This window comes from Eleginops maclovinus, chromosome 18, assembly GCF_036324505.1.
Source record: "Eleginops maclovinus isolate JMC-PN-2008 ecotype Puerto Natales chromosome 18, JC_Emac_rtc_rv5, whole genome shotgun sequence".
NCBI classification, from domain to species: domain Eukaryota; kingdom Metazoa; phylum Chordata; class Actinopteri; order Perciformes; family Eleginopidae; genus Eleginops; species Eleginops maclovinus.
Window position 1 is genome coordinate 13,378,107 of NC_086366.1, and position 144,179 is coordinate 13,522,285.

At 41.9% G+C, this 144,179-nt stretch overlaps 4 protein-coding genes across 7 annotated transcripts; 1 reads left to right on the plus strand and 3 right to left on the minus strand.

The window, feature by feature from the left end:
* Positions 1 to 2,443: 2,443 nt before the first annotated feature.
* Positions 2,444 to 59,735, minus strand: npas1 (neuronal PAS domain protein 1). 4 transcript variants are annotated; one of them, XM_063907952.1, is made up of 14 exons: positions 58,940 to 59,735; positions 57,159 to 58,575; positions 56,931 to 57,071; positions 27,704 to 27,871; positions 25,908 to 26,146; positions 17,934 to 18,001; positions 15,944 to 16,033; positions 8,941 to 9,115; positions 8,725 to 8,837; positions 8,149 to 8,345; positions 7,950 to 8,056; positions 7,567 to 7,714; positions 5,885 to 5,997; positions 2,444 to 5,780 (listed from the first exon to the last, which is right to left on the minus strand). In XM_063907952.1, the coding sequence occupies exons 4-14, from the start codon at positions 27,796 to 27,798 to the stop codon at positions 4,714 to 4,716; spliced, it is 2,412 nt and encodes an 803-aa protein (XP_063764022.1). In that variant the 5' UTR covers positions 27,799 to 27,871; positions 56,931 to 57,071; positions 57,159 to 58,575; positions 58,940 to 59,735; the 3' UTR covers positions 2,444 to 4,713. The 4 variants fall into 4 exon arrangements, with proteins under 4 accessions (XP_063764022.1, XP_063764021.1, XP_063764020.1 ...); XM_063907951.1 differs by having other exon boundaries at positions 57,159 to 57,426; positions 58,498 to 59,735; XM_063907950.1 differs by having other exon boundaries at positions 57,159 to 59,735.
* A 1,892-nt stretch (positions 59,736 to 61,627) lies between these two features.
* On the minus strand, positions 61,628 to 118,117 carry arhgap35a (Rho GTPase activating protein 35a). The gene is made up of 7 exons (XM_063906875.1): positions 117,482 to 118,117; positions 80,064 to 83,912; positions 75,450 to 75,588; positions 69,578 to 69,655; positions 67,722 to 67,853; positions 65,952 to 66,057; positions 61,628 to 65,708 (listed from the first exon to the last, which is right to left on the minus strand). Exons 2-7 carry the CDS (start codon positions 83,796 to 83,798, stop codon positions 65,216 to 65,218), a joined length of 4,683 nt encoding a protein of 1,560 aa, XP_063762945.1. The 5' UTR covers positions 83,799 to 83,912; positions 117,482 to 118,117; the 3' UTR covers positions 61,628 to 65,215.
* A 4,141-nt stretch (positions 118,118 to 122,258) lies between these two features.
* ap2s1 (adaptor related protein complex 2 subunit sigma 1) lies at positions 122,259 to 128,804 on the plus strand. The gene is made up of 5 exons (XM_063907250.1): positions 122,259 to 122,433; positions 123,483 to 123,632; positions 124,085 to 124,198; positions 126,058 to 126,117; positions 127,314 to 128,804. The coding sequence occupies exons 1-5, from the start codon at positions 122,431 to 122,433 to the stop codon at positions 127,413 to 127,415; spliced, it is 429 nt and encodes a 142-aa protein (XP_063763320.1). The 5' UTR covers positions 122,259 to 122,430; the 3' UTR covers positions 127,416 to 128,804.
* Positions 128,805 to 130,371: 1,567 nt separating this feature from the next.
* On the minus strand, positions 130,372 to 140,984 carry rab4b (RAB4B, member RAS oncogene family). The gene is made up of 8 exons (XM_063907213.1): positions 140,773 to 140,984; positions 137,621 to 137,701; positions 136,189 to 136,303; positions 135,826 to 135,888; positions 133,700 to 133,854; positions 133,128 to 133,223; positions 132,826 to 133,001; positions 130,372 to 132,733 (listed from the first exon to the last, which is right to left on the minus strand). The coding sequence occupies exons 1-7, from the start codon at positions 140,786 to 140,788 to the stop codon at positions 132,886 to 132,888; spliced, it is 642 nt and encodes a 213-aa protein (XP_063763283.1). The 5' UTR covers positions 140,789 to 140,984; the 3' UTR covers positions 130,372 to 132,733; positions 132,826 to 132,885.
* Positions 140,985 to 144,179: the final 3,195 nt, after the last annotated feature.

Genomic DNA, 144,179 nt, shown 5'->3' on the forward strand with positions numbered 1-144,179 from the left:
AAAGTTAAAATAAACAAATCTTTAAATGCGTCACCTTACATATGAAGACCTCTATCTGTGACCCAATATTTCGGAAGGAGCTATTTAAATATTTGTTTTATTATAAAACAAGGCTTACTTAAATGTGTAAGTGCTGTCAGTAGATGCTCTCCTTACAGGGGAAGTCAACATATGTGCAAACTGTACACACACACATGCTGTACATGCATAATTTCTGTAATGAGCTGCTGATGTTCGAGCATGTACGGACTGAACTGAGCTGAGCAGCATGTGGTTGGTGTCTGTGTATGTGTGTGTGTGAGAGTGTTGGTGATGGGGGGGCTTTATCTGTGATAACAATCACTGACTGGGTTAGGGCGAAGGTCTGTGATATCTGGCGGCCATCGACACAAAGTGTTGCTGTTGAGACTCACCTCAGAGTCACCCTCTCTTCCTCTCCATGGCTGATTCCCTTGGCGTTTCAGTGCAGTTGTGTTTCACATGCAAGGTGTGTCTGGATGGCTGCTGCAGTGTTACCAGCACCCCTACCTCCTTCCCTCGAGCCCCTCTCCTCCCTCTTTTACTCTCTCCTTTAGATCGTCTTCTACCCTTTCGCCCTCAAGTCCTTTTCTTTCTGGACTCCTCCTCACGTTCGCATCTCCTCCCCTCCCTCCTCTCCTCATCTCTCCTCCGTGGCTGCATCTGACTGCACAGGTCTGTTTGGCATGCAGGAGGCTCCTGAGGCCTGGCGCGTCTAAAGGGCAGGGCGCCCAGAGGCAGGAGACGCGCCCTCACTGACAAACACCATCCACCCCGTACCCCGAGCAGCTATAGAAACCACAACACCACAGCCACATCTCCAAGTCCAGGTCTAACCTCATACACCTCTTAACCTGTGCTGCACATATACACTCCCAGCGCTGAAAGTAGGAGCCACAACCTCTGCTTATTTTGCTCATCTGCTCTGAGGTGTTAAATGCCACGCGTATGGATCAGAGCATCTGCCTTAACAACTGCATTACTTATGGATTGGCCTTCTCCTGGCTGAGAGGAGAAAGAGATTGTTGGGAAACATTCACAAAAACAGCAGGGGACGGATGGGGGAAAAGAAGGATTGGTGGAGGTGTAGTAAGTCCAAAGTCAGGTGGAAGCTGTCTGGGTGTCTCCCTCCATTCCTCACTCTATTATTCCTACCCATATTTTTACTCTTTCAAATGCATTTACATGTGCTAAGGTATTTCCCCCGGGAGCACGACTCCAATTCAGGGGGTAAGATAAGCCATCAAAGTCAGTGACAGAAAGGGCATGTGGGTGACTCAATGACAGGCTGAGCAGGAGACAGTCAGGAGAGCTGCCATGAGCTGTGTGCGCCAAACACACACACGCACGCACGCACGCACGCACGCACACACACACACACACACACACACACAAATGCACATTGACACAAGAAGTGCTCTGTGATCCATGCAAATAAAGACTGTAGTCCGCAGAAAAGAAGATATAAAGAAGAAACCAGAGGTTGTTGTGTAGCTCCGTTAGCAGCACTTCAGCACACACGATCACTTATACAGTACATACGGTTTTGCACGTACAATGGCATTTTCTCCCCAACAACTGCTCTTGTTTAGTATGCGCTTCCTTTGGTCTTGAGGAGGAATGATCCTCACTCTAATGAACTAGGGCCTGCCACTTGAATGTAAAACAGGATTTAACCCGTCTTCAATGTCAGAGCCCCTCCCTGGGGCTGCTTCAGACAACACACACACACACACACACTTGCAAATTCTGGTGATGCACACAGACACACAAGCAAACCACAAATGTACACACACGCACACACACACACACACACACACACACACACACATGCACGCTCGCATATCGCTTCTCCTAAGTAAGATGCTACTCATGTACTTGCTGTGCTTTTGTTCATTTCAGAAGAATTTAAGTTTTTGTAGATTCAAACACAATCAAACCATGTCATGCTCCATGAAAGGGTTGCTCTCACCTGGTCCACACTTTAGTTTTCTTATTAAGGATACTATTGAATATTACTGATTTTTATTCTGTGTTGTACTGCCCTTTGCCGACTCCAGAGATATGCAATATTGCCCTCATGCTATTTTGAAGACCTATAAATGCCTGCAATGACACAAAACATCTTTAATATTTATTCTATCACTGTTTTGATCTTTGTGTTTGTTATTCTTGGCTATGTGTTGTTCGAATTTATTCTACATAAACAATAAAACGCTGTCTATTTATAATAGGCCTAAATATTGAGGTTTTGTAAAGTAGATGCATCAAGCAGCTAAAGTTAAAACAACGTCGTTTACATTAAAATGTGTCCAACGTGATTTATTTTAAACAAATAGGAAGCCTTATTTAACTATGTAAAAAATGTCAAGTCATTTCATAATTGTTATGTGCTGAAAAGAAGCAAGAAAGAAACAACCAAGCCTTGAGTTGTGCTCCTCTACTGGAATATTTTATTGTTATCGTCATCTGTATCACTGTTTTTCTTTTTACATTTGTTCATTTTATTTGATGAGTGAGTGGAGTATTCACAAAGATGGGGAATAATGTTAGATTCACAGTGATGGGCAAGGGGTTAGCTATTTATCTCAGCAAAAAAAAGAGACAGAAAAAAAACCCAACACACTTGTACAAGCAAACGCACACACACGCAGTCATACATACACATTATATCATTGAACACCCGAGAATGTGTGCGCTCACACATATTTACATGAGACAGCTACAGTATGGGTGTGTAGTGCATGTCGGATCTGAACGACTAGAAATATTTTTTCTTCTCTTTTTTGACCGACATCAGATCACAAGATATTTCCATATAAACTGAGCGCTCAGATCAGACAGTCGACCGTAATCTCAATTTTGGAAAAAAAACAAATGACATACAGTGTCTTTATGGCATCATTTTTGAAGACTCGGTTTTCAACAATGATAGAAGTTTAGGTGCATTTTCATCACTTGGTAGATCCGTAAAAATGACTTCATTCCAAAGTGCTAGAGAGCAATCTGATATTTACTTCCAGTATTTTTTTTTTAGCTCTGCTTGTTTTATTGTCACTATTCTTCAATAATGCAGCTGGCTGTATTATAACCAACATTTTTTTTAAAGACTAACATTTTCAGATGTGAAATATTACGTTTGGAATAAAGGTTTTATACTTTTTTTTAAAGTATTCTTTAGACAGCTCTAAATTGTGTGTGACTGAAAAAAGGACCTTTTTCATATAAAAGCTGTTTACGATTTGTTTGGGTTTTTCAGTCCTGAGAATTCCAGTCAATAAGTGTCAAAGTGAAATTTAAAGTGTTTTATATTTCCACTTTTTAATTTAAAACTTTACCTCAAGTTGACTGAATTAAAATAAAACCAACATCAGTATAATTCAGGTGATTTTTATTGACCTCTAACGGTCGTCTTTTAATGACCACAGGTCTGTTTATCTTTGCGCCTCTTTTAAATGACCATTATCTTCACTATCTCTACCAGAGTGCAGTCAGGCTATGACATGAGTGACCACTCTTGCATTGTTGTCTGTTTTAACAGGATCACACAGTGAGTGTTAAGTGATGAAGTGCTTTGAGTTCACACCAGAACAAATTTCAGTAAGTGCTTATAAAAAAACAGAGGTTTAAATGATAATAAACACTTGTGTCCAGCACCATTTTCCCTCCCAAAAACATTTTCAGAAATATATTTTTTAGAGAATAATACAAAAGGTATTTGGATGACATTGTACATCCAATTAAACTATGTTATTTTGTCTGTCTAGACACAATTTCCACACCATCCTTCCAAAAAAAACAAAAATCAATATAAACTTTAAAAAAAAATGAAAACAAGAATATGGCTTCATACACAAACACAACCGCATCATCATACATAATATACTATAATTAATACTCAGTTAAACAAATAGCCTATAAACAAACAACAGAAATAACGTCCTGTCTGCATTGCATTTTCTTCCCTTATATATAATGGAATGTCTGGGACTACTTTATTCATATTTTACCCCAACAGTGTGCTTTAAGTATGGCTGAATGATGAATACTTGAGATTTTATTATCATTATCATTTTAAATCTCAATACAAAAACACCAGAGGGCTTTCTTTGCCTATTTTAAAAGAAACCCAATAATCAAACCTCACCTGTATCTCAGCATAACAGATGATTAGTATAATACTGCAATAATAAAAATGTATATTCCAAAGTTGCTTTCATTCGTACAGACCCGTGTCTATCTCTTTCTACTGGCTTTAGGGTTAATTGTGTTAATTGTAGTGACAGTGATGATTATGTGAGCTGAGGGTCTTTATGGTTTTGTCTCTATGTACAATATGGCTTCTCTGAGAGGAAGAGACACAGAAATTAACAGAGTCATCTAGAGAAAGACACAGAGCAGAGTTCATTATTGTTGTAGAGACGGAAGGTCTTCAGGGACAACTAGTCAAAAGTTTCCATGTCGTGTTTTCTCCGAGACTCACTGTCACTTGTCCAATAATTCCCTATGGAAGCGACTTGTCACATATTTTATATCGCAGTTATTCAACTCATTGTCCAATTAGTAACGTCCTTAGAGGCTTAATGTCCTGCCACTTCTGTCTCTCCTGCCCTTTTCAACATCTCTCTTTCTGGTCTGTCACTCTGCTCCATCCTTCATTTTTATCTTCCCCTTTCACCTCCTCCCTTCTAAGTCTCAGTCCTCCTCGGAGCCTGCGGCCCCCCTCAGTCCGTTCATACAGAAGGGCAGGCCGGAGGAGAAAGGGCTGTCAGACGGGGAGAAACCACTGAAGGGTGGCAAGCCGGCCAACCGCTGTAGGTGGGGGAAGAAGGCTGTCGGGGGTCCCTTGTGGTGGTCCGAGCGTAGCTGCAGGCCATCGCTGTGTCCTCCGCCGTGGTGGTGGGAGGGGGGCAGCTCAGGTGGAGCGTAGCGGATAGTGCTGGGGGCATAGAGGCTCTGAGGACCCTGTGGGCTGAGGGCGAGGGGGTGGAAGAGGACCCTCCCTGCTGCACCTCCTGCAGCCAGTCTCTGGAGCAGCTCAAAGTCAGGAGCGCCTCCTGCACCTACACTGCTGCGACTGACCACCCCAGACAAAATCCTGTCCTCGCGAGGCAGTGGGGAGGACACGGACATGGCAGGGGAAAGTGCCGGGGATGGGGGTGTGAACAATCCTTTTGGGGGGGCCTCGCTGCTGGATGAAGAGTCGGGGATCGGGGTGGTGGGGCTGTCACCGTTGAGGCTGCTGGATGGTGTGTGTGCATGTGATGGTTGCGGCTGGGTAGTGTGTGTGTGTGACCCCCAGCGCCCCCCGGTGGTCAGGGCTTCGTGTTCAGTCTTGATGCCGGGGTTGCCGGGCAGGGAAGACGGGGTCACTACACTCTTCAGTTGCTGGATCACAGCCCGGCCGTTGTGCACCCTGCTCCCCCTCTCCCCTCTAGAGGGGGCGTCTCCTCCCCTACTCTGTTTAACTCCTCCGCCGTCTTCCTGTTTCAATCTATCATTGTCTCCCCCATGGTCCCACTCTGTCTCTTCCTCCTCCTCCCCCTCACTTTCGCTGGCCATGTCAGAGGAGGCCGATACGCTCTCCTCTGCATGACGGAGCTCCTCCATTCTGCGGCGGGTTTCGGGAGGAGGGCCCTCGGGCTCGGACCTCAGCAGGCGCTTCCTCCTGTCCTCTGATTGGATGGCAGCTGCGGTGAATTTCTCTCTGCCTTTAGTGTCGGGGTCACTCTTCCCCACTGAGGTCTTCGCTGGCTGCGAGCCTGAAGAAGAAGGGAGATTTGTATGATGAAATAATGCACAGGCAGGTGTTTGTGTGTGTCAGAGAGCATCATGGGAAGGTGCTAATGCGTGTGCAGTGTCCTACCTCGGGCCTGTGGGGAGCTGTCGGTGGGGGACGAGCTAACACGAAGCCGCTCTGCTCTTACGTTCTCTGGTAGCTGCAGAATATCCATGGGAGTGTCGGTAAACTCTGTTCGGCTGGATGGATGATAGAGAGATGGAAAAAGAGAGAGGAGGGAGAAAAAACGTAGACCACTTAAATGCCACTTATTGCTTAAAAAAAACCTGTTAGTGTCGTGCTGATTTGAGTGAATACTTAGAGATGGAAACAACATATAATCAGCCTAATAACAATCTCCAATAGCCAAACTGCCTCAAACCCTTCTAACCTCCACCTAACACATCCATCCATCTCTCCAAACAACAGCTCTTAATCACACATACACAAGCACTGTCACGCAAACAGATAGATATGCAGACCCCACCCAATAAGACACACACAGAAACACACACTATGCCCCACTCAGCAGCCCACCTATACATAGTTAAGCTCAGACAAGGAGGAGGCTGTTGGAGAAGTTAATGAGCTCTTGTAATTACAGCACTAATTAACTAAAACACCATTCAGCCCCAAAATTCTGACATCCATTTGTTGTAATTATATAGCTTCAGTCCAATTAGCATTGAAATTCAGCCTACTCTCTTGTTTTTGTCTGACTGCTCGGCTGTTGTTATGTACTGTGTTCGTGCGTGTGTGTACAAAGTGTGCATGTGTCTACGGAGTATATTTGCATCAGCGTCTGGGTGAATTTGTGTGTGTATACAAGAGGGAAATAAAGAGAAAGCATATTTTGTCGAGGTGACTGCAGTGTCTGTGGAATAAATAAAAAACAATACTACATATACAAGGCAATTTGAACTAAATAGAAAGAAAGGCACAGAGCCTTAAATGTTTCCTTTAAATCAAAGACTAATAAGATCATGTCTGCCGATTCAGAGTAATGACATTGAATACTGAGTAAGTAATGCTAGATTGCTGTTTACAGACTCCAATCCAAATGTATTTATAAAGCACATTTTAAAACAACAACAGTTAAGCAAAGTGCTGTATAATAAAACACAACAAAAAAACATAAACAACACAAAGACCATATGCAAATACAAAAAGACAATAAAATAATAAAAGCAATGAACCAACGAGGTGTGTTCATAGAGAGGATTTAAAAGTTGGCAGTATCGGGACAAGCCTAACAGGTAGCGGCAACACGTTCCAGCAAGAGTAATGACTTTCACTTACGTTGATTTAATGATTTAAGACCCTACAAAATAAATCAATAGTTTCTATTATATTTCTTTAATGGCATTTATTAAAAACATACTTTCCATAATAACAGTTTGAAGTGTGAAAACTTGTAAAACTTAAATACCTCATATGATTAGTATCTGCCATAATAATCCTTTCATTAGGACATAGTCACCAATTAAATAAAGATATCTACATTTTTTGACATCTTATCATTTAAAATATAAAGTTGTTATCTTAGGTAAAAATGTCAAATAGCCGTTAATGTGCTTTACTTTGATGTCACTATTTGGATTAAGTATCCTTAGTTTTCTCATGTGTTGGAGTGAGTGAAACCCTTCCAATAATACCTCTGCATTTCATCAGCCATCCCTTCAAAAGATCTCTGTACACAGTATGGTGCCTGCATACATAAACTTAGCTCATATCAGAAAGACTGAAGTCCAGGCTGCGGTTGTACTGACCTTATGACGTAGTTGACCCAGATGACGTTGCGTTCATGCGGGGCTTTGTGGTTGATGGAGACGGTGGCACTGGACTGGATCCACAGGTAACCTCCTCTCCTCTGGAGCCAACGGTAATAACCGGTCACCACCTGGCCTTTCCTCAGCACTGAGAAGAGATGGGCGGGAGATGGAAAGAAATAAAGTAAAACAGGAGACGGGAGAGGAGAAGGGGAGAAGAAGTCCGTTTTTGGTTTGACAGTTCATGATGTTGGCAGCAGAGGGCGCCTATCACAACAGGACAGGATGAAATTTCAACAGGCTCTTCTCCCCAAGTTCAAACAATATAGAGCAGCAGGGATGGGGTTGGGTTTTATCTACTGCACATGCATAATTTCACTTACAGTCTTCATGGCTCTGACGGAGGTTTTCCAAGTCTTCTACATGGATGAAGTGATAACAGGTGTGTCCCACCACCTCTGCTGGGGTCAGATCCATATACTCTGAGATCCTGTAATTAAATGAAACAAAAATACCTTCACTGATTTGAATGTATTCAATGTCATCCCAGCTTAATGTCAAAACACAGGAAGAGCCCTGTACCTGTTCTCACAATATGTGACCTGAAGGTCCATGTTCACTCGGAAGACAAACATTTGACTCTCCATGCGGACTTCATTAAGCGTGGAGGGGGGGAGTGTGTGTGCCAGTGCAACCAAACCAATCGGTCGACGCACTGAGCGTCCAGAGCCAGGCACAAGTGCAGGGCGGTAACGGATTCGTCCCGTCACATGGATTACCTGACAAACAGAAGGCATCGTTCATTTCACACATTGATATTTTTGCATCAAAATCCAAGCCATAGAAAAATACATTAACAACAACAGGAAATAAACACAAACACAATAAAAAGTCAGATCTGAGCTAAAGAATGCAGCAGCACTAGTATAAAAGCAGTGCACTGGCTGTTATGTGCAGCGGTCCAGTGTGAAATAAGGTCACAGCCATAAAACACACTGAAACGACCAAGTTGACAGGGCTATGAAACACTGGCCGAGCAAAACACAATGACAACGGCCCCCTTGTTATTTCACCGTCCCAATAACAAGCAGGTTAATAGGAAAGAGAGCATAATACAAGGTATGTTTTTAGAGGATGAGCAATTATTTCCTTAGGCACCTTGTATCCAGAAGACTTGACGTGCAGCCCTCTTTTAGTGAGCGTAGACTTCATGCGGATGAAGTAGCCACGGTCAGGAGGTTCGTCAGCAGGGGAATGAGGACTAGACGGAGCTGTTGAGGATAACAGAAGAAGAAATAAATATATAGAATATATCATTTTCTTCTTTTATTTCTTTCAGTATTCCTCCCGATAAATTGACATTAAAACCAGTACCGGGTTCAGGGGTACCAGCTAAGGAGGATGTGGATGCGGAGCTGGAAGCACTCTCGGGGCCTGTGTGGCAGCCGGCCTCGGCCCTCAGATGCGGCCTGATTCCCAGACGCTCAGCCATCTCGACGTGGTCCGCCGGATGTATGTAGTCAAACACACTGCTGCCGGTCAGCTCCACCTGAGGAGAAACACGCTGATCAGAAACTACAGCTTGAGGCACAAATGCCTGCACACTCACACACGGAGGAAAAATCAATATACGTTATGACAGGAAAATGAAAGCACTGCTCTGGGTTACAACTCTACAAGGATTGTAGGGGTTGTAAGACATCCCTACCCACACACACACACACACACACACACACACACACACACACACACACACACACACACACACACACACACACACACACACACACACACACACACACACACATACTAAAGTCTAGTCTCAGAGGACCAGGTGACTACAGTATTACACAAATAAAACCAGGGGAGATAAAAATCAATTGTATTTGCTGATTAAAAACAGTTGAACTCCAAGTATCTCCAAAGGTCACATTACTATTCTTCTTATTCCCCCCATCCCTCCCTGCTCCTTCATTCAGTTACTGTGTATCCCGGCAGGCATAAAGAGCAGCGCAACAGCACATACAGCTCTATATGATCCTATCATCATAATGCATCATAGTTGCATCTCTAATCATTTAAAGGTAATAATGGCGCTGCTCTTGCATGGCATCCATAAAAGCAGCACAATTGGAGCAGGTGTGATTCCATCTGAAGTCGTATAAATGAGTGTGTGTGTGTGTGTGTGTGTGTGTGTGTGTGTGTGTGTGTGTGTGTGTGTGTGTGTGTGTGTGTGTGTGTGTGTATGTGTGTGTGTGAGTGAGAGAGAGAGGGAAACAGAAAGGGGGGAGAAAGAGGATGCATGCTTACACACATGCATGCAGCTTCTATTACATCTGTGTGTGTGTGTGTGTGTCTGTGCATGTGTGTGCCAATACCATTCGATCTGATAAAGCTGTGGCTGCAGCAGCCTCACACCCTTGTCTGTAGGACACAGCCATTTATTACCGGATTAGAGCCATTTACTGCAGGGTTTATGGGAGCTTCTGCAGGCCCCTCAAGGACATCACAGCCGGGGGAGATGAAGGAGCGGGAACAGGGAAGGTGGGAGCCAAGGAATGAGGCGTGCGATGAACAGAGAGGGTTAAAGATGGAAGAAACCCCAGCGAGTAAGGGATAATAAGGCAAGATATAAAGGTTCTTAGCCCCAGACATAACGGGCCTTGGGGTTGTCCTGGTTTTGAAAAATACAACTAAGATAATTAAATACTTAATTTGATGGCACCATATTGAGTAATATCCCAGCAAACTGAAAAACTGCAAGTACCAGATTTTGAAAATATGGGAAAATGGCTCTTAATCTAGACAGAAATATAAATAATACATATTACTTTCTCCTTTATTTCAAAAAGACAGTAGAGATGAAAAAAACGAAACACAGGGAAAGAGAGGGGTACAACAAATTACACTACGCCACTAGACACCCTGAAGTTTTAAAGCCTCATCAAGTTAAATACTGAACCCCAAGATCTGTTTACTTGTTCAAAGGCACAGTAAAGCACACATTTCTCTGTTTTCATTGTTCTGTTAGCTCTTGTTATATGATAAATAAGCCCGTAGGAAGTGGTAGCCAGTCACTGAGAAGAATATGGTAATAGCTAGCAGTGACAGTGATCCATTTACACAAATCAGCAAGATTTGATTTAAATTGCTTTACTGATGTTCTTTGCCCTCCTTTCAATTAAGAAATGATTTCAATTTTTTGACATAACTGATGATATTGCAGCATCTACGCTAACCTCTTAATAACCAACCAGTTTTGGTCTGGCCAACTGGTGAATTTTACTCTATAATACAATACTCCCTCTCCTATAAGCTGTTTTTGGTCCCTCAATCTGATGGAAATATGTGTCTCCTTAGCTCCAATGTGTTCACCAGGTAGTTGCTAAGTGTGACACTATACTGCTTGGTGCGGAGCAGGTGGTATGCAGTGGGTTTTTTGTAGCTTTGACATTGAAAACTGCTATAGATGCTGCTGCAAAAACGATAAGAGCCTTGAGACTGATTGAAAATAGTAAAGTTGCAGACCTGACTGCAAAACCTAGAGCTGTAACTCCAAACTCTGTAAAGCTGCAGATTCAAGTGGGGATTTCCATGACCACTTTAAAATTAGCAGTTGGTACATTGTAAGAAAAAAAAAATTCAATATTGCTACATTAAATTGCTTTGTCATTACAGTGATTAGCATAGATAGCTCTCTAAATGGAAATCAATGGTTGTGAGAAAAAGGACTAAATCAAAGCTGTGACTCTTTTTGACAAAAAGGATATCTGCAAATTATTTATCATGTTATACAACATTTAAACGTAATGGTCCATAATGAAATACATATATATCTTATTAAATAAGTTCCAAAGACAGCTTTTGAAACACCTCTACAGGAGTGTTTTTTAATCTTTCTGATCCTTCTTCTCTTAATTATGCAGATATAACATCAGCAGTGTAATTATAAGGTGCTGGAATTTTTCTGCGACATTCCCTTCGATTCTAACATCAAAACTGACTCGTTCTCTAATGTTTAAAATGTGCGACTATAAAACGATGCGTAGATGTCAATTAAATTTGACATGTGAATGGACTGCGTCTGTTTTGTGAAACTCTAGATGAACCTTACATTAAACATATTTTTATTACAACGTATACACAGACAGGCTGTCTGCCTGTCTGTCTGACTGTGTGTTTATCTGTAGGCCAGCTGTCTGTATTTATGAATAGCGATTCCTCTGCGAAGGGAATTCTTGTTGTATTTTAAACAAGGGCTACATTTACCTCTCCTCAGAACACTGGACCAGCCATCTAAAAGAGACACAATCCCAGGGCCCTGTGGTATTGGAAAACAAGGTGGAGAGACAAACAGGCCCTTATGGGCTTTATGGGCTTAAGACCTATCCGTATAAAATCACTCCATCACAGGCAGGAGGGAGGGATTGAAGAAAAGATCAGGCAGAAATGAGAAGATGAGAAAGAGAGGGAGCGATTGAGAGTATGAGTCAGGCTCAGACATAAAAACAGGTATAGAATGTGGCGCAAAGGGAAGACGTGAGGAGAGACCGAGATCATTCAAATCTCTATGAGTGTGTGTGTGTGTGTGTGTTTGTGAGTATGCAAGCAAACGGCGCGCCTCTGTTTCCCTGCGTATGTGACTAGACTGTCTGTTTTTGTGTCTCCACGCGTCATTGTGTGTCATTGTTTGTGTGAATAGTTGTCTGTCAGTGCACCTGTGTGAACCTGTGTGTGTGTGTGTATGTGTGTGTGTTTGCGCAGACATGCACGTGCACGTATGTATGGCAGTGTGGTGGGGCTGAAGGGGAGGAGGAGGGCAGCAAGCAGGGGAAGGAGAGACATGATATAAATAATAGCAGGGGGCTTTAATATGTATGAGGCATCCGGGCAGTGGTCCACAACACACTCTCAGCCCTCAGCCCTCACTGACTGATGGGAGAGGAGAGAGGCAGGGAGGGGGAGAGGGGGGAGGGGGAGCGGGGGCTGCATACTAACCATTCCCAGATCAATTCTCTCCTCCCTTAATCCACCATCCTTCCTCCCTTCTCTTTACCCCATTTATCCCTTTTCTTTCTCCTTCCAGCCCCTGCCCTTCTTTCTCTCCCATTTCCATCTCTCCTCCCCCCAATTCTTCATCTCCTCCAGTCTTTGTCTCTTCTTCTTCAACTCCATCTATCCATCTCTTTCCTCCTCTACTTCCTTACCACCCCCCCACCCCCAATGTGAGTTGTGGCATTCCCAGGTTTGTCCCTGTGCTTCCTGTCTGGAGACCTGGTGAGAAGAAAAATGATACATGCAGGCACCAGGGGAATGGGCGGCAGGCTGTGCCCTTGGTCAAGGTGCCTGACCTGGGCTAAGCCGGCTAAGCAACCCCCCTGTCAGGGGAGAAGCCCCGTGTGTAAGCCAGGGCAGAGGGGTCAGACAGGGGGGGACAGGAGACGGCAGGGCAGGGGCGGTCCTCAGGGGCGACATGCCCTCTAAAACAAACCACCAGTTACACTTTCTGACTCAGAACATCATTTGTTTGTCTGTCCTTCCTCTCTCCCCTGTGTCTGCCTCCACTCACCGACAAAGTATCTCGGAGTGTTTTTGTCCTCTCCCTCCAGCCTTTCCATTTTGGTATTTTTTGTATATTTTCCTTGCTTGTTGTATGTGTCCATAAACACACTATATACCTCCTCTCATGATTCCCACTAAATCATCTTCTCAACTCCTTGCTGCCCTTTCTGGCGGTCTCTCTTTCTCATCATAAACCCCCTCCATCCCTGTCTGCTCTCATCTTTTCAGGAAGGTAAACTTGGCTTTGTATGTTCAAGGTTTTGAACGTAATCTTCGATCATAAATAATTTCATTAGAATGCTGATGGCTCAGGCCCTGTTTGAGTAGATGTGATGGGTTAGGCCATCTGCTCAGCTGATAAGAACAGCTCTGTTTTATTAGCATCTCCACCAAAGCCTCGGCTGTCTTGTTTACCTAGGCAATCCCAAGGCGAATTTCATTCCTACCGCACATTTAAACTCTATTTACACAGCCAGACTCTCTCTCTTTACCACTGTCTCTCATTCTCACACCTATTCCACTCTTTTGTTTTCTTTCTCGCGCCAAATTGTCTCCCTATCACTCTGCATTGTCCCTTTGGTTCCGGCTTCAGGCTTACATCAATCAATCTCAGTTCTAGCCTTTATATGTTTTAATCTGTGTGTGTGTGTGAGTATACGTGTGCATTATTTATGTATTTGTCTTTGGCAAGGTGAAGGCCTAAGAAGTTATATGGCATGTGCAAACAAACAACTGTTGTTCTGGTCTCCAACAGAAGAGAAAGCCTGCTGTGCATAGTGTAATGTATTATACAAATGCCATATGTACCTTAAAGAGTTATTCTCCTCTCCATAATTACTTTGGGGAGATCATTTTCTGATGTGTTCTGATATTGTTCTAATAAAAAGCATTTACATTTAACTGCTTTACCCCCTCGTCAGAAAGTGTATGACCGAGATATGAGCTACGAAATGCGACAGGAAAATTGCAAAAACGGTAATTAGTCAGCTTCCTTTTCCCCCACAACATTCCTATACTGTTTTAGATTTTTGATGACCTCCTGTGGTTTAACTTCTCACCATCATTTAAATGTGTACTGCATGTTGTGTCAGTACACTGTGACATCACGGTTGGGTGTGGTTAAAGGTGTAGCAGAGCAGATCTGACCACACCCAACATCATTGTACATTTATTTTGAACAAACCTCCAACTTTCTGGAAAAGGAAATGAAGGCAAATTATCAGTGATCCTGGGTGTGTTCAGAGATCTCAACAAAAAAAATCTCTACTGCAAACTCGATCCCAACAAATCCTGCTGTTTATCAAATGTTATTTTATCAAAAATAAATGAAAGTAAAGAAAGAAATAAAGTAAGTGATTGCACTCAGAAGTAAGGCTCAACAATAACCAGATTGCAATATGGATAGCTGACATTTTCAAATGATGAAAGGCAAGTTTGTTTTGTATTGGAAAAGTGTGTTCAAATACCATTTAAAATGAGTTATTGTACCGCTGTGGAGGTACCCTATCTTACACATCATATTCTACAGATTTAAGATAACTGCTTTGTTTGGTAACAATCCCCACAAAAATTATAGAGATGTTTTTTAATGACAATCAGAATAATGATATCGTTCAGCCCTACAATAAGACAAAGCAAACCCTACAATTTCTGCTCTATGTCACGGCATGCAAACACAGTCACAGTAGGGAATATCATTAGATAACCCATATGGTATGTACAATATATCTATCTGTTGTCGTAAGGGTGCCATCAATGGGTGAAAGTTGTCAGTTTTCAGCAGTCTGAGTTTGTGTAATCAAGTATTCACATAATGTCTGTGTGTTGTCCGGAAACAAAACTACATGCAGCCAGAAGAAAGAATCCGTTCGGCATTTCATTAGCAAGGAAGCACGGCCCATATCATATTCAAACAGAGCGAGGTCTGTGGATTCTGTCACACAAGTCATGTTTGGAGGTGGCCACTTCATAACCAGTAAATGATGACAATTGACCAATAACTCCTCCTGAGCATGTAGCATGTGAGTATTCTACTAAGATGACAAAAACGTATCCTTTACAGCTACCAAGGGCAGAACTTCAATCACTTAAAAAAGCACTCAGTTACTACTGTTATTGTAGCACAAACTTCCCTCTTTCTCTCCGTCTCTCATGCTGTACCGATTCTTCTTACTTCGAAACAACTCTCTCTTATCACACCTCTCCTCCTTTCCTCCCCCTCTCATTCTCTCTCCGGCTGTCTCTATCTATCTTCCCATCCCCCTTGGTGTTTTTCCCCCTCCCTACAATCAATGTGGCTTTTAAGATGCCTATCGATTTGTTCCCCGAGACAGGCCCAGCGCGCTGGGGCGACACTTTGATTGCTGGGCCAGTAATTACTGTTATTATTTATGCATCTGGGCAAAATGGCAGGACTTAACATTCACAGTACAAGAGGCCACAGGCAATCAGCAGAGGTGAGCACCTGGAGAGGGAGACAGGGCGGTAGAGAGAAGAAGAGAGAGTAGCATTGCCCCCGTGAGAGTTGAACTCCAGAGATGAGAGCGAAGAGTGCAGTCAAAGATATTCACACTCACACACGTGCACACAAACACACACACTCCTGGGAGGGGATATGAAAGCGTAAGCAGAAGATAGGCACACGTGTGCAAACGCGCTTGTTGTGAAGGATTATTCCACTGGGTTTGTGGCTCTGTGTGTGTGTGTGTGTGTGTGTGTGTGTGTGTGTGTGTGTGTGTGTGTGTGTGTGTGTATGTGTGTGTGTGTGTGTGTGTGTGTGTGTGTATGTGTGTGTGTGTGCATGATGTCGTCTTACCTGTGAGAGTCCCAGGTAGATAGAAACGGTCTCTGAGATGTAGAGGAAACGTCCCTCCTGACTGACCACGAACACAAAGCCATCCAGAGACTGTGCACATAGAAAAAAACGCATCACATCACACCCACCGACACGGACACAGAAACACACACATAAAGGCAAACAGAAACAAGACAGACAAATTAGAGCAATTAGTGTGTATCGAACAAATTACAATGAGCTAGAGAACAAACAACCTGTCACCCCTCGGCCTCTTTTCTCAATTCACACACACACACGCACGCACGCACGCAAACACACACACACACACACACACACACACACACACACACACACACACACACACACACACACACACACACACACACACACACGACAACTCCCACTGCAATCGGCAGCTACACACAACAGCTGTCAAAAAGGCCTGCATAACTAAACATAGAGAAAGCAGCAGATACAAAAGTTCCACATATGTGCACTCTCTCAAACACACGTGCACGCATGCACGCACACACACACACACACACACGGCAAAGAGACATGAGAAACTGAGCTTATAGACTAGAGCTGTTTCAATCAACTGTAATAAACTCAGAATCAGAGCATCATCCTGGATCTCCGGCAACACCGACACACACACACACACACACATGAACCCACACCCAGACACCGGTACGGACACAGACAGAGATAGAACCAACGTCATTACAGTCTGCAGTGATTCTAATGAGAAGTGAAAGGTATACAGCGAGACCATTAGAGAGGACTGCTTCAGAGAATAATATTAATCGTCATAACAAGCATCCAGAAGTCAGCTTCTCTCTCTTCCTTACACACACAAACACATAGATAGACAAACGCACGCACACACACACCAGGGCCACTTTGCTCTAGAAGAATGATTGCTATTTTGGCGGCCCAGTGCTTAAAGTGGCAGTGGTAATTTATGCAACTGACACATCCAGTATGCAAATGTGTGGCCGGGGTGTGGGGCGTCGTGTGTCGCGGTGAGGAGAAACCAGCCGCCTGAATGTCGGAGAACTAAAGTGCAATTATCAGGCTATTACTGCGGGAGGGCGGCTGGGAGGAAAGAATCATACAGTTTTTCTGGAGCGTTAATTTGATTTCTATCAGCGCCGTTCCCTAAGCCTCCCTTCCTCTTTAAAATGCCAGAGGAGAGCAGACATATGTAATGTTTCTTTGTTTTACCCCAACCTCATCACTTCTAAATGCTCAGCCTCTGTTTTTCTTTCTCTCCCTCTCTACCTGTTCCCACTCTGTCCTGATTCCCACTCTGCAAATGTATTTGTATAGCACCTCTCAGCAACAAGGCAATTCAAAGAGCTTTACATAGGACATAATATATTAAATTCCTTCAAGCTTTTCCTTCTCCCTCCCAGCTTAGAGCTACAGTCTCTCCTCCCTCACCCCCCTTTTCGTTCTGACTACAACCTGAAGTGTTACCTTCTTCACACTTCCTCTTTGTTTCTACATCCTGCATTTCGTCATCCCTGTAGCCCTCCTGCTCCATAAACCCCCTCAGGCTCCATTCATCTGTCAGTGCAAGGGGAGGCATTCTTCGGCAACCAATGCTATCGTCCGAGCATCTGAGGTTTATGAGATGTGTGGGTGTCCATGCGTGTGGATGTGAGAGCATGTGATAGGAGTTTGTTTGGAAATGTAAGTCTGAGAGCCTGAGGTAGGAAGACTGGAGCCAGGTTCAAACTGTGACCTCACGCAGCACTGACAAACAGTGGTCCCATGCAGTCACTTATGAGATTAATGTGCTTGTCTGTCAAGGTAAATATTCAATCAAACTAACCTTGTGGTCCAATTATCCCATTTCAAAAGCTAAATCAACTATTTTAAAAACCAATTGGTCTATCACTATGCTGAAAACAGGGCAGTTTGGCCTTTTTGGAGACAGTTTTATGATATGAAATAATATTCTTAACAGAAGAAGAAGGCGTGTGCGCTCTATGGTCCTTACCTGCAGGAGGTGCGCCCCTAGGTGCTGCTCAAACATGTCCGTAGCCAGAGAATGAGATGATCGTCTTACTGCAGAGGGAAAGTAGACAAACACACACGTGAGAAACAGACTGACATCAATGTTTCCTTGATACCACATGTTCAAAAAAGTGCCATTATGAACAGACTGTTGTAAGACACCCTAGCGGCTCTGATCTCTCAGATACACATTTGATTTTAATATGTTCAGTATAGATTGAAGACAATATATCTCCATCTAGCATGTGTTGCACATTTCTATGAAATCACTTTGCTATGCTTTAAAGCTAAATGGTGTAGTGTTTCAGCAGTGCCCTCGAGGTTTCAAGATCACAGTGGAGTTTTGTTGTTCCACATCTCCGTCACTTACAAATTATTTGTCTAGTCCATTGACTTATATAACATGAAATACCTAAACTAAATTGAAACTTGTTTTAAGTGTTTGTATCCTCATAAGGTGGGGTGAAAACTCAAAAAAGCAAAGTACATATTGGATATTTTCAGAGACGAGGTATCGGGTGATTTTAATTAACTAAGTCCACTCACATTTGCCTACTAAAGCTCGGATTAGTAGTAATTTTACAAAATAAATCTGTAAATACGTCTCGTTCACCTTTTGGGTTTTTGTAATAATATTGCATCACTGTGTCATCTGTAAATCTGAAGTGAAATGAAAAGCAAAACTGGAGAAACAGAAACGACTGTAACGTTTGTGTCAAAAAGAAGCATAAAGAGGGGGTGTTATGTGACGCACACCGGTCAATTACCGCCAGACACATATACACACAAGCATACACACACACACAAACAGGCATAGTGTCTGCATCGCCACTCTTAATGCATCCCAAACACAAGCTCTGAGCTGCTTCAGTGCCAAAGTGGTGCTGTTTACCAAGGCAATTACAATACAAATAGAGTTGAGGTGGATAGGGGAGGGGGGGTGAAGATAGGTACGGGAGGAGCAGAGAGGGTAAGGCAGGGAAAATGAGAAAACACTAAGGAAGCGAGAGTGATCACTTTCTCCCAAGCAAACCTGGGGACGGGGGGCTGCAGTGACGTGGAAGATTAATTTAGCAATCAGCCGTATTTAGTGTTTTATGTCAAAAAGAGTATGTGAAGGTGTGTGTGTGCACCTGAAGGCTTGTGATTGCGAAAGTGGGGACCATACGTGATAATTAATCTTAGTCTAACAGGACTGCTTTTGAACACAGTGTTCCTTATTCAGCAGGGAAAAACTATGGGTGTGTATAGACAAAATGTGTGTGTACAAGAGCATATGATAGCAAACCTGTGTATGTGCAACTCTAAGGATCACTGGATACCTGTGTGTGTGAGTGTGTGTGTGTCGCAGCAAGGCTAAGGGAAATCAATACACGTTATGACAGGAAAATGAAAGCGCTGCTCTGGGTTACAACTGAACACAGAGGGAGGGTCGGAACCCACACACACTCACACACACATATATATCGCCCAGCTGCCTGCTTGTGATGTGGGTTCGGTGAACAGAGGAGGGAGGCATTCCATTAGTGCTATAGACACACAAACACACACACACTTCAGGAATACACTCTGCAATGATTTCTCATGCACAGACTACACAGCGGCAACATGCCCTCCGATTAAACAACACAAATACCCGAGTACACACACACACACACACACACACACACACACACACACACACCAATACAGAGTTGCCGGACAAAGCCACAGTCGCATTGTGAGATTGGGGTCCCCCTGTGTGACAGAGTGTGAATATAAATAAGGCAAGTCCATTCAGGGCTATGAAAGGGGGTCTGGTGCTGGGACCCTTCAGCCCAGCCAGTCGCTGCCTGGAGGGGGATGGGGCGCCCATCTCACTCTCTGCCTGCCTATCAGGGTCCCTTGTGGGGCTGAGATGGAGCTGCATCGCTGGGGAGTCTGGAGGAAGCAACCCCCATCTTGACCATATGAGGATGAATCAAAAGGGATATGCACAAACACTGTGATGTTAGTTTGTGCATGCCTTGAAGAAATGTGCGTGTGGCTTTGAGTTTGATGCCACAGATCCCTAGAGGAGTGAAGGTGACGGCGGGCGATCAGTATTGCTGAGTAGTGTCAGCGGGGCGAAGGAAACGCTGGATGTGACATGAGGCCAGGAGGGCTGACGGATGAGTCTACACACTCACACAAATACACAGAGGACCATTTATTAGAGACTGCAGGGTACAATAGGGCAGCCAGGAAACCAAAACACTGGACCTGGTGTGTGTGTGTGTGTGTGTGTGTGTGTGTGTGTGTGTGTGTGTGTGTGTGTGTGTGTGTGTGTGTGTGTGTGTGTGTGTGTGTGTGTGTGTGTGTGTGGGCATGCACAAATGTGTGCACATGTGAAGAGAAAGTCTCACAGCGGTGATCGTACCTCACTCTGAGAACAAAGATCCTTCTGTAGTGGTGCTGTGAACCCCTACTTCCATATGTGTGTGTGTGTGTGTGTGTGTGTGTGTGTGTGTGTGTGTGTGTGTGTGTGTGTGTGTGTGTGTGTGTTTGCGTGTGTTTGTTTGTGTGACTGAGGATCTTGCATGATTCTGTTTGTACCGTTAAATAACTAAATTGAATCACCTTTATAATATTGAATGCCTAATTATAAACAATAATTAATAATTGCAAAACATTTAAAAAGGAACATTTTCCGATTTTCCAACCTGGTTTCATTCTCATACTTTTACCCCCTCTCTGGAATAATATCATTGCCCTCACCAAAATCGATTGAAAAATGTCAGAACAAATAATAAGAGGGATGTTGACAAACCAACAGTGTTACCAGACTATCTAAATTTAAAAAGGTAGTGACCCCAAAATGTTGTTAACAATCCCTTATTTGAAAAAAACAAACTGTGTATGTAATTTTATAATTTTAGTCCCCAAGTTCAATGCTGTGTCAATGAACACTGTGTTTTCAATTCAACTAAGATGAGACAAGATACATAAGATAGTTCCAAAACTTTTCATTAGCAGTGCATGAACTGAATATATGGGGGCATCGATCTTACCAAAAATGTGTTTTTGTGTATCTGAATATATTTTATACCTTCTTACAGGCATGTAACATGAACGTGCTTGTGTATAAACCTGGATGCAGACCTGTGTGCACATGAGGTCTTTGATTGCTCCTTTCTATAACACTCCCATTTTCATTAAGCTTCCCAGGACTCTGCTGCGCGGTTTAATTTCATTGTGGGAATAGGAGACAGAATGGGACGGGGCGCGATCGGACACGTTAATTATAGTCTGACTCGCAGGTCAATTCTCGGGGTCTCCCCAGCGCTGCACGAGAAGAAAAGATAGAAATTTCATTTGAATGATTTTCATTATACCTCTGTCTAATACATAATTTAGTCCCAGTTAAGTCCAAGAGTAATGGCCTCACACACACACACACACACACACACACACACACACACACACACACGAACACACACCTAAGCATCTCCATACACACACACACACATAATAACCATACACAGACACACACACACACACACACACACACACACACACACACACACACACACACACACACATTCTTCCTTTCCACCCCCACAGTGTCAACCTTTCAACCAGGTGAGGACGTTACCATGGAAACCAAACAGATAACAGACGCAATGAACCCCTCATTTTTCCGTCTATTCTCCTCCCTCTGTCTTCTTCTCCGTCTTCATCGCTCAAGTTTGGCTCCTGGCCGTAGTTTCACCCTTTCAAAAGAAGAGCCTGATCACCTGCCAAGTTGTTTACTACCATTCAAATGTGACGTTTCGGCTGTTCGACAGACAGAGAGCGAAAGAGTGACCCTAATCGCAGCGTGCCTCTCTGGCGCAATTATCTCCTCACTCAGACATCCATCCCTCCCTTCTTCCCTCTATCTCTCCTCTATCTCTCTGTCCCTCCTGCATTGCTCCCTCACTCCTTTTGCGGTCGAACATAATTTGAGTGCAATTAACTTCCCTTAAAAGCCCCGGCTGCTTTAAACGCCGTGAATTAGAGGGGAGGCAGATGCAGGGAGAACGTGAGGAGGTTGGGGGAGACAGAAAGGAGGAGAGGGAGACGGAGGCAGAGAAAGAAAGGAGATGAGGGAGAGAGGGAGCAAGTGGAGGCAGAATGAAAGTCAATGTCACCAATGCTGGGGAGGAGAGATGTGTGTTTGACCTCACTAACAGGGACAGTAAAACACTTGAGCTGGCCCTGTTGCTGGCAGTGAGTTGTCATTGTACTGTACCTTGTAAAATACTTAGGGCTTCTCCAGCTGCCGTATTGCACCTGTTAAAGGGTGAGTTGCTATAGATTTTGGGAGATATATACGCAACCAAAAATGGAAATGACGTGATGTGGGAGTGTACTCCCGGGTGTGACATCACTGTTGGGCGTGGTTACAGTTGTAATAAAGCAAATTTCCAAGACAAACCTTTGACGTATTTGGAAAAGCAAAGAAAGGACAAACATCACACCTATAGACAGAACTGATTCCCATTTTACCGACTGCTTAGCGTCTCTGTGTGAACACCGTTTCGATGTGTAATGAGGGGTTATTAGTGTTACCTAATAAACCCCTCTGATCCTCCGCTCACTTGTGTTTTTCCCCCCCGTCGGACCACTTTTTATCAGTGTTGCTGCCTAAAGTAGATCTCAGCAATTAGTTTAGTGAGTGCAATCTTATCACAACTAATTGAAAATAAGGATCCGGTTAAAAATAAACCGGAATAATCATTTAATGGGACATTTAAAAAGGTGGGGAAATAGAAAAAAAATAAACTATCCCCCAAAGCAAAATATACTCAATATAGAGAGGTTTGAAATATAAATGATTTCAAATAAAAGGGTTTAGTCTTTCATGAGCTGTGCAAACAGGTACACACACACACACACACACACACACACACACACACACACACACACACACACACACACACACATACACACTGGATAGGAATGAATATCATGGGTCATTTTACTTTTCCTCCCTTCAGCCTTTCCTTTCCTTTCCGTCCGCTCCCTCCTTCCATAATCTGCCTCTCTCTCCTCCTTCTTCCCCCTCTCCTGCTCTCTCAATCTCTCTCTCTTTCTCTCTGTGAAGGTCACACAATTGATTTTCCTCTGTCTATTCATTTTTCAAGACTGGCTTTGAAACGTGGGAAGCAGACAAAAGCCACACCGGCCCCTCCCCTGCCCTCCATCCCTCTCCTCTCCTCCATGTTCCTGGCCCTCGCCCGTCCAAAAACCCTCGGACAAGAGGGATAGCGGAGGAATGCAACTCACCCCACCCCCTCTCTCCCCACACCCCTTTCCTTCCTCTCCTGTTTCTATCCTTATTCCTTCTACATTTGTCCCTTCCCCTCCTTTCCGTCCTCCTCTCCCTTTCAGCTGGATCTCTGACCAAATTCCACTAACGGAATTAAAGTCATGCATCACACTTAAAACCCTGCCAATGCATTCTGGGTAGACTTGTTCGAACTGATGTCCAAATTAGCATGGCGATTTCCGCATTGCCCCACTGAGACTGTGTGACCTGCTTGTAAACAAAGGCAAACATTTAATAAAATACTCAAAATATATCAGATCTCGCTCAAGTGGAAGAAATGCTGAAGATAATTCCGACGGTAATAGCTGTTGTAGCTGACATGCGATTCATTTGTTTTTTCAAGCACCTCACTATTCAATATTTTCCTTGAACTTCACGTGGCTGCTGCATGATTCTATATATTTACAGTTAAGGTTCACATTTGTACCAGAAGTGCTTCTCATACGTAAGCAGCGTAACTCACATTTGTCTTTCCACACTTTCAGTTCATGCACAGGACAGCACGGCTACCTGTACACCACCAAGGCAAAACAATTCACTACTTGCAGAGCTCAGTCAAGGATGTCCGTAAAGTGTGATAGTGCATAGATATCACTCCCACGTCCAGAGTGTGCAGTGCTGCATGGATAATTAAATATTGATGGATCTCAATGAATTCTCCCATAATGACGTATATTTTCAAATACTGTGGCTAAAGATCAGGGCTCACCATGTATGTGTTATAGATATGAGAACTCTATTAGTTTACAGTGAGGTATTGCTTATAATGGTCTGATATTTATAGGTGATATTAAAACTCACTAATGTCCAAGTACAGACTGAAAAGAGAAAGCACTGTATATTAAAAATGTTAATAAAATGGCAAATATTAAAAATGATATATAACAACCAAAAGATGAAGGAGATTTGTTTTACTTTGTCAAGTCCTTTCTAACGACTAATTGTCTACTTTGTACTTAAAGTGTACTTAGACTACACATTCAGTCTTGTAATATTTGCATTAAGCAAAAATATATTTGATCATTGTACAGCAATCAATACAGTACCTGTAACAATGGACGCTAATACCATCTTTTCAATTCAGACATTTTAAAATTTGTAAATAATAAAACTTATGTTGGTTGAATTCCTTATAGCTGCATCCGTTTCGGGGTCATGCTCACGGTGGCTGTGGTCATACTGGCATGGCTTGCTTAAAAGATTGAAAAATGTTTGTCAAAATCCAAGCACCATATATTCAGACTTTTAATTTATGGTATGCTCCAGAAGCCCTTTCGGATAAATTAAGTTTTAAGCCAAGGTAGGTGCTCTGTTGAATTAAAAAAAGGACAACTGTTTTGATTTGGTTATACCATCCCAACTCATATATATCAAGCCATTATTCTAAACATGATTGTGTGGTTCAAAACACACACACACACACACACACACACACACACACACACACACACACACACACACACACACACACACACACACACACACACACACACACACACACACACACACACACACACACACACACACACACACACACACACACCTCTAATTGTACTGTAGCTGCATCGTTTCCCCCCAGTAATAGTAGCAATTAGACAGGCTGTATAATTACACTGTCCTCGTTATATAGTTAATTTCCGTAATTACAAATCACACCAATAGTTTCCTCCCTCTTTGTTTATCCTCTATCTATACACACACAAACTCACAAGCAACACATGACTCTAAACTCACACTGGCCTACGGAAGGCCTTTGTGTGATTATATGCGCATGTATGTTTACAGGCTTGTGATGGACACATGTTTGCGTCACATACACAGAACAAGTAATTATCGTCGCCATTAGAGGACTGGATAATCGTACTGGTCCGAACAGGATGTCTGTGGCATTGGGTGTCTCTAGGGTGGGAGTTAGTGGGTAGATCAGACTGCTGATGACTGCTTTTGGTTGAAGATGTTAGATGGATGAATAGATTTCAGCGGTTTGTGTCCATTGGCAAAAACACACATCAGCGTATTTATCTCTGCTTTATAATTTTCTTATAGGCTGAACTGTTTAATACCTGATCTGAAATGATCCATCAGAGCCGTGTTTGATTTAATTCTGCATATTTGCATGTTGCCATTGGCAAAGTCAATTAGAGGTGGAAATATACAACAAATAATTTACTGAAGCACATTTTTTTTAAAATACTGTGGTGATAAGTCCATGTCTCCCTCACCCAGAGAAAAGGCTGACCAGGCAATAAAAGCCCTAATTATCTTTTATTATTTGGATTTTTATGCAAGTCAATAAAATGTAGAATCCTTACTTCCTAAGTTGCTAAAACCTCAAATTCTCAGGGAATGTAACAAGGACGTGACCTCAGTGACCTCAGCAGTAGCAACAACCCCGTCACCTATGATAGGGTTGTTCATACAGAGCTCAAATAAAATGTAGGGGCCGCAGTCAACCCAAAAAAGTAGAACGAGAAACAAAAAAAAGGGGTTCTGTCCAGGCACCTTATCTAAACACAAATCTTAAAAAATATATATATATTTCAATGCAATTAAAATGTATCTTCACTAATGCAGTTTCCTTTGCAGTATGGTTTTACAGTGATCTTACTTTTCCCATTTGCTCACCTTTACTGCAGTTTATGTCTCCCTCCATCAGAGGGCTCCAGGGCGGGTCTCCCTGGCTGGCAAAGGTGCGCATGTGCAGGTAGCTGATGGTCAGCCGGATGACTGAGGCCTTGTCCAGCTGGCTGGTGATGGCCCCGGGCAGAGGCAGCATCTTGGCCAGCTCGAAGAACTCAAAATTCTCTTTCCCCCGCCGCGAACGAGCCGCATTGCGGGACTTCTCTTTACGCAAGTTCTGGAGACTGAGAGGTGAACAAGGGGAAGGTGTATAAATTGAAGAAATAGATGAACACAGGGAGGAGAGAAAAGAAGAGAAGCACACAGAAAATAGCGTGGATCAGCACTGTTGAAGGAGAAACTAGTAAGTGGTTTCACATAACCGTCATTTACTGACCACCTGTTGATTGATTCATGCTTTGTTTAAATGACCTGAGCATCAATCCAGAAAACTCATTTCATAAATACAGTACGTATAAAGTAATGGCTCTTGCAATTCAAGTGAAACAATCTCTCTTGCAGATTGACCTGGTAATTACAGACAGATCGCCTTTTCTATATATGGCAGAGAAAAGTCCTTATAATTCCATTTGCTACACAATCCATATGTGAACACACACACGATCTCTCGCTGTCTATCTCTCCCTCTTCACCCCTTTCTCCCTCAAACCCCTGGCTCTCACCCTCTCTCTCATCTGGTCCCGGGCTAGTGAGCTGAAGCTGTGATTGAGGGATCAATAGGGGAGGGAGGGGCAGAGTGACAGAGGGGGGCTGGGGCTCAGGTAGCCTGTCTCTCTGATTGGGTATTGACTCTCTTCAATGGGGCCTGAGTGGTGGAATTATGTTGTCACAGCCACTTCACAATTTGTGCCGGTGCTGTGCTGGAATAAAGTGTGTGTGTGTGTGTGTGTGTGTGTGTGTGTGTGTGTGTGTGTGTGTGTGTGTGTGTGTGTGTGTGTGTGTGTGTGTGTGTGTGTGTGTGTGTATGTGTGTGTGTGTGTGTCTCTGTGTGTGTGAGAGAGTAAGAATGAGAGCTAGAAAAGAGAGAAGAACCACCCTTTCTCCCTCATGTCTGTGTTGTTGATTCTCATCCTAAGAAAGACCACCAGTGGTGTGTGTGTGTGTGTGTGTGTGTGTGTGTGTGTGTGTGTGTGTGTGTGTGTGTGTGTGTGTGTGTGTGTGTGTGTGTGTGTGTGTGTGTGTGTGTGTGTGAAAGAAAAAATACAACAAAGAAAAGGGATGTACATAGTGTGTGTACATATGTTTATATCTTAATCAGCTGACACAGCTGTTGTGTTTCTCCCTGCTATTTCCTAATACGTGAAAACAGTGCGTGTGTGTATGTGTGTGTGTTGTGGACTCATGCTGCCAGCCCTCTGTAACATCTCATTATTATACTGCCTCGACCCCAGCCACCGAGAACAATCAATACACACACATTGATTCTGCTTAGTTTTTATATCCGCCTGTAAATGACTGCCCATTAATAATTCTAGCCAAATTTACTTAATCTCCCACTAAGGGGAGGGGATTCACAGCTCTGACAGGATTGGCAGGTGGGCAACAATACAGGTTGCGTGTAGCACTGAGGAGATCAGACTTATGTCTTCTGGATTGTGTTTCATTGATAGGAAATTCTTCTTCAGGCTGTCAGTGTGAGCAAGAGTGTTAATGCATGGATTTCACCTTGCGGAGATTAATTCATCGGCATGCACGCAAGCTTATACACTATCAGCCAGTGTGTGTGGGTGAGTGTGTGTGTGTGTGTGTGTGTGTGTGTAAGTATGTGGGTCCTGTCTCACCAGGGAAGGGTGGGAGGCTTGGCCAGTAGTCCTTGTAGGAAATCCCACTCCACACTCACACACTTCCCCTCACTGACAAACGGCATGGTTGCCATCCTTCTCCCAATCACGCGCCAACGCCGCTGTTAACGAAGGCTCTGATTGGTTGAGGATGTGATGGACTCAGACCTGGATAGCAGAGGAGAAAAAGCAACAAAAATTTGGGAAAAAGCGTTAGTGAATAAGCTTGGTTCAATCATCAATAATGGCCCTAAAGTAGTTTTAGGGGCAGCACATGTAAAATGTACACGTTTAAAGGGGCAAGTTAATAATCAAACATGTTTGCATCAAACTTGAATGTTCAAATAAATACTTTTTAAGTTTGGAGTGAACATAGGCCTTTTTTCCAATAAAGATTTCCCTGTTCATCAATCAGACAGAGAAAAAGAAAGAAATAAGAAGGTAGTGAGGTTGAGAGAGAGCAATTAGGTACTGTACTTCCCCACAGAAAGGTCAGAGACTGTTCCAACGGTAATAGACATTAGACAAAACATGATCCTCCTATTAGGTCACAATTAAAATGAAAGTTCTCCTCTTATCCCTGACAGGTTATTTAAACCTGTCTGAAATTGAAGTTTGGAGCAAACATCTCCAGACAAAGCACTGAATACTCCTCCACATATACGGCCGCCCCCTTCCAGCCTCCAGCACTAGCCTCCTGTAGTGAAAGTTGCCAATATTCCTCACTGTCCTCAAACAGAGCGCTGCTCCTCAACCGTTCCTCTCCCTCCCTCTCCTCTGTGCTGTGTTGACATTTAAAGGGCTAGCGTGGCCCCGAGCACCGCAGTGTCATGCCCTTGGGCCTGAGATGCCCTCTCTCTCTCTCTTGCTGCCTCTCACTCTTTAACTCATTCTTTCTTTGGCCCGTCTGGGTCAGCACAATCAAGTCAGCAGAGCTTTGCTGGGGCAGTAGAAAATGGATTATGTCTAGAGTTTGAGCATGGCTATGCTGACCTTGGCTAAGAGGGGTCAGCAGAAGCTATGGAGGTTTGGCAGATATCATTTCAAAAATCTGGGCTAAAACAGCAAACATTAAATGTATGCATGAAAACTTCTTGGACCAATTTCAAAGGAAGCAGAGTCAATGAGGGATTTGACACAGAGAGAATATTTGTTGAAAGGAGAGAGTGGGTCATTCAATTACCTTCAGAAGTTAAGGCGGAGAAAGTTTGGTATCAATGGAAACCTGACAAAGTGTTTATGAATAACTTCCTGATAATATCTCTTTCCACCAATAAATGTTTGATCAGAAAACATGCATCAATGGATCTTTAAAGTGTAATCAATGGTCAATAAACTAGACTACGGGTCTACAGCCGTGTGGTGGCTCTGTGAGGCTGTGCCTAAACATAGTAAAGCTTAGACCTCACACATTATTTCAAAATGCAAACATGCTCACAATAACAACATGCTGATGCTTAGCAGGTGCAATATAAAGCATTTTCAGCATCTTAGTAGCACTTTAACAATAGCTTTTTAACAGAAAACACAATTGCAGGTGGAAATCAGTTTCAATTTGGGGTAGGGCAATGTTTAAAGTAGTATCTGAAACAATAGTCCGTCATAGATAAATACTACTTCTTGTGCAACAAAACAGCTGTATGATTACTTACATTAAGCTTAATTAAACTCTCTAGACTTTTGAAACGGTTGGTCCGTTGTTGATGAATTTATGGTTGGACATCAGTGGTTGTTGTAGCTCTTTAAAGTTGCATTATATGGGATTGGGATTTACTTAAAAATTGATCATGCACTTAAGTCAGTAAGATACATGATCAATCTGGTTAATAGTCCAGCCTTACATTTAACCTCTTCCCATGGTCTTCTCATTGACAGAATATTTTGTCCATGGTTTATGTTTAACACTTAGGCTTTACTCAACTATAGGAAACCCATATCTTTTCCTCTCAAGCTTGCAGCCTGCAACATTGACAGTCCTCTTTTCCGAGAGTCTGCTGAAGAGAAGACAGGGTCGAGGAGAGGACAGCTCACCTCTGTCTAACAACTTCACCTTTGTCACCTTCTCTATCTCACCTGGATAAATGCCCTACATGCAAAATGAGGCTGCGTACAGTCCGACGGAGAGATCAAAGGGGGAAAAAAGGCAGGAAACAATTTACTCTTCATTTGTCACTGCCTTACAAACCCACACACATGCACAGCCCTTTTCTCGTTCCATAGCTTAATGTTTATCTCTTAATTGACCCTATCTGTGCTTATCTAATCTCTCCCGCCATCGTTCTGTCTCAAACTATCTCTGCATCTCTCTCTGCGTCTCCCTCTATCTGGGCAGGCACAGGGGCGTAATGGACAGGGGCCTCCACAGTAATTATTCAATCAACCTCATAACCTTGTCACAGGTTGGGCGGCCCATTAATGCACTCACCCAAATGGACCCCGCCACTTTGACTGCTAATGCTCCGGCTAGCTAGCAGCACAACAGGCTGAATGTCAGAAGTGTCATCTAGACAGAATGTGAAACAATTCGCTCAATAGAGCTGAGTCGACTTATTCTGTAATGGCACAGTGGGAAATATATAGAGAAAGGAAAGTGTGACTTTTGAAAGCACTGGGGTAAAAATATACAGCGCCCACAGCTGGAGGGATCAACCTGTATCAAGTGTGACCGCAGGTGTTTGCAATGTGTTGCTGCAGTGCTACATATTCATAAGTGTGGTGTATGTTGTGTGTATAAGAGTGTGTGCTTGAGACCCCTACCCTATAGAGCCATGCTCTCTTGGCACGGTCTCAGCAGCAACAGAGCGGAGGGCACTGCGGCGAGCGCTCGCAGTCGCTGTTTGCCGTGCGTTTTGCTCTGGCTGCATGCTTGGCTCTCACTCTGTTTATTTTCAACAGGGACGTTTAATTAGGGCCTCCAGCTGTCAGAGGTTCGTTAGCGTGCCCCTCCTCTCCCTGTGCCGCCCCTCCCCGTAGGGAGTCAGGGGCATCGGGCAAATGAACACATTTAAGTCAAACAGCACGCAGACAGACAATAGCCCCACTGCCATGCCACCAGCTCCCCTAGGTAGAGACATGGTTGTTTTATGCCTCATCTCCCCAACCCCTGGGGCCCAATACAGAGGCTGGCCAAGACTGTGAATGTGGAGGCAGAGGAGCTCTCATGGCCCACTGGAGACCATATGCACACTGCCATCATACAGAGGTGAGGAGCAGGACGGGGCCCATGCAATGTTCAGTTTAAAACAGAGGGAAGGTGAGAGACTGGTTTCAGTAAGGAGGATATTCACTGAATGTGACACATTTTAAGGGATTATTTGGCTGAGAAAATAATGTAATTTTAGGAAAATCAAACATATATCACTTTCTCTTTCAGTAAACAGTGAAAAGAAATACAATTCAATGTTCTTATTGATTAAGTAATGTCCTTGGGTCCCAATTTGCAACATGCAAGCTGCAATGTATGTATAATTTCCCTCCTGATAATTATGAGGTGTCACTCATCAAAACCAACTTCTTCCTCGAAACCCATTCATGACGATGCTCTCAAGCAAGCTGGATACACAGATTATAGAATGATATCAGAAAAGAATACTTTGTATTTACTCTCTTTTATCTATGCTAATAATAATCGGCCACACCTCCAATTAATGAGCAAGTAGCATTTATCATAAATAATTGCTAGGTTAGAGCAGATGTGGATGGTTAGGAACGTTTGGTGCAGCTGGAAAATCTGGAATCAGCTTCCACCTTTAAACAAAACCGGTATAGAGCAGTCACTCTCGTCATTTTCCACTGTTCAATCAAATAAAAGCATTTCTGATAACAGTATTAGACAGCTCTTTCTCTTCTTCCAACCCCCATCAGTCTTTACTCTGTCTAAAGGTAAAAGTGGAGTACACATCCAACAGCGTTGTAAGTTATTCCTGTGAATAATATTTTATCAAACTGAGAACGCTCGATATCATGGAAAATGTAGAAAACACGGTTTGAAATAACACGGACAGAATATTTGATGTAGCTAGTTTTCTATCTTTGCCTTTCATGTTGTTGAGTAGTTGTAAATGAGTGTCTGATGCATCCAGGGAGATGAAGTTTGGTATTCTGGTTGGAGGGCTGAATACTACTTATCATGCATTACGGCCCTGGTTGGACCTCAGGATTTGGAAGTCAAAAGACTTTTTAATGTACAATTTTTCAGCCGCTGATCAATCGACAGCTGCTGGACATGAATACCCCCCCCCCTCTCTCTTTCTATCAGTATTCCATATTCTGACTCGCTCGGCATTCTGCTTCCGTATCGGAGCACCGGCTGCGGTTGACCTTGACTACTCTGGATCATTCCCAACCCAAGGTTCTCTCTAACTCTCAAGGGCCTTGGTGTCCCTCCCTTCTCTCCCTCCACCACCCCCTCCGCCTCTCCCATCATCCTCACTCCCCATCTCTCCTAACCCCCTCTTTACTCCTCCCTGGCCCTTGCCTGGGTCATTAATTATCTAATGGAATCAATACAGCGTTAGATTGGACCAGAGTGACCCCGCCCGCCCCCAGGTATCTCCGTGGTGATGAGGAGGAAGAGGAGGGTTCGGCAAAGGGTGTAAAGGAATGATGATAACAGCCTGTGCGAGCGGAGGAGCATCAGACAGTCACAGTGTGGACCGTCCTTAAACTGTAAGAATGGATAATAAAGAGATCAGCGATAAATAAATGATTAGAGAGGGGGAGAGGGGTGGATGGAGGGCGGATGGGGGAGGGAGAAAGCACAAGTTGGGGCAGAGGAGGCAAATCTGATGGTGAGAAAGAGTGAGAAATGATGGACAGATAAAGACATAGACAGAAAAAGGAGAGAGAAAGAGATTTGCTAATGTTCACCCTTGGTAATCAATATCCTTCTCCTCCTCTTTTATTACAGAGAGCTTTGGTGAGCGTTGCTTTGATGTCCACTCAAAGGATGTGGAGCTATGCAGAATTCAATCCATGCCTGTCATAATAACCATCTACCTCAGTGTCTACACCAAAGAAATTATCCACTTCAACTGGGCTCTAAAAAACAGGAAGGTAATAGTATCTGTGTACAGATTCCCAAATATTTATCAGGAAAAGTCCCTATGCTGTTAAGATTGCCCTCAAGTGATTTGTTTCCACTTCTGGCATTTAATATAGTGACAAAAATGTAAACAGCACACAAAGTATAATAACTTAAAGAAGGATGCATGCTTCATCCCATGAACGTACATTTTGTTCATCATAAATGCCGTTCTTTCAAACTTGCGCTTTTGGGGGGACCAGATCTATAAAAAAACTAAAAATAAACAGTCAAGTAATTTAAATAATATGCCATTTAAGTGATTTGTCAAGCTAAAACGTTAACCGGATCAACTAAAATGTCCAAATGCATAAGAAAATGTATAACATCTTACAGTAGATTACTTTGAGAATCTAAATCAAATGTAATGCACTGCAATCTATCCTGGGGTTAAATACCCAACCTCCATGTAAGGCATGGGCTGAAGGTGACCAAGGCTGGACTTAGAGGAAAGTCACTTATAAAAGCTACCATTTTTGAGTGCTTTCACCCAAAGAATTGTGATGTGGTGGTATGTATGGAGAATACTGATAATATACTCATATACAGTGTTCCCAAAATTGTAAAAAAAAATATTGGTGAACAAAGAGTAAAGAGTAAAAAGAAGGCCCTCGGACTGCAGAAGAGTCAGCTAAGTGGATGCAGGTCTCTATAAGGCAGAGGATGGTAAATCCACTCCCGCAGGCAGAGACCACATCAGCACTGACCTCCAAATAACCACAGGCCAAAGCACAGCACACAGGGTCACACACTCTCTATAACACACACACACACACACACACACACACACACACTCACACACACACACACACACACACACACACACACACACACACACACACAAACACACACACACACACACACACACACACACACACACACACACACAAACCAATGTGTGTGCTGAATAGTAGGACTTGAAAGAACACTATCTCTGCACACCAGCACAGAGATTTCCACATGCTAATACAGACACATCAATTAGCATGGTGCAAAATGTCAGAGTTCAGAGCAGTGTCAAACTCTTCATAAAAGTTGTACAACTTGTGTAGGTGTCTTGAAGCACACTGGGGAAAACAAGGATACATGCTGGCCGCATACTTTATTCTCACAAAATGCTCAAAGCTTGACTTTGTTTGAGTATTTCCACAAATATTGTTCATTTTGTAACTTCTGCTTTATGTCATGGCATACACTAAAGCAGAGAAAGAAGAATAAAGAGTCATTGTGAGGAAGTCTTGCACCTGATTTTCCATTTAGAGGGAAAGTGACTAAGTGTGGATGCCTATACATCGCGTGCACGCCACAGAGTGACTGCATTTGTATGAGCGTGTGCATGCACTATGGTGGATCCCTTCAGGCCGGCGTGTGAATGACAGCAGGGGTTATGTAAGGAGCCACAGCGGGGCCGGAGTGGACAGTCCGACCGGAGATCAGGTCAGCAGAGTGTGACACTAAACACATCTCCCTGACACTGCGCTGACACCCTCTGTCACAGACCCACACACTGTCTGTCAACACTCCTCTCACACACACACGCGCACGCACGGCGAGAGCAAGACGTGTGTGAGCGGCTGTCTGTCAATACGGCAGACACTGACCACCTTAGTGTGTGTGCAAGAGAGCAATAGAGAGAGACAAAAATATCAAGAGAAGAAGAGAAGAAGAAAGGGGGGAGAGGTGAAGAGTTTGTCTATCTAAGAACTTGTCAATGACTGCTTCTGTCTACCAACCATTTATACATTACTGGTATTAATTTACTATCATGGGAGCATTATTAATTCAGAAATTCATAAAAAAAAAAAAACGTACTAGTAAAGAAAACCAGATGTCACAATAACATCATAATCAGAAACACACATCTGTAATGGGCAGCAATATACAAGTATTTTATACTACCTTTTATTACTGTAAATTCATTTCAACTTGGTTTTGTCTTCCGCCTTCAAACGGGGAAACTTTTTTGCCAACATTCTCAATTTCAAAAAGTAATCCATGTCAGGCTCTGTCACACAGCCGCCTGCTGGCACAGACCACAGCTCCTTAAACCCCAAAAGCTTTAGAAGAAACCCACGTCTGGCTCTAATAAAAAGGCCTAAACGTGGGTCACGACCAAAGCGTCCTGCACATGCAGGAACTGGAACGGATGGAGAAGCTCAGTGGGCCGGGTATCAACTGTACCACGGACATTTGATGACACGCTCAGAGCCTGTTTTTGTTTCAGTCTTGCTATGCAAGTTGCTTCTGAATGCAATCTTTATTGAAACAATGCTGACAGTTTAGCTAAAATAAAATAAGATTTAAAAATAAAATGTTTGCTTGATTTTTGTAAATTAGTCAAAACTGTTGAGTTAGACAAAAGTATGGACAATAACCCTTTTTAGTAATAGTATCACATTGGCAAGTAAAAAAGAGTGAGTCTGTCCTGCAGATAGTTATTTGGTCTGGATTTATCTGAAGCACCTGGTATCTCAGCAGGTGTATGTGCAAATGATGCTGCTGAAAGTGCACAAAACACAGCAATAATTATAGCAAAGATTTTGGAGAAACATATGGAACAAAAATACATATTTACATATTTGCAAATTACTTCTTAATTTTCACCCACATTTTCTCCTTTCCTAAATGACTGCTCAACAAGTGACAAGCCAGACCACATTAATTACACATAACAAAAAAGAAAAACAGAAAACCTATGTGATGGTTAGATGTTATATACTTTAAAGCAGCATGAACACTATGTGTTTGTCACAGTCATTCTGTCAATTTGGACCACCTGCTGCAAACACCCTGAAGGCACCGAATGTTACCAAGCCAGTAAACTGTGACCAATTCTGCCTCTGCAGGTGGAGACGGACACGCAGGCGCTCACTCTGTGCTTCTATATCTCAAACTACACCACACATGCAGAAACACAATTACAAATCACAAATACACACAATTTATCAGAAAGTGGTGCGTCACTAATATTGCTGTCATTTAGCAGAGAGCAAAAACGTACATATGTATTTGTCAAAGAAGGGAATATTTGCAGCTAAAATGTTTGGATGTATTACTTTGTGTAAAAGCAAGAATACCTGTTATAACAGATAAAACATTTAGTCTAATTAGGTAAACAAGTTAAACATTAATATACATTGTTACTATAAAAGAATCTAAGCTTTTATGCTTGATCATTTTCTATTATTAAATGTTAAGTCAAAAAAAGGTAGGAATGATTGATTTAAAAAACAAACTCATTATCTTATTTTCATTTTAAGAGAAAAATGACTTTTTACCAATGTGCCAATTTTGTTGAATAAATGCAATAATTGTGCAATATTTCTATTCTGTCCCTTATAAGACTCAGCAAAAAGTTATCAGTGCTGCATACAAGTTGATATTTTATCAGAGAGAAAGAGGAGGAAACTACTGAAGGTTTAAATTCAAACAAAGTCACAACAAAACGGTCTTCCACACGACTCCATCTACACAGATTTGTTTTAAATATCACACTAGATATGCTGAGCTGACAGCAAAAATCAGATAAAGGATGACAACTTTATAACTATGCGTACATATGCGCGTGTCTAGCGTGTGTGAGATTATCAAGCAAGAGAGTGAGAAAGTGTGTGTACACACATGCATGTGTGTGTGTATGATGACCGTAAGTTGTTAGATCCATTATCTACTCACCTGACGGGCATTTCCAGCGTTCAGTGTGCTGCTGTTGATCTGATCCACTTTGTCTCCCTCCTCCTTCTCCTCCTCCTCTTCTTTTTCTTCTTTTTCTTCTTCTTCTTCTTCTTCTTCTTCTTCTTCTCCTTCTCCCCTCCGGAGCCCCTGCTCTGCCCTGGCGGTGCCCCCCCCACCACACCACCACCTCCACCAGCACCTCGAGCTTAAACACAGCAAACAAACACTGTGTGTGTGAGCCAAGGGGGCTGGGACGGGGGCAGCGTCAATCCCCTCACTTTCACAAAAGAGGTGGCCGTGCAGCCGGACACATCGTGGACTCCCGTTGCAAGAGAGAGTGTGTGTGTGTGTGTGTGTGTGTGTGTGTGTGTGTGTGTGTGTGTGTGTGTATGTGTGTGTGTGTGTGTGTGTGTGTGTGTGTGTGTGTGTGTATCAGTGTGTGTGAGTGGAGCTAGCTGATGTAGCTCTCCCTGGCTCTCAGACTCACTTCACCAACACTCTGCTCCGCTGCTTCTTGGAGATGGACTCGGATTAGGACACAGCCAGTGTGAGAATCTCTTTCTCGCTCTCTCTCCCTCACTACGGCTCTCTCTCTCCAGCCGGCATGCTCCCTCCCTCCCACCCCTCCTCTCTCCCGCTCACTCATTCACTCTCCTTGCTGAGCTTCTTTCTTTTCATTTCCTCTTGGGAAAGCCGTGCACACCAGTTGTCTCTGCCTTCAGCTGCTCTCTCTCTCTCTCTCTCTCTCTCTCTCTCTCTCTCTCTCTCTCTCTCTCTCTCTCTCTCTCTGTCACTAGTAAATATAAAAGGCATGCTTGTACAGCCCCTCGCCTCAGTCTCTCTCTGGCTCGCACTCCCTAACTCACTGTGTCTCATGCTTTCGTTTACCCCCACCTCCTTGTGCCCCCCCTCACTTTCTTTCTCACTGTCAAAGCTGCCTTTCAAATGCTGATTAGCAGCCGGAGTAAAAGACTGAGAGAGAGAGAGAGAGAGAGAGAGAGAGAGAGAGAGAGAGAGAGAGAGAGAGACGAGGGATGACTGAAACAAGTGGGAGATTCCATCACATCCACACGCATTGTAAACTGTGACTCCTGTCTCGTGCAGACACACACACAGAAACAAACACACACTGAACATAGACACGCACACACACACACACACACACACACACACACACACACACACACACACACACACACACACACACACACACACACACACACACACACACACACACACACACACACACACACACACACACACACACACAGAAACTTGTCGGTTAGGAGGACACCAAGGACACTCCTGGAGAGTTACCCTATCCTACCCTTAAACAAAAAAACGTGTTTTAACTATAAAAGTTAATGTTGCCTTTTGGTAACTTTTCAATTTCCACAAAAACGTCCACTCAGCTCTACTGAAAAAAAACAAAGACTAATGTTATTCAGTAACTAGTACTGAACTGTAACAGTCATCACTCTTATAAACAGTTTTTCAGCGTTCAAATTATCATCCATGAAAACTGCGTGAATTACAGTGATTTTATATCTACCTACTCAACCTAAGATTAAGGAGAAAAAATAAATGTTGGCTGCCAGTGGGAATGTGATGTCACTAGCGAGCTCTTGGGTCATAGTTATAAAATGTGTTGTTCCACCCATGCATTGTCTTAATCACATTACTTCTGCCTTTGTTTCCAAGGCAAAAAAACAAACAAACAAGTTATAACCTCTGCTAACAACTGCATTGTCACTACCTAAGACAGATGAGACAGTAGGGGCTTTTGTCTGAGGTCCCTCAGAACATTAATGTTTCTGGACTGTCTGGATAACCCACACCTCGAGTGGTTCATCACTGCCATTAGACTCATATAAAGGACCTCAAACAACTTAATGAATGTACTGTATAACTCAAATACACCAAGATAAAGAAAACATGGACTCTTTCCCCAAAGCACCCTGTGGAGATTCTCACCCTTAATAACGCTTTGGAGCTTTCCTTATACTACTGGTTTGTTGTGTTTGTAACACTTTCTAAATATGCAGTAATGCTCCAACAAAGGCAAGGAAGACGACTGTGAAATAGTAAAAGTAAACAATTCTGAATTTAAAATACTTTAAAGAAGTAAATGCATTTTCCACACAATTTTCAGGACTAAGTCAGGGATACACAATGTGTTCTCACTTTTGATTGTTTGTAAGAAAACTCCTTTAAGGTTAAGATGATCTTATTCACGTTGTAAAAGGATGAGATTTTAGTCTAAACATGCTGTTGGGAATTGGGGCCTAGCAATTTGATAGTCAAAGGTTTCTCCACATCTAAAGAAACCATAAAACCTCCACTGCTTGTTGCAAACATATCTAAAACATTTAGTAATCTTATGATATCAATAGAGGAGCTGCCGTCTTTCGATTTTTAGGGAAAAACATTGGATAATGAGATGAGTCGGTCGGAGGCAAAATCTTCTGGGTGCTGCCCTTACTTAAGAATTTAAAAAATGTTGGTCTCTCTTAGTGATGGGGGTAGGAGTATCAAATTAATGTTCTAAATTTAACATGAGTTCTGTTAATAAATGTTTGAATTCTGCAGCGTACCATCTCCAAAGAAGTCTATAAAGTATGTATGTACTGTATATGTACAACCTGTAGTCAACATGTGCTCACACCCACAGACACCTACACACACACACACACACACGAGAGCATATACGTGAACAAATAATCACACTCAGAGACTCACTCAAGTACTCTCTCTCCCACCAATCTCCCTCCCTCCTTCCCCCTCTCCTCTGTTCGTTCCCCTTGCCCTCAAACACTACTCAGAATATTGATACATCACCCCCTCCTCCTTTTTCTCTCTCTCCCTCTCCGTCTCTCTCCCTCCATCACTCACTTTCTCTACTGAATACTGATAGGCTGTCTACTCCGTGGTCTGAGTTTCAAATCTCTCCCTCCCTCTTCCTCCCTCCAATCGCTGCGCCTACTACAAAAAAACAGCAACATAAAAGAGGAAATAGCAGAAGTTAATGCACTGAGGTAGACATAAATTCACTTAAGTACCATTTCAGATTATGTCAAGCTAAAAATGGGCTTAACATTGTGGAAAGGAGGGGAGAGGGGGAGAGAGGTGGGGGGGGGAAGTGCTGCTTTGGTTGGCTGTCTTGCCAGCGGAAACTGGCGGAGCGGCTCGTTGCACTGTAGTGAAGGGGCGGCCGGTAACAAAAGGAAAAAGACGTGTGAAAAGTTCAGGCAAATGAAGACGCATTCAGTGTTTTTGTCCGACTCCCACCCTCCAGCCTCATTGTTGGGCATGTCGGCCATGGTGCGGCCGAGGGGGAGAAGAAGGGAGTGAATGAGGTCGTCAAAGAGTCCCAGTGAGCCCCCTACACTTCTCTTCTCTCACACACACACACACACACACACACACACACACACACACACACACACACACACACACACACACACACACACACACACACACACACACACACACACACACACACACACACACAGAAACAGCTGAGAGCAGGAGAGAGCAAACACAAGAGAAAAAACACACCAAAATTGTCGTGCTTTTTTCACATGGATGGGAAGGTGGAAGGGTTTTTCAGTGTATTTGTGTTTTAAAGCGTGTGTAAGGATAAGAGTGTGTCTGTGAGGGAGAGAGTTTGTGTGTGCCTATAGTCTCTTTGGAGGAGGCTTTCTGTCTGCATTAGAAGTACAGCACGTCTGAGACACTGGGAGAGGGAGTGTGTGATTTTGTCCTCCAAGTCTTCCCCAGGCGTCCTTGAAGGAGACTTGCAGGGAATATCTGACTCTGTGTGTGTGTGTGTGTGTGTGTGTGTGTGTGTGTGTGTGTGTGTGTGTGTGTGTGTGTGTGTGTGTGTGTGTGTGTGTGTGTGTGTGTGTGTCATAAAGTGAGTGTTTGAGCCCTCACAGACTTAGTTTACCGGAGGCTTGCCTCCCGGAGTAGTATTACAGGTGTTCCCTTCACAATTCAGGGTGCTCTTGGAAGAAACAAAAAAACTACTACCTCAGGCTGGAGAAGTTACCTGGCCTGATAGATGAGAAATGTAATTGAATTGATGGATAAATGAGAGTAAATATCGTTAGTCAGTGTGTTTTTGTGTATACATGCCGGTAGAGTAGCGTGTGACGGCTGTTTCAGTCAGCGAGACAGTCACACCCATGTCTGGCCTTGTTTCTCCGCCTGTCTACACATGATATCAGCTGTGGTCAGTTTGATAGTGACAGGAAACTGCCTTTTAAAAAACACAGTTCAAAGAGAACGGCGATAGAGAAAAATCTCTTTTTCTCAATAGCAATACCACAGGGAAAATGTGCACCTTTTAAAATCGTATTCAGGTAAAGCATACCAGTTGTCCAAGCTAAATACACTTAAAAAGTGGAGTGAGCCCTTTTTGAATTATTAATAATTAATTAATTAATTAATTATAGTTGGATGAGCTATAGCTTATTACCACTACTGTAAATATTGTTAGGTAATTCCATATATAAAAATCATACCATATTTTCAAAGATTATAACTTGTTTTGCAAGTACAATTTGAACTGCAAAGCGCACTGTAATTGTCACTTACATGAAATATGTATACATCAAGGATGTGTAGGAGACTACTATATATCCTTACAACATGTAGTGGAAAATTATTTAAAACTATGAAAGAGATATATGGAAGTTATACGTTAGTTTATCTCTGACTGAAGGCTCAAAATAAAAATAAGCTTTAAAAGAATAAATAAAAACTAAGCATAAATGTTCATTGTTTGTATTGAAAGCTGTAGTAAAACCCCAAAAAGTGTCCACTGGTACAACAATGACACCCAAGCTTGCAAACCATAATACCATAAGATGTAAGTAGGACCGAGAAGCTTTTTTCAGTGTTCGTAGGTGACTAGCACTTTCTGAAACAAATACTGAGAGCTGTAATAAAATGCAAAAGTTTGATGTTTAAAATTGATCAGATTAACTGTGTCTTCTGAACTACTACTGCTTTCTGTGTCAGAGGGATGCAAACACAGTGAAAACTGGCACTCTCTTTAACACTAACACACAATGTGTTTGTGCAGGGAATGAAAATGAAGTTGCTCAGCTGGAATACATCCAAAAAGAGACAAAACAAAATCACACACAAACATATATTGGTATTTGATTTTAAACATACAGTAAACTAAAAATGCATTAGACCCAAAGAGAAAGAAAAGTCAACCAAAAATTCATACATAGCCAGGAAAATGATTTATCACCTGGGTACTCATGTCCTGTTTTATCATCAAGTTTAAATGGGCCAATTTCCCACAATATTGTTCAAACTGTAGAATAATTAAGAGATTATTTGTTCTTGAAAGTCACAGAGTTATTGCTTAGTTTTCACAGAGGCCACATGGAGATGCAGTCAGCCAATTTTACCTCAAACCCAGTTTAGCAGCAGTCTTAAGAGGAAGTTGCTAGACAAGACACCAAGTTGTATCATACAAAGATGTAGGATTCAGTTTTGCAATAGCTTGACCTGCACCAAGAAGTAAAAGCAAGGATAACTTGCTAAAATACCCTTAAATCAGAGTGAAGCATAACCAAGATAAATAGCTGTTATTTATCATGTTTGTCATATTGATGGCATTGAAATGATGCTATTAAAATGACATGCTTTTACCTGACATCTGTTCGACTAAAATTAAATACTTGCCATAATACCGTAGCTGTCAGTGTAGTATTTAAGACTATACAAATTTAGCATGGCAGAAGACAATGTTTTTTTCCCATTCCCCTCCGCAGCTCACGCAAATTATGAGTATAAAAGGGTGTTTAAAGATAACTGCTATAGAGTAGATAATATTCCAAATCTATCAGACAATAATTCTTTGAGGGCATGTGGCCATTAAGAAGCCATTTCGCCTTTTGTTGAGTATGCTCCTCCATATTTCATTGAGATGCATATCTGCCTTTCACACTGTCTGACTGCTCCGCTATTCTCTATTCAACAGTGACCCATTGCTCCCTGCTATACAATCCTTCACCTTTCTGGGCTTAAAAGTAATTACCACTTTAATTTGCTGTCAGCTTTTGTGCATGCCTGAGTGTATCTGTGGCCGTAGAGCTTGCTGTGTGTGTGTCTGTATGTGTGTGTGTGTGTGTGTGTGTGTGTGTGTGTGTGTGTGTGTGTGTGTGTGTGTGTGTGTGTGTGTGTGTGTACATGTATGCAAACAAGAAGCAATGAATTGTGTGTTCATATTAATGTGAGGGGAGGTGAAACAATGAGTTCCTAATTTATTAGATAGACAGAAAATGACAAAGTGATCGTCTGCAGTCACTGGTTACAGCCTCTCAAAAGGAGGATTGTTATCACTTATATATAACCTTAAATATAATTAAAAATAATTGGCTTTCGGAATTTTTTAAAAAATGTTGTTTTAAATTGTCCAGAGAAAATGGTTCGCTTAATTGAAAATATGAACTAGTTTCAGGCTAAAATATGAGTAGATTAATGTGTTGTATGTGGCAATAAGTATTTTTGAATGTTATAATGTGCAAAGTGTGTACATCACTTACACACAAATATATATATTTGTGTAACTGTGTGCATATAAATCTGAACATGTGTGTTCTTAAAAGTGCATATGAACATGTGTGTTTTTGTGTTATTTAATGTGTGTGTTTATGGTTAGCCTCCCATTGGCCCAATTACTCTAGAACCAAAACCCCTCTGCTTCCCTGCTTCCCCTAAAATCCCTCACCCCTCACCTCGCAGTCCCAGCGGTGGACCCCCCAAACACCCCAACCTTCCAGCCCCCCTCCCCGCACCCCTGCGCCGCCAGATTGTCCATCACAATACACCCGACCCCTCACAGGACCTCCACCACCTCTACTGTACCTTCTGCTCCCCTCATCTCCACAAGTCCAACTAAATTACTCTATCTTTTGCCCCCCCTCCCTCCCTTTTACTCACAAATATCCCCCCACATCCCTCCTCCATTCTTTCCCCCTCTGCCCTCCCCAGTCCCAGGTGAGCTGACGACACAAGGAGAGCAGAAACACTCTGCGAATATTAATGGTTTCATCTGAATATTAATAAACCATGCATCTTAATGATCTTTAAAAAAACAAAGAGCCCCAGTTGAGCGCTATACTGCTGGCGCACGCATGCACACACACACACACACACACACACACACACACACACACACACACACACACACACACACACACACACACACACACACACACACACACACACACACACCTATCTGTCCTGCTCTGTGTAGATTAGTTAAAACAGGGCCTTATCCTCCAACCTGCTGTTTAAATGCTAAGCATCACGTTCAAGACAAATGTGTTGTCTTTTTTTTCCTCTCCGTAAATGAAGACACCTCTCCTTTCCCACATCCTTCTCCTCTATCTCGTCCTGTTGCTTTCTTCATTTTCTTTTTATCTCCTTCTACTCTTTTAGTTCAGGCAGCCCCCCTTCCTTCCCTCTACCTCTCACGGTAGCCCCATTTCACCCCCCTCTATTCCTCTTTACCTACTCCCTCCCTCTTCTTTACCCCCACTATCTCACCCTCTCTCACTCTATCACTTTCTCAGTAGATTACTCCATCTCTCCCTCCCTCTCTCCCTCTCTCTCTCACCTACTCGATATTCCAGCCTTGTTCTCCTGCAGTCTCCAGCACAACTTTCTGACCCACTTCCTCTCTCCTCCCTGGCCCCCTGATCAAAGCCTGCAGGACGGCATCGCCTTGGGCAGAGGAGAGGGAGAGCGCGAGATGGGGGGATGAAGGGATCGGCGCTGAGCGAAGAGAGGAAGAGACAGATAGAGAAGGGGATAGAGCGGCACGAGAGAGAGAGAACAGAGAGATCACAAGGACGGGAAGAGGAGCCAGGTGCCCTCTCAGCCCAAGGACAAAAGCTCTTCCTGGCTGATCACACACACACACACACACACACACACACACACACACACACACACACACACACACACACACACACACACACACACACACACACACACACACACACACACACACACACACACACACACACACACACACACACACACACACACACACACACACACACACACACACACACACACACACACACACACACACACACACACCCAAGTCCTGTCAGCGCCGTCATTCCTGGTCATGTACGTTATGTGTAAAGACAGTGCTGACATTAATGTGGTGTGAAAGAAAAACAAATTTTTTCTGTAGCTCAAACCCCCAAAACAACTCAACTTTACAAGTGATGGCCATTAAAATTCAACAGGATGTTTAATAAATTACACTTTCAGATTACATGTTGTCCCATCTTGTTATTCTGTTTTGCATTCAAGCGTTGCACAGGTGAGCGCACTGACAATGTGTATCTGTATCTCAGGAGGTGTCAGTCAGAGTGTACACTCTTGTTTATTAAGTTATTTTTGCCTTAAAACCTTATTTTTTCTAAACAGGTGAAATCGATGCAGGAGCAGATGATGGAGGAAGATTTTTTGACAGCTTTTTTCATTTGGTTCCTTTATTTTCCAAAATCAAACTGCATTGATCTTTAGTATAGTGCAGACACCTGTCTACCCCTTTTGTGATACAGCTCCTCACTTCTCAAAACTATATTACACTATATTGATAACAAAGGGATTTGTGGTAACATTCCGAAAAAAAGTGTTTTTACTGCTCATTTACAGACTTGATAAGATCGAGATTTCTTGAAGTGCCTTGTTCTCTGTGGAGTCGTTATAATTTTAAGAGTCTGGGTTTGCGATGTAAGTTCTGTCCATCCCAGTGGCCGTGTCGGTTGGGCAGTTGGGGCGGGCGGAGAGGATGGAGGAACACCAGCCCATTTGTACCCAGAGCGAGGTGGCGTGTACTTTAACATTCCCCACGCATCCCGACAAAGAGCACTAATTATAAATAAATTAGGGACACGACACGGTGTGCCACAGGGGGACCAGCCAGAGCAGTCACAGAATAGAGAGACTGATAGAGAGAGAAGAGGGTGTGTAAAAGAAACAGAGAGGTAGGAGGAAGGGATAGAAGAAGACAGAGAAAAGCAGACAGGAAAGATTTGGCAATGACATAGAGGAGCAAGTAGGAGAAGAAAGTAGATAAGAAAATAGAGGAATGGAGCACGGGGAGGCCTGGGGATATAGAGGCAGTGGAGGAAGGGAGAGTAAGCGAGCGGATATACAAGGCCTGAATCCTCAAAATATAGCTTGAACATACATCTGCTGCCAAAAAAGGGACAAGATTCTCTCTAGATGACGGAGGCAGTGCAATATGTTTGAACAGAGATAGAAAAGAGTGGCAGGAAAATTAACAACCAAAATGAAACAGAGGCAGGCAGCGTCTTCAGATACAGGATTAACACAACAGAAAGAGAAAAATATTAATCTGCCCTGCATCTGCTGGAAATTGATTTCTGTTGTTTTTGAAGTAAATAACAGAAATCTGATTAAGTAAATACTGTATAATTCAATAAGCATAAGGTGGTGATATCTCCAAGAGTGTTCTACACACACTAGTAGTCAACACTCCCTACCTGTCACTCACGCTTATCTGAGACGACTTGTCAACCAAGCAAGTGTATGTCAAGAGACTGGGGTGTGTGTGTACGTGTGTGTGTGTGTGTGTGTGTGTGTGTGTGTGTGTGTGTGTGTGTGTGTGTGTGTGTGTAAAAAAGAGATCTGTTTCTTTGAGTCCGCGTGCACACAGGTTGGTGTGTAAGCGAGTGCACCCGTGTCTGTTTGTTGCGTGGTGTGTGTTTACCGTAAGTGTGCACCATGTGTGTGTGCACAGGGAGAGAACCTTGCCACTATCTAAATGGATCACACTTCAGAGTGTGCCGCCATTTCTCAGAAGCTGCCATGTCCATGCAGACAGAGAGACAGACAGACAGACAGACAGGGGGGGGGGGGGGTTCAGCAAGCTTGCTCCATTCAAGGTTATGTCCTGCCTGAAGTTGAGAACTGATGACTGTTGCCACAGCAAGGAAATCAGAAGGAAAAACAACTGTTGTATTTACTCGTGGGCGTTTCTCCGTGTGATGTGGTGTGAGTGTCTTAAATGATGGAAGTTAGCAAACCTGTCTAGACGACAGCCAGGAGACATTTTCGTCCCCGAGCAACTGCTATGTGTCTCTCTTTTGGGCTGTGGGTCAAAGGTCAGCTGACTGTGACACGGACAGAGAGAGGTCGCCCGACTGACCTGCTATTGGCCCATGACATGGCGACCCCCCACTGACACCCCGGTAGCCATGGCTACTGAGCTGCAGACAAACATGATGTCTGTATAAGACGGGGAGAAGGTGCGGGAGAAAGGTCAAATAATAACTCACCTCTGACTCCCTTCAACACACACCCATTAAATTATCATTATTTTCCCTCGGAAAGATGCTCCGCGTGTATAATTTGTAGAACAAGCATGTGCATGACAGAACGAAAAAGTTCAAATTATATAAAATAGAAAAGCACCAGGGTCTCCATTATCAAAGTCTGTGCTTGTGTCTATAGTCTCTAAACTTTCTGCACAGAGGAGAGTTAAAGAAGAAGAAAGGTAAGAAGGGAGGGAAGACAAGAGAGCAGCAGCTTGTTGCATTAGCATTCCACCAGCAGAGAGGCTGTCTGTTTGCCTCTGGCAGCAGCCGAGAGAGGGGGACACACTCTGCATCCTCACACAGCTCGTCTATCTCTCCCTCTGTCACTGTCTATCTCTCCCTCTGTCTGTCTCTGCCTGTCTCCCTCTCTCCCGCTCTCCCCGACTCTGTCTGTTACATTTCTCCCTCCACTCTGCCACTGTCTGTCACTGTTTTTCTACACTCTGGACAATTTTCTCTGCAGTCTTCCTGCATCTCCCCATCACTCTATCTCAGACTGTCATCTTTCTGTTTATCTTTCTCCCCACTAATTTTTATTACGCCCCCTCTCCCTTCACGTTATTTTCACTCAAAACCTTATGTGTCACTCACAGTTATACCGTTCACTCCTTAGAAAACCATCATGAGCCACGATTTCCAGAAGTGAGTCATGAAGCAAGGTAGGGTATAATGATTTTGGCAGGAACGTGTGTGCACTGAGTAACGGAACAGACTTACCTTTCAATAATGGCAGACATACAGTAAACAAATACATAGTCACACATGCACAAACAAGCATGTTGTGCACAGTTGCTTTGCTGCTATCAAACACTAAAACACGTTTGCACAGACGCTGTTTCACATTTAATTTCTGCTGTAATCACGTCATTAGATTATTACATTCAAATGGTAAATGTCATATAGACAAATTGTGAGAATTCATCTGAAATAAAAATGTAATTCTCCGACAGTTGAGTCGCACACGTGTAAATACAGGTCAGTGTTGCAGGACGTTACTTAAGTACCAGCTCTTTGTTGCCATGGTGATTTTAATACACACACACACACACACACACACACACACACACACAGACACAAACCTTGACCGTTGTAGGCATGCAGATACATCAAAAGCAATCCATTAAATAGTATCATGTTCTTTTTTCAATTATTCATTGAATGTATTAAAGGTTGCTTTTTTTGCATTAATAATTTAATGTAATTCCTTCTGTAAATTAATACAAGGAGGAAAATGGAAGAGTGCAGCCGAACCAATACGTTTTCTCTCAAAGACTTTGGGATTTACTACCTTATCTTTTATTTGAAGATGCCAACCATGTGGACTATTATTGTCTGACTAGGTATTCACCTGCAGAAACTCCCAAACAGACGCAAAGTCGAGCTGGTTTTTAGCATGGTCTCCTAAAAAGGAAGGTCCTATACAATAAATAAACATTGTATCTCTAATCTCTAATATTGTTTTTCAAATCCCAGTCTCCAAAAGTCTGCACAGGGAGGTAGTTGGAGTGGATTGGTTGGTCATGCAAACTCAGGACCGTCACTAACCTGTCATGAAACAGCATAGTTTCTGTCTAAGCATGACGAAAGCCCAAACCATGGCAGCTGTTTGAGGCATGAGCTAGATTTAAAACGAAAGAATTCCACTGTGGCACAATCTGAGACCAAAGCAGCACAGCCCAAAAACTGTCTCGTGTCATTGCCATATATATTAAATTGAGATTATATAAAAATATTTCTCATTAAGGAGAGGCGGGATCTGGGACCCGATCCAATCCCAAATATCGATATGATTTTATTTATACATACTGAAGCTGAAGGCCGCTTTGATCGGATAGTAATGGTTTCATTTAAACTCTAATTTGTTGGATTAAATAAATTGATCTGATACAGCACCTGTAGTGAGCATACGCCATAAGATGCTTTACATTAATATTTAAAGTGCAAGACGTATAACAGTCATAAAAGGCGCAAACATGAAACAATAAGGAAATAAAAAGCACAACCAGTTCAGAGCAAAGACAACAAAAACGTGTCACTGTGCAATGACTTACAGACTGCACAGTTTGCACAGGTGTGTGCATCCATTTCAATTTGAAAGGTTTTTTTTTTCAATATCCAGTCTGTTTTCTCTGGCATGAAAGAAGTCAAAACACTTTGGAGGATTCGACTTTTGTCAGCATTTTCTACCTGTATGCGTGCAAGGTAGCGCCTTGTGAATATCCAGCATAGTTTACCGTCATTCTCTTGTTGAAAACAATGATCATTTGCTCCACTATGAACCGCAACGCGCAACAAAGTGAATGAGGCTTAAAACACATTCAAACATGAATGCAGAAAAAAAAAAACTTTAATGAAAACATTCAATCAGGATAGAACTAAATTACCATATCAGTATGATGAGTACTCGCCATAATACTCTGATGATTACTCTGCTTTATCAAATTTAATTAGATTATGAAAGCTTAGCCTCCAAATAGCTGTGGGTAAGTAAATCATGTGCCATTCAGGAGCTGAGCTAAAGCCAAGCCAACTCTGTAGTGTAGCCACCGAGACAAAATGCATTCAAACAAATTAATAGTCCATTAAATAAAAGCGAAACTCTGCCAGCTTATAGTGCCTTAAAAGCATATTAGCATTAGAACGGGATAGACACTCATTTGTCTCTTAAGAGAGTGTTTTAGCAGTGGGAAACTCAGGGATGAATTAGCAAGCCTTGTGATTATTTCTTTACATACATGTGACATCTGCTGCAGGTCTTTGTCCCCGCGCTGCTGTGAGGGATGGTTGGACCTGACCCGGACATGATCAATTCTTTCTTTTTCCCCCCCGTTCTTTCCTTTTCTTACACTGTCACTGAAACTCATTCCTCTCATTTAAAAAGGTACTGTATTTTCTCTTGTCTCAATTAATCTCACTCTCTCCCTCTGTTTGCCCTTCCGCTTTTCTACTCCCCGCATCCCTGCATCCATCTTGTTCCTGCCCTCCCCCTTTCCCGAGGCCCAGCCACCACTCTGGTATTCCCAAAGTCATCTGCAATCAGACATCTTCAATGGATTAATTACACTGTCCTCACACAGCTTGATTGAGCATCTAACATCTACACCCCACCTCCTCAGACCCCAGTGCTCCCTCCTCACCTCCACCCACGTACGGACCTCGAATGCTTTCTTCTCACTTTTCCTCGCCCTCATATGCTAACTCTCTTTCTTTCTTTTTTTTATATCTCTTCCCCTCTAAAACCTCTCCCTTCAACTCCAGGCCCCAACCCAACCTCCTGTCCTCTGAACATGACCACGGCGGTCGTCCCCCTTTTTTTCTGGGCAAGGGAGGCTTTGCTAATTGGACATCGATTTGTAGGGCTCCCTCCTGAATATCGGGATCACGCTAATTGAAGAATTAACTTAGGTGAGACTTGAACCTGGAAAAAAGGAAAAGCTGGAAAGGCAACGACAGACAAAATGCTTCAGCTTAAAGCAATACAATAAGGCACACACAGGGGTGCATCCAGGCGTACGCACGGACAATCATGGAAAGAATGGGGGAGAAGTCGTGCAATGAATCAGATAAATGGATATAGACATTTTGCCACATGGTAGGATTCACAAAATGCTACATTGATCGTTATTATCTAGTTAAGAGTAACTCTAATCAGTGTCAATTAACTTCCTTAACAAAACATAAAAAAGAGCAGAGGGAAATACAAACACTCCTTCAGAGGAACAGTTTAACTACCAGCAGCTTTGCTTATTTTTAGCTCACAAATATACACAGTCACTTATTCACTCCTCCCTCCAACACATACATCCACTTCCCATCAATCATGGATCCAAGACCATAACCCCAAAAGCAGAGTGCTGCTTTGAGTCGTTCTAAAATCATGATGGATGACAACTTCCCAAAGCAATCCCTCTGCGTGCCAGCATCATTTAACTAAAGGCATCAACCTGCCCCAGCCAATACCACTCCTCTGTTTCCCCGGCCTGAGCGCGCTGGACCCGCCGTTCAAAACCACTGACATGATTCGGAAAAAAATCCTCCAGAGAAGACATATGAAGTCTGCCACTGAAGAATGAGCTTCACCCAAGTTTGTGATTATAAATCTGTATTGTTTCCCCTTTCCTTTCACAAGCACTAAAGTTGACGAGAGTTGAGATTTTGAGGAGGTTAAGCTGACCTCAGGCTCACACGCTTTGGAGCAGGCTTACCCTGGAGTGTGAGATGACAAAACATTTAGTCCGATCTCACTTGCAGCTCGCTGACAGGCTGAAACAAAAGAACAGCCTCGGAGGAATTTAAAATCATTGAATGAATGTCAATTAATTTCACAGAGCGGACTTGAATTGATTAGAATATAAAACAATCTTTCTTGAAAGCAAAAGGGAATTCATGTCCAAGGCCTTCAAACAGCGAGAGTCAGAAGACAGAAAAACGACAAAATTAAAGAAAGGCGGCTGATCTCGTGTGTATGTGCGTGAGTTTAACAGTGTTGGAGCCAAGGTGCATGTGTGTGTGTGTGTGTATGTGTGTATGTGTGTGTGTGTGTGTGTGTGTGTGTGAGCTCAGCAGTTGTGTTGCACGCTTGGCTGGCGGGGTGTGTGTAAAGTAATTAACATGATAGCCTCCCTCTAAGCCTGATAGCCTGTTCCCTGCAGCGAGGTCGTTCAACAGACACCAACAGACACCTGAGCTGTGTCTCAGACATAACCCTGCAACGCATCTCTAATGCAAACGCGCACACACCAACACACACATGCACTGACATGTTCAACCCACATATGCCCTGTACCAACACATACTGGGAACATTCAGCTATCAGCAGAAATGACATGGTACATGTACTTCTGTCAGAAGCATGCGGCACGATGGCTGACAAAATGTTTGTTCAAAATAAACGTACATTTATTAATTAACTTGACTTTGACAATCATGCCAACAAAATGCTAATATATATATTCAAGAGACGTGGAGGCAAGAAATAGAGCTAACTACACGCACAGGGAGCTCATACCTATGCCAAGGCTGCACAAAATATATAATCATTAAGTGTTTAGGTGTTTTTAATGCACATCTGGATCTGAAAACATGTTTATATTCAAATGAGCTATTATTAAATGACAATAGTAGTAGTTCTATTGATAGTGTAGCGATGACCTACAGAGAATCTGCAGCTCTCCTGGCCTTCACAGAGCTTTATAAATGTCAGCACTTTTTTGGCTGGCATGCCTGCAACTTTACTGTTTTGGACTATTCTCACCACTCTCATATTGTCATTTTTGGTCAGAGCTGACAGCTCTGTTGGCAACTATGGTGAACATTTTTGATGACTAACGGAAAAGCCACATGTACATGAAGTTTGTAGATTCCTAAAACAGAGCTAAGTGAGAGCTAATATTTGAAGGTTTGATACAAAGATGCATGATGGCAAGTCAGACTCATGTCGGGCCAATTAAAAGTATAATTTCCTGTTGCGCCGCCTATAGATAGAATAAACCACCACATTTTGCAGAATGGCTTACAGTTGAGATTAAATGTGGTTGCAAATGCATAAAGCATTCAAGGTTTATATAACATATCCAAAATACTTTGGTCACAGTTACTGTAGGCACTACTGACATAAATAATATCAAAAATGAATAACTTTATTAGCATCTTGCACATAGGTTTTGTATTTTGTATTAAAGATTGGATAAAAGTGTTATGTTTAAGCCAAAATTGGCTAGGCCATTCAGAGAAAAGTTCAAGCACTTCCAAATGGCTACATACTAGTGCTATCCACAGAAAAAACAACTATTTTTGAGTTTTAATGATGCTAACTAAACAACGAACAAACATGATGGGACAAAAACATAATATAATGACCATATCCCCCCTTCTCTTTCAGTAACATCTATTGTTATCCTCTTCTTCATCCCTCATAACCCCAGGACCTTCACTCTCTGGTCCTCGAATACTAAAACAATGGCTTCGCTCAGGCCCCCAAACACCCCCTTTAGCCCCACACAGCCCTCATTTTGCTAGAGGATTAGAGTAAGGGCATCGGGGTCAAAGTGAGGCCAACACTGGAGACCCTAAAAAGAAAAAACGCATACAAGGGATCGCAGGGCAACAAATACACACACAAACACATTCACACAAGAGCACACAATAAATTAACATTGTACACACTACACACGACACAGATTTAAAGCACACACAGTCCAAGGAGCATAACAACATTATGTATTCAATACTGTAGGTGCGTAGCCAGGACCCTCATCCCCAGACACGTAACAAAACAGAGACACACATTTGCATGAGCATGTGCAGAACTAAATAAATTGACCTTAACTCTCCAACTCAAAAACACTAATACATATTTGGGCGACTTTAAAAACCCAGGGTCAAATAACAACTTCAGAGAGAAAGAGGGAGAGTTAGGCTGTTGATAAATTGTAGCAGCTTTAAGGCGGCATGAATCACACCTTCGGAAAAAGTCTGTGAGAGAGAGACAGGAGGGAGAGTCAGCGAGAGAAGAAAAGTGATTGTCAGGGAGAGAAGAAACATCACTCTGAAAACTTCTAAAGAAGGCCCTGCTCTGGGTTTTAAATGCTCTCCTCCCTCTATCACTCCCTCTCTCTTCCCACTTTGCTCTCATCCCTTTCATGAATTAAAAGCACGGCCGGTCTGTGGGGAGAAGCATAGTTAATTCTGATCAGATCTCCTCCTCCCCCCTCTTCGCCTTCCCTCACCCTCCTCCCCTCCTCCCAGGGCGATGGTTGCCGTGCAGTCTGACAGACGGAGATGGGATCTGACAGTAAACAGGCGTGTGGATGCCCGGCGCGTGATTGACACGTAGGCAGGTCGGCGGGGGCCCGCCCCCCTCCTAATCCTGCCCTGTCAGCTCTAATTGGGGAGGTGGGGCTCTATGTCACCAAGGTGACTGATTGACAGGACCCCAGCTTTGCATAGATATGAGGGAAAGGTGGGGAGGTTCACGCATGGCATAACACTGTTAACACTACTATGCCGCTAATAGAGATATGTGTGAGTGTGTGTGTGTGTGTGTGTGTGTGTGTGTGTGTGTGTGTGTGTGTGTGTGTGTGTGTGTGTGTGTGTGTGTGTGTGTGTGTGTGTGTGTGTGTGTGTGTGTGTGAGTTTGCTGTGCACTCATGCACATTTTCAGACGTCACGCCCAGATACAGGTGAACACACTCAAGAACATGGCTGAGCACACAAATAGACCCATAACAATAACCATTAACAAAATCGACTTGCATACAGAATGTCTGAATGCAGAATGCATCTACAAATACGCACACACAATCTCTTGACATGCTGTGATGAAGAGCAGAGGTTGTTAATGGTACAAGTACTGGGATATGGACATAGGCAGGAGTAATTCAGAGGTCTCCACCATGTCAAGGCCAATGAACAACAGGGCAGGAGGCGAGACACTTTGCTATAACCATTCAACCTGTGGGCATGCAAATGTTAAATGAAAGACTGTCTGAGAGTGTATTTGTGTGTGTGTGTTAAGGTGATGCCTTTTGGACATGTTTGATGTTCTATAGGGCAGCTGTTCCAATCATTGGGGTCGGGACCCCTTAAAGGGTAGCAATATGATTAACAAGACATGAAGAAAAAATCTGCAGTGCCTCAGTACTTAACAGCACAGAGATGCTTAAAGCTAAATGCTAACGTCAGCATGCTAACAATGTAAAGTTTAGCCGGTGTAATGTTAACCATGTTCCTACTCTTACTTTAGCATGTAAGCATTATTAGATTGGCTAATTAGCAGTCTAATAAACACAGCAATGTTACCTTATAAGGGTTGAAATGTTTTAGAGATTTGTTGATTGTGTCAACTTTATGATCATTTTGGAGTCTTAAGTTTGGGGGGTTGTTGTAGGATTGTATAACTTTAGTACTTATTGTTTATCCCATGCATTTTCTAGCCTGCTGTCTCTGTCCATCCTATTTATTTCAGAGGGTGAATAGGTTTACATAATACACCACTCTAAATTCACTTCATGATTTCAAAAACTTTACTTTTTAATCCCTTTTCTGTTGTTAAAATCTGGACCTTTTTTCCTTCTCCGGCATCTAAAATTGTTGAAAATTAAAACATACAAGAGCGTACAATTTGCTGGTTAAGCTGCTCACAATTTAACAGACCTGTACAAATTATGACAAAGGGTTGCATGTTACTACCTGCTTAATATTAGGGGTTTATAAAACAAACACATCTGCTATAAGAGTCGTGCTATACGAGTGTGCTCCAAAGCATCTGAAATTGTACGGCTAATTAAGAACTGTTAATTGCAATAGATAATATCTTCATATATTAATACATTTTAGTGATAGTGTGTGTGGATGCAAGAGTGCATGTGTGTGTGAATGTGCATGTGTGTGTGTTTTGATTGACAGCTGCCACTGACCTGTGCCAGTCAGAGTGCCATACTGCGGGGCGGTGAGGTCGATCGCTACGGAGACGACCTTCGCCCTCATCTGCATCCTGCCTTCATTAGCAGAGCCAGGCAAGGAGAATAACAACCCAATAAATTAATAAAGAGTAAGAGGGGAGAGAGCAGAGAAGGAGGGAGGGAGCGGACAAGAGCAGAGCAAGCAAGGGTAAAACGGGAAGAAAGAGTGAGGGAAGGAAGGAAGCAGGCGTGAGGAAAGGGCAGGGAAGGAGAGGTATGAGAGGAAAGAGGGACGCACTGAAGGATAGGGCTGTGAGAGAGGATATGGAGGGAAAAACAGCAAAAATAGAGTGTTTGTGTGAGGCTAAGAGTGTGCGGTTAGCTCAGGTAGAAAAAACGCAAATGAATGATAGGTAGAGAGAGGCCGAGGAACATGTTCAGAAGGGAAAAAGGTATAAGTATTGAATAGAACTCTAGGAATAAAATCCAAGTGTCAATAAAATATGCATCTGCAGTGTTTTGTGACACCAATGAAGCACAAGTCAACCACATTTGTAAATCTACCCATGAAGGACTGAAAACAGCTTTGCCAAAACTATCTCTGGGGCTGATTTAGAAATGTGGCTCGGAGCCCTGTTTAAACAGAGTATTGATACATTACCATCTGTACTGGCTCTTAACTGCCAGTATTGACAGAAATGCTCTAAATGTTCCACAGAGCGGTATGTGGACGGGGCCAAATGTTCCAGAGCCCCCCCCCCCCCTTTCTGTTTATGATTGGGTTGACCACATAGCAATTGTATTGATAAAGTATGAGGTTTAATCATTTATATTGTATCAGTTCGTAAGCATTGCTGTTCTTGTTCACAAGCAGACAGAGGGAGGGAAAAATACCTCTCGAATACCTCCACACTTGCAGTAAAACACACACAGCAAAGTCCAGGGGAAGCTTGCCGTGTAAATAAATTATGAACGAGTATGTTACGCCGGATAGACAGTTGGTTGGGAGTTTTCCCAGGAGGACTCTAGTAATGATGCATTCTCATCTTCCAGCAGAGTTGTGTAGCACACAGCAACTTCCATTACTCCATCTTAATCAGCATGATGAATGAAAATGTGGCCTATCCTTTAAGATGTGTGGTTTCAGATTTCTCAGAGTTTTCAACATACTGTATCTCTCAAACTCATCTACACAGAACAAAGGAATACAATGGTAAAGGGATTTAGACCATTCTTCTGAATTTAACTTGGGTTAAACATCGTATAGATGCATCAGTTTGAGAGATGTTCATGGAGCTGATCACAGACAAGGCTAAATTAATTTAGAGTGGCAACAACACTGGTGCTTTCAGGAGCGACGTGCAGCCTTCTATAAGCACCCAATAACGCACCTCACATCAAAATGTGCCTGACCCTATTTTCCCTGCCTCTCTAACTGAGAAGTGCTGGCTGTTCAGGGTCGAGGCGAGGAGTGCGAGCGCCGAGGAGCAGGGCCTGCTGTGCTAGGGAGGAAATTCTCAGGGCGATCGATGCGGAGGATTAGGGCCGGCTTTTGGGCTCAGAGGCCTGGATCTGAGCAGTATTCTCAGTGGGGCCCCTGGGAGAGCTGGAGAGGAAAGCCAGAGGAGAGAGGAGAGGAGAGGAGAGCCAAGGGGAGAGAGGAGAGAGAGGCTAACCTGGAACTGTCAGGAGGCTGAGAGAGGGTTGGCCAGGCTGGGAATAGAGGAGCGGTCATGGTCCCAGTCGACATTTTGAATGGTGATGAGACTCTGCCACCCACTCAGATAAACACACACTGGCCAGTCTGATTGGATAAGCTGCAGAGCAAGGAAGAGATTTAATGTAACAAGGGAGAGAAAACACACTGATAAACACAGATGAAGTTGCTTATTTTGCCTCCTTACTCTCCATCTTTTAATTGTCTACAGGCCAAATGGGTAGTTGTGTTCTAACTTGATGAGTGCAGCGCACAACAAAAGGCTCCCTCCGTCAGTGTGTCTGCCTCTGATGCTCATGATTGGTCAGCCCGTTCGCCAGCTCGCCACTCTCCCCCGGGTACAGACGGTTGGATCCATGATTCATTTTGCAATGAGGAAAAAGGGAGAGAGCGCATGAGAGAGAAGAAACAGCCAAGACCACTGGGAAATTATACGGTGGAGCGGCGTGGTGGATCTGGAATTAAACGGCATAATTAATCAAGCAAAAAAACAAGCACGTTGCTCATACATTTATTATTTGCATTTTTTCCACTTCAGGAGATGTAATCACCAGATATACATTGTAAGCCCCCGGTCCATGTCATGGAGACCTGGAGGCCGAACACCCGTTTTGACCACTGACCCTAAAAGCGTAAAATGGGATCAGTTCTGCTCAAGGCTATATTTTTTCAAACTGACTATCTTCTCCACACAATGCCCTCTGCCTCCAAAGTAATCTCCACAACAAGCAGAACAAGTCCCACAGAATCATGTTGTTGTCTGCCTGTCCTTTAAATTAAGGTGTCTGCAAAATTGGGTTCACAACTCTGGGCTCTCTGTGGAGTTGTTCTGCATTATGCAGTGTTTGCACTTGACCCTATGAAGAAAAACTAGCCACTTTTAAAATATAGCCTTGAAATAATACAGCAATATGAACACACAGCAGTAAGGGGCCTGACAAAACCATGTAATCACCACACAAAACAACTTTAAAATAGTTGGAAAATATCCATTGCATACACAGCTAAAAAGGTGACATTAGGTTGAATGCAAATTAGCAGCACTTATTAAGCCCTTGTACACGACAGTATGTCCATCATACTGAATCATTATTTCGGCAGATAGTTGAGATAATGTGTCCCCGCTAAATAATTTAGAAGAAAAATGCACCTGCAAGCTCGGCACAGATAATTTGACTTTTGTTTTTTTTTAAACATGGTAACGGTCTCATGTTGCTTTGAAAACTAATATACCAAAGTAGTGATTAACAGGTAATTTTTTCTGCACATGCAACCTAATAAGATGTCATAAGTTTAGAAGTTTTTCCATAAGGATTTGGTTACTAAAAATATATTTAATAAATAATATAAAGTTGTTCCCCAAATTTAGCAGCATAAAGCAACTCTAAATCTCTTTTAGTACCGCAGCATCTCGTCAGATGTTACAGATGTCTTTCAAGTTGAAACGTTTGTCTCCCAGCTCAGATAAATGTTCTTAGAAATAAATAAACGTATAGTATTTAGCAAAAAATAATTATGATTCCTACCTTGATGATCGTCTAACTAAACCTCAAATTGATCTGGTGACACATCAGGGCTCTTGGCTCCCAGGTTCAGAACTGTCCCTAAGGACAAGGAGTTTACATTAATCAACATGAATTACAAACATTGCACATAGAAAATACATCATTTATTTACTCTACTTATAGACTATAGCTTTCTAACTTCGATTTGCCATTACTTATTTGTGCCTCACTGATTTGTTTATTTGCTGTTTCTTAGTTTCCCTCCTGATGATCAATAAAGTTGAATCTTATAGTTTAATAAGGGTAAAAATAGCCTACTATAAAGTACAAAGTCACACTATAATTTACCCAAGTATTCACAGTAACAATATCTAAATTAGTAGTGGTTTAAGTGCAAGTATAACAGGTTGTCGTTTTTGTGGGAATAGTGATATGTTTTTCTCAGGATATAGCCTTTAAGTACATTTGCCAGTAGAACACAGGCTTCCAGTATTTAGAGGTGCCTCCGCCACATTAGGCTATGTATCCCTCATTATGCATAAATACATCCGCCGAACAGTTTGAAGCGTATCACTTTCTGGCAGGTCAATACGGTTTGTTCCTGGAGCGCCGTCATCAATCGAGCCATCAATATGGAAATACCACTGTGACCCAGACATTAATCAATGGGCTCCTCGGGGAGGGCAGGGGCACCTAAAATCATCAATGAGACGGATCGGCTCGCAGTCAGGCTCGGACAGTTCGTATTGATAAGAGCATTTCCACCTGTAGCGGCCAGGGCGGGGAGACATGCAGGCCGCATCTGAATTCAATACCCGCCGCCGCAGCTGCGAGCCCGAAGCCCAGAAAGACACGGCTGAGCGGAGATACGTGCCTCGACTCATCATAAGAGCAGTCTCTTTTTCTCCATATAGGCAACGTCCCCTTCCTCCACCTCTCCATCTACCTCATAACTTCTTTTTTTTTGGTCATGCTTTGCACTAAACAAGCACATCACGCCTCTAATATAGAGCAAGAATGACTTCAAATTAAGTTCTTTGTCTTTATTCCGCGGCTTACTTTGCCGAGCTCTCTCCCCCTCCTCCTCCTCCTCCTCCTCCTCCTCTCCCCTCTCTGGAGTTTAGTCAAACCCATTTCCTTCTCCAACTTCAAACTGTGAGAGGGGAAGTGGAGCTCGACATCAATGAGGAAAGTCTTCAGATGCTCGTCTCACGCATTCATCGCACTGTGAGCGCGGGATTAAAGTGTCGTCTCACTGTTGACATCCAAACCTTGACCCGATCAATTAGGTCCATGCTCTGCGTGTGTCTCCTTTACCCGGATACAACAGCGCGATGGTCGATGGGTAATGTGGGGCAAGTCAGCCTCCTAGTGGCGTATTTGTGTATGTACAATGAAAAGCATTGAATCAAAGAAATAGAAAGCGAATAATAAGTCATTATAATTTAGTTAAATTGCTTAATCAGCAGCACCATGGAGTTTTTACTTGTCGCATTTAGAAAATTCCCTTTAAAATGAGTGATAAATCCTGCAATCCTGATTCACCACCACTTTGGCAAGTTAAGCAATGTTGACGATTCCCATATTTGACTTCCAATCAAATCCCACAGCAATCTTTCCCTCATGACACTTCTTAAAGGTTAGAGTTCAAGGGTCTTGTGTCCTGTGTGCACACGGGCCTGCCCTTTTCATTCCCAATCAGCTGCTTCTCTGTTTTTTTTCTTCCTGTGCCAAAATGGAAAGATGCACCACAAAGGTCATGGACATGGATTTCCTATGGTTTGACTCAATGAAAAGGTCAGATGAGGGCACCATGAAATGGCAGTGAGGCCTTCACATTGCCCTCACAGGGACCCAAATCCTTACATCACCCTGGAAATGGCACAGGCGGAGCCCCTCTTGGAGCTGCTTTCGCAAAACCGAGAGTCCCGTGGGCCGCTGTGACCTCGTCTGGACCCCCATGTGGCTTCAGTGGCCCTTCAACAGTGAGCAAAGATAACCGAGGAACAAACTGCAGTACAAAGAGTATCAAATGCTGTATGAAACTAAACTTTTTGAACAAGATAATTTAATCTTCACATGTCTTTGTGTGGTTTTTAGTTTCAATTAAACATACCTTTCTGGATACTGGATACTTATTAGAATTTTTAATTTTTAATTAAAATTTGTGTTTCATATCCCTGTGTGAACCGGTTCTGTTTTTCCTCCCACAGGGATTAATAAAGGTACATCTTACTGTTACAAAAACAACAGTCAACATGGTATTTGATTACTTTTCTGATTTAGTGTGTTTGACAGGGCCTGTTTCTGTTATAATAGAGCAGAGTTGCTGTGATTGGCTCTTCAACCCTAAAACTATATCTAGGGCAACTGTATTTCTTCTTGTAAAACAGTATTCATTTTAATGTTTGTAAGGAACCAAATTTCCTTCCCTCCACATGTCCTTGAGAAAAAACACAGCCCAGGAATGCTCACACTTTATATCAACTAAACAAACTTTTTTTAAAAGGTGACTCAGCAAGGAGTTTAGTTAGTTTGAATATGATAAACCTGCCTGTGGCTGCTACGTGATTGCTGTGTTTGTGAGTTAGTTTGCCAAATTAATTGGTTTGCAAAATCAAAACCATGCAGGCAATGTTTCAACTCTTTTATTACACCAACATTTATTGTGTTTAAAATATTGGGTTCTGATTATTGTATCCAATCTGTTTTTATTTACGTTTTAAGTGATCCTGCTGCAATACATTAGGGGTTGCAAAATGATTCATGGGGAAGAAATAAGAATGTGCACATTAATGCTACACATTTATTTTAACATAATTCCCTTTAATATATATATATAAAAACCTCAGACTGCACACTTCTGATTTAATGATTTCGGAAATGTGTTGCCTCACAGGAAAAGTGATCGGAGCCAAGTTCTTCCTTGAGATTGCGAACAGTAATTTGGCAGCAAGGAAAAATGTAACATAAGGTTCAGTATCTTTACCGGAGCTTTGTTGAGGTGAATTTGAGGTCAGCAGTCGATTTAAAATGTGTTTACACCAATTTACAGACTGTGTCCTGGGACATACACACTTCATCAGGATTTTCTTGTCTCTTCCATGTGTCAGTAATCACTCGTGTGTAACAAAGAGACAAGAAGCAAAGGTTTAACAAGATTTGATTTATTAACTATGATACAGATCACATAAGGCCTTGCTGTATACACCATTCCCATCGAGACAAATTACCATACTCAGCAAATAATGACAGTTTTTTTGTTTGATGTTATCTTTTCACTTTACAGTACTTCATTTATTTATTTTTTATTATTTTATTTCCCCCCCATTATTTCTTAATATTTTTTATCATCTCTTAAATAGTGAGAGTGGTGGAGCCCTCTTCCTTTGTTGGGAAGAAATCATGCACTATACTGGGCTGGTCTCTCAATCGTTCACAAAGAAATTGTTAAAAAAAAACGCTTTGTATTTTTTAATTATTAAAATAAAACATAAAAAGAAACTTTTTTTTCTATCACCACTGACTAAAGGGCAACATGTTAGACCCCCTAACATACCAATAAACAACCATTTGAATATAGTTTTGCTTGTTTCTCATTTTAACTTAACAGACATCTGTCACCATTGTTGCAAAAAACAAGAAAAACAAAAAGAAGAAAGCAATGCAGCCACATATATCGCTGAACCAAAGTCACATTTTTAATTCAATTGTTCTTCTAAATTGTCACTTTGCTTCCCATCTCTCCCTCTACCCTTTTTCCACAGTCTTTGGCTGCCTCACAGTCAGTTCAGTATTAACACATTGATATACACAGGGAACGCCACTGGCCGGCGTTCACACACAAGTACCAGTGGTCACCCCTCCTTCCTCCCTCGGTCTCCCAAATAATGATCCCATTCACACGTTCCCTGTCTATCTTCCCTCCCTCTCACTCACTCTCCCCAACCTTTCCCCCCACCCCATCTCTCTCACACTTTTTCTGAGGATCAGTGTGTGTAATCTGGACGAGCTAACAGGGTTACACAGCGGGGTAATGACCGCAAGGAGAACTGCATTCCTCTCCTTCACGTTTATTTGGATCACGATGGTGTCTGGCCATCAGCCAGGCACAGCTTGATAACATGTTAGCTCAAACCCACCCACCCAAACACACACTTTTAATTCCTCTAATCACACACACAATCACACACCCACACACTAGGTAAATAGGTAGTGTAGACTTATAAAAGCTCCTTTAAGAGTTCAGTGTTTGGTAAAAGTTTTTTTTTTTCCTGTCGGGCAGAGATGACAGTGTGGGGACATGCAGAGATGCAATTCACTGTCAAACTGAATAAGTGACCTTGGTGAGCATCTGCTTAACATTAACACGCACAAGTTCCCATGCGCTCACACTTTCTCAAGCTCACGGAAACACTCATGCGTGCACAAACACACACACCATTGAAATCAGCTTCGATCAGGGCTCAGTAATTGTACTCGAGACCCATCTCGCTGGTTTCTAAGGTAACAGCAGGCTGGGCCCAGGAATTCTGTGATGCTCCGCTCCAGTCGTGCAGACGGATGAATGGACTGTCTGTTCGGTCTCTCCCAGACCCAACTGTCTCCCTTGGACTGGGAATGACTAGGGGGTGTAGTGGCATGACAGTGAGAGACGGGAGAGTCTAGTAGTGGTTACACTCAACAAAAAAAAATGTGGGTCTGCAAAGAGCAGGTGTGAGTCTCCTTTCCAGAGGTGCTATGCTGGCTGTGCCCTAAGAGGACAGCGTGCTGGGGCCAGGAGTAGTGGTTACCATTTATTTTCAACAATAAAAAGCCTCCCCTCCCACCTGTCAAACCTTTAGCCTCACTTCCAGCTCTTACTTTCTGGCCCATAATGCTACATTGTCTCTTCCTTTCCTTTCACGTTTGGGAATTGGCATGCACTTCTTTACAAAAGGCGCAGAGTGCTTTGGTGAACTAAAACAAAGACAGTGAGGGAATTTTATTCACTGCATGTGTAATTGGCTGCAATCTGGCTAGAGAGCGTAACTTGATATCATCAAAACTGCTGTTATTTATTTAAACCATTACAACAAATGAGCTCTTAATTCAGACATGCAGTGATCAACGACCTTAACGATTGCCCATATAAGAGAATCTGATGCTACAAAAACCACAGTAGGAAAATGGTGCTACGCCCATGCAGTGGTGGTGGTAGTGAGGCAATGGCTACAATCCCCATTTCTTCCTCTAGATGTCAGTGGTGTGCTTCCAGAGAGAGAAGGAGAGTAGGTTGCACTGACAATAAAGTGAATGCTTGCTGTCATGTCATGGCAGCTCCAATTTAAAATGTGCCTTCAAAGTGCTCAGAAAAGTGCTTTTTGAACAAGGTCCTTATTGTGGAAACTGCATCGCTGACTCACTCTTGAAACCACCACAGCGTGAAAGAAGCAACATGACAGGTGAAGGTCCAGCACTGGAATTATTCCCACTATCTGCCTAATACAGGGACATTCAGGTAAAACAAAAAGGCATGGATACATGCGCACACAGACAGAGAGACAGTCACACAGACACTTACACGCAAGGCCACTCATTGAGCAATCGGCCCCGGGTTTCTCTGCAATTCCCAAGATTTTGTCACAGAATAAAAGCGTTGGGATAGGGGGAATATGAATGTAGGAATTTTTTTTGTTGATGTGTTTACAAATACAGGGCATGAGGTTTACGTTCAACCCGAGAGAACGCAATCAGAAGGATGGGAGGAGCCTTCCCAGAATGCAAAGGGTGTGAGAGTTCCCATAATCCTTTGCTCCTATTTACTTTTGTAGTAGATCTGGTCGGTTGGAATTTTTTTTTTGTATTTGGCATACTGCCTCAACTGAAACTGATTTTGTCTGTGCGTGTGGCTGTGTGAGGGGTTGATAGATAGGAATGTGTGTGTTGCAAAGGACAGAAGATCCTGTTGGGTGACTAGCAACACGTGTTCCTCTGTACAGTGGCGAAAATAAACAAACATGTATTCAGGACTCGTTCTCTGCTTCACTTTGTCCCGTACACAGACTTCCAGGTGGGTCAGTAGGTGTGTCGGATTGCAAAAATGTGCACCGGGCACCAAAATTACCGTCACAGTTAGAGGCTAAGGGGTTGAGGGAATGGTTTTCAGAGGCACACTGGCCACTGGGTGTTTGTGTCAAGTTTATGTCTGTTTGTGTGTGTGTGTGTGTGTGTGTGTGTGTGTGTGTGTGTGGTGAAGCAATCCCAACATAACAAAGTTCACGTTCCCCTTTTCACTTTACTTCCGAGTCCCTCCCTGAGTCCCTTTAACAGTTATTGGCAACATCTCACTCACTAGTGTGTTTGTGTGTAGGTTCTCTATAAGGCAAGGAGGGCAGGTCTGGATGAAGTGAGACTGAGGGACAAAGGGATAAAGTGGCAAGTAGGGAGAAAGAACATACTGCCAGTTCAGAGGCTCTTCAGCGTTCCCCTTTTTCTGCCTTGTGTGTGTGTCCATTTTTCTAACAGCATCAGAGGCTCAAATGCCCCCTTATTCTCCCAAACATGTAGGTTTCTCCCTGTACATACTGCATCTCAATCAAAATCTCCCAACTTGTCTTCCTTTCCTCCTGTTCTCATTTCAATTTATCTTCTTAAATCCTTCCCAAACTTCAAAATCTCAAATTCTAAACCCTTAAATCTCTCTGAATCTAGTTATCCGTCTTCTTCGTTTTTTTCCCTCTTTCCCTTGATCCCTGGTTCACAGCGTGTGTTGTTCCGTAGGGGGGTGATGGGGGTGCAGGGATGGCGGCAGCAGGGCAGGGATCGGGGACTGAGGAGTAGCAGGCGGGGAGTGGGGTGGGGACTGATGTTGGTGGTGGTGGTGAAGGTGATGGTGGTGGTGGTGGTGGATAGGAGGGCCGTAGTGGGGAATGACAGGAGGGGTGGCTGGGAGGACGTAGGGAGTCGGGGGCGGAGTCGGCGTAGATGAGTAGCCCCCTGCCATGCAGGAGTAGGCCGATGTTCCTCCGGAGGACAGCGTAGAAGTGGGGGAGCCCGGGAGGCCGTCGGCCAGTGGCTGATTGTAGAAGAAGTATGCACACTGCTGGATGAAGCTCTCGATGATTGTCTGGTAGGTTCGGGTGGCAGTCAGGGCGTCCATGGTGGTGAAGTCTGGTCTCATCAGCGTGGGCCAGAAACAGATGGACAGGTTCTCACTGGTCATTAGGTTTGACTTGTTGTTCTGGCTCACCCTGCACAACACAAACAAAGCAAAACGTTTATTAAATTGTCCACAAATTACCTGCTCGTTTTTTTTTTTCCAGCTTTGAAGGAGGGCATTAATGGCAAATTGCATGAAATGGGCAACACAGCAAGTTGTCTGGAAGAAACACCCTCCCTAATGTTCTGTGATGTCACCACTAGGTCACTTGACTGGGTGACCAGCGGTGTTGTCAGCAGGGCTGTCAAAGGTCGACTCTGACCCCGTCACTCACTTGTTCAAATGGCTGGCGACATATTTGAAGACCTCGTAATTCTCCTTGGGGAAGCGGCGCAGAATGTCCTTCATCGTCTGGAAGCGCAGCTCCCTATCGTTGATCTCTGAATTGTTGAAGAGAGAGACGAGAGAAAGGTTAGAGGAGGGAGAAAAGTGGCTGAAAAAAATGGTGTTGGGGAATCTGCAGGAAGGATGTCAGGGGAGTAAGAGTTAAGTTGAGAATGGATGAGTTGGGGGGAGTACAATGGAAAAGAAAGGTTTGAAGAGCATAGTGGAACCAATTAGATTCAGCTCTCAAAAAATCTGTGCAGGACACAGCGATTTAATCCTACAACAGTACGAGTTTCACACATTCCAGTTTCAGCACACACAACACACACACACAACACACACACACACACACACACACACACACACACACACACACACACACACACACACACACACACACACACACACACACACACACACACACACACACACACACACACACACACACACACACACACACACACACACACACACACACACACACACACACACACACACACACACACACACACACACACACACACACACACACACACACACACAAAACATCAAACTATACATCTCAGAAAAATAAACAGACAAAGACCACACACATTCCAGAGGAGAAAAATACACCCATCACAATGTCCTACAAATCACACCAACTCACACACAAACACATGCATACACTGGGTGTGTTAAGCCTGATGGCAGTGAGCAGTGAGTCAGAAAAGCTGACGTCACCAGCTAACACAGTCCATCCTGTGTGTATGTGAGCGAGGCAGAGAGAAGCAGTGGGAACAGCAGATGTTCTATCGTCCAAATCACAAACATGAGTTACAATCAGAGAATTTGAATTTGAATTCCCACAATGAGGTCAGTGTGGATCAAAAACAGATTTAACTTATAATGACTTAACACAGCCCCAGTTCCCCCAGCTGTACATCCATCATTGGTAATGAAAACATAACTTCCTACGGCTTATTTAAAGTAACGTCACCATGACAATATGCATTAAAATCCACCCGCCCAGCTTTTTCTGTATGCCTCTCTTTCTCCACCACAGTCTGACAGTAGAAAGCGCAAATTCTGAGAATGCAGAGCACAATTTGCTATTTTCTACCGAATGAAGGCTTTCTTGTCTCTTAACCCCACCTCACTTTTCTGTTTTCACTCTGTCTTCCTTTCCGTTATTGTGGTGCAGACTGCAAGAGCTTTATCAAGTCTCTGTCACGGCTGAAGAGTCTCACCGGGGCCGTTAAAAACACACACACACATACACGCGCAGAGCTTGGTGAGTGACAGCAGCCTTGCAGCCCGGGGGTAAATCTCTCTGGCACGATGCAAGACTAAGCTATGCCTTAAATCTCCATTCCGACAGATTACAAGACACAAAGAAAAAAGAGAGGCCGTGGAGAGCGCAAGGAGCACCCTCGTTTATCTAACATATGACTTCGTCCATAGTGCCCCTGCATCCCTCCCTCATGGGCAATCATCCCCACCTCCGCCTTCACTAGGATTTAAATATTCTCTCCACCATCCCTTTTTTCCTCCTTTCCCCATTTCCTCACAGAGGGCAAATCCAATTCTCCCCATGGGTGGATTTGTGTTGCACAAGCTTTACTTGTTAGGTTAAAGAAAAGTTACAAAGAAAAGGAAAGGATTTAAAGCAAAATCCAATACACCTCAGGTTTTCTGTGCAGAACCCTGCCCCACACCCCGGAGCCCCAGGACTTACTGTAGGCATCCACCAGCTCCCCCTGCATGCTGTAGGGCACCAGAGGCTCGGGTAGCTCAGAGAAGAAGGCCTTCATGGCTCCGGCTACTGTGTTTATGGTAAAGTCTTTCTCCACCAGGTCCAGGTTGTGGTCTGTAAAAAAAAACCACACATTTTAAACATAAAACACATTTATCACATATATTTTTTCTATAAGCAGACAGTATATAAGATAAGTGACTTCTTTGCTGAGTCATTGTTGACCCAACCACGGAAGGGGCTATACAATGATACTGTGAAACATTATAAACAAAGGTTAACAACAAAAAATGTCTCAAAACTCATCCCTTCTTTCTGCCTTAGACTTTATACTTTGCGTTTGTTGCGCTTTTTTTTGGAAAGCATCTTTGAGTTGAATGAAAAGTTCATTGAAGTTATTGATTATTGTTCCTTATAACTGAACCAAAACATATTTAACAAGACAGTAGGTTGCTAGACAAATCCTTAAACAGTGTTTTATGGAAGTAATGGACTCTTAAGAGATTTGTATCAATGTGATTCAGTTATTAAAGTCTGGTATTAGATTTTCTGGAATTGAAAATCATCTATGGTTATTGACTTTCTAGGAAATGTAATGAATCATCATGGTATATAACAATGAAAAACAACTGTTGTGTTAGAGAGGTTACTTCCATACTTTGTTGTTGTTTTGAATTGTGTTCAGGTCTGTTCAATTCATCATTTAATCAATAAGAATAAATCACAAAAAGCATCTTAGGGGAGAGCTTAGGATTCTTTTCTTCAATAAAAATATAATTTGTGCTGAGCTCAGTTCCCCTCATTTCAGTGTGAGGTTAGGGTGGAGAAAAAGAGAGGGAGAATAAGAGAGAAGTTTATGTGTGTGTATGCTGAGACTTAATTAAAAAATTCCATTTTCTGATAACTTTTTACTTTAGAAGGTAGTATGTGTAGAAAGAATAAGAGGCATTGCAGAATAGGGTAGTGAGTTCTTGAACAGTCTGAGGAGGAGTTCCATTTTGAAAGTTTTTGAAAGTGCGGTGCTTGTGATCCTGTTTTGTCCTTTAACGCGTTATCTGAATCTGCAGCGTGCTGGTGAAGTGCCATCTTCAGAATGGCTGTGAGACACCTTCCCTGTAGTTTCACCTTTAATTGTCTTGTTCCATTGGCCGGCTGCTCAAAATGATTCAAAGTCAGGCTTCAACTCTGATTACCTGTTGTGTTGGATTTAACCTCAAATAGGTGCACACACACACACACACACACACACACACACACACACACACACACACACACACACACACACACACACACACACACACACACACACACACACACACACACACACACACACACACACACACACACACACACACACACACACACACACACACACACACACACACACACACACACACACACACACACACACACACCAACTCGGCTTTGTATCTTGGCAGGGACATGCTTCATTAACCAAACCAATCTGCTGGTAATTAACTGCCCACCACAGATACACACGCATGGAGACACATTTTGAGAGCTCTTGTACGTGCACGTGTGTGAACATGCAGGTGCACGTGTGTGAACATGCAGGTGCACGCGTATGAACCTGCACGCACACAGGAGCAGGTAGAAGATTAAGGAGGCAGGTCTACTGTCTAAAAGGAAGCCAAGGCCAATTCCCTCTGTAGAAATAATGCTCCCTGGTTAATTAAGGGGATCCAGGCTTGTTATAGATAGAAGCTGACATACACGTCTTTGTATCTTCTCTTTGAACGCAGCTTGTAAGTGTATAGCTGAAGAAAGAATGGACATGTGTTCACTTGTACTTGTGAGTGTTGTAAGTATTAACGTACCTTGCTCAAATTGCCGCTGCATGCCCTCCATCTCTGCCTTGTTTCCGCTGACCCTGTAGATGCCCTCTGTTGTCAGACCTAATGAAGAGAGAGAGAGAAAGAGAGAGAGAGGAAAAGGAATGTTATTATCACCATGTTATGGATTTAATTTGCAACTATGATCCAGTATTTATAGAAGCTGGTCAGTCAGCACCAAGACCCTTAGCATATCACTATGCTGCATTTGCATACACTCTTAAGGGCTGAAAAAGAAGAGCTAAAGCCGTATGCTCTCTATATGTCCCCTTCCTTCTAAACACACAATTAGCACTATTTATTAAACCCATAAAGCACTCCTGCAGCCCTGCAAAGAACCCACCAGTGCACTGTGACAGGCTGAGGCTACCTTAATAGCCACACACTTTAAAATGACTTGAGGGACTGCAGATGCCAAGAGCTTTTACTCTCCTCATCTAACTTTATTCTGTGCTGGATAATTACTCAGGATGTGAGACCTTTAGACACTCAACAGTCAAATTGCAGTTATACACATTAAAGGGCCACACTGAGATTTTCTGGAGGAATAGTAATTATACTAAAATGCGCAAGTTTGAACTCTTTTTTTTTTCTATTAAGTTCAAAATATGTAAATTACTGGCCAAAAAGCTGGAATTCAACATTTGCTAATTGTGTTTATCCATCCTGTTTCCAGCTTCTCTTTAAAGGTGGCTGTTGGAATTTACTATCTGCTTACAGTAATAATTTATCCAGTTATTATCTAATAATCTTATATTGTCTGCAGTTTCAAAGATTTAACAACCAACAAAAAGGTCCAACATCAATTTTTTACACGTCTTGATGGGCATTTTAGTCAACCACTGACAAACTAAACTCATTTTTACTCACATGCTGTATAATTTCCATTTTACAAGGGGAAGAAAACACATTAACAGCTTCAAACTGTCCGCCCTTCTACGTATTTCAAATTCATCAGCAGAAAACCCTTGAGAAAACTCAAAACACGTCTTTGAACGCCCAACTTTAGTTCTTATTAAGTCTTACTAAATACTCCCTGAATTAAATAGTTATCTCATTTGCAGTAGGCCAAGTAAATATAACCTTTAGTCCTGTATTTAAACACTACATCCATGTACTCAGTCATGGAACAAGCAACCGAGTCAAAGCAGGACAACGACTTTTGAGGTGAACCAGTTTCACTGCTCTTTAATGCAAATATTTGGTTAGCCAACCACATGGCAGCAACACATTTAGGCTTGTAGACATGGGCAAGGTGGTCTACTGAATGAAAATAAATAGCAGAATACGTTGGAAAAGGGATTTTCTTTTTAACATGTCATGGTTGTAAATGCAACAACTAGTTTCTTGAAAATGTTGGGGCATCTACAGTCCCCATCTCAATCCAATAGAGCACTTTAAATGTGGTGGAATGGGAGATTTGCATAATGGATGTGCAGCTGTCAACTCTGAAGCAACCATGGGATAATATCATGTCAACATAGACCAAAATCTCTGAGAAATATTTCCAGTACATATTTGAATTCATGGCACTTCTGGAGGAATGAGCCGGTCCATCAAGGTACTAGCAATATGAATGTAATTAAGTGTCCATTGATAAGATAAGGTTCCACCTCCCACACTTGAAATTCTGTTTTCATCTTCACTTTGGTTAGAGACAAAGAGCAATCCAGAGGGAGTGAAGGAGAAAGGGAGGGCAAGATAGGGACAGAGGCAGGGAGGAAATGGGAGAGCTCTCAGTCAAGGCATACAGCATCGATCTCCTCCTTCTACCAATCAATTATCCACAAAGCTTTTCTAGCCAGACACCAGGAAAACAGGGATGGGAGGAAAGATAGTGAGAGGGGAGAAGTGGTGGGGAGAGGGAGTGAGAGATGGGGGCAAAACAGGACTAGCAGCACCCAAGTATGAGAGAGATAGTGGGGGAGAGTGAGGGCGCATAGGAGTGAGGGTCAGGACTGATGAAGGAGAGAATGAGAAAAAATAAAGGGCTTAAGATAAAGAGGAACATATAGAGAGACGTGTTTAAAACAGCACATCACTTCAAATATGACGACTGCAGGAGAGTGAACATAACAGCAGAGTAGCCTCAAAGAAATGGCAGGGTGGGGGGTGATGAGAGGGAAAAAACAGACGAATAGAAGAATTTTACATTGATAGAGATAATGAAATGTAAGCTCTTAAAAAACAGAACACAGCATCCTCTTCTTCCAGGGTCAAACTAAGCACTTTGCACCTCCTTGGGTCAAAATAAATATGAGCGCTTCCTGTGGCCAACAAATTTACCTAACAATGTCTTTTTTTAGTCATGTTAGAAAATGTAACTTTAACTAAAGACCTTCCGGTGTAATTATCAATACATTTTACAGTGCATAAGTAATAAAAGACCTCTCTAAAGCTTGTATAGTAGAAGAAAATACAACAACTTTACAGCTTCCAACACCCTCAAGTGGGCAAAAACAGAGTGATAAATGTCCTTGGAGTAAGCGGCTGTACTCCTGCAGCATGTTACTGCCTGACAACACTCCAGCTGAGCCCACATCAGGTCAGAGCAGTCCAGCTGATTTCACAGTTCATCACGAAAACTGCTGGTCGCTGGGTGCTGCCCTTTACGTCACTATGGAGGCTGCCACAGCCAGCAGATATGCCCCCACAAGCTAACACACACTCATCACTTCTGTACCCGTGAGCAGAACACATAGAGAAAAAGCCGGAGCTGAATAGAGATAACAGCAGTCACAATGGATTGATTTTATAAATGCTGCTTTTCCACAAACTCACAATGCATGAAAATAACACAAAATACCATATCTACTCCTTTTGTTCTCAGGGACAAAGGGAGTGAGCTAGGAAGCACAATTAAGAGAAGCAACAAAGAAATAAGATGTTGGAATAGAAACAGAAAACAATTTTTTCTCCAACAAATGCCTTCAGAAATGTGTTTGTTTTAAATATAAACTCAAAGTTTTCTGACAATAACTATACAATTTGGCAAATTTGTTTTTGTATCAAATATACCAGGTTCATCATAGACTGTAAGAGGTTACAAATTAATTTTAAACAGACTAGTGCAGTCCCTCTTTGACCGATTGCTTGGCCTCAGGTTTTGCAGTTTGCCGTTTTCCCGAGAACCACTAATCCAAACAACTTCAAGCTCGACACAGCACTTCCTTGGGTCCTCAGCAACACACACGGCAATTATAAAGTCGATCAGATGAAGGTTGTTGAGGTACTCCTAGATATATAGAGATATCTTCCATTTTAGATATGAGAGTATGTATATTTGAGAGGGAGGAAAGGGGGAAAGGATGTAAGATAAGCTGCAGGTCCAGAGTCAGCCTTACAACATGACTCAATATCAGCCCATATTATAGAGACAAACAAATTGTTAACGCTGTATGGTAATTTCCCTTCAGTGCTATTATACCCACAGATCTTAGACAAAGATTCGGGATAAGTAAAGTCTAACTTACAGCAGCCACAATCGAAGCTGAATAGCACATTGTAACTAATTTCCCTTTGCAGTCGTAGTTATTCTCTGTGTGGGTGTGCCAGTCTATACAGCAAGTGTTCAAATGTAAACTTAGCATTCCTGTGCACGTTAGTTCTGAATGTAAGAGGTGTCAGGGCACACTTCGCATATGCATACTCACATAAATAACACAGAAGCAAGCGAAACACACACAGAAAAGTGCTGAGCCCAAACATTCTGCCAATTTTCTACCTGATACCCTACTTGATATTGATCGGACAGAGAGAGCTATGGGGCAGAACATTACCTGGCAACCCCATAGTGAAAAACACGCTGACACAATCGCGCACACACAATCACAAACACAGAGCATGCTGACATAGGAAGGAGTGAGAGCATGAAGGAGGGGAGGGATGGAGGCTACTGCAGGTGGAATTGAGAGAGGTGGCGATAAGACGTGGAGAATTACAAATATGAGTTAGGGAGGAGATGAAAAATCAAATGTGACATTTGAAGGTACTCGTGGAGACAGAGGGAGAAGGATGACTGGATCTGGAGAAAACAGTAGAGGAACAAGGGCACAGGAGGAGAGCAGGAAACGGAGGATTAGGCAAAATACCAAAGGAGGGAGTAAGAGTAAGAGGCGGAAAACATCCTTGTGTATCCACATACACTGTTGTGTATATGAACGCATATTAAACCAGTTTGTCCTTCATCCAGAACTAAGTGCTGTGACTGCTCCAGTTAACACCTGAACAGGGCGAGGTGAAATCTAAACTGATGCCCTGTTATCTAAAGCTATGCCCCAATACTCCCTCACAGAGGAACACGCTGGATGTTTTGTAAGGCCAGCGTCTTTAATCAGGACAGAGATAACAGTGGAATGCATTTGCATGCAACACATGCAATTCACTTTAGGAAGGTCATGAAAAGAGAATTTTACGTAAGGAATGTGTATATTTTTATTTCTTGCACGTATAAACAAAGTATTTATTTTTCAATTGGTCAGTTAGTTCCATCAGTGTCCTGTTTTTTGTTCAAGAAACTTGGGGGTTTAAGCAACCATGGTGGACTTTATATTTTATATATATATATATATATATATAAATAAACAAATAAATATAATGTATTTGTATGCACAGTCTTTCTTAATTAAAGACATACTAATAGTAAATAATAATAATCTAGAAATAGTCTACTTGTTTTATGAATCCACAATACCTTGATTTTGGTTTCTGATACAAAATACAGTACGTAATCTAATATAGGGATGCATTACTAAGTAAGGGTCAAATAGAAGGTACTGTCACACAAGTGTTCCAAATAGTATGAGTTAATGCTCCAGAAAATCCAATTAAAGAGCTAACTAAACTATATTTTTGGAGGTGTTTGGCAGTAGTATCTAAATGATGATTACAGCATGGCCAAGATTAAACAGACGCACACAAATATTCATAAATACTCTGCGACCCTGAACTAAGTTGCCCCTGGTCTAGCGTAACAGCTGGTGGCAGTTGGGGCATTGGGGCACCAGCAGTGCCTGGCAGGGGGTTTAGCATCTGGGTAACAGGGTAGCAAGGTTAGAAGCAGCTATCCAACCACATCTGTGCTTCCTGTACTCCCAGAGAGGAGAAAGCAGAAGAGAGAAGGGACTGGGTTTTAAGGAAAAAACATCCACACCAAAAGCAAAAAATTTAAGCAGTTGAGAGTATTTTAGAAGAGCAATTCTAACATTATACTCCACAACTAACTGTAGCTTAAAATCCCCCAAGGCTTTTCTCACCATCACATTGATCTAAAGAAAGCTTTGAAGACTCATTTTAAAGTTAGCTGGAAGTGCTGTAACCACTGGAAACAGAAGCTAACAGAATCTATATGATGCTTTTACTTGAACCAGTTTGGGAGTTGCCACAGAAACAATATTTGTGTGATATACATTTACAAACAAGAAACCGGCTTAAGCTGAGGATTTAGTCATACCTTGTTTTGCTTTACTTATCTGAAAGAACTATTTAGCTTATAAAAAAGCATGTTTACAGCCCAAAATGGTTCACCTCCAAGATGCTTACCTATAAAGCCTACATCTCAGCTAAGCACTATCATCTATCAAAAATGCACATGGACACAATGGCTGCCTGTGATTTAAAGAGTACCACAGAATCACACTCTTAGCAGTGAAGTCCACAGTTTGTAACAATCTCATAAGGGAGGAAGATTAAGATAAGGACACAGAAATAAGAATATGAAAAGAAATCTCAAAGGACATGTATAGCATAGAGGCAACATTGATAATCATTTCAACAGGTTACACTTAAAGGAATGAAAACGAAGGCTTGTTCAGCCATTCAGCATGTCTTTATAATGTAAAGTAAAACAGATTCTTACCAGTTGTTTCAATAAAACGGATGCACTTCTCAATGAAGACTGGGATTGGCCTCTCAGGAGAAAGGACGTTGACCAGAGGCAAACCAAAGTAGTTGCTCTCGGGTTTTGAGATGGAATGCCTGGGTTTAGCTCGTGGTTTCTAGAGGAAAAAGAACAAGAGAAAAGACAAAAATTGGTTGGTGCACTCAAGTTGTAGATTTAACATTATTTGAGTCCATTTGACATTGACACTGCTGAGATAGCCATTCATGTCTAAGATTAAGCTGAGAGTAGAGGCCTTGTACTGGAAATGTGACTGTATTTCTGTTAGTATCTACTTGAGCATACAAGATGAAAACACACATGCACCCACACCCATCCCGCACATTCTTTTAAACCTTAAACTGATAAAAAATCAAACATTCCTGACTTAAATCCTGCTTTGTGCATACATGAGATATGTATCGGTTGCTTCATCCCTCTGGTCTCCTCATATTGCCCTCATCTTTAGGCATTCAGTGTTTCTCTCTCTACTGCACTGCAGCTCTAAGATAATCAAACTCTGTTATTCATTGTTTAATTAATTTCTCCTGTTAAGAGACCTGTAATGCACTCCTGCAACATTCTCTGTCTGCCTTGGTATGGCTAAAGCATCAGCAATAATTGTACAGCGCTTTAATGATGTTCAGGGGGAATGTTTTGAAGGCCCCTTAGGCCTGGATCTCTAGTAAGTCTGTCAGCCCCCTGAGGCTCTGCACTGGCAGGCTGGGTGGTGAGGCAGGGATGCATGGTTGGCTAGACACACAGACTGTGGGAGCAGTGCAGGCCTGATAGACAGACACAGGAAAGAAGCAGATGAGGGCTCATTAGAGAGAAGAAGCCCGGCGTGCCCTCTGCTCCAGATACTGGCCTCACTGCACTCCACCAAACATTTTTGATAGCACATAAATATACACTCACTCACAACAGTGCTCAAGAAACCAAGTGGGGAAACACTAATTAAGACTGAGAAGATCAAGGTCCACCTGGATTATTTTTACTCCACCTTTTGTTTTAACATGTAGTACATTTTTTCTGTTACATCCTCTTTCAGCTTGCTTTAAGTAGACTTCCACCTTAAAGCAGACCAATATTATCGGCCAATCTGTGGTTATTCCAGATACATAATTATCAGTGAGTATGTCAGGAAATAACTACAAGATATGGAACCGTAAATTAAACAGACCATTAATTGTCGTCATTCCTATGAAAGTATAATTTCAAGATAATATTATTGAGTATATTGTTATTAACATTAAAGATCTTGTGTCAACCAGGCACTTTTTTCCAAGGTTTTCACTATGATAAACTGTAGGAAAAGGGAACTGTCGATACTTTCCCGTCATTTGGGTGCTTAAGTTTCAGGGAACCAAAATGTCATAGATAACTCAAATGACAAAGATTTGCGTACTGGAAAAGTTACATCGAAAAAATCTAGGTTAAAATACTGGAGACATTCACAGTAAATGAGCAGTTGTTGCCAGTTATCCAGATATTATGAACTTATTCCTAACAGGAATTTCTTTACTTATCACTGTAATATACTTCTTTAACGCTCCTTTCCCAACCTAAAGACATCCTTGTTTTTGTGGCAATTATCTGAACATCTGCACATTTACAGGTGAAGTATTTATTCACATATGCAAAGCCCACCCATGTGGGGTTTTTAATGCATTAAAGGGGTAGTAATAATAGCTGTGAAGCTACAAGACAACAGTCTCTGTGGTGGTAGGGTTGTACTGTCATAACTCACTACCAGCTTGTTTTTAACTTCAACGTAACAGCTCATCATTTATTTGTGTCCCATCACACTGACTGTGTTGTATCTGTGCTATCCCCCCCCCCCCCCCCCCTCTCTCTCAATGTCTTATCCCCCTGTAGTTTTGCCTTCTGGCCACTCCTTTTAGTTGCTGACTGAGACAGGATATGTTGCCAGCGCTGAGAAGACAAAACAGATCTCTACCACAAAAGACAAACAAAACACATCCTTAATAATAACATACAGACATCGTGGTGAGCGTCTATATACACAGTGCCCAGTAGGATGTTGAAACACAAAGCCACAATACAAAAAGAATACCAGCTCTACCATAACTCTCATTTCTCTTCGGCTAAATTTCATTTTTGTTCCAATGTTGTGTTTTCTCCTTTGATTGTCTCCTTCCCTCTAGTTTCTTGTATGAGGACACTAGACTGGAACTAGGTGACTGAGGAATTTGAAGCATTTCTCTTGCTGGCTGAGGAGGTTTGAAAAAAGCTGCAGGAGAAAAGAGGAAATGTTTCCGGCCTCTCGCGGAGGGAGGGCAGGCAGGAAAGAAACACAGTTGGTTATTGCCTGAGGTAAAGGGGGTTTTGAAACAGGCTCAGAGTGTAGTTTAAATTATTTGTTCCTGCCTGTCATGACTCAGAGTGGTACACGGCACCCTAAGGCTCTGACCAAGAAAGTGTTTACACTGCATAAACCTAAACTTTCACCCTAAAAGCAACTGAACATCTGACTTATTGTTAACCCTGACAAGCCTCTAACAGGAACTGGTTCCATACCAGCGCAGAGTCATTGTTACAACACGTCCCCCTGCACGTCCCTCTGAAATAGCCAAATAACTCAATACCATGCCAGTTAACCTGAGGGATTTCAGGCAGCAGCGGATTGAAAATGGACTCTTATCTTTGAGACAGCTGCTTAGAAAACAGGTGATGGAACTTGATCACATTGTTACAACTATAGTCAAGCCATAATGGCCTTCAATGCAGCTATCCAGATCCCAGAACTGCTGTAGGACACAAATCAGAAGCACAAATTAAGGTAATGGTAAACTAAATTCAATTGGCTTCAACTTTCTTGGGGATTTGTTTCGAAACCAGGCTAATGATGTGTCACATGATATTTTATTGATCCCACTTGCCCCCCTTAAAGGACAGGGTCAGAGAACAGGGTCTGGTAAAAGTAAGGGCGAGGGGGGCTAGTTTACTAACATGGTGCTTGAACTGGTTCGTCCAATTTATTGGTAGTTTGTTTTAGACAGTTGGTAGTTATGTGAGTAGACAGGCTTCATGCAGGTACTTGGACATCACAGTGTGTGAACACATTACTCATCTGGCTCCTGTTCCCCTACACTGACAGCCATGGAAATTATCACAGACACACAACATATACAGCTGTAACTCCTATTCATCTGACACTTCTGTGCCACGCCATGTGTGTGAATGATCAACATACCAGGCTGATAAGCCTAACAGAGTAAGGTTAAAACTATGGTCACAACACATGTGAGAGCACAGAAACGACCAGCAGAGAGGTAGACTGAGGCTGAGGCTAGAGAGATATGGGGTAAACATAATGTGGCGAGAGACTAAGAGTGTGACCAGAATGCAGAAGCAAAAAGTATGAATCAGCAAGAACAGACAATCACTGTGAATATGAGTGAAAGAAAGGAAAGAATCAAAGAAAGCCAAGCTGACAGGGAACAATTTTGAGAGACCAGCCTTGACATGTTCTTTCATGCAGTCCCACAACAGTGAACCACACTGCCTTAACTAGATGACGCTGATGCCAAACAACAGATCACAAATGGCAAATGCACTGCACCTTTGGCAAATCATTTCTAAACAATGCAAAGTTGTACTACTTTCAGGGCTTGTTATTATTAATTGGATTTGCATGTTAGCATTGTTTTCTAAACAGCAGGGTTGTTTATGACTGATTTCCTGAGCTTTATTGTGAGTTTTTCTTCATGAACTGCTACAGGGACAATTGTATGCATGTTGTTCTTTTTTTGGTGTTCTTTTTATTAAGTCAAACATAATCATGCTAGCTCTGTAATGGGAAACTTGATTAATTAGCACAAACTGATAAAATAGCACAGTTCATACTGTGGCTCTGTCCCTATTCATTAAGATTTCCCTTATTGCATCGTGACTGGAGTTTGTCTCTTTTTCCTCTGATTATGTGGCTAGTTTAGAGAATTTCACAGAGCAGTCAGGATAAAATATGTCTTGCAATATAACATGCCTTCAGAGGAACTCCTAGAGTATGGCATGTTTTCACTGAGCTAAGTTGCAGAGAGTAAAGAGATTATACTGAACTCATTAGTTATTCCTCAACTTTAGCGATAAACAGTTCCCCGCCAAAGAAAACATGTATTGAATCTCAGCCAACTAATTGTACTGAGGATTATGGGCATTTTATGTATTCTTTCTATGAAAAAATATTTGTATGTGTATGTGCGTGGCATTAATTACAATTCAAATTGTTCTGCTCAACAACAACAACAATGTTCGCTAGTATAACGAGTGACACTTGTCCTGCCAAAATATTTATAAGGGCTCAAGGATTTCCATTAGAAGTTTTTTATAAGCCTTGTTTCTGAAAACAAATATTAAAAAATGACTAAGTGATTTGCTTTGGCAATGTTCCCAAATGAATATGCAGCATTTTGGAAAACCACAGAATAACAGTTTTGAAATGGTAAGGTCAACTAATTGCAATTAAATGTTCTAAATGTAAGATTCAAAACTTGATTAAGTCAAGTAACACAGGTGAGACTCACAATGTATATCATTCATATATTACAAAACAGATGGACACACACTAACCTTTGTATTTCTGCGCAGGCTCTTCAGAATGTTTCTCCTTTTGGGGTCCTCAATCTCCTCAATCGAGTTTTCCTTTTGGGCTCCTACTTCATCTTGGCTTGCCTTGGGTGGACCCCCCATCTCATCATCACTGCCTATAGAGAAGCTTGTCCTAAAGCTGCTAAACTTGCCAAGCCGTTTGGATCGGTCTCTGTAAAGCTTTGGCTTTACCCCGATGGCGGACAACTTTCTCCTGCGCTCCAGGGAGCTGCTATCAGCCTCGCTGTCGGACCCATTCCCCCCAGCACTGCCGTTGGAGTGGCCTTTGTTGGAGTTGCGGATGGTGATAATCTTGCCCTGTGTGCTGTCATGAGGGACAGAGTAAATTGTCTCCTCTTCTGAAGGCCGTGGTTTGCTCACAGCATCCATGGGCTCTGCGTAGTCTGAGGGGTCATAGCCACCATCGCTACCTGGAGCCCAGGTGACAGCTTGTGGCAAGGAGCGGCGGTTGGTGCCACCCTGCTGGTCCATGTAGGGGCCAAGGTTAACCTTTCGGACAGGCTTGGGCTTCACTTGTGGAGGAACCTTGTTGTTCAGGTTGCTCTCAAATGTGCTTAGCTCAGAAATGACAGAGAAGGTATCACTTGAGTCCAGATCAGGTAGCTTGAAACTTCCCAGGTGGGAACTGAGACTGCCATCCTCCCTCAGGGTAGGGTAAGGTGGTGATGGGTCGATATCGTCCTCTGAGTCCATAAGAATGTTAACTGGACTGGGAGAGCCACAACGCGGACTGATGCTCTCATTGGTACATGCTTCAGCCACATTATCATACATGTGTGTGGCTTCAACAATAGTGCGCTTCTCTACAGCCTCTTTAAGAAAGCTTTGGAAAAGGTCTATCTTATGAAGCCCCCCTACTACCCCACCATGTCCACATATTACTGTGTTAAACCTGGCCTCTAATTCATGGGCCAGATCCTCTCCCTGACTGACCTGCTCCTTAGCTGACTCCGAGTCCGACAGCTCCATTTGGCTCTCCCCTACTGCTAGCAACTGGACTGGAATGATGTCTTGGACCTCACACAGGAAAGCACATAATGTCTCCATAGAGGCCTTGCGGCGAGCTGAGTAAACTGCAATGTAGCCGTGGACTAGCTTGGTTTTGCGGAGTGAGAAGGAGGAATGAAAAGAGAGCAGTGACAGCTCAATGTTCAGCCTCTGACCTCCTATACTGAGTTCCAGCAAAACAGATGTGCCACTGCTTAGGCTGGCAGCAGGACGACAATGCTGGGGCAAAAGGAATGGAGCAAGGAGTTGGTCTATGTCGTAAGTGTCTCCACACATCAAGCACATGACTATCCTCAGGTCTGCCTCTAGCATTGGCTGAGACTGGGAGTCTCTGAATGCAGAGGATGAAGGGGGTAAGGGAGGGGAGCTGCTCCTTATGCTTCTCCTTGATTCCAAGAGGCCCTTCAGCATCTGGTTGATCTGCCTCTCATTGACATTACGACCGTAGCTCATGCCTGGAGAGGCAGGGTCGAGGTAGGAACAGTGCAGCTTTCCAGCCACCTGCTGCCCTTGTTGGATAAGAGTCTGAGCTGTCTCCCCCCCAATATCCCCAATTGACCCAACCCCCCGCTTGGTGACCAGAAGGAGGGACAGTGGCAGTTGGGCTAAGCTTTTTTCCCTTTCCCTTCTGCTTATAGTTGACTCCCTAAGCCTCTCTAAACTCTCAACAACATAAGAGAGGGATTCTTTTGAGTTGTACAAACACAGGCAGCCATGTGGTGTAAAGGTTGCCGTGTGGAATGAATTGACAGGCAGACGTACATTGCCCTCTATGGGACGGAGAGCTAACTCATAAATCTTGCCATCCAACACGTAACGGTCTTCACTGGTGCACATGGCCCTTATCTCATTTGCCATCTCTCTGGCTAGCCCATCTTTCCCTAGGATGACAAGATTTATCCGTTCAGCCCTCCCCAAATCCAGTCTTGTACTTTCTGATGATGGGTAGCGGGTAGGGAATCTGGAGGCCAGTATCTGCTCTATCTTACTGTCCACACAGTGGGGGCTGTTGGGACAGGTGTCCTTTGTGGGGTGGTAGACAAAGTGGATATGTTTCAATACCAGAGCATCCCTTTCTGCCTGTAGCTTCTGCAGGGCTTTAAACCTTTGCTCCTCACCCAACACCTCCTGAATGGCTCCCATTTTCTCTTTACTTGGCTTTGCATCCACTTCCAGCTCATAAAAGAGCTCAGAGTATTCAAGGAGCAGTTCCTGAAAGTCCTCTTTTGCTCTGTCAATGATTTCCTTCTGGTGTTTGTTGTAAATATCCAGATATTCAGCCTCATCAAGCCACTGATAAAAGTCTTCATTCATGATGAAGCTTCGGGCCTCCTCCCAGGGTTTCCCAGGTGTGATAAAAGGAGAGACACTTAGCTTCTCCTTGAACTCCCATCTCATCTCTGCCCGTTTGCGTTCATTCCTTAGATGTTCCAGGTGGGTTTCATAGCTGGCTTCAGCTATGGGGGTCTCCAGGAGGTCCTGCGGGATCCGATCATCGTCCATGTTGTCAATGTGTGGTGTGGTCTCCCAAGGGGTGTCGTCTAGCACTACAAACCATTGGGTGAAATCTCTCTTTGTCTCCAAGACTTTCTGAACTCCAGACCAGCTCAAGTGGTCTATCTCATCCAATTCTGGTAACAGTACAGAGAGGGCCTGTGGTAGAGTACTTAGATAGGCCTTTCTACGTTTCTCTATATGGTCTTGTTTAAGTCTATGCACATGCTGCTGGAAGAGCTTCTTGGCTTTAGCTGTCCCCTCAAGGAAAACATAGTCCTTGTACTCAGGGGCAGACTGCATGCGGCGACTGACTGCTAACCATGTCTCATTGTGGTTCTTCACAATACGGTTGACCAGCCACTCATAGCGGTCTTTGGCAGAGGCAATCTGTTGACTCTGCTGTTTTAGTGCCTCGAAGTAAGGGATAATTTTGGGCTTTCCCCTACTTTTGTCTATTAGCTGAACCAGTGTTAGAAAGGCCAATTCAACATTGACATTAGAGCGTGCTGATGTTTCTACCACCTGTAGGTTTTTCTTTGCCAAGGCAAAGGTGTGTGAGTCTTTAATATAACGCTCAACTCCTTCATCGCATTTGGTGAGAGCCAGTACCACAGGTTTCTTCGTTTTGGCTAGCTGGTTGTACAGGTTGGTAACAAACTTCATCTGGTCTTCAAAGCTACGGTTCATACCCCTGCTAACATCCACACAGAGTAAGAAGCCATCCACCATAATTTTGCCTTCAGGCATCTGTTTCTGCTCAAAGTCTTGCTCTAGCCCCAGCTGATCTGTGCAAAAGTACATCAGTTTCTCAGCTGAAGCCAGCTTGGTGGATGCTGCCCTCTTGATGTATGGTTGGAGCGCCGTGCTTCGGTGGGGCTGGAACGTCTGATCATCAATGAATTCTGTCTGCTCCACAACATTCATTCTGCATTCAGGGCCCTCCTCCAGCATCCGCCCAGCCTCTCCCCAGAAAAGGAAGTGGTCATTGTTCACAACACGGCCTCCAAAGTCACTGGTGCTAAGAACAGAGGTGTGGTCTAGGTGGAAGTCATCTGCACTTGGCCGGACAAAACGGTTACATAGGCAAGACTTGCCCACACCGCATTGGCCTTTCTCCTTCTCCGTGCCGGACAGCCCAACCACGACCAGGTTGTATGTGGGTGCCCGGACATCTTGCTTTTTGGCCATCATTATAGCTGGCAGAGGCTCATCCTGCCATGCTGTTGCTAGCTCTAGGGAGAGGAGAAGGCAGCCAAGGAAGGAGGTTTCCCATGCAACAGGAGTTCACTGGGATGTGGTCTGGTCCTGCATGATAGAGAGAGAGGAGAGAGAGAGAGAGAGAGACAAAAAAAGAGAGATATAATTAATCTATTGAAATACATAATAAAAACATTCCAATGACAGGCTTTATTATTCGAAAGCTATTGTGTCTCTCATGAAAATTCCTAATGTGTGTCTATGTGCTGTTAATAATGTTTAATCTGTGATCCTATTTCTCCACTGAATGTTTCCTGAAAAGATTGAGGTCAGTGGCAAAGCTGCTGGAATGCTGCACATTATTTAACTCAGCTGTAGCTCAGTAAAAGGCAATTTCTCCCCATTTAACTAATTTAATTGTTATACTGCCAGGATTGCAATGCTAATAGTGGTGCCTTTCACATTTCATTCCTATGTTAGTTGCGACTCAGTATGTGTTTTGGCTTATTATCCAGCATCTAACAGTGTGGTTAGTTTTCTCACAGCCAGCAGCAGTAGAAAGAGAGTTATGTGGGGGTTCACTATCGCGGAGAACAGAATCATGAATGTACAAACCCATGCACACACACACGCACCGCCACGCATTTGTGAAAACAGGCACACTAAGCTCCCTGCACCCCAAATGAAAGACACACACAAGAAGATGAAAGCAGATAAGTGTTCCAGAGCTAATGTTACTAATTGGCCAACTAGGGAAAGCCATCTGCATTTTAAAAAGCTGCACTGCCTGTTGGCTGACTCATCTCTATCAAAAACATGTTTTCTTACATTTCTCGCAATACAGCAGTCTGGAAACAGATCAGAGTTGGCTGATGTACCATCATTAATGTCTCAACATGTTTACCTACATTAAATGCAACCGACTGGTCCCATGCTGTCAAGTTATAGTACATATAAACAAAGATAGCGGCTTAGTTGACTGGGCAATCTCAGTGTTATTTAATCCATCAGTAGATCCGACCTAAAACTAAAGAGGGGCGAGGGATGAGGGATGTTCTTTAAGGAATGGCCTTCTTTGACAGCGCAATTTGTAAGGAACAAAAATCCTCTGAGACGGCCAGAACACAGACTTGCAATATGAGCCCATCCCCTGTCATAAGTGAGGCGTTAATGTAGCAAAACAGACATTAAAACCACTATTAATCATGAATAGCTCTTTTGACAGAGAACACAAAACCAGACAAAGCCTTCATTGCAGCTGAATTTAGTACGTTAGACAACAGAGAGCTGTGGATGCGCAGAGAGGAACTTCAAAGCTCAACATTGCTAGACTAGAGGGGGAGACAATGAAAAGGAAACAGTAGGAGGAGTAAGAAACTTACTATAGTGGAACTCACTGTAGATAAAAAGCAACTTCACACCTTCTGTCTATCTACTACTGCATACACTGTACATTGAGTTTTCCTTGAAAGCTAAGTACCAAGAATCAAAGTTCAAAGCCAACAGTTATGGCAAAGCCTTGAAACCCTGAGTCTCACTAAAGAAAATTCCTATCAGGCTGTGAATTAACATTACAGAGGCAAAAACTCCCCAGTGCAGAAGGTGTATTACCCAGTGCCAGCAGAAAAAGGGGAATCAATATCAAAAGAATGTCTTGTGTTTTGATTTTTATAGAGGAAACATACATGAAAAATGGATCAAAGCAATTAGAGATAGTCCGTGCTCAATGTTAAAATGTGGTGTGTCTTGTTCTCAGCAAGGCTTGATGCATTTTATGTGACCTGGGAATCATGGTCATTAGGAACACATCTAGTTGGGAAACAGTGCCATATATACAGCTTTGACCAGATGAGAAGAACTGCAATTTGGTATCTATAGAGCTGGGGTAGGCAGGTTAAAAGCACACCTGTGTCCTGTACTATTAACGTTAACGGTCCATTATGCTATATTTAAACAATATATTGTAGGGCAATATCTATACGAAACTTGTCTGTGAAGTGTTTTGCGCAAAATACCTAGCAGATCACCCACTGTAGCATGCCTCATACCCCTCTATTTCAGCCCTGTTCCTGAAGTGCTGATTCTGTGACTGTAGCTTTAAATTTGAGCTGACCTAAAGCTGGCCACACCTCTTTGCAGCATCATCCAGCTTTCTCTCTTCTGTGAACGTTTTCTACCGGGAGAGATACTCAGCAAAATGCTGCCGTGATTAAACCCCATATTATGTTCAAAACCACATCAAGCATTATTTCTGAAACTCTTATTTTCTCAGTGCTCACCACAAGAACAGTGACATTACATGTATTATAAATACAACAATTCTCAGTCCCTCCTGCAGACATTCTGCTGAATACACAGACACACAGAGCTGCTGCAGAGGGGATTCAGCTCGATACTGTATATGGGGGGCGATAGGTTGGGACGTGTCACGTGGGCGGGACGTTGCCAGGAGTTCAATGTAAAGCCAGCCCAGGTCATAACCGATGCAAATGTGGATCAGCTCGTTTGTACCCCCGTTTTTAGAGATGTGGGTAAGGAGGAAAAGAGAGAGGGTTGTTTTGTCACTTTAGGAGTCTATTTACACACCAGGGACACATATTTATGTATAAAAAGACATCAAAATGTTCATTTTGCATAATAGGGGACCTTTAATATTGAAAAGGCAGACACCATAAAACTACAATAAGTCACAAAAAACATCACATCCTGCATCTGGTTAGGGTTTTTGGCTACTGCATGCAGCCTTTTAATCAGATCATACAAATGTAATGAGATCCATACAATACATTTCACTGACATCTAAAAAGGGCCAATTTATCAACTGTTCCTCCCTAAATTCTATTATTTACTGCGGTGTTATTCCAATCTTGTAAAGTGAGTGTCATTTATCCTTTTTTCTTTTTTAACATTACTCAAACACGAAAGCACAGAACTCAACAGACTTTTCAGGAGTATTACAATGCAGATCATATGTTATCAGTAGTTAGCTATATGCTATAAGGGGTTCTTTCCGAATAGTCCAAGAAAGAAAGGATAAAACATGACCAATAGGATCACATCAAGTACATACGAGTCATAATTAACTGAATTCTAAATTGTATATATTTCATTTTTGAGGTAAACAAAAAGGAATTTGATGTAGGATTGTGAGTTCTGCTACTGCAAAGGTTGCTGGGAACCGCATCCCTGCACGGACTGAACTATAGTGACATGCTCAAGGCAGCGGCCTACTGAGCTGACACAGGGTGTTACATACAGATACGTAAGAAGCCATGGTGCAGACTCACAAATGGCCTATATGGGCTCACACATTAAGGTGCACACATGCATGTGCATTCACACATGGACACTATCCTGTGTAACACCCTGGTGATCAGTGTGTCATGTGTGAAATAGGTCATGTTTGTGACCAGCTGTGAGAGTGTCTGGATTAAAAGAAAATCAAGCACTCCTAAAGTCCCTATAGACCTGGAGGCTAGCCAGCCTCAATGCTCTCACAACGAACATCTGCTGCATTGACCCCACCTATCTTTTTTCTAAGAATGTGCCTACGAGTGTTCCAAGTGTGTGCGGTTTATGTGAATCTACAAGTTCATACACATTTTGTGACAGTTAACTAAAATACTCATTGTGGAATGGTACAGGTTAGGCATATGGTGTGTGACAAAGATCTCTGGCATATATGCAATAACCACAAAAGGAATTACAAAGAAAAGAGATATAATGCCTTTTTTGCACTTGTGTGTCCAAGTGACATGTCAGTGTGGCAAGACAACTCGATGCATTGATTATAAACATAGCATCGGATAATGGAAGAAAATAAAAAGCCTCATGAGACTGACTGCCATGCCCAAGTCAAACTGACCGAAACATGGAATATATATGATATTACAACGGCACAATTCAGTGTGTCAGCAGCCTGTCTACTGGCTCTAAGTGCTGCATTTCATACACAATGAATCTCCTCATTTAGGGAATACATTTCCCCTTTCCACAGTCCTATAAAGACACCACTGCCTGAGCTAGTCTTAGTGCAACAGTCCAGTTGTCGAGCACTCAGGCAGCCAGTCTCTCGGTTCACCCCGAGGCCTGGTGTCTCGTGCGCATGTCTGGCCACATACCACTGTCTCGAGGCCCAAGGCAGTCTAGGGCTAAGGCAGAGATAGGTTAGGGCCTGCATTGCATCTGCCTCTGACCCTGAAACATGAGGGTAAGCAGAAAAGGAGAAGGAGTAGGAGGCGGAAGAAATGCAGGAAGGAGTGTAAGGCAGTGGGAAGAGGCGGGGTGGGGGTTGAGAGAGGGAAGTTAGCACATTGAGAGGATGGGGGTATAGAGAATGGTTATGAGAGGAATGGGAGAGAGGTCAGTGGCCTGGGTCATGTGAGCTGCACATTGGAATCCCCTCAGGGAAGAGGGGCAGGGCGTGGTGAGGCCAGGATGAGTTAAGGGTCAGGGTCTGACCCGTCACATTACTCGCCCCCTGCCTAATCACAAACAGCATTACAAGCAGGACATACCTAAATACCATATCTCAATTTCCTTGTTGCTTTTCCCTGTTCCCTCCTCCTTTAACTAATCTAATGGTTGAAAACAGTCAAAACATATTTAAGCCAGCAAATCTTGCCTACACTGAACCTGCCCTTTCTAGGTCACTGACTATCTCACGAACAAGAAAACCCAAGGAAGATAGCATGCATCTGTAGGGCATTGGAGTGCAGCCTGAAGCTAATGCTAGGGTGGCAGGGCGTGAAGTTCATCATAACACGTGCTACAAAGGGCAGCAGGGAAGAGCCCATCAGGAGACAAAACGCAGCCTTCACGGTGTGGCTGCATTCCTTTTATTACAGCACAAACAAGAAGAGTCAGCCAGGGACTAATTTTCAGTCAGGCTTGTTTTGTTATAGAAATATCCCTATTGCTTAGCTTAAATGAAGAGTGCACATTGACCGAATGTAGTATGAGAAAGATCCTCATGTCATGAAAAGTAGAATACAATTATGAAAGTTACAGGGGTTTCTTTTTCTAACTGTAACAAAAAGGGGGCTGATATACAGTAAATCCAATACATGCCTGGGTGCTTAGAGATATTCAGCGATGAAGATCCCTAACAAAACTCCAAATGGAGTAAAGTTTATATTAAAAACTGCTCAACAAGTATAATTGTGGGAGCCAGGTTGCATGGTTTCCCAGCATGCCCTCTGGTTGTACAATAGTATACACTCAGGAAGGCTGGGAATTGACAGAAGCAGTGGTCATGAAATAGTCATGAAGCAGTGTGATGATGATGATGATGACAGAGAGGCAGCAGGGAAAACCCGCTCACTCCCTTTCTCTCTAATTCACCAGACTGGCTATCCCTCCCTTTGCTCCAGCCCAAAACATTTTGCTCTTCCCTTTTTCTCTCCTTCAGTATGATGTAAGTCTGCATCCAGTCAAACTTGCACTCTTCCCTTCCCTATTATTATTTTGCTGTCTCTCGTGCACTCACCCACAAACATTATGTTCATCATATAGATTTCCCATCTCCATCTGTCAAGATGTTTTTCATCTAACTCTTCCCTGTCTCCAACACTCTATCCAACACTTTTCCTCCCCCCTTTATTCCAACTCTCTCTGGAGACTTGTTGTCCATTAGTACAAGGGTTCTGGGCAGGGGATTGAGCTGTGGCTAGCTAGAGGGATGGGAGAAGGGGGGTGTTTACACTTATACTACTTCTACCTGCAGCTTGAGTATAAACAGACAGATGAATGTACCGAATAAAACCAGGATGATGAATGTGATATGTATGCTGATGAAGACACAAAACAATATCATACAATTGTACAACCACTGGTGCACACACCGGCATAAACAACCATTCAAACGACCCGCCTGCAAACACTTAACATTTAACACACTTTACACAAAGATCTCTGTGGTGCAGTGTATTTAGAGTTTCCACCAAATCAGAAGTCATTTGTCTCTTCTACAAATGAGTGCACACATCACACCATTGCAAATGCATGTTACATGTCCAACCACAAAAGCACAGCACCACTTGAACATATGTCAGTACATTCACTTAGCTGATGCTTTGCGTCGTGTGTAATGTCATACAAAACAAATTCCTGCACAGAAATATTAACACAGCACCAAGACAGCCGCCACATATCCAGGTCCTGATCCAGAAGAGCTTGTCATTTGTGACTTGGATTAGGGACACCATGTATAAGCTATGGCTATTTGCATCTTTCCATTTGTAGGACCCCAAGTGGTTCTCTCTCTGCATTAGCATGATCCGATGACATGGTGATATAACCTCATGAAAAAGCCGCAGATTACACATCCCTGTACGGCTGCTCTATTTCACGCCTGACATCTTTGCACACAGGCATAGATGATACACATTTGTGCATTAAGTTAATCATTAATCATTAACCATTCCATATATAATACTGCTTCTACAGTCTGTATGTATTCTGTCTGCTAAGGACTAGTTTTTTGGTATATTATAGTTTTTCATAATCTTATGTGCAAATGCCATGAAGCCTGACTCTCTGCTAAGTTCATTTCTACTTCCTCACTCCGCCTGGCACGGTAGAGATAGACGGCCACTTACTGACAGACCCTCTGAGGAGGGAGCTGGACAGACAGACAGTGGGAGGAAGGATGCAGGATAAGCGTAGAAAAAAAGGGACAAAGACTGTAAACAAACACTCAGTCAACAATGCAGGGTATCAGGGAATAAGACAAAAGGAAGAGGGTCGAGAAGATCATATTCACAGCCTAATCCGAAATTCAAGACTATAACTGAACAGCTCAAGAAACTGAGACAGAGGAAAGAGAAAGGCTCAAGTCAGATAAAGAAACGATCCCGAATGAATGGACAGTCTATCCAGTCTAGAGTGGTAAGGGCAGAGAAGGAGTGTGTCACTGCGGTTTAACCTCTTCAACTGCACCAGAAGGCCTTACTGATAGCACAGCTAAATATAATGTGCTGGAAACATGGACAATGACAGCTTTAAATTTGAACTACCAGCACAGAAATCCACTCATACAAACACACAGTCACAAGTTTGGAACAATTCAAAAAGGAAAACGTACAAACATTTGTAGTAGAATCATTAATTATTTGGCTACGAAATGTACAATAGTAACTGGGATTTAGGGGACCAAATACTGCTGTTGTACAATTTTAACATACACTTGGTACATGGAATGATTTGCTCCATGGCAGTTTTCAACAGGCTTAACAAAATAAACAACAACAACAAGTGTTGCTTCACATGCACGGTCAGAAAGACAGACAAGCCTGTGTTTCCCTTTGGCACAAAAGCTCATCTGTGGGCCTCTGCTCTCCCTCCCACGTTATTCCCTCTGCCAGGCATGAACTGCCTCACTCCTCATTTCTTTCAATGCCCCCTGGCCCTCCTCTAATTCTCACTATATTTCCTGTCTTCCTACGTCTTAGCCTGTGTCTGCTGTGCTCCGTGTCTCTAAGCTCTGTCTTCTCCTGCGGTAGTTACTAACCTCGCGGCCCAGCCCCTGTCAGACGAGCAGACTGTCTGCTGGCGATATTAGCATACATCTGATCCCTGCTCCCCTGCTAGATGGCTTGTCAGCATCAGCACAACTGTATACACAAATCCAGACATCCAATACAGCTGTCCTGTCCTCCCAGCAAAACTCGATGCAACAGTACAAACAAACAGCTACAGCGCAGACAGATATAGACTGTACGCAAATATGTCAGACACTCAACAGGAGAGGAGGGGGGGTGCATGCATACTCTACACACAGACACAGGCAGGAAGGGAGATTTGGTAGCGTGTTTTTAAACCCAGCAGTTTAATCTTTTTTGCCAAGAATTCACCTTTAATCAAACTGCTTCTGTAATTGGTTTGACAGCAATAGTATGTGTTTGTTTCATTTCAGACATGGGTTGTCCCTCATCTTTCAATACCGAGGGATAAATTTCATCTGAGGAGTATTTGCATTCCTATGCTGGCTTTCAAAGCAAACAAAACTATTACACTTGTCATTGTTGAAATACACGTTCATGTCTTGGTACATTATTGCAAGTTGAACATTGCTTTCAGCACATCCTCCCTGTTATCAAATACAATCAGACTTAAGGATAATAGATTTCCTCAATAAAGAACTCATAAACCTTTAGAAAAATAAGAAGTTGTGCTCTCTTACTACTGAAGATACAGTAAAGTTCAACAGAAAGTGGAGCATCTTTCTTTCCTTACCAAGTACCGTAGACAAATCTGCACTCTGACCTCTGTGTGGAAAAGTTTCATGTAGTCAGAGAATGTCTAAATAAAAACACATTTCCACACTTCTAACATTTTCAATAATGCCTCTCAGTGAATTGCACAATTAATAAACACCACAATTCCACTCTAGAGAAAGCCATCCACATAAAATACAGTGATTTGCGAGTGACAGATCAGCTGTTGTATGGCATTACCTTCAATTTAATTGTCATTATTAAGCCATTTTCAGTGGAGCGCTCATCCTTTGCTAGAGTGGGTGTCTAATAGATGAGCTGGGTGTGTTTTCCAGATGGTGACTGAGACAGGAAAGCTGTGCACACTCGCAGAGCAATGCTGCTGCCACCAGAGTTACATTTTTATCACTTTATCTACTGCTGCGGGGCCTGATGGCCAGACTAAACTCACAGCACAGTCTTGACTGCAGCAATTACTGATTGCAGCCAAACAGCTTCCATTATTTTGCATTACTATGAAGGAAAGTGTCCACCTGTGTCTTTCTCATGCAGCTTCCTGCTTTAGACAGGTAGTGGAAGCATAGGGGAGAGTGACTTGTGCAAAATGGCTGCTGCTGTGATAAGACTTTTTTTTTTTACTGTTTGTGCAGGACCATATTACATTTGCAAAAATATAGTTGGACATTTAACTTAATCCATAAATATTAAGCCAAACCCCTAACCCAGATACACATTGTTTATATCAATTAGGGGGCCATTATCTAACTATACAAATTACAGTAAATACACAGGACAGGAATATTTCCAACTCTAAAGTTAAAGTAACAAAATCATTTCCCTCTGAACTAGCATTCAGAATAAGAGTCATGTTGCTTCAGTCTTTCCAACTGGGCTTGTAACCCCGAGGCTTTGTATGTAATCAGGTGCTATGATCCCAACAGGGAGATCTACCAGAGATCACCCAAACTGTTACCAAGTGACAGATGGTCATCACACACAAAAACATCCACACCTACACCATATGCTCCAACATAGATACGGCATGTTTTCAACACACACACACACACACACACACACACACACACACACACACACACACACACACACACACACACACACACACACACACACACACACACACACACACACACACACACACACACACACACACACACACACACACACACACACACACACACACACACACACACACACACACACACACACACACACACACACACACACACACACACACACCTTTTGACTTGCCTGTTCTTTGCTAAGAGGGAAAAGGATGTGCAGTGAGGGAAACGAAAAGGTAATATAAACTAATTTGTACAGAAAGCTGAAGAGCGTAAACTCAGAGGAGTGTGGCCTGTGAGAGCGATGAGTCCAGCAGCTATATCACTGATCACTGCGAGGCTGTGACTGCCACCCTGTATTTACTCTGTTCTTGTAATGTTCTCATGTGTGTGCCCAAGGTGCTAATGTTCTGAACTGGGCAGCAGTATCCTAATAGCATCATTGCACCCTGCAAGCAGCACAAGACACACTAGTTAATAGGTGACAGTTCCACTTGCATCTTTAGTCAATTCCACCAATCTTTCCCTGCACTTTGGATGGATAATAAAGCAGACACCAGTAATAAAAGCACGGCCTGAACTCTGCACTACCAACTGCTTCTAACATGCTCTCCAATAGCTAAAGCACAACCCAAATTCAAACAATGTTGTAGGCAGAACATCTCAATACTGGCTTTGTTTGCGTCATTATTTCTTCTTGAATTGGACACTGTTGGCACCCACAGGCTGATCGACCAAGGTAGTGAAGGTTTGCTATATTGAAATGTTTTTTTTTTTAAACTGCAATTTTTTTGAAGGCTTGCATTGTTTGTAGACACTGAAGCGAATTGTGTTTTTCATTTTCAGAAGTGCAAAGAGAGAGAAATGGTTTTCCATCTCTAAACGCAACCTTTCAAGAACTTCGGTGTCCCACACTATAAAAGAGAGATGAAATGAGCCAGACAAAGACTAAACGTTTGTTGGATGTGGATGGATTGCGAGCGGGAGAGGAGTGTCTGATATCCTAAATAAGGCAAAAAAATATTATACACAAAGAGAGAGTTTTGGCATAGAGAGGTAGGAAGGGGAGAGAGAGAGTTTAGCGTCTGGGGGAGGAGAGGAGGAGGTTAACACAAGCAGCTTCTGGTAAGTGCTTAGCACTTGCGGTTGGCTAATGGTACACAGACAGGGCTACTTTACGATCGCTCATCTGCACTTCTTACTACCGCCGCCACGACAACCTGAAAGAAATAAGCCACTTTGCCCTCCACTTTCCCCACAGTCGTCTCTGCTGCCATTCCATTGTTATGCTCCTGTCATTTCCCGCTTCAAATTGTCCTCTTGTCACTATTTGCTCTGTTATAGTGCCATACATCAATAACCCTCACCATCTAAAACAGCACAGTGTAATCATACTGCATGACCTCAGAACAGGATAACCTTACAGATAGAGTAAACTTCTGCTTGATATACACACAGACCCTAAATCAGCTTGTGAGGCAGCTCGAAGAAAGGTACACAGTGCACTAAAAGAAAGGATGACACAGGGAAAAAAGAATGAATAGCCCCAGAATGAAGTGGACTACCACTGCCAAAGATGGGTGAGTCACTGCAGAGAGAAAAAAGCTAATGATACAATTGAAAACACCTGAACCTGCCACAGTGTAAATTAAAGATAATGACTTTTTACTGGTTGCCACAGCAACCAAATGTTGGCACAAAGGCAGATGGCTGCAGAGGCTTTTTCCCCTAACGTTCCTGCCCTCCCATCCTCGTATTTCTATGTAGCGTTCATTTTTGTCCCATAGCTTAACTCACGCAATTCATGCAGAGGCAAAAGCAAGCCAAAGAAATGTACACTTTTATGCGTTAATAGCCCAACAATAAAGCCTCTTATGCATCTCTTCTGTAGAAACAAACCAGATTTAGGGGCACTGATGAAAGAATGAGATGGATAGGTGGCGAGTAGACTTAAATACACTCTATCTCCCACAGTATAATGTAGCTTGTAAGCTCTAACAGAGTATGCATAATGTAAACACATCACCTTTTAACACTCTTTAAGCAATGCATGTGTGCGCACATGTGGGAGTGTCACCTCTGAACTCTTCCTGCAGTCTGAGGGGAGGAAGCTGACAGGCTCTGGGGCAGCTTGTCCAGAGGTTACAGGGGTTGTGCTTGGTCATCCATTTTAAATCAGTCTCCAGACAGACACTGGAGCGCCATTACAGCTCAAAACTTTGCTGCTCTGCACTGATCTGCCTGCAGCTGCAGCAGTATTAAGACCCAAGGCCAAACTCTGCCTGCCGAGGCTCACTTAGTGGTGTCCACTGCCCTGTTGGTCCTGCCTACATCACAGTCAGAGGAACGCAGCCTTGCAGGGTAAGAGTCAACCTTTAACCACAGTGAGATAAACACTTTGCAGATTGAAGGACACCTTGTAACCGTGTCCTTATCCAAACACAAAACAGCTTCTTTAATCTTCTCTTTCTTCTTTAATATTCTTTTACACACTTTGACATAATCACACAAGGGAATATTTTAATCACTAATTTTGAAAAGTTGGCAAAAGCATATCTTTGAACTTCTGAATTTCAAGCTCATCACCCCCCAACTATAGCTCTATTAGTAGCTATCAGATTCGAGGAAGTAAGTGTTAATCCCAAAATGTCAAACTATCCATATTTCTTATAAATGCAAATACATGCAAAATATTGTGTCTAATTCTGAACAATAGTTATATTAATAGTTATGTTATAATAATTGACTTTAGGCTTCAGAATAAACTAGCTTACAGTTGCATCTCTATCCTCATTCAGAACAGCATCATGTAAAAACCTCTTTATTCCTGGGCTAGCTGTCCCCTCAGAAACTTTGCCTGTGTAGAGAGTGGCAGCTGTAGGAGACCAGTGGTCACAACAGTCTGGACAAGAGGTCTACATCTGTTAAGAGAGGCTTTCTGGGCAGCGAAAACCACCTATATGAATGTATGAAGTGGATCAGGTGATTGGGGCGAGCGAACGATGTAAAATAAGAAAGCTCTTACTCGACAGACAGATGGTGTAACTCCACCACTCACCCACAGACTCAGTCAGTTTATGAGTTGATATGGCTGGCCCCAACTTTACTGCATTCCAACAAAAAAATCAATCTTGATCTCAGTTGACCTCCTCCTACTCGTCTAAAAAAGTTACATATAAACTTTACTATATATTCTTGCTACTAGTTTCTTTGCCCTCTTGACCCTGTTCCCTCACTAGGCCTAGAGGAATAAAACATCTCAGGAAAAGGCAGGGGGGAGAATCAGACCATTCTCTCTGCTAAAACAGGAAAAGATCCAGGTTGGATTTTAAAGCAGTCCTCCTGGCTCTAATCCAATCGTTAACACTGTACCTCCCACCCCATGAACACACAAACACACACCATTCAATTCATTCCTTTACTTATGCCAATAATTTTTCCGACTATTCCCTTCCCTTCCCCACCCATCCCTTCTCTTCTCTCTGATTGGCAGTGTTGCTCCTCAATACCTCATATCCCAGAGTTCTTCCACTGGCCAATCAGGTTACCTGATACTGTTCCAAATTTGATCTGACATCACAGGCCGGAGGAAAGCAACACAAAGATTGCTGCCTTGGGATGAAATGTTGTGCAATCCTTCACACAGCTTTTTGCTCTTCTAGCCTTCTCTTGTTTAAAATGCAAACAAATCATACAAACTTGACTTTTTCTGAAAACATAACATAAAAAAAGAAAACAACTAATAAAGGTTTATAACATACTCCACTGTGTGAAACTAACACCTCAAGCAAAGCAACTGGATCAGAAAACAGAGACGGCATCACTCTACAAGTGTAATCTAATGCAATGTCTTCATACTTTATAAGAGGATGCAGCTGAAAGCCCTGGAGGAAGTTTAGTAAGTAGACCTAACCAATTATATACCAGTTACTAATGATTCATAGCAGAAGATGAATAACTGTGGAAGAACTACTTCATAGGTATACATAGCTAATAAATGATAATATGAGGGGAAATGTGTGGCCAATTTTGTGTTTTTCAACAAAAATCTTTTTTCAGAGCTATGGTGACTGCATAAGACATTAATAACTTGCAGAAAATAAACCAAATGCTACATTTTTGGTCTTCTCATTCAGAGTCCAGGGCCAATGTAACTGCAGCATCTGCACCAGAGAGTGTTTCAATTGCAAAAACTAGATTATTTAAGTGCTGACGTCCTCTTAGATAACGCTCACCTCACAAAAACACAAATGCGCACTTTCATTTAGGCGTACCATCTTTAAGCCTTTCTAATCCTTGATCTCAGACAAAGGAGGGGCACTCACAAACAGTCTCACACACCACACCTGTCCCCATGAAGATGCAAGTCTGTCTGCTGATGATCGCAGGCTAAGGTCAACACTGTGATTGTCGTGTGAAGGTAAAGAGGGATTATTTTTGCCAGCATCCACTCAGAACACATCAGGGGAGTTAAGGTTCTCGCTTTTGTCTTTCTATTCCAATCTCTCCGGCTCACTTTGCTACTTTGTCATTCTCTCCTGCCTCCATGGGGATTTGAAAGGGGATCGAGGGAGGGGGGGATATGTAAGCCGGCCAACACGTTTCTTTTTTTATTTCGAGAGATAAAGGAAATATTCGAGCTGCGTGTGCAAAGCATCGCCAGACAAAGTGACCAAATGACCTTGAGTGGGCTCATTCATAAGGCCAACCTGCATAGCAGGAGGCACAACCAAACAACCTAATGTGATCAAATCTACTGGGAGAGCGGGGGAGTGGAGAAAAAGACCGGAAAGAAAGGAAAAAACGAATTAAGCCAGATAAAACCTTGTGCCTATTGCACTCTGGAGACTTGCTGCCACGGCGGTAGAAAGGGGAGAGAGGAAGAGAAAGCTTTAAAAAGGCTCTTGGAAGCGAAAGAAAGTGACAAGCTGAGCCACACACTGTTTACTTACAGCTATTCCCAACTTTATTAAAGAGGAACTGTGTATTTAGAAAAGTCTACACAGCAGATAAAAACATTTCTACATTTTGTCTATCTATCAACAAAATTGATTTTAAACAGTGTAACTACATATTAGCTGCTAGCATCCAATAAACTTTAAAATCCTTTATTGCCAGCAGCAGCAGCAGACGGCTCCTGGCTCTCATCCCACAATCCACTCTGATGTTTAGGTTTTCAAGTGAGGCCCTTGCCTCAGTAGAAACAACATATGATAGATACTACATCACACTCTTGGCACAATCAGTGAGTATGGTAATAATAAATGAGCAGAATTAAATAATAAGAATTTAAAAATAAATGATACTTCAAGGAACAGCAAAGGCCAATTTAAACACAATCTGGCATTGTCCATACTGGTAAATATTGCCCTGCTTAAATAAATCTGCTAATCTTTCTTTGCTGCCTATTAAACCCTATCCCTTCATCTCCCTGTTAACTGGCCTGTCAGGCTGACTGTTTGCTGGGCTGCTCTACACAATGAATGTTTACCTCCAGTCAGATTTCCATTTAGATGCCTGAAGTAGCACATGGAGTTGAGAGAGAGTGCGTGTGCGTGTGTGTGTGTGTGTGCGTGTGTGTGTGTGTGTGTGTGTGTGTGTGTGTGTGTGTGTGTGTGTGTGTGTGTGTGTGCGCCAAACAATAACATAAAGCCCTGCTGTCATTTTGTTATCATCACCTGAGTCGCTAAATGCGTTGGTTCAGTGTGACTCCTTTCTCTAATAATAAAACCAACATTGGTTTGAAGTTACATATATCCTGCACTGCATTGTGTCAGGTAGGTGTAGGGCTTTCACACAGGCTAACAGGTATAACATCAAACGTATGTATTGAGATATCCTCCATCTGCTACAAGGACTAGTAAATTCGATCCAATGACATTAACAGGGCATTGAAAAAACTTGAAGCATGCAAAATAATCTTCAGATTTGCAGTCTTGTGTATGCAGCACTGCAATGCTGCATATATAAGACTGCAAATCCTTATATGTTCTGCAAAATTAACAAGGTAAAGCTTCAATAAATATACAATTAGGAAACACAATTAGGATCAACCTGATTTTTCTAGTGACAGTTTGGACTGTAGGCCATAGCACAAAGGACTTTATGACATCATTACTCTATACATCATGAGCCATATGACCAAAGAGTAGAAAAATCTGAATCCTAGCACTCAACTGCAACACAGTCGGGAGGCTCTGTATGATCGTATTTTCAAAGACCGCAATACTCTCTTACATCTCCATCACAGCAAGACAGAAAAGCTGGTGCTTTGTAGAAAGTGGCGAACTCTATCAGTATACCTCTATATGTCATGGAAAAACATGGATCAAAGCTTCACTAAACTGTACTTTAAATCTACACAGCATCATTTAAATCATATTGCCCCTAGGCAATCAAACTGATGCGTCCGAGACCATAAGCCAAACCATTCATTCAAAGTCATGCTATACTCTCATTGTCTGTCTTTGAAAGCATTACCAGAACACCTTTCCTTTTCGAGCTCTTAGCATAGGCTTCTATCTAAAATGTTGTCTCTGGTGTCACGGGCAACTGTATTTTCTCCTTGGACGCAGAATGCAAAAGCTCTGACCACATCACCAAACTGCTGAGACATGGGAAAATGTACAGTAAATAGCCAAGATGATGCCATCCTGAAGCGTGACTCTCTAAACTGAGAAGCTGGATTTTTTTAGATTAGTCAAGCCCAAACAGCAACCATATCCCCCATTGTTGTCCCTGCCACTGTCAATCGGTTAGCCATGGTTGCATTTTTCTGAATCCACAATTCTAAAACATATTTTGACAAAACATGAAGAGAAAAATAGAATTAATTAGTTTTGTTAAGCTCATATGTCACATTTGGACATATTGCTTACTTTAGGACTAACATGAAACTGTAGCCTTGATAGTGTATTCCTGAGAGAAGTATATGTAAACATGACTTGAATGTGTGAATATGTGGGTACAGTATGCTTCGTTATTAAAATAGTCACACCAGCAATCCCAAGTGTTCATTTTAAAATACGGCCACACTAATCCCATAAGGCTCTATGTTCGTTGCTTACATCACAAAACTACCTTCCTCCACACCACTGAACTTGATTTATCTGCATACAGGTCAGACCAAGGCATACATTTTCCAAAACTCCACATATACAAGTAGCGTAATGTACTGTTTGTGTGTGTAGTCTGCAGGCTCGTCTTCTCAAAGAGATCCCAGTGGTACCAAGTATCGCTGTATAGAACAGTAGGAAAAAGAGACCTCCACACTCAGGTATGGGTTTTTCTGATATTGCAAGCTATCTGTTCAGCATACATAGTAGCCAAGCAAATATATGCGCACACGTCACCGTATCATGAATGCATCTGTAGGCAAATTATTCAGCTTCTGCTTCGACAGCATTTTCTTTGAGCCCAGTGCTCACACACCGACATATCTACATACTGGCACAGGAGACAACCCTTCTTACCAACTGCAAGCCAAAGGCAAACATTTGCGTACTTATCTAGGCAAATGATGCTATTCTATCTGATGCAGGGGATGTGTAATCTCCAACATTACAGAAAGTAGGCAACAGAAAAGGTTTTGGTTTTAGCCTAAAAGTTGCCCGTGAACTGGCTCCTTAAAAACAATCTTGTTGTCTCAGAATATCAAGTTGCTTTTTGGTCTTTAAATAATGAGCGGTGCACAGAAAAAGAAGGCTTGAATTGGATATCCACGGGCTACACAGAAATCCATCATCTATTGCCCCTTGCCCCGAGAGGCTTATCGTCCTCAGACCCATAGCTGATTGTTTTAGAGATAGAAGGATGTGTGTCTGGTGTGAAGTCCCAGCAGGTGCATGTCATGTTGCGGACAAAGATGAAGACACATGGCATATACACATCACTCAAATGTCCTATGTGTTAACACCTTGTTCACACACCTTCTCAAATAACAATTGCTTCATTCAAGCCAAATGAACACAATACACACCCACGCTCATACGCGCCACACATGCGGCACGTGTGGTATAATAGGAGAACATGTAGCATAAAGGCAGTACAAAGGGAGCTGGACTTGACTGACTGGTGACAACACTCCCATTCATCACCATGCCCTTGGAGACTCTGCATCCCTCCACAGTGACAGCAGTGAACAGAGCACACACACACGTGCACGCAAAAAGCACAAACGCAGAGCATACAACAGCTCATGTCAGAATCACCACCACCATTTGGTTACTTGTGTGAGTGTGTGTACGCGCTTGTATCCACATATATTATTCATCTGCATGCGAGCACAGAACGAAGTGTCTCTGGTAGGAGAGATAAGGAGCTCCTTTATTTCAGTCTTTCGCTTGTGTGTGAATGAATGTGTGCATGTGTGTGTCCCTCCAATAGTCTTTTCAACAGAACAGCTTTTTTAAAGAGGAAAGGAAACATATAGAGCTACAAATAAGGAGAGCAAGAGGGTTTCTAGAAAACGGAAAATAAGAGGAAGCAGAAAACAAGAATCACTTATAAGAAAGAAGAATAAGTGAAAGTGAGAAGAGACAGGCAATAAAAGAGGAAGTCAGGCTCCGAGATGGCAAAGAAGGAGCTCAAGGGGGCTTATAGTTGTCATATTTTCATTTTAGTGTACAACCTTGAATTTATCAGAGATTTGTACAATTCAGGCACATCCTGTACAAGAAAACATTGCAGACCTGCCTCCCCATTGTAGCCCACAGTACTCAGCATTCATCCACCACATCAGCACTGACAAGCCAATACTGTCAACACTCAAAGTGGGCTTTATTCCATCTACAACACAGTCTGCTTCCAGAAAATACAACACACACACACACACACACTGGCACAGGAGTTAAAAGCACTCTCTCACACACAAGAACATTACTGGACAAAAGGCCTGGACAGCACAAAAAAATAGTTCCTTTTCATACTGAAATGAAAAAAAGAATCCCCCGTATTTTCTGGTGTGTCTCATCACCCCTCTCCATCAGCCTACGCCCAGGTGTCATGGAGTCTGGTCATCAGGAGTGTAGCAGACAGAGGATGTGGTGAACTAGGTTACAAAGCAGCTAAGAATATTCAGGGTTCATGTATACAAGTGCCTGTATGACCTACACTAAAGCCTGTAGCTTTTATTAAGGGACCTATAAAATAAATAAAGGTAGAACTCAGTGATTATATTGATTTTAAACCAAATTACAAATTGAGAAAGGGCAATTTCCGGCAGCAAGAGCCGCTATTTTAATTATAACTAACATAATTAACAGCGGCTTAACAAGCAAAAGAATGTTTAAGCCAATTATTTCAACAGCTACAAAGAAAACTGTCATCGCAAAAGTCCTCAGATGTAGCCAATTATTGTTAATTGTGTGAGTTGGCAAAACAACAAAAGATACTGGCCTATTCATTCTTGGCAAAAGATAGTTTTGTCATTGTTAAAACAGAGTAGCATGTCTTTCTGAAAATATTTTATGTTACATCAATTCTATTCACATAGCTAGTAGGTTACTTGGTGGCTGTCATGTATAACTGATGGACATTTTGTAATGAGAGTTGTGAGTATCTGACTCTTAAAACTTTTAGGAACTTTCACAAAAGAAATATTGAGGTGAAGCAGCTTGTCCCCCTGCATTTAAAGCCAATGTTAGCTTAAGAAGCTACAGAGCAGATAAAAGCAGCATTAAGTGTTGTCTTTTTTTATGTTGAGAACAAATACAGGTCTCAAGTTTAATTCATAGGAACTTATGAATATTGAAAAAATGGCAATATTGGTCAAAAACATGGCTTTCAAAAATCTATTTTGAGTTATGTCGAATCGGTCAGCCTTTCAATATAGTCAGAACAGTTTGTTATTTTTCGGTAACCCACAACCAAGAAGATAATATCATTCAACCAAAAGAACTGTGCATCTTTTCCTAGAGATTTATAGAAAATCTGCATTTGCAGACACCATGAAAGAAACATCTGCATAAACCTCCGCCAATAATTTACTGTAAAAGATATAAAAGCATGCGTGTATTGAGGTGGTGCATTGTAGGGACTCAGGGATTCGCGTCTGAGAATGAATATGTTTCGAGCATAATATCTTGGGTTGAATCTTATGAAAAACAAAAATGGTATACTAACTGTATGCATAATTATGTGTATGCACATATATATACACACACACAGCAGCCACAGCCAGAACACACAGAAGCACACAATAGAAAGTCGGTCAATGAATGGGAAGGGGCAGGCAGACGAGCAGGTGCTGTGTTGGTGGAAGATATGGCTTCTGTCCACCTCAGCATTTCTAAACACTCAGTTATCTCCCCTCTCTTCAGGAGGAGAGGTCATTTATTCCTGCCTCTGCACCACCGTCCTCTCTTCATTTTAGCTTTCCCCTTCTGCTCAAGTCTTTTCTCCCGTCTCATTTATCTACTCCAACCTCTCCTTTTATACTAGAGCTTTTATCTTTTCTTTTCTCCAGTATCCTTCTGCTTTTCCTTTTTCACTCCTCCCTTCACCTCTCCATCCCCTCCTTCCTCCCACTGCTGCTTGTCGTCTCCTGCGTTCTCAGTGGAACAGCCCATTCAGCAACAAAACAAAGCCGCCTAAAGCATCACACACTGGCTAATCAAGCAAAACCAGAATGCAGCAGCCCTCACATCCACTCAACACCACCATGATACTGGGTCACACTGGAGTGGAGAGCCGCAGGATTTGAGGACAGGTTGAAGAGAATAAATATGCACAGGACAATAGCAGCTATGCAGCTGATAACCACAGAAAGTCATTTTAATTCTAAAGGTTGGGTCTGTGTTTACATTTCGACATAGTGAAGATAATGAGTTTGACAGTACGAAAGGCCGTAACCACTCCAGGTAAAGATGGGAAAGAGGGCTAAAGGAGGGCAAAAGAAAGAGGCGGAGAGATAATGGGGTGAAGAAAATTCACTGACAGGCCATCACCAAGTGAAGCAGTGCATTCATGACGATGATGAAACCCAACAATAGTCAGCTGCAATCTCCTCTTGGACATAGCATGAGCGTTTACAAGCTAGCGTGCCAGCAAGCTTCTCTGTAAAGAAAAATAACTGCTGCTCAGCTTCAGGGAGAACTCAAAACACAACAAAGAAGCCGGTCCTGCAAGATGCAGCGATAGGGGAGATATGTAAACATACCACTGCAACAACAGGAGGGCCACATCAAGAGTGGGTGTATGAACAAAACGGATTGTAAGCGAGCAAAAAAAGTTGGAATCACTCATCCACCTATGAGATAAAGTATTCATGTCATGGCACAGATTTGCCTCATGGTGGGATTAGGGAAGGAAAATGTGGTACTGACATGAGGAACACATCCTCCTCTTACTGCAAGAGGAAGAGGGAAGGCTTAAGAACAAGGGCAGGGATGGTTGTGGGAGCAGAACTGCTGCAAAGATGGAAATAAAAGAGAGCAGACACTGCCAAGTAACTTGTTGTAACGCCCGCCCGTTCCCCCAGGTTCTCTGTCTGGCTTCCACCCTTTGAACTCTACAGCAATTAGTGCCTAACCTCAGATAGCCTTATCAAATTGTTTTACGTGCCTTGCTTTTTAGGAATTGCATCACAAAACTGTAGCTAACTGAACTTCTCCATAAAGTTAAAGCTTGATTACTAGGTGTTTCGTAAAATGTCTTAAACATGAAGTATGTACCACTGGTATTGTCCATGTCCTAATGTCAATATATTTTGTTCAGAGTTTTACACGCCTGACTCAGATGATGTAACTGTCAAGCTACCTTTTTTCCTTTTGACTTTATGTTTCAAAGAAGAACCTGGCCTGCAGAGGTAGAAAGCAGATCCAACTGCTTCCTACCTCGTTGGCTAAAGAGAAATCAGCCAACAGAATATTTATAATAAGCATTAATAATTATTATTATAGCTTGACATTTTGCGTATTCTTTCTTTCAAGGAGAGTTGAACGAGAAGGTCGATACTTATCCTAAGATGGCCAAGTATTAGTTTTGCGGTGTGCTGATTTTTTGCTACCTGTTAAATTGGGGTCATTGTGAAATGGTCAGACAACCAACCCAGACTCCAGGAAGTCACTGCTCCTGGCCTTAAGCCACTGTAAAATCAGAACTTATCATTCTAATGCTTCCATTTTTGTACGGATTACACAAATAAGATTTAATGCGTGGAGAAAGAGCCATGCTAGCTGATTCTCCGTTGAGGGGTATCAATCTTCTCAACTCGCCAATCATTCCTTTAAATGTCTCACTTTGTCACCAAGTTGAATTTTAAATCTTTTGAAGGCTCGTCTCTGATGAGACAATATGCTCGTTCACACATTAGCACTACGATTTAAGGTTTAACATTGTTTGTGAAATGTTTGAATACACCTACCATAATACTTCTGATTATAACATCTATTTATGTGGTTCAACATTCGTCATATCATGATGGTGATAAGCTGTTGCTAAGCAAGAATATTTTTACTGTTCTGCAGTAACAGTCAGAAAGGAAAGCAAAATGTCAGTACAGTGTGACTGAAGGTTGAAGAAAAAAAACATTGGTGTGTGACGCAAGACAATAATGGTAATAAAAGGAAAGAGTGGGATGGTAAGGAGAAGGAGAGGGCATGTGTTCTGCGAGGAGGAGAGTCTGATGGTACGGCAGCAGAGAGGAGGCCATATTAACGAGATAGAGAGGCACGAGAGATGGTGTGGAGTATATAGGAGAGTGTGATGGTAGGATGGGATTTGAGTCTTTTAACTTCATTAGTTCCACCTCAGTCTGGGGTCTGTAGATTATGTCTAATTAAGCAGCTTAACATGGCTTAAAAAGCACCACACAGAACGCACAAGAGCCTTATCTGTCAACCTGCTCAAACGATTCTCCGCTTCTCCTTTTCTTCCCATGGCAGGCTAACATAAATTCCCTTTGCATGGCCTTTATGCTGGAGAGATTAGAGGCTCTAACATTGGCGCAAGCTGGATAGCTAGCAGCCACAGCGATAGCAGTGTGGGCTGTGGAGAAAGAGAGAGGAAGAGAGAGCGAGCATGTGTGGAGAGCAGAGGGGAGGCAGATGCTTCCTCTCAGACTGCAGGGGGAGAGAGTCGATAAAGAAGGGTGGGGCTCACCAAACACGAGGGCTCCTGCCATTGTAATTAGTATTGGTAAACCAGCCAGAGTTAGGCACTACCGTCAGCTCATTATCAGAGAGTGTTACAGTACTTCAGCAACACCATCACCAAATGTGGTTCAGGTAAATATCTAAAACTACAGGTTGATTGATTCAACCTTTATATGCTAAGGCTTTGACAGGAATAGAGTTATGGTTATAGATGGTTTCTGACAACTCATAAATAAAATATATGGTATAATAATGAATATACTTCTAAAGAAACATGCCAAAAGTTCCCCGCTGTGATGAGCATGTGTCACTATTTTCTCTCCTCTTCTATCTGATAAAGGAAATCAATGTTACATGAAAGAACATTTTTTAAGTATGCACCCTTATAATGATTACAAAGATAATCTTCACAGCTAAAATCAACTTCACTTCCTTGTCATTTCACACACTTAAGGGAAGCCAGAAATCCGTAACATGAACGCTAAATCGTGTTTCCTCATCTTCTGTTTAAATGGTGAACCAGCAGAATGATGAATGCACAGACAGCCAGAAACCTAAGTGGGTTCATCTTCAGCTGCAAAGGAAAATCAGTCATTATAGAGAATGACAGATATCATCTCACATGATCAGAACACCTGGATAATGTTATCTGTAGAAAGTCAGTATGTGACTCAAAACAGGCAAACTGCTCATCAACAACCTTGAACAAAAACATGTTTCTGCTGGGTAGGGTTACTGTATATCTTGTTTGGTGAGACTCTTCAACACAGCAATTAAAAAGTGTGTGACTTCTACACCGCTTCTTATACACCACCTGCTAATTATCGGGCTGGTGCGTAGTCACATTGATAGAAGCGTTGTGAAACATCAGACGTGTCAGAATGCCATATTTCAACATAGATTGAGGAGGAGTTGCAGGAAGCTTTAACAACACACAGGAGGTCACTGGGAGTTTGGCTTTCCATACCAGGTAACATTCCCCACCTCTGGCTTAAAGGTAGAAAAAAAACAATCCCTTCTTTGTCAGTATCTACTGGCATCTCACTCCTTAATGTTCTTTATTTCTGCCTCGGTTAAATTATATCTATTGTGACACAGGAATGCAAAAATAAAACCACATACAAAAAGCGATTCCCTTTAATCCACAAACACTACACTCAAGCTACTGAGGCATGACGAACAGCAAAGACTCTTTGGTGAGTTCAACATAGGCAAGGCAAGATGGCCGCCCTCAAAACTGGCCCATCTTGTTAAGATGCACAAACACACCAGGGGATTGAGGAAACTGTCCACACATGCAAACGGTTATATGCTGATGTGGTGCGAGTAGCCTTGCAGTGAAATCCACTGAGCGTCTCTCTGAATCCAATTCATCTCATTCATTCCTATAGGCAGGAAATAAACTGGTTTATGGCACATACATAAGGGCATAACATGAGTTATTTGCATAACAGAAAATAACCAATGAAAGAAAGAACCAAGTTAAAGACGGAGAGGTAGAGGCCAACCGCTACAGAGAAGAGAAAGGCAGAGCAAGGTAGTGATGCAGAGATAAAGTCAAAGCCTGACTGATGTAGTGATGAGAGTGCGGGACTTGGAAAGGAGGGAGAGATGAAGAGAGAGCTGCTATCTGATAGAAGGGATTTGCCCTACCCTGGAACAGTAATTTACTAAAGCCATTCTACACAGGCCCATCAGTGGCGATCTGCTGGCAGATTAGACGGCAAAACCTCATCCCTCGCTTTCCCCCCAGCCAATCAGCAGCGAGCAGTAAGCACAGGGCAAAGGATGAAGGGAGGACACAGGAGGGGAGGGGGGAAATTTCCTGTCGGTTGTATTAAGGGAGGCCACATGAACTAACATAGATGCACACACATGTGGCTGAATACATACAGGAGATTGGATTGAAGTTGGAGCTATTACTGTGGCATTTTCCCACCCTCGAGATACAGCAGCTAGCACTGCTTGGTTGCAAGAGCTGGGGATTTGTCATTTATAATCAGTTTTTCTACTCTTGTTTCCTCTGTGCTTGCTTGTTCCTTTTTTGGAGTTTGTATCCTTCCCTGAAGGCCCTCACAGCATTCCTCGGTTGTGTCGGTCCAGCCACTATCCCCTTATCTTTACTCCCTCACTCTCTCTCTACCTCCTCCCCATCCCTCCTTATGTACTGCAGAGGCCCGGCGAGTATGCCCCAGCAGTACAAGCCGGATAGGAGCTGTTTACCATGGTACATCATCAGGGAGCCCGAGAGCACCGCCCAACACACTCTCACAACCATGTTTCGCAGATGATGTGGAACAATATAGGACCTCTGAATAAGCCAACGACCCAGCATGCAGTAAGACAACCTCTACTGGTGACCTCCCACAGCATGGAAGCAAATCTCAGTGTATCTTGTTCTTCACAAATCACAATAACAAGGACATTCTGGAGAAGAAGATAAGAAGAATTACAGATTAATCCAAATTTGAATTTAAATATTTTTACCTCTGTGTCGTACCATATAGTTCAATTTATAGATATGGAACCATGCTTACAGACCCACGACTGCACTCTTCTTGTCTATACAGCCCTAAACATTGACATCCTGTGTCTCCATCTTTAGTGACGAAATGTAAAAAAACAAACAAAGTCGAACAACAGCGAGTTGTTCCTTCCTTCTTTCTGCCATCACAGCTTCCCGTCGTCCCATCTACGGGAGCTTAACAACCTCAAAAGCCCCCAAGGATTTTTGCATCGTTTTATCACACAGCAAACACATAAGAAGTGCCCTGAAATCAAAGCAGCATAACTCAAATGATCATCTGACATGCTTATGGTAACACCTAAGCTAATGGCTGTAATATACTGTTTCTATCTACTTTGGTAAATAGGGACAAATTTAGGCAGTAAACGATGTGTCTGTTTTTCAGCCAGTTAATGTGCTGGGGGCTTAAGCCAGTCGTGTCCGCTACAAAGTTGATCGGACCGAAAAGTTGAGTAAGTGGGAGAACATTTTGGTGCTTAAGACTATAGCTTGTTAAACTTATTGATATTTTCAATATATTTATGTTAATAATAACCTGTCAGAATTGCAGGAAATCCTATGAAAGATTGAATTACTCTGATAATGTAAGCAGTAATCTGATAAACTGCTTGCATTTTGTTCATGATTCATAGTAACTGATGATTTGTGCTTTTATTTAGATATTAATATGGAAAGTATACAGCGTTTTTCCTCTAAACACACCCTGTTGTTGCTGTTGCACAAAATAAACATCAGATAAACATTAGTGTTGTGACATGTCATTGTAAGCTGAGACAAAAATTCAGAGCCTAGGTTCCACGTTAATGCTCATTGTGTTGAAACTCACACTCATATACATTTATGGAAAATACAAACTATAAAGCTGTAGTGTTTAAATGGATGTTCATTTTTATTTACATAAGAGAAGGAGAAGTACACCTACACACTTGAGTTGTACAGATCCCGTCTACCTGTAAAAATAGCAGAATATAAACCTATATTTAAGTGTAAAAAAATGATACTGCCTCCCCTCTTTCCTCGTAACCCACTATAGTTATTCAAACTCTGGCATTACCGTAGAGATAAGGGATCTAAGACTGAATGGACACTGTAACTAAGATTTACATCCAATAAATCATGCAGAATGATGACGATGCTAATGGTCTGCCAATGTTTTGATGAACATGTTTCACCAGAGATCATTTCACCTTTTTTTCATCTCATTTTCTTTCTGGCATTCACATGGATCTATGCAACAACAGGCCCAGCTCGTCCTGACCTGACAAACTGCATTCCCAACGACCTTTTCCCTCATTGGGCAAAAAGGTCTGCATTCTCTTCTCTCCGTTGACTGTGACTAATACAAGCCGTGGTGTGGTGAGGCTGTCCTCTCCCTGAACAACCCTCCAACCAAAACAACTCCTAGAAATGTTTACATTCTTCACCCTCGTTTCCTTTTATTTAATCTTCATTACTTACATACATTGAAGTCAGCATTGCCACAAAAGAAAGAGGCAGCAGGAATGGTGCAGACTCAGGTTCGTGGTTTGTGGTGATTTTCAACAAAGTATCATTAGAAACAAAAACCTTAGCAGAAACTATTGTGAGACTGTTTTCATTCTAAAATGAAACACAAACTTCAATAGGATACACAATTTCACACTCTTAAAGTAATCGGAGAGTGTGACCTAGGCTGTTTATTCAGTGATAAGCTGACTGCAACATGATTTTTGCCAAACCTCTAACTCAGATGATAGACTGCAATACATTTGAATGCTTAAATTGAGACACAGTTCTTATCGGGAATGTTACAAATAGTGGATCCTCGGGAGCTGGTGGAGAACTGCAACAGGAAATGAACTCTGACATAAGAGCTATGGACCTTGGGGCCCCAACTGCATCCTGGGAAATTATGGCACTGAGAAGAGAAATGACCCATGTCACCCCCAACCCAACTCAGAGCTAAATCTATTTACAATCCTCTAAAATGGCAAATTGGAAATAGATGTCCATTTAAATATCACTGTAGCATTCATAGCAGCCTTTGTGTAATTGCCTCTAGATTCAAGCGTTCAAGGTGATACATCAATAAGAGTATTTTCTAACACAAGAAATAGGCTGTTTTCCCCACAACAGTAACAAGGTCCAAACCAAGCCAACACAGACACTGGCATACAAGCAGAAATGAAGAGTCTGTCTATCTTTTTTGCAGATGGACTAACCAGCACCATAATAGTGATGGCTAACAACAGAAAGAAAAAGGGAGGGGGTGAGATGGAAAGAATGACAGTGCTACCATCCTAAGATATAAACACAGTACCATTTGGCTCAGGTTGCTTTGGGTGTGCCTCCTCTATCGGTAAATCCATCTTTCCCTCCCGACGTCGCGGTTAGTCGCCGCTTGCCGTTTTATAGCCATTTTCCCAGCCGTGAGACAATAGTATGGACATCGTTAGCTAAGTGGTGGCTGGATGACAGGCGGTGGCGCTGCGATCGATAACGGCAGGCCAAGACATCCGCAGGCTGAGCAGTGCTTACTCATCAGCCATGGGCTTGCATGAGCCCTAGCTAAGGCCAGAAAACTGTGACTGGGCCAGATAAGGGATGTGGAGGTGTCAGGGGCTCGCTGCCTGTGATAACAAATGGCTATGAACAGCCACCTTATCTTCTCACCTTAAAGAGGATATGATGTTCACTGTCACACAGCTGCATAACTGCCAGATCCACTCTGACACTTATGTTATGAGGGTGAGGAGGGGTCAGCCACTGCTGGTTATACTGTGTGTGCCTATGTGTGTTTGGGGTATTGAACAGGCTTTTTCTGACCATGGTGTACAAACTTTAAAAACTTGAGTAGCATCAACAATGAATACTAAACAATTACACCCACATAATTATTTTCAAAATGTTAAAATGCCTGGGGCATGCTTCAAGTAAAGAATACCTAATCACAACATTGTGAAAAGTGTCCCTTCTCTTAAACAAGGGTTTTGTTTGTCCTTATATCTGCAGAAGAGAGACCATGTCAGCACATGTTCACTGAAGATGCCAAAGGCCAACACAGCGGTGGCTAGAATCCCCTGAAGTGGCATCTGAGACAAACATCTAGTGACAAGGTGATGGCCTTCCTCTGTCCTTAACCACAGCTGACAATAACTTTGCACTGTGCACCAAGGACAGATTTTGAGGCATGGGGGAAGCCATGGGGAGATAAAAAAACAGAAATGGAAATATTCAGGGACAATGTGAAAAAGGACAAGAGCGATTGATGAGGCTCATGAGGAGATGAGAACAGACTGAAAAACTCAGGGTCGAGTGAAGTACTTTCACAGGCTTATGGTTGTCTGGGTCTGAAGGCACTTTTTTCCCTCCCTCTCCTCTTTACTTCCGTCCTTCTCTTTTGTTCTCAAATGCTTATCAGTCTTTGATTAAAGCTGCCAACTTTAATTAGATAAAAAGTAGAACACCTCTTTTAATCCTACTGTCCATCTCTCTCTTTTCTGTGCTGCAGGTGTACGAAAACACTGCATTAAGTTTGGACACTTGGCAGAAGCATCATGTAAGAGACATCATTTGATTGATACCCAGGTCGAGATAACACAAACTAAACATCATGTTCCTGCGGTGCCGATACTTTCGGTGAATATTACACACATACTTCAGCAGATAATTTTGACAAAGCACAAATATAGACCAATAGAGACTGTCAAAACTTGCAGTAAAGGGACTATTATTTAAAATATCACCACAAATTCTCTGTCCGTGCTACTGAATACTGTATGCTGTTTGTAAACTGCCAAAATACTAAAAGCATTCATGCTCCATCTAACACTAGACACCTAATCTTATTATGGCTAATGTGTTAAAGTGTAATGAGAAAGTAAATAGAAGTAGTTCATCTCATAACCTATTGCTTGGCGTAACAATGTTTACAAAACGGTAAGGGGAAGGGAGCTGAGGTGAGGATGCTAGGTTTTTTTGTCTCAATTGTAATATTACACCTGACAGGAGCAGCTTACATGAGCAGCCAGTCTTCCTTAGATAACACTCAAACCACAAAGTATCTTGGTCACACTAAGGTTGCTGTTACGGGAGCTTTCAGAATTGAACTAATCCGACTCATGATACACAATGTTGTAGCCTATTGACAAATATTCCATGATATCTTAAATCCCACATTCCATCTCTCTCTATCTCCTCCTCTTTAAAGGATGGGAAATGATAGGCATGCATTGACTGTTTGTACCATTATTGCTTCACTGCTGTTTCCTACTGAACCAACAAGTTGTATGAAATTAGTCAGAACTACTGCTGCAGCTATCGAAGGGAAGAAGGTGTGCCACCTGCGTCAACTGCCATCATTCAGTACGGCAAGCTTCTGCGGACAGTACAGACATCAAATGTAGCTTTGTCTCTCAGTTCTACCCTCCATGCTATCCACCTCTCCTGCGTCCCAAAACACACTTACAGACACTGTAGGTGGACTTCCTACAGGAAACCCAGGGGCGCCACAAAGGGAGAATCTCCAGAGAGACATTCAAACAATGACACACACTGGGACTTCTCCTTACTCCAGCCCAATTTATGCAATGAAGCCTGGAGGCTTGCGAGTGACACTAGGCTAGGTCATCACAACAGGATAAGACAATAATTAATAAGCATTGGGTAAGTGTGGGAAATGTATTAGTGTGTGTATGTGTCCACAGACTACAAACTTGCTCAAAGTTATCCTTTAATACTTGTGTAGGTGGATTTCAGGGCCGTCTCTCTTTGTTCCTGAGGGTGAGAGGTTTCCAGTGTGTACAGCCTTTCAAAATCCAAAAGTACAGACAGCGTAAACACTGACTCACTCGAAAACAATCAGAGGCTATTACACCATTAACCTGAGATAGTAACGGCTGGATTTATGCATGACAAGCTTTTCTTTTCTGACTAGTCCCTTGCTCAATCCAAATAACTTGGAGAACATGGGGTTATAATTTTGTTGGCACTGTCGGTGGTAAAAACTTTTTGCAACTGATTACAGCAGCAGAAGTCCAACCTATTGAACTCCGGGCAGTGGCCTCATTTCATTGGCAGTGACTCAATCATAACATCTTATCTACAGACATGCTGAGTCATGGAATTCAGCTGTGGCCAATAGCCAAGCAGCAGGGTTACTTATGACTGTCATTGATTGGTTGATCTTTGAGCACAAAGCTGAAAGGGCACATACCAGGAACACGGCCTGAAGCAGAAACTGGCAGCTCGCGTTTTACTTTACTCCCTCATCTTGTAGTCGTTTTTCTCCTCCAACTGACTACCTACTTTGTTGTGTCACTCTCTCACTGTTCTTAGTTTCTCCCCTCATGTTCCCTCTCCACAGCTCTTCCAAATTACCATAGCCCATTAGCCTTGTCCCTCTGTTGTGTAATTGTATCTGAAAAAGCAAAGCAGGGCCGCTCACGTCCAGAGGTCACCATTCCTCTGTGGCTTACATCCTGGTACTTCATCTCCATGGTCACCATGCTTCAAACAGTGTCTTTTTTTTCTTAGGGAAGATATATTAAGGCTGGTTAAAACTATCTCAACAGAGCCTTACAGCGACCATTTAAAATATGAATCATATCTATAGCCTTTACTTTCCACTAACATTATCCATTAATAATGCATTTGTATTGGAAAAGCAATACCATAACAGGGTAGGCTTGGAATAAAGAGCAAATGCAATCTTTATTACTGATTCATTGGAATTAAATTACTTTCGAAATTATTGGGTAAGCCATGTGTTGTTAAATGGTTTATGTATAGCAATACTAGTGATATTAGTAATATATTCTTTAATCATTCTGTAGAAACTAGGCACAACCGCCATTGTCGATTTGGGGTCATTTCCCTCATACATAATTCAGCCATTCAGGGCTTGGAGTTAAACTGGCTCTAAAACCGAGGCCTTTATATCAAGCTGACCCATCTGTAACGAGCAAGGGAGCTGAAGCAATGGGGAGAGAAAGAACCTCAGTTCAACTTAGGCAGGCACACTTTCTAATGGAAATTCAGATACAATCATCCCAGAATGCACTTCTCTCTGCCTAATAATCGGCCACTACAACAAGGCAGCCTTTGAGGGGAGAGTGACTGTAATCTGCTCCACCAAACTCCAAAGCTGCCTGCTATAATTAGCATCTTTCTCCATCAAACACAGGCTTACACTGACTCATAGGCAAACCTCTCCTGTAATACAAGAGAACGAAGAAATTTAGTGAATGGCACCTTCACAGATTACCAGAAATGTTCTTCGCATGTGGAGTCACCCTGCGTTGACAGGTATGCTAGCTGTGAAATTGGCAAATGATCCAGTCAGATGCCACTGTTTCATCCAGCGGCACAGTAGTTTTGTGGAAATAATAGCCTGGGTTGACATAGAAATAATTTGGTAATGGTTATATTTTCAAATTGACTGATATTATAAGCCAAAAACACATCCTTACTTATCAAAATAATTTGTTTACAGATTTAGAGCAATGAAGGCATTTACTTTACGATTGCCTTTCTCTTTTGGTTAATGCTCTGATGTCGAAAAAGTGAAGTGAGAACAATTAGATATAAATAGTTTTATATTTTCCGAAAGTGTTTTTGTTACAAAACATGTCGAAACCCTGTGATTTTCTGCCCACATAATAAGGGACAGAAAGTCACTTCCAGTGCCCTCATCAAAGGATACATCCGCATCTCTGGCCTACATCCTGACAAACAAAGCCTGCCCTCCTCTAATCCCAGGAACATGTTCTAGTCCAGGGACTCACGACACGATCGGCAAACCAGAGGCAGGCAGACGGGGGTGAGTGGGTATGCTGGTAGCTAGCCTGCTGCCTGGGCAAATGGCACAGCTATTAGGGGGAAAAGAGGCATTCTGGAGAGGTGTGACTGCACTGCAAAGGGCCCAATCAAGTAGAGAACAGAAGTGCTGACAGCTGCTAATGCATTTACCTGAGTGCAAAGAGACTGTTTGCCAAGTAAAGTGTTTGTAGATGTGTTTACTTTCTGCATAGGATGGTCTTCCCAATAAGGTTGATTAGGATCAAAGACAGAGAAACTCATCAAAAAGCAGTCAGTCAAAGAACAGCCAGGAAATGAGGGTGGCAATAGGTCTTTCCGCACAAACTTCATTTTGGAACCAATGGAAAGTCCAGAGTACAGACTGGCAGAGGTGACATTCCACCTCCAGAGCACTGCCCAGGTGGCCTTAAGCAAGGCCTATAACTGCTCATTCTAAAATTGCTCATTTAAGTGAAAATCAAGAAAAACAGAACAAAACCCTTTCAAAGGGAAGTACATTATTATTATTGTTATACAGGGTTATGGGTGACATTTGCTCGGAAAGGACAAAAAATCCACAATATAACACCATATATCCATTATACAATGATACAGCTCCTGTTTTGAAAATGTCCTGGTATCTGGCAGTGACACAGCAGTACAGGCCACAGCCCTTGCTGCGCATCTCTGTGTTAAGGCCACATCACCAACCTGCACAGACATTTCCCCACTTAATCTCACTTTCTGAAGTCTTTCGCAATCAAACTAAATTCATTATTCCATAGGCAGGCAGGTAAGATAAGTTTTGAAATCAAAGTACTAAAGTCTAGTGAAAAGACTGACATAAAGGGAGTGGCTGGCAGGGCAATGACCACTTTGCAATGAGATTAAGCGTGACACACTGGTGACACGTTATATCACCATAACGGATTAAGTAGTACTGTTAGTGGTTTGCATTAGGTTACCTTTATCAGTCTAATTGGAGCATCGAGGGGTAGACATCAAGAACTCTGATAGCCAAGCTAAATATCCTCACTTGAGATATTTAGTTGGTAGAAAAACAGCTACACTGTGTATCCTGTCTAAGGAGATTTGAGTAATTTGTGTCACAGATAGGCTACAGTTAAAAGGGAACAGAGCAGAGTTACCTCCTGGCAGAGCGTGCGCACATTATTTAACTGTGTCACCAGGAAGCCCTACATGCAGCTTTGATGTTTGCGAAGTTAGTGGGACATTTGACAAGAGAGAAAAGAATTGCAAATGACAAATATAGCTTGTGTTTGAGAGGTAATGGCATGACCTAAATCTGATGAGGACCTCAGTTTGTGCCTAGCATTATGCTAAACATGCCAAATAAAAGCTTAAGGCACCTGCATTATACAACTTAAAACATGACAAAACCTGATTCAAAATGAATGTAAGTGTTAACTAAGATTTGAGCAGAATACTAATGAACAAGGAAAACATGATGCATCAAACAGTTGCTTGGCAGCTAGTCCAACCCAAACATCCTATCTATCGTCTACCAATTGAAATTCCTTATAACTCATTATATTCAAGGATTCAAGGGCTGTTTCACCAGGCCTGACAAGACCGATGCATTCCAGGTGTTGAACAAACTATTTTAATGTTTGGAAAAGATCCATTTTATGACCTCTTTCTCTTGTTCACACTTTCCTTTAAAACATTCACTAGGGCAACCTTAGATTAGATTACAACAGGTTTTATATTTAACACACCAATGCACGGCCATTACAATAATCATTATTATTACTATTAGAGGCTTCAAATCACACCAGCCCTCAGGGGGACTGGGGTTGACTCCCAGTTTCTTTTTATTCGCAGCACTTCTAAGTTACACAAGCTACAATTAAGGCAGGGGGTAAACGCCTTAAAAAAATTATGTTCAACATTGTTTGAAATGGTCCATTCGCGTGTATTATATGCAGTGGTAGAAGATAATATTGTGCAGTATACGTACCATAGCATTCCTCTCCAGCTCTCGTCCACTCCTTTCTTTCTCTCTCTGCGACTCACAACCGGTGAAAGACTTTAAAAAACAGACAAAAACACTTCCCTACAGCCCTGACGTCGATTATCGTCCTTCGTTTTAAATAAACAGCCTATATGTCCATTGCTTCCTACATTAAGTGCTCGTTTCCATCAGTCTGAAGTTTTCACAACGAGATGCATATCTCTGTGTGTCTGTGAAGAGGAGAAAAAGCAACTAAATTCTCGTCAGGAAAAACAAAAAAATGCTGTTCAAACTCCAGTCTTTTCACCCCGGCTGGAAACGAGGAGGAAAGGGGGAGGCGTTGTAAAAGCGCTGTTTCGGTGTGTTTTTTCCTTCTTGCTTCAACCACCACGTTGTTTTGACCAATTATTATTTCCTTTGTTGTGTCAAAAATAAAAAGAGTCCGTATGAAACGCGATCTTAAGCTTTGCATTCATTTTTTCAAAGCGCCGCTTTTCAGAGAACAAGAGCTCGTCCGAAACCGTTGTATTTTTCTATCTGAGATTTAGCCCCTTACAGGCTAAATGTGTGTGAGTGTGTATAAGTCTATTTTTTTCAGCTTCCCAATAATGGCGGACCTTCTCCCGAATCCAGCATCTCCCCTCCTATTCACACACGCACACACACACGCAGAGAGAGAGAGCGAGAGAGAGAGAGAGGGAGAGAGCTAGCGAGCGAGAGCGAGTCTCGCCCAGCAGTTCATGGACACAATTACAACACAGACTCACAATGTTTATCAAGGGATTTTTAGAATTAATTAAACATATTGTCCATAGGAATATTACATTAGCCAAATAACCAGAAAAATGCAGAACAAATAAATATGTTTTCTGCATACCATATGAGTAGTAACTATGCACATTTATTTTAGAGTAAAAAATGGAGGTTCTTTCACATTATTATTTCATTATTATGCTACTTATATTTCTACTCTACTACATCTATTTTACATATTTAGTAAATACTTAATTTGCAGATTTTGGTTATAGATAAAAAATATAAATCGACACACATTAGTATATATATTTTTAGGTTAAGCTACCCATTAGTGTACAAAGTAATTCAAATAAACCCCACCTTTACCAAGTGCAAGAATAAATTGATGAATACTTGAATACACCAATAATTTTTACAAAATAATTTCAAATTAAATGGTGCTTGAAATTGCCATTTTGCACAACAAGTATTTTTACATTTGGTACTTTGTCATTTTAATGCTTATATTTTTTTACTTTGACTTAAGTACAATTTTTAATGCGGGACTTTTACTTCTAACATAGAATTTTACACCGCAGTATTGGTACTTTTACTTAAGTAAATAATCGTACTTCTTCCACCTTCACATATGAGTTATTATTTTAATATTTAGTTCACTTGGTGTATTTATTCAACCTGACCTGTAGATTTAAACGTATTAGTGGACAAATTAATTAACAAAAATGTAATGGCTCCAACCTAACAAACCCACACACAAATATGTTTCTTTAAAGAATGATCAAGCATGTAAATAGACACTTTTAAGGTACTTCAACGTTAGTATTTTCATTATATTACACTATTTCTTTACATTTCCGAAAGCGATATTATACTTTATTAACCATGTCCTCCCTTTGTTGATTGTTTTGTATAATAGCCTAAACTTTTGACAGTTGTATTCACTTTGAACAATTTATAGGCTACATATTATCTTTTTAGATATATCATAACAACAACATAAATGTCATTGTTGCCAGCCATTATATCCACAGGACAATCCATTTTCTTGGTATAGAAATTGAGAATATGCTTATCCATGTACTGCAAAGCATACAACAAAAAAGGAGAGAAGAAGAAAGGAGGTAAATATGGAAGAAAAAAGCAAGCATTTCATTTTCCTTCCACATATGTTCCCACTTTGTCTATGTGGTAAAATCTTATTCTCTATTTTTGTCATAAATGTAATTAATTAACCTTGTTTTGGTCTATTTGGCCTCTTAGCCCCATGTCTCACACATCACTTCCTTTCGCAAATGAACTCGTTGTCCCTGTGTCATACTTTTACACATTATAATGTCATGTGGCTAACCAGTAAAATGTTGTGGATTGCTCACCTAAGGAAAATCTATCATCTCTAAGGTTAGTCCTAATTATTCTGAGTCATCTACTTGGTGAAGGACTTGCTTATCCAACCCCTTCCTTTAATGATTTCAGCCAAGACATAATAAAATATGTAAGTTCCTATGGTAGATTTATTTTTTCTCAGAAAGACACATTTGGAGAAGTGTCTGCCATGTTTTACAAAACAACTGCCTATCCTAAAAGTTCAAACAAATACTTGGTTTTATGCTTTGGAAATCTCCCACATACTGCTTACTAAAACATGCAATAGTATCTGGCATCTTGTATCTTAACTCTGTTGGGTATGAAAAAAAATACTTCTATAAAACTCAATTTGTTGATTGTTAATATGAGACACACATATAACATGTTAGAGTCTTGCCATCTAATTTACAGTCAAAGTGCAAGATGTTGCAACATTCTACTTCTTGGGATGTTGAATAAAAATGAAAAGACATAAGAAACGTATTTGCAAGTTCTATTAATAAAACATAATATGTAAAATGATATTGTATTAAATACACTATGAGTGCTTCGACCGTTTGAAATGTGACCCACAATTAAATACACAGTCAGGCAGGGTTCAAGGTGCACTCGCCCTTCATTTGAAAAAAGTCCACATGCTTCTGTCCAATCACATTAGTCAATGTGTTCCCAGCAGTATTTGCATGACCCAAATAACACACAGTAAGATTATTAGGGGTCAAAGTTAACTTGAATAATCCCTCTCTCCTACCAATGTTTTTCATGGGCTGGGCCCTATCATAAAACATTTGCTCATTCAGCTATTAAATTATGATATGTAAGGCTATTTGTACCATTTAATTCTCTCAAAAGATAACACCATTTGTTGTGCTGTTATTACCCTGGACATACCAACACAGCTGCAAACTTTATATGGAGGAAAAACTCTACATTTGTGCTTTTGTTGATTTTCCCTTTTATTTTATGGATTTTTCCGATAAACTGTCTCTGTATTTGGAGCTGGAATAATTTTGGGTCCCAAGGGCAAGCACATTCCTTCACTCACAGTTGTGCAATCCCTGACAATCACTGTTCCCCCATCCCCCTCTGACTCCCTTGACGCCCAAAACGTTCAGAGAGGCAAGCTGTCCAAGCTGTCTGGGCAATGTTCTGCGGTGAAAGGCTGCCCAAACAGACCAGTAAACAAACTCTGAGCCCTGACTCTGCAGAAAACAACCACCACAAATGATGTAAGCTCAGGAGGGTGGAAATGTATACCAAACCGGTAGAACAACTTTTTCATTGTATTGTTTTTGAAAGTTATTCTGAGGTGTGTCATAAATGTGGTTGCACACACATCTACTAGGCTTGATGTCGGGGCAGGGCCTCCAATACCACCCAGCTTAGCCTGCCCACCACCTCTTCAAAAGCAAGTATGCTCCACTCTTGCAGCTGAAACAGGAAGATGCAAACGAAAAAACAGCTCATTTCCCAAAGCTGTCAAATTGGTAAACATGGTTTGACTGATTTTGCAATTGAAATAAAATGTACATTCCTCTACTAAAGTGTTGAACCAAATATTTTTGATCTTTTCCTAAATAGAACCACAGTAAATATTCTGTTAAAAGTAGCAGTCCTGCACGAAAGCATTATAATCAAAATATAATTACAAAAGGTAAAAGTAATGATTCTACACAATTTCCAATGATTGATCCAATAATGTGTACATCAATTCAATGTTGCATCTGGTGAGGGAGGAGGTTTTTTATTGTACTATTCCCTTTGCTAAGAATATTGTGAATTCCACATAGGAAACAAAAAAGGAATATCTAAACATTTATTAATAATAAATGATCAATTAAATGTTGAATATTGGTCCGAACACATTTCACATTTAACTGGATAGCAATATAATGGCATTACATAATAGTATTGTTGATGGTAAACAATGTACTTTAATTCACGCATTCATAGACCACAAGTCAGGATATTTTTACATATTTATACCATAAATTAGGCAGTTTTGTCATTTGTTTTAAGTAAAACATAGCAATACTGTGAAAATACTTCAACTCAAGGAAAAATTCATGTTAAGATATTTTATTGTTTTTTTCATTACCTGTGTACACTAAAAACAGCATTACAGTACGCATATTTTAGACTAACTGCTTTCTGTAATTGTCGTTTACAGTATGGTAGTGAAACTTTTTTTTGTAGTAGTAGACTATGACACTATAAATGTGTATAATAGAACAATTAAATTTCATAAAAAGGGCTATTAGATAAATCACAGTAAATTTAAAAGACAATTGGAAAGAGCTGTGTACAATTCGATTTAATGTCAGGAAGCAATTGATATTCAAAAACAAAGATAGCAAAGTTGTTAACATTGGAAACGTCAAACATAACGTCGTAAATCTTAAAAGTAATTTGCTGAAACATCTTTTAGAAACATAATTTAAACAACACCTTTTAGTTTCAAGTGTCACCAGTGTGTTTTTTATCCTTATCCCATAATCAATGTGTAGTTATACACCATTTATCTGCTACATACAATAAAGGCAGTGGCCCTTTTCTTCTCATGTGATCCGATGTACGTTTCGACAAGCGACTAAGTGAAATGGACGCTGGGTTTTGTAGTTCCATGCAACGGACCTTTGGCTTTAAATGCGGCGACAAAAACAGCATCCCCCATCATGCAACACCACTTTGCGTTGTTGTGCACTTCCGTTTAGCTCGGAAGATAGCTGGACAAGCGGTCAAATATTTTACTGATGTATATATGTAAAATCGTAGCATAATTGTTTAGATACGTGCTATTCTGTTACACCCTGGACCATATTTAGTAACCGACAATGGTAAGTATCTCATAATTGAAAGCTGTGCTGTTTTCTTTCCAAAATAGCGTATGACTGCTAGCTTGCTAGCATTTGAGAGTATGCTAGATAACCTCTTCATTCAGTCAGGAAAAACGTTAGCTAGTAAGTTAGCTTACCTTAGCAGGCTCAAGGCCGCAGATCTGAAGTCTTACTGTTTTATCTCATAGATCGACTACTGCTTAGCTAAAGTATGTATTCTGCCAATCATTTTTAACTTTGTCTAAGGTTTTCACAATCAAGCTGTCAAAATAAATGGGTGTGGTTTAGCTACTGCTACCTTACGCTTGAAGGAAAAGGTTAACGGTACCGGTATTTAGCTAGCTAACGTTACTTAAACTACATAGAAATACTGCTAAACGTTTAGATATATTGCAAAACAGTTTCGTATCGTTAAACAGTTTGTAAGCCAATAGCCAACAATGTAACATTGGACAGCAATATGTTCACCAAATGTCTTTGGATTCTGTAAAAAAATAAGAGGTGTGTTTTAGATTAACCTCAATGTATTTGTATTTATCTTACTGTTATATAGTGGGGGCAAATGTTTTTCCAATTTAAAATACAAAACATGGTTGCTGCATAAACAGTTAATGAAGTAAGCAACTTTTGTTTTTGCAAGTTGTTATTCTGTTGGATAAGTGCCCAACTAATAATCAGCTACGTTTAAACTTGTACATTTGTCATTTGTCTTGATTAATTATTGTTTTTACTGTAAATATGGCAATTGATCCTGCTTCACCACATCTTTTTTCCTATGCTTCTTCCCTTTTTCCTAACGATAATATTTCAAAATGATGATTAATTTATAATTGTACCTGTTTTACCTTCACACGTACATACATACTTATCTGTATGTATGTATGTACTATGTCATTCATGTGATGTGTTCGAAACAAACTATCAATAGGTGTGCATGATGATTGATCAATTGTCTGTCTAAAATCACTTAGTCTTTGGACTAGTATTTCAGTAGATTGCTTCTGTTCTAACCTCATGTTTCATTTTTATTTTCATGTGTTATCCTACAGATCCGCTTCATCCTCATCCAGAACCGAGCAGGGAAAACACGACTGGCCAAATGGTACATGCAGTTTGATGATGATGAGAAACAGAAGTTGATCGAGGAAGTGCATGCTGTGGTGACGGTCAGGGATGCCAAGCACACCAACTTTGTGGAGGTATGGGATTAATCAGTGTAATTTGAATGCATGCATTTTTTTATGGTTATGGGACATGCCCCAGTATGTGACTTTGTTCAGTTTAACGTGAACTCTTTCTAAATCCTGTCAAGAGCCGCAGTATGTTGACTGTAACCACACTGTTGTAAACATCTCTTTTGTGACTACTTCACAGTTGACTCCTGTGTGTTCCAAATTATAAACCATATCCAATATTTTCAAAATGTTGTAAAGCAATAATAAAAAAAACAACTTTTAAACAATGGGTGGCATTTTAGAGAAAAAATCCTGGTCTGGATCGGTTCTGTTATGCATTTTGTTCCATGGTTATAAAATGTACGGGGTGTGTTTAACTTTAAAGCTGGGAAGCTTGAGTCCCAGCAAAGCTGCTGTTGTTGCCATAATATGACGTACAATGTTGTGAATTGGCTTTATCTGTGTCGTTCTCACAGTTCAGGAACTTCAAGATCATTTACCGGCGTTATGCTGGTCTGTACTTCTGTATTTGTGTGGACGTGACTGATAACAACCTGGCATACCTCGAAGGAATCCACAACTTTGTAGAGGTAACTGACATGCACAACACATGATATATAGACTTAGTAAGTGAACTATGATGATTTACTTATCATGGTCTGATTGTTTACAGGAATGTCTGTTAATGATTTCCTTCAGAACATTTCTCCTCCACACTTGTCTTGCAGCTCATAAATGTCAAACCTGCATAATTGTGGAAAGCATGGACTGCAGTCAAATCAAATTGAGTGCAATGTTACATCTTAATCACTGTGATAGATTGCAAAGAAAGCTTTTTCTTCAACAGAATATGGATTATCAGATTGTTGCATGACCAACAGATGAGTCACAGTTTGACAATTGAGCGTGACGGTATATTTTATTACAAATTCAAGGAATATATTTATTGATTTTGATCACCAGTGTTAGATAAGGCTAGGTCCAGTGACGCCGGAAATAAGCCTTCAGCAATAAAATAACAAATTGATCACTAATTACTGAGTATGAAAGCAACCGCACAGGCCCTGCACAAACACTGAAATAGATTTGACTTTTAAAATTACCCTTAATGAAAAACAACCCTTAATGAAAAACAACAAACGAAATACTACTTTTTGTAAGATGTTTCTTGAAAACAAATAACAGTCATTAAATCAGATTCCATGTTTCTTTTCTATCCAGTATCCTTGTGATAGCGGTTCATTATTTACATTTTATCCTTCCATCCTTTGAATAAGGAGTGTAGTTAGGCCCTCACACATGTTGGGAGAAAACCATTTTTATTAATGTATTATCTTGAATAATTAAATACAATAACGTAGGATGGCATGATGAAGGCCCTGGGCAATATTTCTATCCAGAGTATTTTTATATGGTTTCCTTGGTAAACTGAATCATGACACTAAATATGTGTTGTGTGGTCTTAGTGAAAATATCAGAGCCAAACTCCTATGACAATCTGCTTTTGATGAAAAATGACACTGCCAGTGCTCCGTTCAAAAGCTGTGTGACCTGCACCGGGGACACATCACTTGTATTGATCATTGCGTATGTCATAACGTGTCCTTCAGGTCACTGCAGCCCATCGCTACTTCCCACCATACACTGTACACTGAATGAGTCAGTATTTTTCAAAACCCCATAAAACCAAGAAAGAAATGTCAAACAGAACATTTTCTCTTACAGCTCTGATTGTCTGAGTAAATTGCACAGGTTCTTTTTTGCAAAATATTGGTTCCCCCACCCAGAGAACTAGGATACAACAGAAATGTCCGAAAGATTGTATTCAAGAAATCTATAATATGGAAAAATCTCTCCAAAGAATAAGAATAATCTTGTCCATTTTATAATGGTGCGTATCTGTTTTGAAATAGAACACCACAGTGACCAAATTACAGTATTATGTGGTGCATTTAAACAATCACCTTGTCAGAATAACTATTAACTAAAAAAGTTAGATTCCATTTTATAAAGGATCTACAGTTTGAATTCGGCCAAGACAATCAGTAAACAGCGCTGTGAAGGTCACTGATGTAATGTTTGACTAAAGGAATGTGTGTGAGTGTGTTCTTAAATGCACACTAGTGTTAAATGGCGCTTGCACAAGTTTTAATGAATGTATTTCCAGTCAGTGTACCAATGTTAAGATATGCAGAGATGAACCGCACATAGGCTCACAGCAGCTTCTTGATTTGACATTTACCTCAGCAAACTCTTCAGAACGGTTGACTTGTTCTGCCTTTGAAACTGACTCTATATCACAAAACGACACTATCAAGCGCTGCAATGATAGTTGGTGCAAATCAACTTCTCATGTCTTTCTCATATTAAGATATACTTTCACCATATATCTTTAAGTCTTCCCACAGTATGATTAAACTAAATGTTTATTTTTTGTATTTCCTGTAAGGTGCTGAATGAATATTTCCACAACGTGTGTGAATTGGACCTTGTGTTCAACTTCTACAAGGTAAGGACATCGTAATGCCGTGGCTACACTGGACGCGCAACTGAAGCGCTGCGCATGTTGAGCGCACGTTCTGCGTAATGTATCATTTTACTGGCTACACCGGCAGCGCACATACGGCGCAACGTACAGGCAAAACAAGACTTTCGTTGTCTCCAGTTTTTGGATCCAGCACGACAACAGTCAAACTGCAACACCGAGTTTGTGTTTCATCCATCGATCGTCTGTCGTTATCTTATCTGTAGGCTGAATAATTTGGCTAATGAATTTTGACGACAGCAGATATCTCCATGGCAGCTTGTCTATCAAAGTCTCCGGTGACAGGAAACATTTATTCATTTCCTGTATACCGGTAGTTGAATTAAAAAAAACATACAGACATATGTTATGACCCATTTCTCTATAGAAAGGGTCGTGCACACCCCGCGCAAAAAAATATAAATTTATGACTGGTCTATTTTAGCAAATCTGCTCTCATGTCTGGTCTAGCCACTTTCATTGATTACAATGGAATCTATTGTTGCAACGTGGGCTCCGCTTCAGTTGCACGTCCAGTGTAGCCACGGCGTAAGGTTGAGTTGTGAGATGATTACATTATTTTAAAAAACCCATTCGAAACACTAAAAAGGTCAGGTCGCCAAACGGCAGATAATAAAATTGTTATTCATTACACTGCCATGGAAACTGAAATAGACACTCATTAAAATACATCTCAAAATGTTTTGAATGGGCAGGGGATGGATGTGTATTTTTTTGCGTACAGGGAAATGCTTAGCAACAAGGACCTCTGAACTCCATCCCAACTGCCGCTAGTGATCTTACCAATAACATAAGGTGTCGAAACAACATGCTTACACCAATCAGTCCTTCCTTGCTAGGTGTGTCGACTGATTCATCCCATTATATTAGCCACGTTGATTATCTCTGTATTTAGTCATCCAGCAGTTCTATTCACATTTTGATGACACAAAGGGTGAGTTGAGTAATGAAGACCACAGGTTAGGTGATGACTTGTCGGTGTGTTGGACAGTTTTCCAGGAAACCCAAACCTTCTCATAATATCCCTTTGGTTTCGAGGCCAACAATGTCGTATTTCTATGATTGTTTTTATTTTAGTCGCCTGAATTACTAATTCTAATTTCCTCATCACAATGTGGGGCCTTGTCCACCCTGTAATGCACTTCCTTTTTCCCTTTAAGGTTTACACGGTGGTGGACGAGATGTTCCTGGCAGGAGAGATCAGGGAAACCAGTCAGACCAAGGTGCTCAAGCAGCTCCTCATGCTGCAGTCGCTGGAGTAAAAAACAGAAACCCATTCTCCCTACCTACCCACCTATCTGCTGCCCTGGTACCTAAACCATCCTACTCCTTGTTCCTGTCACTCTGGAAATCCCTTTCCTGTCCCTATGGAGCAGACTTCACTCTTACAAAACTTCAGGACGGCTGTTTTTAGAAATAGAATGCACTATATTGATTACATATGGATAGATGATATGGAAGTTCCAGTAACCTGTTTGTAACAGCGTTCTATATGTTGCAATATTCTGCATTTGTTGTACTTCAAATGAAGCCCCCAAGTTTTAAGAGGCTCTACATTTCAACATGTTAACCTTTCATTATGTTAGCATTTCATATACCGCCTTAGTTACAATCCTCTTTAGCCTCTGTTCACCGCCCCCCTCCTGGCCTTCTCCTCCTTTCTTTATTAACATTGACTTCATTTAATGACACTACTTTAACTAACAAGCACCACATATAAAGAGCCTGAAACAGCCCGGCAGCCATTACTATAAAGACAGACCTTGCTTGTGATGCAGATTTATCCATCTATCTGGTTCACAGTACAAGCAAACCATAACTAGCAAAGCCCTTCAGAGCAATTGAGCCTCAACGGGAAGTTCATAATTGAATGGAATGTACTCAGGATGAGTGTCATTGTGAAGGTTTGTTATGGTAACTTGTGCTGTCATCTCATGGCCAGTGATGAATAACGGTGTACCCTATGTTAGCTCAGATAGCTGCGCTCCAGATGTGGTAATTGTTTTCACTGCATAGAAAAACGATCGTGATAATTTGATGCTACTCGTGGTGCTCGTTGGTCACTTACACACCCAATCAGAAGGAAATATAGACCTTGACGTAGGAAGTGTATTTTACATTAAAGCAGTACTGTGAAGTTTGCTTTGTATGGTGTGTACGTACATTGTCTCTGGCGTATGTTGAATATTATGAAAATTACAAATGCATTCCAGAAAGAGTTGTTCTTGCTCTCTAGATCTGAGGAGTATGTATAAAATCAATAATTCCTTTGCCATTGGTGTAAAACAAATTGGCTTTTAAAATACTCCTCCAAGCCTTATGAACGTTGAGAAGGAAAAAAAAGAAGCTACTTTAATGCATTTCCCTTTGCTGGACTTCAATGTTTGACATTTATTTCATACTCTAATTTTATTATATCCAGTCACGAAGGTGGTTACAAATGTTACTGTGGTTGAACTTTTGTATTTTTTTTTTTTTAATGATTAGGCAATTGTGAAATATGTAATGCTTCCTTTACCCCCCTGTGAGTTTGTTGATGGAAGATGTGTGATTGTTTGTATTACTGTCTCTAGTTCAACTACCCTCATCAATATGTCCCATTATATGTAAATAATAAAAAATAAACAGATGAAGTGATACATGATTATCAACCATTTCTGATTCTAATTAATGATATATCTGGGCAGGGGCGGGGGTCAGTGCGTTGGTGCTCTGATCTTTGTGTCGGGAGCACCTGGCAAGACGCTTCACCCCAAGTTGCTCCTCTGGGCTAAAAGCGTCTAACACGTGACATTTAGGGCGGTGGTGGCTCAGGCCGCAGGGAGTTGGCTAAGGATCCGGAAGGTTATCGGTTCCAGTCCCAGAACGATCAAGTACCACTAGTGTCCCTGCGTATGGCACTGTCAAATTAATGGCTGCCCACTGGTTCAAATGTAGAGAAATCTTGAATGCAATGTAATATATCGCTAGGAATGGTAAGAACAACAATACTTTACTGCATGATATAGAAACATATGTAGTGAAGTTTAGTTTGCATTCTGTTCAGAATATTTACCTTAAAATATGTGTTGGATTACAAAGAACAGCTTTTACATGACTGAAAAAAACTGTAGACTAAAGCTGTAATAGTCAAGGACAGGTACTATTTTAATACACTGCCCGGCCCAAAAAAAAGTTCACAAGCCTGTGGGGGGCAGTGCTATGATCTGGGGTTGCTGCAGTTGGTCTGGTCTAGGTTCAGCAATGTTATGTGCCCAAAGATTGAGGTCAGCTGACTACCTGAATATACTGAAGGACCAGGTTATTCCATCAATGGATTCTTCCCTGATGGCACGGGCATGTTCCAAGATGACAATGCCAGGATCCATCGGGCTCAAATTGTGAAAGAGTGGTTCAGGGAACATGAGACATCATTTTCACACATGGATTGGCCACCACAGAGTCCAGACCTGAACCCGATTGAGAATCTTTGGGATGTGCCGGAGAATACTTTGCGCAGTGGTCCGAATCTCCCGTCATCAATACAAGATTTTTAAAAAATGAATGCAACTCTGGACAGAAATAAATGTTGTGACATTGCAGAAGCTTGTGGAAACGATGCCACAGCAAATGCGTACCGTAATCAAAGCTAAAGGCGGTCCAACAAATATTAGTGTGACCTTTTTTTTGACCGGGCAGGGTATATCTAAATGCTTTAGCACCATCTAGTGGTAAAAGAGCAGCTCTTCCTCAGTAAATTATGCAATTTGGTTATGAGGTCATTCTGACAGCATATCCAGGATCAATAAATCATTCAATATATCCACTTCAGCTACATTAAACCACTCAATCTGCTACTCCATCGACCAGAGAACATAAATCCAGACAATTGGACACAGAGGGCATTTACTCTTCATCTCATGAGTCCTCTGATATCCTACCCTCACCCTGACTGCCTTTGAGAGAAATGACTCTGCTGAAGAATGGAAGATAAAGCAAATCAATCAGGTACATGGACTCTCCTGTTCAATTCAGGCTCTGTGAAGTCAGCTGCCTACAGACCTGCGGTGAAATAAGTTATGGCTCACAGGAGAGCTAAAAAAATAGAAGTGAGAACTATACATATTTAGGATGTGGTGTACTTTAAAGGCCCTTGGGAAACCAACTGATCACTTAAAGAGGAACCTGCAGTTGCTTAGAGACACAGATAGAAAACATCAACATCCAGGAGACAGGGACTGACTGAAAAAACAAGCAGTTTACTGGGAATTGCATATTCATTACAATCAATGAGCAACACTCACCCTTAATGGACAATAGACAAATCTTATTTACAGTATATGTTACTTGAGATGAACAGTAGTATTTTGGGTTGATTATATTACATTAGTTACTAAGCAACAACTGAGTCGGATTGCATTCATCACGATTAAATCAAGACAGGAAGTGACTCTTATCATATGGCTATTTTGAGTGCTTATAAGGAACTGTAAAATACATACAAACATGTGAAAGCCATTTGGCTCAACAGCATTTATAGGACTTAAAAACAGTCAGAGCTGCTGATGGTTGTACAGTTCAGGAAGTGAACATCCTTTCGTTGCTGCCGCCGCCTTCAGCAGGGTGCAATAAACAAATCAAACCTCAGGCAGCAGCCGCGCCTCGTGACAGGAAATCAAATGAAGAATCTCAGTTGTTATTTAGCAAAAAATGATAACATCTACAATTAAAATCTTTATTACAGTATACTGTTCAAGTAAAATAAAATGTACAATTCTAGAGTTGCAGCATATAAACAAAACATGAAAATTCAAAAGTAAAAAGTGCACTTGCAGAAGGAGACAGACTATCCACCAATGCAAATATTTTATGAAAACTAAATAAATCTTTGACCATCTGTTTCTTGATATCCTATACTATCTTATGTTTGCACATGTCTTTTTCCCTTAAGTGTGTCGGCTCACTAGGGCTTAAAACGCATATGGTTTGTCTGGGAGGACATATGCTAGCAGTTGAGGACAAGACGGGAGAAATACGTGTGTTTTGTTCTCCTCTTGGCCAGGTCAGCGGTTCAGACAGAAGCAGTGCCTTTGACTCAACAGAAGGGCGGGATTTTTTTAAGGGATTGACTCGCAACCTCATCCTCCTCCCGCAGCACCACCAAACCATGCTGTCAGTGCTGCAAAGAGGAAACCATGCTTCAGGCGAAACTCCCTGTGTCCCTTTGGGGCAGCACAGGGTCTGTTCTAAGGAGTAAACATATGGGACGGCTCGGGGAAACTCAAAGAGAGTTTGTTTACAAGAACAGATTAGCTTCTCTGCTTGACAAAGAAAAGTGAAAACTACTTGGAGTGTTCCTGATTTGTATCATGGTGCTTGTAACCTTGCATTAAACAGCGCCCAGTCTCTACAAGGGAACTGAGTGGGCAGAGTTGAAGTTTCCCCAAACATGGCACTGAGGCGAAACCAACTGTGGTTTCCTGTGACGTCCCCTGACACAGAATGTGCACCGTGAATCCACCGGAGTTAAAAAGCCCAGCAGTACGAGTCAAAGGCATTGTTAGTTTTGCAAAAAAGGATGACCCTTTCTTAACCTTACATCGGGATAGGACTAGAGACGCTGGGAATTTATCACAGGATAAATCTGCTGCTGCCAGTCTGCAGACTTTGGAAACTTTGGAGTTAAATAAAGAGCAAAACCTCTTTTTTGTGCTTTAAACCTGACCCACAGGCCTGTCTGTGTGGAGTGACGGGATGCTTCCCCTTGACAGTTTACAGACGTAGTGAGTGGGAAAAATAAAACTCCAAATCCACAATATCAAGTATATTACTAAGGCCAACACTCTGTCACAATAGTGCATTTTGATGCGAATCAAAATGTCAAATGACTCAACGTAGCACACATCCCAGAGTGGGTAAGTACATAGGGCTCTAAATCTGGGTATGTATGATTTTACATTTTTTTTATTACCATGTTTGAGCTCAGCTGTTTGAGCTGCAGACACATCCACACAAGATTAATCTGATGCATCTGTTTTTCAATATCTACATGATTTTTTTATTAAAATCTGTGCAGTTAAACTTAATTTTTTTAATAAGAGGATGTGTTTGGACTGTTATTCACTTAGTCACCATCAATCACAGGCTGAAAAGTACAGTTAAATAAAATTATAAAAAGCTAAATCAACAGGTGACTTTACCAATATTAAAACTCTTATCATGAATCATTTCCAGATATGTTGAACAATGACTAGGCGCAAAATAGATCCCCAATAATAATTTAGAAACAATGATGTGCAAATGTATGAAGCATGTCGGTGTTACTAAATCCAGAATGAAAAACACACAGATAAAACAGCGGGGCAGCTCGGACACGCAACCCTCGACTCGTCCTTTTCTGGTAAGTCACAGGGAAACCTGTTTTTTCTTCTTTGTGATCCCAGCGTCTTCACACTGAGGGGTTTCCCTGCCCAGACACAGGGTCACAGCTGGCCCCCCTCAGGTTAGAAGTAGAGAGTCTTACCAGAGGTCAGGGGTCAGGGGTTGCCAGGTGATGCAAGGTGTGTGAAATGCAGAGAGAAGGGTCACACACCAAAAACACCTGGAGAAGAAAGCACACGAAGGTGAGGCAGGTTAGAAGAGAAACAGAGGTGAAGTGTATAATTTAACGTGAGCTGACGACATGCCACTGACCTGTAGGGGCGTCCTGTCTGTGTGGGCCTGTGGGCTGAGGTGAGGGCGGGGCCCCGAGCCCTAGCAATTACACTGCTGTTTAATCGGTGTGGCGGTGCCTCTCGGCTGTCGCAGCTGCCTCAACGAAGCATCTCCATACTGGATCCCTGAACCCATCCTCTCCGGGTCCAACTCGCCTTTGAAGTGAATCATGAGGAGGAGTGTCAGCAACAAAGACATAAAGATGCACAGTAGAACACAGACAGATCAATATGGCTTCATGCCAGCTCAGAGATCTTAGAAGTTATAGATCTGCAGTGTACCTGACTCTATCTTGTTGAGGATGATGCGAGCACACTTCAGGAAACCCTCCTCAACATTCTCCCCCGTCAGAGCGCTGGTCTCCAAGAATATCAGCTCTGAAAAAAGCAAACTGAAATGAACCCGTGGCCATCCAACAAACAATCAAGAAGCAGTTACATGCATGTCGCTCTTAAAAAAAGGAGCATAATGTCAGAGTTAATAGCCAAAATTGTGCTTTGTGAGTTCACAGTGACCTTGATCTTTGACCACTTCATCCAAATCGGGTCTTCCTTGAATCAAATTGGATATTTTGCCAAACTTGAACAACTTCAGTTATCCCGTTCAGTAGAATACGGACAACCCAAAAATATAAACTCTACGACCAAGGCTGTCAGCAGTGTGGAGGCATACAGATAACACACCTTCAAGGTGAAGATAAACAGAAAGAGTATAAAGGACAGAAGGACAAACAAAAAACAAGGATGGCGTGGCACAACTAACGAACAGCAAGCATACAGATGAATAAAGACGAGAGCTAACACAAACAGAAGGACACCTGAAGGTGAGAGAGTGTAGATTAAACAGTGGTTACCATTCTCCTGAGCGAAGCGCGACGCCTCCAGGAAGGTCACCTCTCGGTCTGCATCCAGGTCCTTCTTGTTGCCGCACAGGATAATTACAATGTTGGGGCTTGCAAGGGTCCGTGCGTCTGTCAGCCAGTTGGTCAGGGCATTGTACGTCTCCCGGCTGTAGGACAGGACAGGACAAATGTAACTTTCTACCTCTTTTAAAGATTCAAATTCCTGTACACTTTGATGCTGCAAGAAAAGAATTTCCCAATATCGGATCAATAAAGTATCTATCTATCTATCTATCCACCTATCCATCCAACCCTCCACAAAATTTGTGATTCCGAGTCCCTCACAGTATTCCAGTCCCGCCTAAAAATGTATCTCCTCTCCTCTGTCTACTCATAGCCCCCCCCCCCCCCATAAATCCATGCCCGTTGATCATCTTTATTTGTCCTTATTTGTTTGTACTCCCACCTTCCCAACCCTCCCTTATATTGTAAAGCAACTTTGAGTCTTAGAGAAGAGCAATAAAATGTATATTTTGTATTATTTGTTCAAATTGTTTTCCCTATCAGCATCACCTGAAATGTCCTAATGACAGGAACCCATTTGAACACATGGGCCTTTAAAATACTCTGTGTTATTAATATTGCATTTACATTTATTAAATTGAACTAATAAATAACTTGTTGAATTTTCAAATATGCATTTATTTCTTTGACTTTTCTTGCTCAAATAGTAGGCTCTTACTTTGTAGGTGTGAAAACGTACCAGCAGCAGGATATTTCCTTTCAGTGACAAAATACTATTTAAAGAGCCGCCCAGATTTTGAGTTACAGAAGCTTGATTATACATCACAACGACTTTAAAGAGTCACTCAATGAGACCAACAAATAGTGAAAGATTTATCAGGGCAGCAATATATTTTGAGTAACTAACCAAACAAATCCAACTATTCAATCTTCACTTGGATTATAGTCTGTATTTGTGCTTCCCCTCAGCCAGTACATGTTTGGGTTGAGCAGAGAGACACACTCATTAGCGGAAATGACGAATAAAAACAAAATTTGAAAAAACTATTTAAAGCAATTTGATTTGCAAAGAAACTTGTTGATAAAGATAATGAAAAGTATTCCTTCTAAAAACTGCGTCTGATTTGTTCGCTGCTCGGCTCACTGGATGAGACTAATTATTCCAGAGCCGTCTGTCGGGCAGTGACGACCATCACAAAGCCTTCATGGAAACTTCTTGAGGTTAAAGCAACCGGTCACCATAGAGACCGGCCCCGGGTGTCCATGGTAACATGAGGCCAGTGAGGTCAGTAGAATGATGTCTAACAGCTGCTTTAACAGAGTGACGTCATTCCAAAATCCACACGCAGCAGCGGTCTGATTCACAGGCTCTCTCCCACTTCTTCTCTCTGTCCGTGTCCGTGCTAACCTCCTCCCCTGTGAGACGTGTTAAATGTCTCCATCTCCCACTCACTCCCTTGTTTTCCATCTCCTCCTCCACATGCACTTTTCTCCCTCTGCTCTCCCTATTTTTTTCCTCAGATGACACTGCCGTCAGCCGTTATATTACAGCTGCTGCCGCTCTCCCTCCGTACACACTCTAACCAACACAAACTGTATTACATTCCTGTCTCTTTGCATTACTGCTCTCACTCCATATTGATTTCACAACCCCTCTATCGCTACTCGGAGCTTACGAAATACGCGCCAGTGAGTGGGTCCTGGCATTCTGTTTTCAGTGTGTACGTCTCAGTACATGGTCATTTAATTGCCACATTTCTGGAGGTGGAAGGGACGTGGAAAAGGCTTCATAGACTAAAAACAACAATATCGGCACTCGTAAAAAAAGTGAAAAACCATTTACAGTTAAGCTTCATGGGTCAGTGAATTTAAATTACAAGTCTAGCCAGATCCAATATCAACACCTCAAAATATCATTGCTGTGAATAGCTCAATGTGGTGTTTTCTGTTTTTAAAGTGTCTTTTTAATAATGATTTATATGCACTTGAAGGAACCTATGCTTATGGCTACATCCCACTATATGGGATTTACATAAAACTGTAAATGTTTATTCTGTGACACAAAATTTGTAGTTTAATTAGCTAGAAGGACAGTTAGTATAAAGATGGTTTACCTGGTAATATCATAGACCAGGAGCGCTCCAGCTGCTCCTCTGTAGTAGCTGCGTGTAACCGAACTGTGAAGATAAAACAGAAATCTTGTTTCAAACAATGAATAGATAAGAATTAAGTACTTATCCATCAGCAAGTTAAATTCAGCTGGGGAAGGAGAAGGGAAAGCTGTCTTTTGCTTTTAACTTAATCATCATTCAAGGACATCATTCCTCCCCTGGAGCTGTCAGAGGTTGAGACATCTCCAGATGAAACTGCGGGTAGCTGTTTAAAGTTGGATGTTGCCCAATGACAGCATCTGGGCTCATATAGTGTTTCTAAAAAGTTTGCCAAACCCCTAAGCAGGAAATGTTGCAGACAGTTACCGGAATCGCTCCTGCCCAGCAGTGTCCCAGATCTGCAGTTTGACCGTCTTTCCACCAACGTTGACGACTCTGGAACCGAACTCCACGCCGATGGTGTGGTTCGAATCCTGTTTAACTGAAACAGGAAAGCAGAAAAAAAAGAGTAAAAAAACAAGACAATGTGACATTATAGTACAGCTCAGGGGTTTGTATTGTGCTGTTATGTATTTTTCCTGGCAAAATTATTTAAAAAGAAGCTAATGTGAAGACAACATTTTAACTTTGTGTTCAAAACAATACCTCCGTCTTTAATACATTGCGCTCTGTGCTCGTTTGAAAACCCTAAGCTGTCGTCTTTATATGTTAACATGAGATTAACACTGTCAACCCGCCCTCCCTGTCTCTCTCCGGTGACAGCACGGGGACTTGACGCGTCTTTAATCAAATTAAAACAAGCATGAGTGAAACGAGTCTTAATTATGGGACATGCTTAGCGGTTACTGGCTTGGTTACGTATTTGCTTGTCAACATCTTCACAGTTCTGAAGTTTAAGGTGTTTTTTTTACAGTTGAACATGTACTGCATTCTGACAGCCCAAGAAGTGTAGATTACATTATTAAAGCGATTGTTAATTGGGGTGTTTTATAATAATAATAATAATAATATTTTTTTTATTTTTATAGCACCTTGCATATAAGAATTGCAGTGCTTCACAGTAGACATCTCTTACAGAAAATTGATGTTACAAGGAATACAGATACCAATTAAAAGACATAACAACAAACTTCAAATAGCATAGAATAACCGTATAAAATATACAATTAGATTAAAGTTACAACGATGAAATTACAAAGGAGGATGGTGCAAATAAAAATAATATCAGGTGACGGGTTAAAATGCATCAGCGTGCATTTAGAGAGATTGCAGCAGAGGGCAGGAGTTAACTTCCTAAAAAGCTAAATTGTATAAATAACTTTGGAGTTATTTATTTTAAAGACTTCAACCGAGCACCGATCTTATTATAAGAATAAACTATATAGAAAAAAACAACAAAACATATACATAAATAATAATGCCATCAGAAGTGCATTGAGTACATAGAAAACCTGATAGAAATTGAAGATGTAAGTTTGAATCCAATAACTTGCTTATTGCAGAGTAAAACTGTTACATTACTAATACTGTGACTGTTAGGAGTCTGGAAAAAAAACTATCAAGTAATCCTGTCATTTTGCTTTGCACATGAAGGTCAATGAATACCATTTTCAGGAGCTTTAATGTTCAGCAGTTACCTCACAGCAGAGTGAAAGGGTTAATTGGTCTGTGGCGTGAAACAAACTCATCAAATCCACCACACTTATTGTAACTACGTAAACTTTTGTTTAGCACATTTATGTATTCACTCTAATACAAACCGGACAGGAATAATAAGCTTTAATGACTTAAAACTTACACTTGTTCTCAATGAATTGGTGGAGAAGGCAGGATTTCCCTGTCCCAGCACTGCCAATCACCAGGAACTTGAACAGGAAGTCTGCAACAGAGGAAGAGAAGGCAAAGCTCAATGCAACACCAACGTCAGAGAAACCCGCTGCTCTTCGCACTCCTAATCCTATTCAGTTTCTACCTGCACACGATCTGACAACCCCAAATTAGCCTTCTAATCACAGAGCCTTGCATGTAATCAGTATAACTTGCTCCTTATGATTCTGAACGGGCTGTTTAACCGAGGTGTGTTTGAAGCCTTGAACACTTAATAATACATGTCATTAGAGCAGAGCCAAAGCTTTTAAGTTATTGAACATGGCTTAGGTAAACAGACTTGCACAGGGATTGAATGACCACAGCCAGCTGGCTGTACAGATGTTGTTGTGGAGAGTGGACCCTTGCTCTGGAGAGTACAACCCAACCCATGCATATTATCCAGGGCCCAAATGTCTCGGGCCCCTGACATGCAAAGCTAGCCAGAGTAAAGGCTTTGTGTGTTGTGTGTGCTGTGACCAAAGATAGTGCAGGGGACATTTACATATACCAAGGCTTTGCTACATTTCCAACAAGTTATGAAACAATGTGGCGATTGAGGGAAATTCAAAGTGTGCGTGTTTGTGACTGAACCATAAGTCTGTGTTTGTGAGTAATGCATAGAAAGGTAGTCAAAGTAGGACAGGAAGTCAAAAGGTCAGGTGTATTCCTTAGACTGTGAGAGTGAAATCACAATTTTAAACTACACATTTTCTCCTGACACCCAGCTTAAACTGGGTTTAAAGAAATGCAATTGTGGTTAAATCTTAAGCGCTTTCCTTGCAGGCAAAACTGCTACCCTTGCCAATGATGAGTGACACCTGTTAAGGTTAGCAGCCAGGTAAACATCCTGTAAGTATTCAGCCCAACCCAAGGCCAACAGAAACGGCAGTTTTAAAAACAACAACAGATGAGCAGATGAGATGAGCTTTAGTTCCTGGTAGGCATTCAAATGTGGAATGTTAGTGTGCTTAGAGCGACCTTCATCGGCTGACACAAACCACCACCAGCTCAGTTTATGGTACAGCTTTGTTTAGTAAGGCGGGTGTCTCCTTAAGCAACACAAGCTAGAGGTCATATTCACGGTAGCAGAACTGCAAAAGCAAAGCAAAGAAGCCAAACACTTGCAGCTTTCCTGTGCTACAGCAGTCAACGTTACAAACACTCGTCGTGACAGCAGGACTGACAGAATCAAAAGCTAACAGCTCTGTTTTAAAAGCTTGTTTCAGCTTTTCAGGGTCTTCCCAGACATCACAGATTCCCATGCGAGATCTGCATACAACAATCAAGCTGTCAATATGTCAAAGCAATGGGGAGAGAAGAATGCAGCACTATCCTCTCAGCAGCAGCCTTTCAGGCAATTGCATTCTTTTAACATCAATAATAAATAGCCCCTGAGAGAACAGACTAACACTGTTATCTGCATTCGCTCACACTGTGACAACACTTAACAATCTGCAGGCCCAGATCTATCCGAGGTTTATGTCTGATGATGTGTCCTCTGATTGAAGGACAAAGTGCACAGGGGATTTGAACTTCAAGTGACATGTTTGCCTTATTGCACAAGACAGAAGGAAAGTATGTAAACTGGAAAGACTCAACTTTACAAATAATAATAATACATGATGCGAAAAGTAATATGTAACAAAAGTCAAAATCAACACAAGTCTCTGTTTTTATCCTCCAAATTCAGCAAGGACATGTATCTTATATACCAGGCCATTTACATAAAAATATTACTGATAAAATAACCTATTGAAAACGTATCATTAGTAGCATTAGTTGAAGCTGCATAGACTACAGAAATACGTTATCCAAGTAATCAACAATTGTCCAATAACACCAAACTAATTGTCTAATATCTGTCCTTTCAAAGTAGAATCAGTCTTATTTAAAAATAATAAATGCATTTTAAATATGCCACATTAGAATATTTATATATGTTCTTACGTAAACCACATTGTGTAACTATACAGTTTAAAACTAATAAAAGAGTGCCACAGGAACCAAAGACCAAATAGATTTGAACAATTTAATGAATTCCCTCTTGGTCCATTTACCATTGTACAAAGTGTATTCATATTGCTGTTCGCCAGTTCCACTACAGGCACTTCAGGAGAGGAGACAGCACAGGAGTGAGAGAGAAATCAATAAAAGACTATTACAGCTACAATTACCGCTGCACTTTTAGACAAATACTGCCCACTGGGATAAGGTTTCATCGAGGATTGAAGGAGACAGGGTACCAATAGAAGCAGATGGAGAGTGTGTGTGAGAGTGCAACAAGAGAGGATGATGGTGGGCCATTTCAAAAATAACTGGGTCTACAGTGGCATGCCTATTGTGCTATTGATTCTATCAGGCAAGTGTCATGTTGAATTCATTTATGCAAAAATAATTGATGAGTAATACTGGTGGTCTGTCATAATGTCAATGCTTAGAATCATGTGCTACCTTGTACTACATTCTCTCAGCGTTATCTTGTGTTGTTTAGTCTGAAGTGTCCTAATACAGACGCGCAGTTCCTTGGACTCACGAGGTAAACATACACACCTAAAAGCTGTTGCTCCACAGGTAACTGAGGGATGAACAGCCGCAGTTAACTTCCTCATAGGCCTTGTAGCCAAGAGCTAACTTGCAAAAAAGTACACATCAACTGAGACTTAATACAATAATCTTGCTTCTTCCGCTTGAATTTCTGAGTCTTAAAACACATTTTGTTTGTCGAAATGTATGAAGCTCTGTGCCTGAAGTTTGTCCAACTTTAACCTGTAATTGTATTTCCATTTGTTTTCTCATTACTGTTTGAGGAAGCAATGCCCTCCGTCATCATAGGACAGAAGTGCCAGTTAATATAATACACCTAACGTTAAAGTACACCAGTTTCTTTAAATCAATTGTAAGCAGCCAACGTAACTACCAATATCAAAATACACGATGAGCTGGCAGCCTGCAGCTAACCTAAGCTAACCTTATAGCCAGCTAACTAGCATTGTTGCTAAGAGCCAGTCCCTCTCATCACACCACAGAGCAGTGACGGCTAGCCATCGGGAAAATACAGGCTGTCTCCCCGTACAAACATACCGTATGTCTCAGACATGTTGACCCTCGGTGTATGAAGGACTCAATCTGGTCTTTTTTACTGTTCTCTCGGTGTTGTGACAGCTGTTTGCTCGCTGGGTTCACACCTCTTCAGGGTGTTTATCTACGATGCTAGAGGTTTCCTTCCTAGCTTCTTTTTCTTCGTCCACAACCAAACACAGCAGCTGCGTGCTACGTCATTCGTAGTGTAGTGTTGCCTTCGCTTGTAGTTGGCCATGTAGAAATTCTGATCAGGAAAAAAATACCAACCCGATACAAAGGGGTCAAGTTGGTTTAGGAACAACAAAAATCGAATGACTTGTGGTCTGTGAATGCCTCACATTTAAGGTACATGTCTGAAATCCTGTTAATGCCCTTGTAGATCAAATTGGAAATGTAAAGAAATCGGCTTATTTATGTATAATTCGTTTCATTCACTGTGTTCAAGTTTGTTTACGTCACTATGAAATAAATGTTTAAGATAGCACGAGCCACTGTTTCAATAACACTTAGTTACACAACTGGTAGCCAGCATCAGTATTGCCATTCTAACCACCATTAGTTAAATACAGTGTTTCTCAATGTCTACGAAAGCACTAATTGTCTTTATTCTATATTATTTTATATATGCATTCTATGAAAATTCAGAATGATTTGATCCGTAAATTTATATTGTAGTTTAAAATTAAGCAACATTGATACAGTCTTTGGAAGTACCACTACAAGGCACAAGGTGGCAGGCAAACATAACGGGATTTAGACCGGACCTTTCTAGAGCTAGCTGTCCGAAGGTTTGTCTGAACATGTTAGATACTGAGACTTTAACATCACATGAAATGAACTTTTCTGAAAATATGCTTTCATCTTATTATGAATGAGTTATTATGATAGCATTTAATTTTACTTTCTTTTTAGTGGTACTTTTTTATTAAGTTACACTGTTTTACAGATCTTTTATGAAAACAGATACATGTTACCCCTTCTAATTGCATTATAATCCCTATATATTATAACCCCCCCCCCCCCCAAAAAAAAGAAGAAAATACAAACAACCAAACATGTAGTGTGTCAGAACTATGGTAAGGGAGTTATGCATAAATGTGGTAAGCAGATGACAACTTTCCCCTTGAAATAATTCATCAAAGCAATGTCTTTTGAGGTTTAAGATGATTGAAGAATGTCTGAAAACACACACATACACACACACACACACACACACACACACACACACACACACACACACACACACACACACACACACACACACACACACACACACACACACACACACCGCCTAGGGCTTGGAGTGCACTGCCGCCCAAGGGCAACAGGTGATAAATTACAGAGCCTTCCACTATGTTTCTATCTCTCCCCGTTCCTCCCTGCCTTTGTTCTGCTTTGGCAGATCCTCTCATACTCCCCAGTCTTGTTAAAAGCTCTTTTCACTAAGATTAAAGACAGAAGGAAACACAAGGCTCAGCGTCGTGTGGGGGCACGGATGTTTTCCTAAGGTTGGCTACAAGAAAGGTTGGCCTCAAAGGTGTGCAGCAGGCAGAAAGAAAGGAGCCGTTTGGTGATCTGCTCACCTTTGTGGGTCTCAGTGTTTATTGTGTATCTTTCTTGTCATCTTTCTTTTACTATCATCCATTGCAGGTGTCAGCATTAGAGCAGATATTTGTTTGGACTGCAGGACAGCAAAGGCATTTGTGCGTGTGTCTGTTATTTTGTGGTTTGGGAATTTTGACCTTAGACTATCATGTCCCTAACAGTTACGAATAAAGCAGTGAGGCCTGCTGGATTTAGTAAGACATGTAAAGCAGATAATAGCTGAGGGGAAGGGGGGCTTTTAATGTCGCATCCAGACGGTTTCAATCCAAGATGAAAGCAAATGTGTTTATGATAAGCACATTGGGGAAGCCCCATTGAAACCCAACAATATTGACAAAGTTTACAACAAACAATGAGTCATTTTCCAGAGGGTTGTTTGAGTGAACCACTTCTTGAGACAGGTGGGCTTTGTGGTTGGCTGTCATCAGTGTAAATATGAAGGTGTTTCATGAATCATGAGCCATACAGTAAAACAGAGGAATGCCTGGCGACATGCTGTTTTATATACAGACACAAAGGCATTCTATGAAGTAAGGGCTATTAAGATACACTGTGGTGTAAACATAGCCAAAAGGTATGAAGGCATTACTGAGTTTAAACAAGTACAAGAATGTTGTATCTACTCAAACTGGCAGACTATGCCTATAGAGGTGCTTTGACTGCGGCAGCTGAAGTTTGAAAACTCACAGATCTGAAACCCAACTATCAAACAGTGAATAAGGCTCTCAGACAGAGGGTTATGTGTGTCTGAGTGGAGAGCGAACAGCTCTGACTTAGACTGGAGGAGTGTATTTATGTACATACCTACTCTGCACAGTAGCACTTTTGCAATTGTTTGTTTGTATGCCAGGGTTTCCGCTTTAGTTTATATCTCACCTCACTTATTTCTGCACTGAAATAAGTAGGAGCCCTTTAATGTCTGCACATTAAAGCAGACACCCCAGGCTATTTAAATAACTTTATCAACATCTCACATTAACAAAGAAAGGGGGATGCAGTCTTTGAAATAAATAAGAGAACATCTCTTTAAATCGTACTCAGGGTTACACATCAAAGAAAAAGATCTGGCATATCAAGTTCCTTTTAGTTATACATAGTTGGTGTCTTTTTCAATGTCCAATTACTATCAACTGATGTCATGTCACTTCTAAATAATCTACACCCTACTGAACCAAATTATAGCCATAAAAATAAGACCATAATGGGATGTCTATCTTTTCATTACCACGTAATACTGACGGCATGTTTTGTTTGTGTTGTTTATTCCCATCCACTAATCCATAAGTTATACCTTATTGTCCTTGAGGGAACACATTTGAGAAACCCAGCTGCCTTTCTTTTTTGTTTTTATCCTAATGCTAACCTCCTTTATATTGTAGATATAGTCAAATTGTCTCTGTGTTCCGACACTAGTTTTTTTGAGGAGTTCAAACTTGGCTTGGTGTGGAAGCAACCACAGAAGTCAACAATTTCCCGCATAATAATTCATTTTGACATGAAGGTTACATGCTAAAAGGTGACTTCCTTTAAGGCCACAGTGGAAAGGGTGCTGTAGAGAGATGAGTTAAAATAGAACGAAAGGCATCACAAGCTACCCAGAGGCCCACAAACCTATTGGTTTTCACTTGGCAGACAAAGACATTCAATAACTATTGACTCATTAGTATTGTGTATTGCTTTGTGACTAACGTGACTTTGTTTCACACAAGAAAATATGATTTCATGTTTTTGATTTATTACTGAAAACAATTACACTTTTTTGTGAAGTTACCCTGTAGGTGGTCATGAAGAGGTACTGAAGT

Coding starts and splice junctions, on each gene's coding strand:
- rab4b (XM_063907213.1), bottom strand. Junction 133,855..135,825: donor CTGGTCTATGATATTACCAG/GTAAACCATCTT, acceptor CCTGTCCTACAG/CCGGGAGACGTACAATGCCC. Junction 133,224..133,699: donor GCGCTTCGCTCAGGAGAATG/GTAACCACTGTT, acceptor TGCTTTTTTCAG/AGCTGATATTCTTGGAGACC.
- arhgap35a (XM_063906875.1), bottom strand. CDS start 83,798: ATGATGGCCAAAAAGCAAGATGTCCGGGCACCCACATACAACCTGGTC. Junction 75,589..80,063: donor GCCTGCGCAGAAATACAAAG/GTTAGTGTGTGT, acceptor TTTTTCCTCTAG/AAACCACGAGCTAAACCCAG. Junction 69,656..75,449: donor CCGTTTTATTGAAACAACTG/GTAAGAATCTGT, acceptor TCTCTTCATTAG/GTCTGACAACAGAGGGCATC.
- ap2s1 (XM_063907250.1), top strand. Junction 124,199..126,057: donor GAATCCACAACTTTGTAGAG/GTAACTGACATG, acceptor ATTTCCTGTAAG/GTGCTGAATGAATATTTCCA. Junction 126,118..127,313: donor TTGTGTTCAACTTCTACAAG/GTAAGGACATCG, acceptor TTTCCCTTTAAG/GTTTACACGGTGGTGGACGA.
- npas1 (XM_063907952.1), bottom strand. CDS start 27,798: ATGGCAACCATGCCGTTTGTCAGTGAGGGGAAGTGTGTGAGTGTGGAG. Junction 18,002..25,907: donor AGACATAAACTGCAGTAAAG/GTGAGCAAATGG, acceptor TTCCCTCTGCAG/TAAGACGATCATCTCATTCT. Junction 16,034..17,933: donor TAGGGGCGCACCTCCTGCAG/GTAAGGACCATA, acceptor CTATGTGCACAG/TCTCTGGATGGCTTTGTGTT.